This window comes from Chiloscyllium punctatum, chromosome 37 (genome assembly GCF_047496795.1).
Source record: "Chiloscyllium punctatum isolate Juve2018m chromosome 37, sChiPun1.3, whole genome shotgun sequence".
Taxonomy (NCBI): domain Eukaryota; kingdom Metazoa; phylum Chordata; class Chondrichthyes; order Orectolobiformes; family Hemiscylliidae; genus Chiloscyllium; species Chiloscyllium punctatum.
The window spans coordinates 1,159,722-1,300,064 of NC_092775.1; the positions used below are offsets into that span (position 1 = coordinate 1,159,722).

The following is a 140,343-nucleotide window of genomic DNA, read 5'->3' on the forward strand; positions in this document are numbered from 1 at the left end:
TCTATGCTTTTGAAGTTCATCCCTTATTTAATGGAGAGGTGTCAGCCTAATCTCATTATCTCTGGACTAATGGCCTGGCATCTGGATTCAAATTCCACAATGGCAATAAAAATAAATAAATTTGGTATTAAGAGTCTATTGATGGCCATGAATTCATAGCCAATTTCAGGAAAAATCCACCCTGTTCACTAATGTCCTTTGGGGAGGGAAACTGTCATCTTACCTGGTCTGGTCTACATGTGACGCAAGACCCACAGCAATGTGGGTGGCTCTTAACTGCCCTCTGGTTAATTAGGGATGGGCATTAATGCTGGCCTGGTCAATGATGCGCACATCCTATTAATGAATTAAAAAAAACATGCTGTGCTTGACACCTCTCAAGAAACATGTTTGTGTTCCTACATTCCCACATGATACAAGATTAATCTTATTGGCAACCTCGTGAACAGGACTGTGGCTAGCTGCTCACTGTGTACGCTTGATGTTGTGATTGGGCATATCAAGACTGTCCTGCATGATTACCCTGATCTAACCATCACTCACTGTAAATGGTGAAAACTCAAGGGTCTATGTCCACTGCTTTTGATGTTGACCCATACCCAATCTACCTCAGATTAGTCTGGAAGGGGAAGGTGCTTCAACAATTGGAACAACAGGCGAAGCAAGCTGTCACCTGTGACCAAGTGGTTTTCCCCCCTAACAGGATACTGATGTCAAGCCACAAAGGATGTTTCCCCTCCGCATAAATGAGTGGTGTGATTTGAGTCTCACTGATGGTGCGGTCACAGTATGTAGGCCGTAGGTCCCAACAGCTGGCAGACCTTATCGAGCAACACGTCCCGTGGATCATTCACAGTGAGCCAGTCATGCTCACCCAGACCCTGCTTGTAAACCTCTGAAAAGCATGCCCACCATGAGATGTGAACCTGCTATTGGGAGCAGTTTATTGAATGATGTGAACTCTGCCTGGGGTTACACTAGAATCAATTAAAGACCATCAGTAAAGCAGTGGGATGTATTTGTACCTGCTGGAAGTTAAATATATGCAAACCCAGGATCCTCTTTTAATAAGGTAAAGGAATTTGTAAATAATTGCACCTTTTCCATGAGAAATGTCCTGGGGACAATCAATTGCTGCTGCATCCCCGTGGTAACACCCTGACCAATCAGAATCTCAGTGACTAGACTGAGACTGAAGATTGACAGTTAACTGCTGTTGCTGAAATCCCACGCCAGTGATGACTCAACCAATCAACACACTCTTCTCGTGCTGTTTAAAATGATATTCATTAGCGAATTTCAAGAAAACTGATGTTCATTTTTACATCTGTTTCTATGTCCTCATTTTGATGAGTACAAGGCAAAAAGCTTCAACTTTATGACTCCTTTTTAGCAATGTTTAGGTTCTGAACTACCAGGTATTTATGAATATATAAACATTAAAAGTATGCATTATACAGAACTGTACTTTTAGACTAACTGGGCTCCATCTAGTGACACTAACTGGTCAGTGCAGGTATCAGCTGAAATCCCAGGATGACCAGCACTGACCAGCTCCTCCCACTAACTGGAGCCCAAGATGTCAGTGTGAGCTCAGGAGTATGGCCAGCTGTCAGGAGAGGGCCCCCAGACAAAGGGCAGGAGGCAAAGCCTGGTGACACAATACTGGGGAGCAAGTTCCGAGGAAGAGGCAAAGCCTGGGAGGAATGCCCAGGGCAGGAAACTGAAGCAAGGCTGGAGGGAGGCAATGTTGGGATCCAAAGGGTAGTGGGGAGGAAGAGAGACTGAGGGCCAGAACAGAAGTGGCAGGGGTGAATTTGTGAGACAGTACAGTCCATAGAAGAGGATTCTGTCAGAAAGTAACATAAGCAGTGTTCAATGAATATACTGTCACTACTTTATGAATGACATTCAGCAGGATGACTTTAAATCAACAGTTACTGTAAAATGAGGAGGTGTTAGCCAAATTGGATTATCTGACTGTTAATCCAGAGAGGAAGTGAGGACTGCAGATGCTGGAGACCAGAGTTGAAAAATGTGGGGCTGGAAAAACACAGCAGGCCAGGCAGCATCCAAGGAGCAGGAGAATCTACGTTTTGGGCATAAGCCCTTCTTCAGGAATGAGGCTGGTGTGCCAAACGGGCTGAGATAAATGGGGGAGGGAATTTGGGGGAGAGGCGCTGGGAATACGATAGGTGGAAGGAGGTAATTAGATTACTTACAGTGTGGAAACAGGCCCTTCGGCCCAACAAGTCCACACCGCCCCGCCGAAGCATAACCCACCCATACCCCTACATCTACATTTACCCCTTACCTAACATTATGGGCAATTTAGAATGGCCAATTCACCTGGCCTGCACATCTTTGGACTGTGGGAGGAAACTGGAGCACCCGGAGGAAACCCACGCAGACACGGGGAGAACGTGCAAACTCCACACAGTCAGTCGCCTGAGGCGGGAATTGAACCCGGGTATCTGACGCTGTGAGGCAGCAGTGCTAACCACTGTGCCACCGTGCCGCCCAAGGTGAGGGTGAGGGTGATAGGCCGGAGAGGGAGTGGGGGCGGAGAGGTCGGGAAGAAGATTGCGGGTCAAGAGGACGGTGCTGAATCCGGGGGTTGGGACTGAGATAAGGTGGGGGGAGGGGAAATGAGGAAGTTGGAGAAATCTACATTCATCCCTTGTGGTTGGAGGGTTCCTAGGCGGAGGATGAGGCACTCTTCCTCCAGGCGTCATGTGGTCAGGACCTGGCAATGGAGGAGGCCAAGGACCTGCATGTCATTGGTGGATTGGGAGGGGGAGTTAAAGTGTTCAGCCACGGGGCGGTTGGGTTGGTTGGTGCGGGTGTCCCAGAGGTGTTCCCTGAAATGTTCCGCTTCATTGGGGAGACAGGCCACCTACTTGCGGAACGTTTCAGGGAACACCTCTGGGACACCCTGCACCAACCAACCCAACTGCCCCGTGGCTGAACACTTTAACTCCCCCTCCCATTCCGCCAATGACATGCAGGTCCTTGGCCTCCTCCATCGTCAGACCCTGACCACACCACACCTGGAGGAAGAGTGCCTCATCTTCCGCCTCAGAACCCTCCAACCACACAGGATGAATGTAGATTTCTCCAGCTTCCTCATTTCCCCTCCCCCCACCTTATCTCAGTCCCAACCCCTGGATTCAGCACCACCCTCTTGACCTGCAATCTTCTTCCCGACCTCTCCGCCCCCACCCCCTCTCCGGCCTATCATCCTCACCCTCACCTCCTTCTACCTACGTATTCCCAGCGCCCCTCTCCCAAATTCCCCCCTTCACCTTTTATCTCAGCCCGCTTGGCACACCAGCCTCATTCCTGAAGAAGGGCTTATGCCCGAAACGTCAATTCTCCTGCTGCTCGGATGCTGCCTGGCCTGCTGTGTTTTTCCAGCACATTTTTCAACTGTTAATCCAGAGACCCAGGTAATGTTCTGCAGACTTAGGTTCAAATCCCACCATGACAGATGGTAGAACCTGAATTCAATAAAAATCTGGAATTAGGAGTCTAACAATGACCATGAAACCATTGTTGAAAAACCCTTTGTGTTCACTCATGCTGTTTAGAGAAGGAAACTGCAATCCTTACTCCAGACCCACAGCAATGTGGTTGACTGTAAACAGCCCTTTGGGAAATTAGGGACGGACAATAAATGATGGCCCAGCCAGTGACCCCCACATCCTGTGAATGATTCTAAACAAAATTGCTTTTCAATATTCAGTAACTACAGGTGGTTACACCAGGTCACATTCAGAACTCATTCAAAATCCAGAGGATTGAAAAGAATGTAAAGATGAGCCAACATCCACGGGGAAATTAGTTTTATTTCAGGACTAAGTAAACTTCTCAAAATAATAATTGGGGACAAAAATTTATAGTTACTTGGGATGAATGCAGGTTAATTGAGGGAAACAGCATGGAATTGTTGAGACCAAACTGTGCTTTAATAACTGGGGAGTTGTGTGTTTTTTGAAAAGGTAGCAGAGTGGATTAATCAGGGTAATACTGTTGGGTACTATTGCACACAGACCTCCACAAGGCATTTGATAAAATACTGCACAACAAACGTGGAATCAAAGAGACAGTAATTGACTCAGTGACAGAAACCAGAGTAATGGTAAATGTAGTTTTGGGCTGGAGGATGGTTTGTAATGGAGTTCCCAAAGAGTTGGTTTTATACCTTCTGCTTTTCCTGATATACACAGGGCTCACTTACAAAGTTCAGTTGATACAAAGATTGGAAGCACTGTGAACATGATGGGGATTGTGGAGGAGATGAAGAATGTGGGGAAAATCCAGAGCAGAAAGCTATAACCTTAAAATCAGAGCCAGGCCTTTCAAAAGTTCCCAAAGTGGAATTGGAGTCTCTATTTCTCAATAAGCAACTGAGACCAAGTATACATTTCAAACCTGAGATTGAGAGATTGTTGATTAAGGGGGACTAAGGGTTACAGAATCAAGTTGGGTGAATGGAGTTACAAGACATCCACCATGATTTATCTGAATGACAGAAAATGTTAGAGGGCCTGAACAGCCTCCGTTTCCACCTTGTGTTCAAATCTCTGGTTCATTTTGAAGGGGATCAAAGGTTATGGGGAGAAGATAGGAGAATGGAGTTAATAAACCTATCAGTGATGATCAAATAGAACAGCAGGTTTGATGTTTCTATACCTTATGGTCTAAATCCTTGATGGATGAGGATCTGTGTTCACAGGCAAAGAACAGATCATTCCATCCAAATATAATCAAACTATGCAGCAAACTGCCATTTCATTTATTTATGAATGATGTAGTGCTTTTAGAGTACAGACAGTTGTCTGTTATAAGCAATGTTGTTGTTGAAAATGACACTAGGGCTCCACTTGTCTTCCAGGAGTCACCTGTGAAGTCTCCTCTTCGTGAACAGATTGGTACAAGGTATCAATGCTGTGACATGATGGTATCCAAACCCAATCCACTGCTGACACTAACAGGTTGCACTCTATCATCTCCTTGCTCACCCTCAACTTGATTCCTGCTGCATCCTAAGGCTCAGTACCAGTTCGTGCAAGTTATCATGAAACGCATGTCATCCACCATCTTGCCCCCGAGGGGTATTTGGGGAATGTTGCCAGGCTCGGTTTGGCCTTGTGAACAGAGGGGAGCAGCTGGCTCTGGTGTAGTCATCTCCATTTCTCTACCCAGTGTTCCCTGGCTTGGGTCGGCAGCTTCTTTGTGTTCGTTGCTCTGCTCTCCACCCATTGGCTGTTAAGGAATTATGTCAAACCACAACATTAGTTAAAATCAATAAACATTGGACAAGAATTAGCCAAATTTATTTCTGCCAGTCATGAAGGTTCCTCTCTCCTACTGCTGACACCAGTGCATGGTCCCGACACCTTGGATGACAGCTTTTAAACTGTTTCTTCAGGTTTCCCACTCAAAACACAAGGCTGGCTCGTAACAGAGAGGTGGTGGAGGGAGGGAAGAAGCAGCTAGTGACATCTTTGAAGGTCTAATTTGGGGTTGCGTAGGAATTAAAGAGGAATGGAAGGGAGAGACAGTTAGAGATGGTGTAGTTGTAGGACCACATGTGGTTTGGAAGATCGTACGGGTGGGGGGCAGGTAAGAGGCTGGTAAGGAGGGCTTCTGAAGAAGGGCTTATGCCCGAAACGTCGATTCTCCTGTTCCTTGGATGCTGCCTGACCTGCTGTGCTTTTACAGCAACACATTTTCAGCTCTGGAATATGGAAAGGGTCAGGAATCTAACTTCACGCACAGCAGATAAAGGGACAACTCTGAGAAGGGGGGGGGGGTCGGCAGTCTGCAGGACTGAGGGTGTTGTACTTAAATACACACAGTACAAACAAGGTAAATGAGCTTGTAGCACAGATTGAGATTGGCAGGTTGTGGGTATCACAGAGACATGGCTGCAAGGGGATCAAAGCTGAGAACTGAATATTCAAAAGTACACGTCCTAGTGAGAGGACAGGCAGATAGGGAGAGGGGATAGAGATTCCTTGTTAGTAAGAACTGAAACTAAATCAATAGCAAGAAGTGATTTAGGGTCAGAAGGTGTAGATTCTGTGTGAGTTGAGTTAAGTGTGATGAAGCTGCTCTTTTAACAAGGTTATGTTATCCTTAGATTTTTTTTTAGGGAGGTCGTAAAAGACACAGACTCTGAACAGTCAGGGGATTTAAGGGTTTCAGGGCCAGTTTGATAATAGCTAACAGATACTGCCCTGGGCAGAAGGCTTTCAAATTTAAATTTAAAAACACTTCTACAATGAAAGGGGAGTGGCCTGTTCTCCCAGCTCAACTTTTCTCTGTTTTGGTTTGGTTTTTATGAGTAGTGTTATTCTGTATTCTGCTTTCTTGTTTGTGTTCATTATTGAATGAAGCAGACCCTGATGGGAGTTGTATACAGCCTTCCTTGTATATGGGGCAGAAAATAAAGCAGGAGATAGAAATGGCATGTAAGAAAGGCATTATTACAATAATGATGGGGGACTTCAATATGCAGGGGGACTGGGAAAGTCACGTTGGTAGCAGATTTCAAGAAAAATAACTGAAAACAACAAATGCTGGAGATCACAGTGGTTGGCCAGCAACCATGAAGAGGGAGCAAGCTAACATTTCAAGTCTAGATGACTCTTCATCAGCTCTGAAGAGTAGTCTAGGATCAAAACTTTAGCTTGCTTTCTATCTCCATGAATGCTACCTGACCTGATGTGATCTCCAGCATTTACTGTTTTCAGTACAGATTCCAGCTTTGGCAGTAAATTGCTCCAAGAAAAGAAATTTGTGGAATGTCTACAAGGTGTTTTTTTTGGAGCAGCTTGTGGTTTAGCCAACTAGAGAATAGGTTATTCTGGATTTGGTAATGAGGTAGACTTCATTAGCGAGCTTGAGGTAAAGGAACAGCTAGGGACTGGCGACCTTACACGATAGAATTCACTCTGCAGTTTGAGAGGGAGACGTTTGAATCAAATGTAATGGTATTACAATGAGGGAAGAGCTGGCGGAGCTGATTGGAAGGGGAGGCTAGCAGGGAAGACTCAATCGTGTTACCATTTTATCTGATTCCAGCTTGTCTCTGTCTCAAACTGCAGGGTGAATTCTATCATGTGAAGGTTACTGGGTAACCTTCATTACCATCATTTCCTACTAATACTGACTTCCTTCAGTCCTTCACTCTCACTAAACCCTGTGATTCCCATTATTTCTGGTAGGCTATTTGAGTCTCCTTTACAAACACAGAACCAAAGTATTTAGCTCTTTAGCCATTTCTTTCTTCCCTATTATAAATTCCCATGTTTCTGACTGTGAGGGACCAACATTTGTGTTCACCAACCTTTTTCTCTTTACACACCTATAGAAACATTTACAGTCAGTTTTTATCTTCCCCACAGCTTACTCTATTTTCCCTGTTTGCATCAATTACTTTGTCCTCCTTTGCTCAATTCTAAATTGCTCTCAATTCTCAGCTCTGTTGTTTTATTTCTGACCAACTTGTATGCCTTTCTTGGATCTTATACTATTTCTCATTTCCCTTTGGCCACCCTTCCTGTTATCTTTGGTGCCAGACAAGAATGAATGAACAATCGTTGCAGTTCACCCTGGGTGCATTTTGAATGTTTGCCATTGCCTTTCCACCATCATCTGTCAAAGAAACATTGCCCAACCTAGCATAGCCAACTTGCACCTCATATCATCGGAGTTTCCTCTGTTTAGATTCAGGGTTCCAGTCTCTGAATCAACCATGTCACTCTCTACCTTGCTGAAGAATTCAATCATATTCTGGTCATTTATCCCCAAAGGCCTTTCACAACTGGATTGTCAACTATTCCTTTCTTATGAACTAATACCCAGATAGAATGGCCTGTTCTCCAGTTGGTTCCTCAATGAATTGGTCGAGAAAACCATCCATATACACTTCAGGAACTCCTCCTTTTTGGTATTGTGACTAATTTGATTTTCCCAATCTATTTGCAGATTAAAGTCTCCTATCATTACAGATGTTCCTTTATTGCCTGCATTTCTAATTTCTTGTTTAATGTTATTCCCAACGTCATGTATACAGTTTGGGTCGATGTCCAACTCCCACTCATGTTTTTTGCTGCTTTTGCTGGATTTGGTAATGAGTAATGGGGTAGACTTCATTAGCGAGCTTGAGGTAAAGGAACAGCTAGGGACCTGTGACCTTACACGATAGAATTCACCCTGCAGTTTGAGAGGGTATTTCTCAGCTCTACCCATTCAGATTCCACCTTGTCAGAATTAATATCCTTCCTCACTATTGCATTCATTTCTTCTTTCAGCAGCAATGTAATTCCACTGTTGTTTCCTTTCTGTCTGTCCTTCCTATATAGTGACTACTTATGGATGTTCAGTTCCCATCCATGGTCACCCTGCAGCCGTGTCCCTATAATCCCAACTACATCATCACTGTTTTCATCACATTGTGCGATTAATTCATCTGTGCAGTAAGGCACAAAATGTCTGCTTCGTGTTATTTTTTTCACTGTGTCCTAGATTGATCTTGACCCTTGGTTTCTCTGCGTCACTTTTCTGATTCCCCTTTCTGATCTTTGTTCTTGACCTTGAATCCTCTTCCTCTGACTCCTTGCATAGGTCCCTTTTCCTCTGCCGTTTTAGTCCCCACACTGTAGGAAACACTGTCCCAGGACATCAGTTCCGGTTCTACTCAGGTCTAATCCATCCAATTTATACTAGTCTCATCCTTCTCCAGAATCAGTCCTAATGACCCCAGGAATCTGAAACCCTTCCCCTCCATACCATCTCTTATGTGGCTAGCTTTGCGCTGACTAGCATGTGACAAAGACAGTAATCCTGAGCTCACTACTTTCAAGCTCCTACTTTCCAAATTACCTTCTAACTTGGCTTTCATTCTGCTTTTTGGACCTTATCATTTTCTCATCTATGGCGTTTATACGGACGTGTGCCATGACCACTGGCTGTTCACCCTCCCTCTCGAGAATATCCTATAGCCACTCTGACACATCTTTGATCCTAGCAACAAGGAGGCAACATACCATCCTGGAGTCTTGTTTGCAGCCACAGAAAAACCTTACTATTCCCCTTACAATTGAATTGCCTATAACTATTGCACCCCGATCTTCCCCTGCTCACCCGGGCAGCACCACCAACTGTGGTTCCTCAAATTTGGATGTTGCTATTTTCCCTAGAGAAGTCATTCCCTTTGACAGTATCCAAAATGGTACATCTGTTCCAAAAAACAGAAAATACAGCAACGCTCAACAAGTCTGGTAGCATCATGGAGAGAAAACAGAATTAATGTTTTGGGTCCAGCGATCCTTCCTAAAGGGATCTTTCTCCACAGATGCCAGTCTGCTGAGCTTTTCCAGCAGTTTCTGTTTTTGTTTCTGATTTCCTACATCTGCAGTTCTTTTGCTTTTTATTTGGTGTATCTGTTTGACAGGAAGAGACCCCACTACCCTGCCTGCCTAGTGCCCTTACTCTACCTGGTCGTCACCTATTTCCCTCCTTGCTGTGAAGTTTCAGCCTGTGATGTGACCACCTCTCAGTACATACTCACCATGATTCCCTCCTCCTGTGGATACTCCACAGTGTCTCCAGCTGCTGCTCCAGTTCTGAAACAGCAGCTGGAGACAGTTCCTGCACACATGCTGGTCCCAGGCTCAGGGAATGGACCCAATTCCCACAGAGAGCAGGAGGAGCACACCATGGGCTTAAACTCTGCTGCCCTCATTTACCCTTATAAATTAAACCTTTTGGAAGACGTTGAATATTAAATGCCTCGGCTCTTTCATCTCTGGTCCTCAATACTATAGAATACAAACCACAAAAGACGCTACAAATTTTAAACCAAAAAACAAGAATCAAAACTCTTCCCCAATGCACCACATTCCTACTGTTCTCCAAATTCCCAAATATCCTTTGGCTGTGTCTCACTCAGGATGTGCTCTGTACCATTTTATAAATTCTTTAGTACTAGCTTTTAATATCTTCCCTATGACAAATGTGAAGCTAAATGGCCTGTAATTTCTGGCTATTTGTCTTCCTTCCTTTTTGAATAAAGGAATTACATTTTGTTTATTCTAATGGAACCTTCCTCAAATAGAATCATAGAGTCACACAGCATGGAAACAGGCCCCTCGGTCCAACCAATCCATGCCAACCATAATCCCAATTAAACCTGGCCCACCTGCCTACTCTTGGTCCATATCCCACCAAATACTTCTTATTCATGAAGTTAGATAAATGTCTTTTCAAATGTTGTAACTGCATCCATCACTTCTTCTGGAAGTTCATTCCACACACAAACCACTCTCTGTGTAAAAAAATTGCCCCTCATGTGTCTTTTTAAAATCTTTCTCCTCTCATCTTAAGATATGCCCAGTCTTGAAATTCTCCACCCCGAGGGAAAAGGCACCTTATCTATACCCCTCATTATTTTATAAACCTCTGTCAGGTTACCTCTCAACCTCCTACACTCCAGTAAAAAAAGTCCCAGCATATCCAGCCTCTCCTTATAACTCAAACCTTCCATACCTGGCAACATCCTGGTAAATCTCTTCGGAACCCTCTCCAGTTTGATAAAATCCTTCCTATAACTGGGTGACCAGAACTGGACATAGTACTCCAAAAGGGGCCTCACCAAAGTCCTATACAACTTCAACATAACGTCCCAACTCCTTTACTCAAAGGGCTGAGCAATGAAGGCAAACATGCTAAACACCTTCTTAACCACCATATTTATATATGAACCCCTGGGTCTCTCTGTTCGTGAACACGACCCAAGGCCCTACATTTAAGTGTATGTCTTGTCTTTATTTCTTTTACCAAAATGCAGTACCTCACATTTATCCAAATTAAACTCCATTTGCCACTCTTGAGCGCATTGTCACAATTGGTCAAGATCTCTTTGTAATCTCAGATAACCTTCTTCACTGTCCACAATACCACCAATATTGGTTTCATCCATAAACTTACTAACTATGCTTTCTATATTCTCATTTAAATCATTTATATAAATGACAAACAAAAGTGGAAGCGGCACTGATCTCTGTGGAACACCGCTGGTCACAGGCTCCAGTCCATAAAACAACCCTCCACCATCACTCTCAACCTCCTGCATTAAGCCAATTTTGTATCCAATTGGCAAACTCACCCTGAATTCCATGTGATCTAATGTTACTAATTAGTCTACTGTACGGAACCATGTCAAAGGCTTTCCTAAAGTCCAAGTAAACAACGTGTACCAGCTTCACCCTCATCAATCTTCTTGGTTACTTCCTCAAAAAACTCAATCAAGTTTGTGAGACATGATTTCCCTTGCACACAACCATGCTGCCTATCCCTAATCATTCCTTGCCTCTCCAAATGCATATAAATCCTATCTTTCAGAATCATTCCAACAACTTACCCTCCACCGATATCAGACTGACAAGGTCGATAGTCCCCAGGCTGCTCCTTACATCCTTTCTTAAACAAAGGCACATTTGTCACTCTCCAGTCATTCGGGATCTCATCTGTCGTTACAGACGATATACAGACGACATATAGACGATATACATCTGTCGATATAGACGATATACATATTTCTGCAAGGAGCCCTGCAATTTCCTCCCTAACTTCCTACAAAATCCTGAGATACACCAGATCACATCCTGGAGATTTATCCAACTTCATATTTTTGAAGACCATCAGCTCTTCCTCCTCTGTAATGTTAACTGATTTCAAAACATCAATATTTATTTCCCCAGTTCTCTACCATCGATTTCTTTCTCCACAGTAAAACTGATGCAAAATATTAATTTGAAATCTCTCCCATCTCCTAATTCAACACAAAGGTGACCTCTTTGATCTTTAAGGGGACCTACTCTCTCTCTTGCTTTTAATGTACTTGTAGAATCTATTTGGATTATCCTTAACTTTACTTACCAAGGCTATCTCACGTCCTCCCTCTGCCTCCTGACCTCCTCTTAGGAATGCCCCTATATTTTTTATACTCTTCAAGATATTAATTTGAACATCGTTGTTTGTATCTAATATATGATTCTTCTTATTCTTGTTGTGGTTCTGTTCGACGAGCTGGGAATTGTGTTGCAGACGTTTCGTCCCCTGTCTAGGTGACATCCTCAGTGTTTGGGAGCCTCCTGTGAAAAGTTTCTGTGATCTTTCCTCCGGCATTTATAGTGGTTTGTATCTGCCGCTTCTGGTTGTCAGTTCCAGCTGTCCGCTGCAGTGGTCGGTATATTGGGTCCAGGTCGATGTGCTTATTGATTGAATCTGTGGATGAGTGCCATGCCTCTAGGAATTCCCTGGCTGTCCTCTGTTTGGCTTGTCCTATAATAGTAACATTGTCCCAATCAAACTCATGTTGCTTGTCATCTGAGTGTGTGGCTACTAAGGATAGCTGATCGTGTCGTTTTGTGGCTAGTTGGTGTTCATGGATGCGGATCGTTAGTTGTCTTCCTGTTTGTCCTATGTAGTGTTTTGTGCAGTCCTCACATGGGATTTTGTACATTACATTGGTTTTGCTCATGTTGGGTTTCGGGTCCTTCGTTCTGGTGAGTTGTTGTCTGAGAGTGGCTGTTGGTTTGTGTGCTGTTATGAGTCCTAGTGGTCGCAGTAGTCTGGCTGTCAGTTCGGAAATGCTCTTGATGTTTGGTAGTGTGGCTAGTCCTTTGGGTTGCGGCATGTCCTCGTTCCGTTGTCTTTCCCTTAGGCATCTGTTGATGAAATTGCGAGGGTATCCGTTTTTGGCGAATACATTGTAAAGGTGTTCTTCTTCCTCTTTTTGCAGTTCTGGTGTACTGCAGTGTGTTGTGGCCCTTTTGAATAGTGTCTTGATGCAACTTTTGTGTGTGTTGGGGTGATTGCTTTCATAGTTTAGGACTTGGTCTGTGTGTGTGGCTTTCCTGTATACCTTTGTGGTGAATTCTCTGTTCAGTGTTCTCTGTACCATCACGTCTAGGAATGGGTTGTCCTTTTCTTCCTCTCTAGTGAATCGGATTCCTGTGAGTGTGGCGTTGATGATCCGGTGTGTGTTCTCTATTTCTGTGTTTTTAATTATTACAAAGGTGTCATCCACATATCTGACCCAGAGTTTGGGTTGAATTTGCGGTAAGACTGTTTGTTCTAACCTTTGCATTACCCCTTCCACTATGAGTCCAGAGATGGGTGAGCCCATGGGTGTGCCGTTGATTTGTTCGTATATTTGGTTGTTGAATGTGAAGTGTGTTGTGAGGCACAAGTCCAGTAGTTTGAGTATGCCGTCTTGGTTGATAGATTCACCGTCCTGTTGTCTGTTCTGTATGTCCAGCACGTTGGCTATTGTTTCTCTGGCTAGGGTTTTGTCGATAGAGGTGAACAGTGCCGTTACATCAAATGAGACCATGGTTTCTTCCTTGGCTATGTGTATATTTCTGATGATGTCCAAGAATTCCTGTGTTGACTGTATTGAGTGTCTGGATCCGCTGATCAGGTGTTTCAGTTTCTGCTGTAGTTCTTTAGCCAGTTTGTGTGATGGTGTCCCTGGTAGTGATACTATGGGTCTGAGTGGGATGTCTGGTTTGTGCACTTTAGGTAGTCCATAGAATCTGGGGGTGTTGTTGCTTTCAGGTTTCATTCTTTGTAGGTCAAACCTGGTAATCTGTCCGTTTTTTTGTAAATTCCTCAGTGTGTTGTTTATCATATTGGTGAGCTGTGGGGTGGGGTCAAACTCCCTCTGGTAGGTGTTGGTATCTGCAAGTAGTTGTTGCGCTTTTTGGATGTAGTCTGCTTTGTCCAGGATGACCGTCATTCTGCCTTTGTCTGCTGGTAGTATGATTATGTTCTTATCGTTTCTTAGTGATTTCAGTACTTCCCTCTCCTTGGTGTTGAGGTTATGTGTTTGTCTTTTCCTTATTATCAGAGGTACAATACTTTGTCTCACTGTTTGTTGTGTCTCTTCTGTCAGTCCATTGTTCCTTAGTGTACATTCTAGTGCTGCTAGGAAGTCTGCTGTCTTGGTGTCCCTGTGGTTGTAGTTGAGTCCCTTGGCCAGTATTGTTATTTCCGTGTCTGTGAGCTGTCTGTGGGAGAGGTTTCTAACCCAGGTGTGTGTTGTGATGTCCTCTCTGTTGTGTGTTAGTTTGGCCATTTTTTCTTTTAGTGCCTTTTTTTTGCGGTGTGTGGTCCTGTTCTGCCCTATGGTGACGGCCTGTTCTATGGTTCGGTCCATTCCTGATTGGTGGTTTTTGAAATTAACGATCTTTGGCGCACAATTTCTTGTCTGTATTTGTGAAGTCTGTTGTGAGCGTCTGTAATCATTACCTGGATCATCCTGAATCCATTCTGTCTGGCTGTGTCCCTGGCTTGTGGGTTGTTGACTGGTGGTCTGTATCTGACGCATGGTGGAAGGATTCGATTCTTTCGGCATTCATTCAGGAACCGGAGTTGTTCGTATGTGGCGCTTAGGCGGTTGGCACAGGATTCCCATTTCCTGGCTTGTCTTAGCGTCTCTCGCCCGTAGGTGTTCAAGGTTTGTGAGAAGATTTGTAGCTCGGGTATACAGGAAAGCTACACACACAGACCAAGTCCTGAACTACGAAAGCAACCACCCCAACACACACAAAAGAAGTTGCATCAAGACACTGTTCAAAAGGGCCACAACACACTGCAGTACACCAGAACTGCAAAAAGAGGAAGAAGAACACCTATACAATGTATTCGCCAAAAACGGATACCCGCGCAATTTCATCAACAGATGCCTAAGGGAAAGACAACAGAATGAAGACATGCCACAACCCAAAGGACTAGCCACACGACCATACATCAAGAGCATTTCCGAACTGACAGCCAGACTACTGCGACCACGGGGACTCATAACAGCACACATCCCAACAGCCACTCTCAGACAACAACTCGCCAGGATGAAGGACCCGATACCCAACATGAGCAAAACCAATGTAGTGTACAAAATCCCATGTGAGGACTGCACAAAACACTACATAGGACAAATAGGAAGACAGCTAACGATCCGCATCCATGAACACCCAACTAGCCACAAAACGACACGACCAGCTATCCTTAGTAGCCACACACGCAGATGACAAGCAACATGAATTCGACTGGGACAACACTACTATTATAGGACACGCCAAACAGAGAACAGCCAGGGAATTCCTAGAGGCATGGCACTCATCCACAGATTCAATCAATAAGCACATCAACCTGGACCCAATATACCGGCCACTGCAATGGACAGCTGGAACTGACAACCGGAAGCGGCAGAGACAGGCCACTATAAATGCCGGAGGAAACATCACAGAAGCGCTTCACAGGAGGCTCCCAAGCACTGAGGATGTCACCTAGACAGGGGACGAAACGTCTGCAACACAAATTCCCAGCTCGGCGAACAGAACCACAACAACGAGCATCCGAGCTACAAATCTTCTCACAAACTTTGATCTTCTTATTCTTGACTAGAACCTCAATAAATGCAGGGAAATTTGGAAAATTATAATGTTCATCTCTCAAACCAAACTAATTAATGGCTATTGATCTTTTTATGATTTGTTTGATCACATTTTCTAACCCAGGGCATCAAGACCAACTGAAGAACCATTAATGCTGCTCCCCTAAGACATAACAGAGCACAGACTGAGGACTGAAGATGGGGTTGACTACTATGGTCTGTCTGGCTCAGTTCCAAGTGGATAAAGGCAGTGAGAAGCCAAGATCACATTCTGCACTAACAACTGAGAGGCTATGGATGTGTGTGGAGGTAGCCCCAGCATTATCCTCTGCCAGGATAAGAAACTTCCAATCTTATCGCAGCTTGAGGTAGGATTTTTCAGGAAGATGGTGTGGTAATTTTGCTTCTCAGATGGAAAGATGTAATCTATTCCCCCGAGCAGTTCTTCAGTAATGGGAATTGCCATTTACTGGAACCGAAAGCTTTCTCGTACGTCACACCAGACTAAGTGACCACACCTGTGCCTGACATCCTTGAAACAGAATCTGAAACAAGGAGAAGGACACTGAACCAGGTCTTTATTTTTATTCCAGTCATTTTTTTTGGGAAGAGGATAATTACTCACCATTAGATCCCATAGGTCTGGGTGTAACAAAAGCAAAATGTTCTGGATGCTAGAAATCTAAAATTCAGATAGAAAGTGCTGGAGAAACTCAGCAGGTCTGGCAGAATTTCCGAAAAAAGAAACAGAGTTAACATTTTGAGTTTGATACGTCTCTTCTTCAGAACAGACTTCAGGCAGACCAGACTCGAAATGTTAACTTTGTTTCTGTCTTCAGAGAGGCAGCTAGACCTGGTGAGTGCTTCCAGCATTTTCATACTTTCTGTAATGTTAGGACAGTGTGAGGATAGACTGAGGCATCAGTTCTGCTGTCTATCTAGCTATCGACATCTCCTCACACGAGTCAGGGTGACAGTGGGCTGCAGAAAGCCTACCTAATATTTACTCAGAATCCAGGCATGTACATATTCAGCCCTCTTGTGGTTATCAATTGAGAGACTGCAAATAAAGTATGCGTTGCAGCCAGTTTTCTGCAAGATTTAGTTCTAAAGTCACCAGAAACTAGGTTAGCATTGTCTGAAACCAGATTACAGACAGTACAGATTTCATTCTGGAGTTGAGTTTATTCCCAGATCCCAGAGATAAAAAGACAGTGTTTAACCAGCTGCACAGCCAAATCCCCTTACTCCAGCTTTCCTCAATCAGTTAAAACAATGCCTTATGTGACAGCTACAAGCTCACAGTCCACTAACAAATTATATCAAACCTTCAACAGAAAAGCTGCATTGAACACCATGCCAAAAATATTGGTTTCTCATCATCCGTCTGCTGCTGTCAATTTCACTGGGATTACAGTTGTCAACAGACTACACTGATATTCATCCTCACACAGTCCCTTTTCTCTCAAAAATGGAATGATAATCTGGTGTCTGGTACAACTTCCTGGTCACTCTTCCAGGTGTCCTGTTCAATGAAAATTGGTCACTGGAAAATCTAGTTCAACAGGCACCGGTCATTCTCTCCGAAGTCTTGTTCAATGGATGCTTGTCAGTCTCTTAGACCATTCTGAAGTGGCAACAGTCATTTGGAAAAATGGTCATATTGTTATGGATCCCTCATTGCCATCCAGAAAACCTGGTTATGGCCAAACACTTAGAATGGACAAAAAGCTCTATTTTGGCAGCAGCCAGTCGAGCTATTGCGTAGCGTGGGTGGATTGATCTTAACATAATACAAAATGAGAAATTCTCAGAGATACATCAGTTATATTCTAGGGCAGGTCACATACATAGGACTTGTGTTCCACTGAATTGCAAAGATTAAGGGATAGTCCAATTGAGGTGTTTAAGATGATTAACGGATTTGACAGAATAGACGGAGATATGTGTGTGTGTGTGTGTGTGTGTATGTGATGTGGGGGTGTTTGTGTGAGTGTGTGTATGTCTATCTATGTGCGTGATGTGGGGGTGCCTGTGTGAGTGTTGGGGTATGTGTGTGTGTATGTCTATCTATGTGTGTGATGTGGGGGTGTTTGTGTGAGTGTTGGGGTATGTATGTGTGTATGTCTATCTGTGTGTGTGATGTGGGGGTGTTTGTGTAAGTGTTAGAGTGTGTGAGTGTGTATGTGTATCTATCTATATGTGCGATCTGGAGGTATTTATGTGAGTGTTAGGTTGTGTGTGTGTTTTCTTTGTGTGTGCTGTATCTGTCTATCTGTGTGTGTGATGTGGGAGTGTTTGTGGAAGTTTTGGGCTGTGTGTATCTATCTATGTGTGTGATGTGGGGGTGTTTGTGGGAGTGTTGGTGTGTGTGTGTGATGTGGTGGTATGTGTATGAGTGTTAGGGTGTGTGAGTGTGTATGTGTATCTGTCTATCTGTGTGAGTATCTATCTATATGTGAGATCTGGGGGTGTTTGTGAGAGTGTTGGAGTGTGTGTGTATCTGTCTGTCTATATGTGTGATGTGGAGGTGTTTGTGAGAGTTTTGGGGTGTGTGTATCTATCTGTGTGTGTGATGTGGGGGTATGTGAGAGTGTTAGGGTGTGTGAGTGTTTATGTGTATCTGTTTATCTGTTTAAAATCACACAACACCAGGTTATAGTCCAACAGGTTTAATTGGAAGCACACAATCACCTGTTGAAGGGCGTCGCTCCGAAAGCTAGTGCTTCCAATTAAACCTGTTGGACTATAACCTGGTGTTGTATAATTTTTAACTTTGTCCACCCCAGTCCAACACTGGCATCTCCAAATCATGACTGTTTATCTGTGTGTATCTATCTATATGAGAGATCTGGGGGTGTTTGTGGGAGTATTGGGGTGTGTGTGTGTATCTGTCTCTCTATGTGTGCATGTGTGTGTGTATGTGTTATGTGGGGGAGTTTGTGAGAGTGTTAATATGTGTGTGTGTGTCTGTGATGTGGCGGTATGTGTATGAGTGTTAGGGTGTGTGAGTGCGTATGTATATCTGTCTATCTGTGTGAGTATCTATCTATATATGAGATCTGGGGGTGTTTGTGAGTGTTGGGGTGTGTGTGTATATCTGTCTGTCTATGTGTGCGTGTGTGTGTATCTATCTATGTGTGTGATGTGGGGTTGTTTGTGTGAATGTTGGTATGTATGTATGTGTGTGTGTGGTGTATCTGTTTATCTGTGTGTGTATCTGTCTGTCTATGTGTGTGTATCTCTATCTATGTGTGTGATGTGGGGGTGTTTGTGTGAGTGTTGGGATGTGTATGTGTGTAATGTGGGTGTGAGAGTGTTTGTGTGTGTGTGTGTGGTGTATTTATCTGTCTATGTGTGAGATGTGGGGGTGTTTGTGTGAGTGTTGGGGTGTGGAGTGTGTATCTGTCCATCTACGTGCGTGATGTGGGGTATGTGTGTAAGTCTTTGAGGAAAAAGTGAGGACTGCAGATGCTGGAGATCAGAGCAAAAAATGTGTTGCTGGAAAAGTGCAGCAGGTCAGGCAGCATCCAAGGAGCAGGAGAATCGACGTTTCGGGCATGAGCCCTTCTTCAGGAATCCTGAAGAAGGGCTCATGCCCGAAATGTCGATTCTCCTGCTCCTTGGATGCTGCCTGACCTGCTGCGCTTTTCCAGCAACACATTTTCTGCTATGTGTGTAAGTGTTGGGGTGTGTATGAGAGTGTGTGGGCATGAGTGTGGGTGTATGTATGTATCTATCTACCTATGTGCGTAATGTGGGGGTGTGTGTGTGAGAGTGTTGAGGTGTGTATGAGAGTGTTGGGGTGTGTATGAGTGTGTTGGGGTGTATGAGAGTGTTGGGGTGTATGAGAGTGTTGGGGTGTGTATGAGTGTGTTGGGGTGTATGAGAGTGTTGGGGTGTGTATGAGTGTGTTGGGGTGTATGAGAGTGTTGGGGTGTGTATGAGAGTGTTGGGGTGTGTATGAGAGTGTTGGGGTGTATGAGAGTGTTGGGGTGTGTATGAGAGTATTGGAGTGTGTATGAGAGTGTTGGGGTGTGTATGAGAGTGTTGGGGTGTGTATGAGTGTGTTGGGGTGTATGAGTGTGTTGGGGTGTATGAGTGTGTTGGGGTGTGTATGAGTGTGTTGGGGTGTATGAGTGTGTTGGGGTGTGTATGAGTGTGTTGGGGTGTATGAGAGTGTTGGGGTGTGTATGAGAGTGTTGGGGTGTGTATGAGAGTGTTGGGGTGTGTATGAGAGTGTTGGGGTGTGTATGAGAGTGTTGGGGTGTGTATGAGAGTGTTGGGGTGTGTATGAGAGTACTGGAGTGTGTATGAGTGTGTTGGGGTGTATGAGTGTGTTGGGGTGTGTATGACTGTGTTGGGGTGTGTATGACTGTGTTGGGGTGTGTATGAGAGTGTTGGGGTGTGTATGAGAGTGTTGGGGTGTATGAGAGTGTTGGGGTGTGTATGAGTGTGTTGGGGTGTATGAGAGTGTTGGGGTGTGTATGAGTGTGTTGGGGTGTATGAGAGTGTTGGGGTGTGTATGAGAGTGTTGGGGTGTGTATGAGAGTGTTGGGGTGTATGAGAGTGTTGGGGTGTGTATGAGAGTATTGGAGTGTGTATGAGAGTGTTGGGGTGTGTATGAGAGTGTTGGGGTGTGTATGAGTGTGTTGGGGTGTATGAGTGTGTTGGGGTGTATGAGTGTGTTGGGGTGTGTATGAGTGTGTTGGGGTGTATGAGTGTGTTGGGGTGTGTATGAGTGTGTTGGGGTGTATGAGAGTGTTGGGGTGTGTATGAGAGTGTTGGGGTGTGTATGAGAGTGTTGGGGTGTGTATGAGAGTGTTGGGGTGTGTATGAGAGTGTTGGGGTGTGTATGAGAGTGTTGGGGTGTGTATGAGAGTACTGGAGTGTGTATGAGTGTGTTGGGGTGTATGAGTGTGTTGGGGTGTGTATGACTGTGTTGGGGTGTGTATGACTGTGTTGGGGTGTGTATGACTGTGTTGGGGTGTGTATGAGAGTGTTGGGGTGTGTATGAGAGTGTTGGGGTGTGTATGAGAGTGTTGGGGTGAGTGTGTGTGTGTGGGAGGTGGGGGGAGCGGGGGAGGCATGGAGTGACGTAGCAATTCCTTACGTACAAGAGATTAGAAATCAGGAAGTCTCTACCGCAAAGTCTCTGCTGAGGCTGAATGTGGAGGGAATTCCATAGCTTGGGATCCATGCAGCTAAAGGTTTGACTGTCAAAGGAAGAGAAGTTAAAATCAGGAACGCTGAGGCGCCAGAATCAGAGGGATATATGTATTATAAAAGGTAATGATGCTTGAGATGATAGCAAGGTGCAATGGCTAGTGGGATTTGCTGGTCACACAACTGCTCAATGGGGAGCTAGTGTAGATTAGTGAAAACTTTCCTGCCCACTCCATCAAGCTTCCCTCTCTCTCCAAGTTTATGTCTATCTCTTTTACTACTTTCCAGGCTTTGAATCCTTTGCAAGTTTTGAACTTGTGCCATGTACCAAGTCTGAATCACTAATATTTATTAAAAACAACAGGATTGTGAAGTCGAGTGTATACCCTCCTTCCCCGGTCACTAAACCAGTCAGTGACACAATGGTTCCTTTCTTCATTCTTCAGATAATTTTGCACCAGTCACATAGCCAACAGTATTAGAATGACTTCAGATACCCTGCAATTCCGTGTCAAATTACTCAAACATATTGTTCTCGATTAGTAATCCATGATTGTCCAAGTGGGTAAATTTGGAGGACAGTACAAAATTCCAGCTTTCAGATGACACACAATAGTAGCAACTGGTAAGGAAGGCATTAACAGACTGTCTGAGCACAGGGACAGATGGGAAGACAGATGGCAACTGAAATTTAAGATGAAGCAGTATGAACTCAGGGATTTTGGACTGCAGAAACTATGTGGTGTAAGACTGTAGAATGGTATTGCTTCTCTGACAATTAGTCAATTCCTCAGCACTGTCTCCCCAGAAATGCATCACTCCTTCAGCACTGACCCTCTGACAATGCCATGTTCCCTCAGTACTGACCCTCCGACATTGCGCCGCTCCCTCAGTAGTGACCCTCCGATATTGTGGCACTCCCTCAGTACTGACCCTTCGACAGTGCAGGACTCCCTCAGTAGTGACCCTTCAACAGTGCGGCACTCCCTCAGTACTGACCCTCCGACATTGCGGGACTCCCTCAGTAGTGACCCTCTGACAGTGCAGCACTCCCTCAGTACTGACCCTCTGAAAGCGCAGCACTCCCTCAGTACTGACCCTCCGACAGTGCAGCACTCCCTCAGTACTGACCCTCTGAAAGCGCAGCACTCCCTCAGTACTGACCCTCCGACAGTGCAGCGTTCCCTCAGAACTGACCCTCCGACATTGTGGCACTCCCTCAGTACTGACTCTCTGAAAGCGCAGCACTCCTTCAGCACTGACCCTCCGACAGTGGGGTACTCCCTCAGTACTGACCCTCCGACATTGCGCCACTCCCTCAGTAGTGACCCTCCGACAGTGTGGAGCTCCCTCAGTACTGACCCACCGACAGTGCGGCGCTCCCTTAGTACAGACCCTCCAATACTGCGGCACTCCCTTAGTAGTGACCCTCTGACAGTGTGGCATTCCCTCAGTACTGACCCTCTGAAAGTGCAGCATTCCTTCAGCACTGACCGTCTGACAATGTGGCACTCCCTCAGCACTGACCCTCTGACATTGTGGCACTCCCTCAGCATTGACCCTCCGACAGTGCGGCACTCCCTCAGGACTGACTCTCTGAAAGCGCAGCACTCCTTCAGCACTGACCCTCCGACAGTGGGGTATTCCCTCAGTACTGACCCTCCAACAGTGCCCGTTCCCTCAGCACTGACCCACCTACAGTGCAGCACTCCCTCAGCACTGACCCTCCGACAGTGCAGTGCTCCCTCAATACTGACCCTCCGACATTGCACCGCTCCCTCAGTAGTGACCCCCCGACAGTGTGGAGCTCCCTCAGTACTGACCCACCGACAGTGCGGCGCTCCCTCAGCACTGACCCTCCGACAATGTGGCACTCCCTCAGCACTGACCCTCTGACAGTGCGGCACTCCCTCAGCATTGACCCACTGACAGTGCGGTGTGCCCTAACTCTCGTTGGTGCAGCAATCTCTTTAAAGTATTGAGTGTATCTCTGGTATATGTGGTCCTCTTTCTGGAGTTAGACCGGAGTTAAACCAGGAGTATCTAGACTGAGAAGGTGTTATGTGATCCTTCCTTTCCATAAAATTTTCAATGAAGATGGAGTGAGTTCCCTCAAAAACACATCGGTAGATGCGACAAAGAAATAATAGGAACATCGCATGGGAGCTGGAATTTGTGCAATATTGGGATCAGTGTGATTTTCACAGAATTATAGAAAAGTGCAGCTCTGGTGGAGGCCATTGAGCCCTTCATCTCATGCTGGTTCTTTGATAAATTTCTCCAGGTAGGCCGAGTGCCCTACTTACTTTAAGTTTCTCCTTTTCAACATTTAATCCAGAACCTAAATAAATACAGAACAGGAACAGGCCCTTTGGCCCACCATATCTGGTGCCGACCATGATACAATTCTAAACTAATCCCATCTGCCTGCACATGATTCGTATCCCTCTATTTCCTGCCTGTTGGTGTGTCCAATTAAATGCCTCTTAAATGTTGCTGTCATCTCCCCTGGCAGTGCTTTCCAGGTACCTACCACCTTCTGTATCAAAACCCTGCTTCACTGATGGTTTACTCTCAAACAGAGCAACACCCCATATAATTTCTCCAGTTCCTGCCTAATACTGTTGTAATCATCGTTTCCCCATTTAGCACTTTTACCTGAGGACGACTCTTATCCTTATCCATACCTATTTTAAAACTTATGGAATTATGACCACTGTTCCCATAATGCTCCCTGAGTGAAACCTTGAACACATGGCCAGCCTCATTCCCAGTACAAGGTCCAATAGGGCCTTTCCCTAGTTGGACGACCTACAAATTGTTTCAAGAAACCCTCCTGGATGCACCTAACAAATTCTGCCCCATCTAAGCCACTGACTAAAGGAGTCCCTGTCAATATTTGTGAAGTTAAAATCACCCACCACCACAACCCTGTTTTTTGTTTCATCTTTCTATAAAGTGCTTACATATCTATTTCTCTAATTCCTGCTGGCTATTGGGAGGCCTATAGTATAACCCCATCATAGTGACTGTACCTTTCTTATTCCTGACCTGTACCCATATGGCCTCACTAGATGAACCCTCCAAAATGCCCTCTCTCAGTACATCTGTGATATCACCTTAATTTGTAATGCAATTTCCTCAGCCCTTTTACATCCCTCTCTATCACACCTGAAACATCTAAACCTGGAACGTTAAGCTGCTAGTCTTGCCCTTCTCTCAGCCAAGTTTCTGTAATGGGTACAACATCATGGTCTCATGTACTAATCCAGGCTCTATACTCATCTCCTTTATTTGTTACACTCCTTGCATTAAAATAAATAACCTTAAGACTGCCAGTCCCACTGTGTGTATTAACCTGGTCTTGCTGGTTCTTCCTATTAGACTAAATTGATTTAAACCTTTACTTTCTCCTCAATCACATCATACATCAACCACCTTTCATAACTGGATGTGACAGGTAAATAGTCCTGTTTGGTGTCTTCACCAGGTTAACACCTCATCTTCAGGTCTGCCTGGTGCTGCTCCTGACGTGCCCTCCTGCACTCTCCATTGCACAGGGTTGATCCCCTGGCTTGATGGTCATGGTAGAGTGGGGGCAGGGGTATGCTGGGCCAAGAGGTTATATTATGATTCTCCACCTTATGGACACCCAGGTATAATTTACAGATCTGTTTGAAATCTATCCCATTTAGCACAGTGATAGTGCCACACAACACGATGGAGGATATTCACTCATCCTGATACTATCCTCAACAGATATATCTGTGGTAGACAGGTTGATGAGGATAAGGTCAAGTATGTTTTTCCCTCTTATTGGTTCCCTTACCACCTGCTGAAGATGCAGTCTAGCAGTTATGTCCTTTAGGACCCATCCAGTTTGATCAGGAGTGCTGGTGCTGGGCCACTCTTGGTAATAGACTTTGAAATCCCCCACCCAGAGTACATCTGTGCCCTTGCCATCCTCAGTGCTTCCTCCAAGTTTTGTACAACATGGAGCACTGATTTCTTAGCTGAGGGGGAGTGAGAAGGCTATACATGGTAATCAGCAGGTTTCCTTACTTGTCTTTGATCTGAAGCCATGAGAATTCAGGAGGTCCAGAGTCAATGTTAAGAACTCCCAGAATTACTCTCTCTTGACTGTATATCATGGTGCTGCTACTTCTGCTGGGGTGTGTCCTACCCAGTGGGACAGGTCATTACAGGGATGGTGATGCTGGTGCCTGATATGACTGTGTGAGTATGCCAGGATGTTGCTTGACCAGTCTGTGAGACTGCTCTCCCAACTTAGACACTTGCTCCCAGCTGTAGGTAAAGATGTTAATACCCTCAACATCCTCACCAATATAAACTTCACCAAAGAAGAGAACAACCGACTTCCCTTCCCGGACATTATAGTTGAACACAAGGCCAACGGTAGGCTCCACCCCAGCGTATACAGGAAGGCCACCCACACAGATCAAATACACAATTACAACAGCAACCATCCCAACACCCACAAACAAAGTTTCATTAGAACACTGTTTAAGTGAGCTGTAACACACTACAGCACCCCAGAGCTGCACAAAGCTGAAGAAAAACACATATACAGCGCCTTCAAAAACAATGGCAACCCAAAAAGCATAGTCCACCAGTACCTACACAACAGGAAACACAACATGTCCAGATACACTGGCCATCCTGCCATACATCAAGGACATATTGGAAATGACCACCTGACCCCTAGATATCATGGTAGCCCACAAACTACACTATGACAACTACTAACGAGTACAAAAGACCAGGTTGTAAGTTTGCTCTCTGAGCTGGAAGGTTTGTTCTCAGATGTTTCATCACTGTGCTAGGTAACATCATCAGTGAGCCTCCAATGAAGCGCTGGTGTTCTGTCCCACTTGTTATTTATGCGTCTGGGTCTGTGGTGGTGAATGATATCATTTCCCGTTCTTCTTCTGAGAGATTGGTAAATGGGGTCCAAATCTACATGATTGTTATGGAGTTTTGGTTTGAATGCTCGAGTGAAATTAATTTTGTATCTTTCACCAATCTACAAAATTTTATCGATTGGTTTTCAGGCTATCCAATATAATAAATATCACAGAAGAGGGAAGTTATCACCTAAATGTTCTAGCTTACATTTCTTTACAAGAGCTTAACGCTGAAATATTAACCAATCCACAGACACAGAGTGTTTGCTTCATTTTCTGCTGACTTATGTCACAGAGGCTCCACATCAATTTCAAAATCCTGTTGATTTCTGATGTGTCTGGCTTTAAACACAGAACTGTTCTTATACAAGTCAAAAATCACACAACACCAGCTAATCATCAAAATTCTTGACATCAATAGTAGAAAAACTAATGGAGGCCATAATATGAGATAAGGTAAATATATACTTACAGAAAAATAAATTAATACTAGATAGTTAACATGACTTTGTCATGGCAGGTCATGTTTGACAAATTTAATTGAGTTCTTTGATGAAGTGACACAGAAAGTGGATGAAGGTATGCTGTGGATGTTGTATATTTGAACCTTCAGAAACCATTTGATACAGCACCACATGGCAGGTTGGGCAGCAAATTCAAAATGTTTGGGATTGATGGATCGTTGACAGCAACGATTAGAATTTGGCTACAAGACAGGAAACAGAGAGTAGGCATAGACAGGCATTGTTGTGGTTCTGTTCACCGAGCTGGGAATTTGTATTGCAGACGTTTCGTCCCCTGTCTAGGTGACATCCTCAGTGCTTGGGAGCCTCCTGTGAAGCGCTTCTGTGACCTTTCCTCCGGCGTTTGTAGTGGTTTGAATCTGCCGCTTCCGGTTGTCAGTTCCAGCTGTCCGCTGTAGTGGTCGGTATATTGGGTCCAGGTCGATGTGCTTATTGATTGAATCTGTGGCAGATTCAAACCACTACAAATGCCGGAGTAAAGATCACATGGGATTCAGGGAGAGCTTGCTAATTGGATACAAAATTGACTTGATGGTAGAAGACAGAGGGTGGTAATGCACATTTTTTTTGGACTGAAGGCCTGTGACCAGCAGTATTCCACAAGGATCAATACTGGGTCCGCTTTTGTTTGTCATTTATATAACTGATTTGGATGAGAATATAGGAGGCATGTTTAGTAAGTTTGCAGATTACATCAACATTGGTGGTATAATGGATAGTGAAGAAGGTTATGTAGTATTACAAAGAGATCTTGCTCAATTGGGGCAATGGGCTGAGGAGTAGCAGATGGAATTTAATTTGGATACACGTGAGTTATTGCATTTGGTAAATCAAACAAGGGTAGTACTTATACAACTAATGGTAAGGCCTTGGGTAATGTTGTTAATTAGAGACCCAGATGTTTGGGTGCATAATTCTTTGAAGTTCACATCACAGGTAGACAGGCTGGTTAAGAAGGCATTTAGCAGACTTGCCTTCATTCAGACCTTTGAGTATAGAGTTGGAACATCATGTTGAGGACATTGGTGAAGCCTTTTCTAGAGGACTGTGTGCAGTTCTGATCACCCTGTAATAGGAAGGATATTATTAACTGGATAGGGTTCAGAAAGATTTACCAGGATATTGCTGGGAATGCAGGTTTTGAGTTATAAAAATAGGTTGGGGATTTTTTCAATGGAATGTAGGAGATTGAGAGGTTTATAAAATCATGAGGGGCATACAATAAGGTGAATATAAAAGGTATTTTCCCCAGGGTAGGGGAGTTCAAGACTAGGGGACATATATTTAAGGTAAGAGAAGAAAATTTTTAAAAGAACACGAGGGGCACTTTTTTACAGACAGTATGTGGGATGAACTTTGAGAGAACGTGCTGGATGTGGGTCCGTTTAACGGACATTTGGATTTGTACATGAGCTGATTTACTGACGGCTCTTGCCTGACTCTGAAGCAGCTCGCTCCGCGATTCCTCACGCCGGAAGGTCAATGCGGCAATTTCCGGTTTGTGTCGGGGCGGGGCCGTTTGTGAGGAAACGGAAGTGAGATATCGGAAGTGCGGACCACGTTGCCGGAGAATTCAGTGTGACCCTTGACCTCGGGCGATGGCGGTCAGAGCATCTTTCGAGAACAACAACGAGGTCGGCTGTTTCGTCAAACTCACCAACACATACTGCCTGGTGGCGGTGGGAGGGTCCGAGAACTTCTACGGGTGAGAGCGGGGAGCGGGGAGCGGGGAGAGGGGAGAGGGGAGAGGGGAGAGCGGGGGGGGGGGAGAGGGGAGAGCGGGGGGGGGGAGAGGGGAGAGGGGAGAGCGGGGGAGGGGAGAGCGGGAGAGGGGAGAGCGGGGGGGGGGAGAGGGGAGAGCGGGGGGGGGGAGAGGGGGAGAGCGGGGGGGGGAGAGGGGAGAGGGGGGAGAGCGGGGGGGGGGAGAGGGGAGAGAGGGGAGAGCGGGGGGGGGAGAGGGGAGAGCGGGGGAGGGGAGAGGGGGGAGAGCGGGGGGGGGGAGAGGGGGGAGAGCGGGGGGGGGGAGAGGGGAGAGGGGGGAGAGGGGAGAGGGGAGAGGGGGGAGAGGGGAGAGCGGGGGGGGAGAGGGGAGAGCGGGGGGGGAGGGGGGAGAGGGGAGAGCGGGGAGGGGGGAGAGGGGAGAGCGGGGGGAGAGGGGAGAGCGGGGGGGGAGGGAGAGGGGGGAGAGGGGAGAGCGGGGGGGGGAGAGGGGAGAGAGGGGAGAGCGGGGGGGGGAGAGGGGAGAGCGGGGGGGGAGAGGGGGGAGAGCGGGGGGGGGGGAGAGGGGGGGAGAGCGGGGGGGGGGAGAGGGGAGAGGGGGGAGAGGGGGGAGAGGGGAGAGCGGGGGGGGGGAGAGGGGAGAGCGGGGGGGAGGGGGGGAGGGGGGGGAGGGAGGAGGGGAGGGGGGGGGAGGGAGGAGGGGAGGGGGGGGAGGGAGGAGGGGGGGGGGGGGAGGGAGGAGGGGAGGGGGGGGAGGGAGGAGGGGAGGGGGGGGAGGGAGGAGGGGAGGGGGGGGGAGGGAGGAGGGGAGGGGGGGGGAGGGAGGAGGGGAGGGGGGGGGAGGGAGGAGGGGAGGGGGGGAGGGAGGAGGGGAGGGGGGGGGAGGGAGGAGGGGAGGGGGGGGGAGGAGGAGGGGGGAGAGGGGAGGGAGGAGGGGGGGAGAGGGGAGAGCGGGGGGAGAGGGGAGAGCGGGGGGAGAGGGGAGAGCGGGGGGGGGGGAGGGGAGAGCGGGGGGAGAGGGGAGAGCGGGGGGGGGGAGGGGAGAGCGGGGGGGGGAGGGGAGAGCGGGGGGAGAGGGGAGAGCGGGGGGGGAGGGGAGAGCGGGGGGGGGAGAGGGGAGAGCGGGGGGGGGAGGGGAGGGGAGAGCAGGGGGGGGGGAGAGGGGAGAGAGCGGGGGGGGAGGGGAGAGCGGGGGGGGGGAGGGGAGAGCGGGGGGGGGGGGGAGGGGAGAGAGCGGGGGGGGGGGAGGGGAGAGAGCGGGGGGGGGGGGAGGGGAGAGGGGGGGAGAGAGCGGGGAGGGGGGGAGAGGAGGGGGGGAGGGGAGAGAGCGGGGGGGGGGGGAGAGAGCGGGGGGGGGAGGGGGGGAGAGAGCGGGGAGGGGGGGAGAGAGCGGCGGGGGGAGGGGGGGAGAGAGCGGGGGGGGAGAGGGGAGGGGGGGGGAGAGCGGAGAGGGGGGGGGGGAGGGGGGAGAGCGGGGAGAGGGAGGAGGGGGGGGAGAGCGGGGGTAGGGGAGGAGGGGGGGGTAGGGGAGGGGGGGGGGGGGAGGGGGGAGAGCGGGGAGAGGGAGGAGGGGGGGGAGAGCGGGGGTAGGGGAGGAGGGGGGGGTAGGGGAGGAGTGGGGGGGGAGGGGAGAGCGCGGGGGGAGGGAGGAGGGGGGGGAGAGCGGGGGTAGGGGAGGAGGGGGGGGTAGAGGGGAGAGCGCGGGGGGAGAGGGGGGGAGAGGGGAGAGCAGGGGGAGAGGGGAGAGCAGGGGGAGAGGGGAGAGCGGGGGGAGAGGGGAGGAGGGGGGGTGGGGATGGGGAAGGGTAAGAGGGGGCCGGGGGGTGGGGGTGGGGATGGGGAAGGGGGGGCCGGGGGAAGAGGGGGCCGGGGGTGGGGATGGGGAAGAGGGGGCCGGGGGTGGGGATGTGGATGGGGAAGAGGGGGCCGGGGGTGGGGATGTGGATGTGGAAGAGGGGGCCGGGGGTGGGGATGTGGAAGAGGGGGCCGGGGGTAGCGGGGGCCGGGGGTGGGGATGGGGAAGAGGGGGCCGGGGGTAGGGGGGCCGGGGGTGGGGATGGGGAAGAGGGGGCCGGGGGTGGGGATGTGGAAGAGGGGGCCGGGGGTGGGGATGGGGAAGAGGGGGTAGGGGGGGTGGGGATGTGGAAGAGGGGGCCGAGGGTGGGGATGGGGATGTGGAAGAGGGGGCCGGGGAAGAGGGGGCCGGGGGTGGGGATGGGGAAGAGGGGGCCGGGGGTGGGGATGGGGATGTGGAAGAGGGGGCCGGGGAAGAGGGGGCCGGGGGTGGGGATGTGGAAGAGGGGGCCGGGGGTGGGGGGGCCGGGGGTGGGGATGTGGAAGAGGGGGCCGGGGGTAGGGGGGGCCGGGGGTGGGGAAGTGGAAGAGGGGGCCGGGGGTGGGGATGTGGAAGAGGGGGCCGGGGGTAGGGGGGTGGGGGTGGGGATGTGGAAGAGGGGCCGGGGGTGCCCTGGGGGCGTGGGAGAAGAGGGGCCAGGAGCACTGGGCTGCTGGAAGAGGGGCCCCAGGTAAAAGCTGAGGCCCCAGGTGGAGGGCGTGGGGAAGGGCTCACGCCGGTGTGTCCCAGGCTCCTGTACTGAAGTCATCTACAGGTACATGGAGGTGTATGGCCAATGAGTAACCGTAAAGGGTATTTACACATGTAGGCATTAAATAAAATTTTTTTCCTTAAAAAAAGAGAGGATGCTGCCTGGTCACAGTGACACTGGACTAAAATGTCACCATGACCAGGCAGATAGACTGTTGCTGCTTAAAATGCCTCAGCCAGCTGGATGTTTCCTTTCCCTCTTTACACCTCTTAAATGATTTCTGCAGGGTTTTGCAAAGCCTCGGGTCTGTACTGGCTATAATGATGATGATGATGATGATGAAAGGTATTGGAAAGGTCAATAGCCCTGTCAGGTGTGCTAAGGTTTGAAAAAAAAACAAATAAAACTAAATCGAAACAAAAGCAGAAGTTGTTGGAAAAGCTCAGCAGGTCTAACAACTGCTGTGAAGAGAAATCAGTTAATGTTTCAGATTCGGTGACCCTCCCTCAGATGATTTCTCTTCACAGATGCTGCCAGACCTTGCTGTGCTTTGACTTTTGTCTTGGAGAACAGATTAGTTAGTAGATAAGCCTGATGCCTGTTGATGATATTCCAAAGGAATGTTGTGCAGATTAAAGTCTATCCAACTTATCTCATGGCACCTGATTTTCATCTTAATGATGGCACTTTTGATGTACCTGACAGTTCTTGACTCCATTTAAACTTGAAGCCAGGGTACACATGGAAATGATTGATTTTCTCAATCTCACAGTACTGGCAAAAGGAAACACAGGAGCAAAAGTTTTTTCAAAATCAATGACCCACAAAAAGCCATCACCCGAAATACACCTTTGAGATTAATCAAGTCACGGCTAATTTGTTTCCTTCACATTTTACTATGCCGTTTTACTGCTTCCCAGATCTTGATCTTGGATTGAAATTTAGTAATTGATGAAATGTTCTTTGCAAAACTGTCTGCCCTGTTTTGCCTTCTCTGATAGCTCTCACGTAGCCTGAAGCTGGAGATCTCATGTCCAATTACAATGGGCTGAAGGGGTTCTTTCCTTGAAAGTCTTGTGATTTGTGAAAATTTGTTACCTCAGTGATTTCGATTGTTCCAAGTTTAGTTAGCTGACAGTTCCTTTGTTGACAGGCTTGAAGCTGTTTTCCCTTTCTTTTATTCCCTCGTGGAGCATAGGTGTTGCTGGCTGGACTAGCATTTATTGCCAGTTCCTAATTGTAGTTGAAAAGATGTGCAGTTTAGGTGGATTGGCCATGCTAAATTGCCCACAGTGTTCAGGGGTGCCTAAGTTAGGTGCATTGGTCAGGGGTAAATGTAGGGTAGGGAAATGGTCTAGGTGGGTTACTCTTCGGAGGGTCGGTGTGGACTTGTTGGGTTGACTATCCTGTTTCCAAACTGTAGGGATTCTATTCTATATAAAAAAAATGGTGGTGAGCTGCCGCCTCTCGCGTACTGACAATGCCTTTAGGGAGGGAGTTCCAGGATTTTGACTCACTGACTCTGAAGGAACAGCAAGGTATTTCCAAGTCAGGATTGTGATTGATTTGTAGGGAAACCTGCTGTTGCCATGCACTTGCTGCCATTATCCTTCTCATTGGAAGTGGTCATGGGATTGGAAGGTGCTGAAAATGTGTTGCTGGAAAAGCGCAACAGGTCAGGCAGCATCCAAGGAGCAGGAGAATCGTCGTTTCGGGCATAAGCCCTTCAGGAATGAGGAAAGTATGTCCAGCAGGCTAAGATAAAAGGTAGGGAGGAGGGACTTGGGGGAGGGGCGTTGGAAATGTGATAAGTGGAAGGAGATCAAGGTGAGGGTGATGGGCCGGAGTGGGGTGGGGGCGGGGAGGTCAGGAAGAAGATTGCAGGTTAGGAAGGCGAGGGATTTGACTGAGACAAGGTTTGGGAGGGGGGGGGGGGGCGGAATGAGGAAACTGGAGAAATCTGAGTTCATCCCTTGTGGTTGGAGTGTTCCTAGGCGGAAGATGAGGTGGTCTTCCTCCAACCGTCATGTTGCTATGGTCTGGTGATGGAGGAGTCCAAGGACCTGCATGTCCTTGCTGGACTGGGAGGGGGAGTTGAAGTGTAGAGCTACAGGGTGGTTGGATTGATTGGTCCGGGTGTCCCAGAGGTGTTCTCTGAAACGTTCCACAAGTAGGCGGCCTGTCTCCCCAATATAGAGGAGGCCACATCGGGTGCAGCGGATGCAATAGATGATGTGTGTGGAGGTGCAGGTGAATTTGTGGCGGATATGGAAGGATCCCTTGGGGGCTTGGAGGGAAGTAAGAGGGGAGGTGTGGGCGCAAGTTTTGCATTTCTTGCGGTTGCAAGGGAAGGTGCCGGGAGTGGAGTTTGGGTTGGTGGGGGGTGTGGACCTGACGAGGGAGTCACGGAGGGAGTGGTCTTTTCGATACGCTGATAGGGGAGGGGAGGGAAATATATCCCTGGTGGTGGGGTCCGTTTGGAGGTGGCAGAAATGACGGCGGATGATACGCTGTGCATCGAGGTTGGTGGGGTGGTAGGTGAGGACCAGTGGGGTTCTGTCCTGGTGGCGGTTGGAAGGCGGGGCTCAAGGGCGGAAGAGCGGGAAGTGGAAGAGATGCGGTGGAGGGCATCGTCGACCACGTCTGGGGGGGAATTGCGGTCCTTGAAGAAGGAGGCCATCTGGGTAGTACGGTATTGGAACTGGTCCTCCTGGGAGCAGATGCGGCGGAGACAAAGCAATTGGGAATATGGGATGGCATTTTTACAGGGGGCAGGGTGGGAGGAGGTGTAGTCTAGGTAGCTGTGGGAGTCGGTCAGTTTATAGTAAATGTCCGTGTTGATTCGGTCGCCCGAGATAGAAATGGAAAGGTCTAGGAAGGGGAGGGAGGAGTCTGAGACGGTCCAGGTGAATTTCAGGTCGGGGTGGAAGGTGTTGGTAAAGTGGATGAACTGTTCAACCTCCTCGTGGGAGCACGAGGCAGCGCCGATAGTCATCGATGTAGCGGAGGAAAAGGTGAGGGGTGTGCCAGTGTAGCTGCGGAAGATGGACTGTTCCACATATCCTACGAAGAGGCAGGCATAGCTGGAGCCCATGCGGGTGCCCATGGCTACTCCTTTGGTTTGGAGGAAGTGGGAGGATTGGAAAGAGAAGTTGTTCAGGGTGAGGACCAGTTCAGTCAGTCGACGGAGGGTGTCAGTGGAAGGGTACTGATTGGTACGGCGGGAAAGGAAGAAGCGGAGGGCTTTGAGTCCTTCGTGATGGGGGATGGCGGTGTACAGGGACTGGATGTCCATGGTGAAGATAAGGCGTTGGGGGCCGGGGAAGCGAAAATCATGGAGGAGGTGGAGGGCATGGGTGGTGTCCCGAACGTAGGTGGGGAGTTCTTGGACTAAGGGGGACAGGACCGTGTCGAGGTATGCAGAGATGAGTTCGGTGGGGCAGGAGCAGGCTGAGGCAATGGGTCAGCCAGGGCAGTCAGGGCAGGAGGTAGAAACGGGCGGTGCGGGGTTGTGGGACTATGAGGTTGGAGGCGGTGGATGGGAGATCCCCTGAGGTGATGAGGTTATGGATGGTCTGGGAGATGATGGTTTGGTGGTGGGAGGTGGGGTCATGGTCAAGGGGGCAGTAGGAGGAGGTGTCCGCGAGCTGACATTTAGCCTCAGCGGTGTAAAGGTCGGTGCGCCAAACTACTACCGCGCCTCCCTTGTCTGCTGGTTTGATAGTGAGGTTGGGGTTGGAACGGAGGGAGTGGAGGGCTGCACGTTCCGAGGGTAAGAGGTTGGAGTGGGTGAGAAGGGTGGAGAAGTTGAGGCGGTTAATGTCACGGCGGCAGTTGGCTATGAAGAGATCGAGGGCAGGTAAGAGGCCAGCACGGGGTGTCCAGGTGGATGGGGTGTGTTGGAGGCAGGAGAAGGGGTCGTCAGAGGGTGGGCGAGAGTCTTGGTTGAAGAAGTAGGCGCGAAGGCGGCGGAAGAATTGTTCGATGTCACGCCGCGTGTTGAACTCGTTAATCTGAGAGTGTAGGGGAATGAAGCTGAAGCCTCTGCTGAGGACTGATCTTTCATCCTCAGAGCGGGGTAGTTCTGGAGGGATGGTGAAAACACGGCAGGGCTGGGAGCTAGGACCTGGTGTGGGGCTGGAGCTGGGATTGGGGGCGGTTTTGGGTGTGAGGGCAGGGACGGAGATCGGCGTGGGGGCGGGGTTAGGCGTGGTGACGGAGCTTGGCGTGGGGGCGGGGTTAGGCGTGGTGACAGGGATCGGTGTGGGGGCAGAGTTGGGTGTGGTATCGGAGATCGGTGTGGGAGCGTGGAAGGTGCTGTCTAATGCTCTTTGGTGAATTTCTGCAGTGCATCTTGTAGATAGCACACACTGCTGCGATTGAGTGTCCTTGGTGGAGGGAGTGGATGTGGTGCCAATAAAATTAACTGCTGTGTCCTGTCATTCAGGCAGTTGAGAGTACTTTGCATCACATTGATAACTTGTGGTTTGTAGATGGTGGACAGGGTTTGAGGAGTCAGGAGGTGAATTACTCACTGTATTAATCCTAGCCTCTGGCCAGGAATAGGAGGATAGAGCAGATGAATGCATGGCTGAGGCGCTGGTGTAAGGGAGAAGGATTCACTTTTTGGATCATTGGAATCTCTTTTGGGGTAGAAGTGACCTGTACAAGAAGGACGGATTGCATCTAAATTGGAAGGGGACTAATATACTGGCAGGGAAATTTGCTATAGCTGCTCGGGCGGATTTAAACTAATAAGGTTGGGTGGGGGGTGGGGGGGTGTGGGACCTAGGGAGATAGTGAGGAAAGAGATCAATCTGAGACGGGTACAGCTGAGAACAGAAGCGAGTCAAACAGTCAGGGCAGGCAGGGACAAGGTAGGACTAATACATTAAACTGCATTTATTTCAATGCAAGGGGCCTAACAGGGAAGGCAGATTAACTCAGGGCATGGTTAGGAACATGGGACTGGGATATCAAAGCAATTACGGAAACATGGCTCAGGGATGGGCAGGACTGGCAGCTTAATGTTCCAGGATACAAATGCTACAGAAAGGATAGAGGAGGAGGGGTGGGGGGGTGGAGAGGGGGTGGCATTTTTGATAAGGGATAGCATTACAGCTGTGTTGAGGGAGGATATTCCCAGAAATACATCCAGGGAAGTTACTTGGGTGGAACTGAGAAATAAAAAAAGGATGATCACCTTATTGGGATTGTATTATAGACCCTGTAATAGTCAGAGGGAAATTGAGAAACAAACTTGTAAGGAGATCTCAGCTATCTGTAAGAATAATAGGGTAGTTATGGTAGGGGATTTTAACTTTCCAAACATAGACTGGGACTGTCATAGTGTTAAGGGTTTAGATGGAGAGGAATTTTTTAAGTATGTACAGGTCAATTTTCTAATTCAGTATGTGGATGTACCTACTAGAGAAGGTATAAAACATGCCCTACTCTTGGGAAATAAGGCAGGGCAGGTGACAGTGGGGGAGCACTTTGGGGTCAGTGACTATCATTCTATTAGATTTAAAATAATGATGGAAAGAGATAGACCAGATGTAAAAGTTGAAGTTCTAATTTGGAGAAAGGCCAATTTTGACGATATTAGGCAAGAACTTTGAAAAGTTGATTGGGAGCAGATGTTCGCAGGTAAAGGGAAGGCTGGAAAATGGGAAGCCTTCAGAAATGAGATAACGAGAGTCCAGAGACAGTATATTCCTGTCAGGGTGAAAGGGAAGGCCGGTAGTTATAGGGAATGCTGGATGACTAAAGAAATTGAGAGTTTGGTTAAGAAAAAGAAGGAAGCACATGTAAGGTTATAGACAGGATAGATCGAGTGAATCCTTAGAGTATAAAGGAAGTAGGAGTATACTTAAGAGGGAAATCAGGAGGGCAAAATGGGGACATGAGATAGCTTTGGCAAATAGAGTTAAGGAGAATCCAAAGAGTTTTTACAAATACGTTAAGGACAAAAGGGGTAACTAGGGAGAGAATAGGGCCCCTCAAAGATCAGCAAGATGGCTTTGTGTGGAGCTGTGGGAGATGGGGTAAATACTAAATGGGTTTTGCATTGGTATTTACCGTGGAAAAGGATATGGAAGATAGCCTGTAGGGAAATAGATGGTGACATCTTGCAAAATGTCCATATTACAGAGAAGGAAGTGCTGGATGTCTTGAAACTCATAAAGGTGGGTAAAACCCCAGGACCTGATCAGGTGTACCCGAGAACTCTGTGGGAAGCTAGAGAAGCGATTGCTGTGCCTCTTGCGGAGATATTTGTATCATTGATAGTCACAGGTGAGATGCCAGAAGACTAGAGGTTGGCTAATGTGGTGCAACTGTTTAAGAAGAATGATAAGAACAAGCCAGGGAGCTATAGACCAGTGAGCCTGACGGTGGTGGGCAAGTTGTTGGAGGGAATCCTGAGGGACAGGGTGTACATGCATTTGGAAAGGTAAGGACTGATTAGGGATAGTCAACATGGCTTTGTGCGTGGGAAATCATGTCTCACAAATTTGATTGAGTTTTTTGAGGAAGTAACAAAGAGGATTGATGAGGGCAGAGTGGTCGATGTGATCTATATGGATTTCAGTATGGCTGATTAACAAGGTTAGATCTCACAGAATACAGGGAGAACTCGCCATTTGGATGCAGAACTGGCTCAAAGGTAGAAGACAGGGTGGTGGTGGTGGAGGGTTGTTTTTCCTCTACTTTTTGTCATTTACATAAATGATTTTGATGCGAGCATAAGAGGTTCAGTTAGTAAGTTTGCAGATGACACTAAAAGTGGAGCTGTAGTGGACAGCGAAGAGGGTTACCTCAGATTACAACTGCTTCTTGACCAGATGGGCTAAGAAGTGGCAGATGTAGTTTAATTCAGATAAATGTGAGGTGCTGCATTTTGGGCAAGCAAATCTTAGCAGGACCTATACATTTAATGGTAAGGTCTGAGGGAGTGTTGCTGAACAAAGAGACCTCGGAGTGCAGGTTCATAGCTTCTTGAAAGTGGAGTCGCAGGTAGATAGGATAATGAAGAAGGTGTTTGGTATGCTTTCCTTTATTGGTCAGAGTATTGAGTACAGGAGTTGGGAGATCATGTTGTGGCTGGTACAGGACATTGGTTAGGCCACTGTTGGAATATTGCATGCAATTCTGGTCTCCTTCCGATCGGAAAGATGTTGTGAAACTTGAAAGAATTCAGACAAGATTTACAAGGATGTTGCCAGGATTGGAGGATTTGAGCTACAGGGAGAGGCTGAACAGGTTGGAGTGTCGGAGGCTGAAGGGTGACATTATAGACGTTTACAAAATTGAGGAGCATGGATAGGATAAATACAGTCTTTTCCTTGGGGTCGGGAGTCCAGAGCCAGAGGGCATAGCTTTAAGGTGAGAGGGGAAAGATATAAAAGATACCTACGGGGCAATGTTTTCACACAGAGGGTGGTACGTGTATGGAAAGAGCTACCATGGGAAGTGGTGGAGGCTGGTACAATTGCAACATTTAAGAGGCATTTGGATGGGTATATGAATAGGAAGGATTTGGAGGGATATGGGCCGGGTGCTGGCAGATGGGACTAGATTGTGTTGGGATATCTGGTCGGCATGGACGGGTTGGACCGAAGGGTCTGTTTCCATGCTGTGCATCTCTATGACTCTATTGTCCATGTTTGAACCAAGGCTGTAATGAAGTCAGGAGCTGAGCGGTCCTGGGAGTACCGAACCTGGGTCTCACTGAGCAGGGTATTGTTAAGCTGCTTGATAACACTGTTGATGACATGATGGTCAAGAGTTGACTGGAGCAGCAATTGACCAAGCTGGATTTGTCCTCTTTGTGTAGAGGACGTATCTGAGCAACTTTTCACTTTATTGGAAGCCAATGTTGTAGCTGTACTGGAACAACTTGGCTAGGGAAGTGACAAGTTCTGGAGCACAAGTCTTCAGTACGATTGTTGGAATTTTGTCAGGGCCCATCGCCTTTGTAGAGTTCAGTGCCTCCAACTGTTACTTGATTTCACGTGGAGTGAATCAAATTGGCTGAATACTTGCCTGTGTGATGCTGGGAATCACTGGAGGAGGCTTCCCTGAATACAATAGGAAATAGCCCTGGAAATATTGGATGCATTGGTGATCATCTTCTAAAATTCTATAGACTCGAGAGCTGTTTTTTATTCATTTATGACAGTGTCATTTGCTGGATCAGCATTTATTGCTGATCCCTAGTTGTCCAGAGAGCATTTTAAGTGTCTACTACTTTGCTTTAGGTCTGGAGTCACACGTGAGCCAGGCCAGATTAAGACACCATGTTCTTCGTGAACCATATTATGCATCTGATCAGTTCCTATAGATTACATGTTAACATATGTAACCCAACAATTTAAAAGAGGGAGAGAAGAAACAGAATTTAAGTCAAGTTCGCCTAGCATCAGTAGTGGAGAAAATGCTCAAGTCTTATAGGAGCCATGATAACAAAACACTTAGAAAACATAAATGGATTAGACAAAGGCAGTGTGGGTTTATGAAAGGGAAATCAGCTTAACTGATCAAATGGAAACACAATGTAATTAGTAGAATTGACATGGTGTATTTGGATTTTAAGAGCCTAATGGGCAAAGTCAAAATGTTTGGGCAGGTGTGATATACCGACATAGATTGAGAATTGGTTGACAAAGTAGACATGATGAGGATTAAGTGTTCTTTTTCCCGGTGGTGACCAATGGTATACCACAGGGATTAGTGCTTAGGCCCCAGCTATTCATAATATATATAAATGACTTAGATGAGGGAACCAAATGTGATATTTCCAAGTTTGCTGATACAAGGTGGGATTCTGAGTTGTGAGCAAGATACAAGGAGGCTTCAGATGATTTAGACAAGTTGTGGTGAATCTGCAAACTGGCCCTCTGTTTTGAGCTTTAATATAAAAGGTTCAAAGGTGGCTCGGTGGAGTTAGATATAGATCAGTCATGATCTGATTGATTAGAGACAAAAAGAACCGCAGGGGCTGGAATCCAAAGTAGACAGGCAGGAGTCTCCACCTCATGATCTGATTGATTGGCAGTATACCTGTCAAGGTTAAATGGCCTCCTGGTCATCGTTCTTTGACAGTCTGAGCTGAGTATAATCCCAGGGAAGATAAATCAGTGTCTGATCTTCTCCATCATCTGAATCTGCCCAACATGTTGATTTTCCTGTTTGTTGGATGCTGCCTGACTGGCTGTGCTTTTCCAGCAACACACTGTCGACACTGGAATTTTTCATGTCTTACCATGTGCAACAGAAACTGCATGTAGGAAGAGGCTGAGTGAAGTGAGAACTACTTAGGATGGCACGGTGGCTCAGTGGTTAGCACTGTTGCCTCACAGCACCAGGGTCCCAGGTTCAATTCCATCCTCAGGTGACTGTCTGTGTGGAGTTTGCACATTCTCCCCGTGTCTACGTGGGTTTCCTCCGTGTGCTCCGGTTTCCTCCCACAGTCACAAAGATGTGCAGGTCAGATGAACTGGCCATGGTAAATTGCCCACAGTGTTAGGTGCATTAGTCAGAGGGAAATGGGTCTGGGTGGGTTACTCTTCAGAGGATCGGTGTGAACTGGTTGGACCGAAGGGTCTGTTTCCATGCTGTAAGGAATCTAATCTACTTCTCCCTCTCAAAACTGGCAGATGGACTGTAACTGTGTTCTTCTTTTCTCCAGCACTTGTTTCTGGAGCTCCCTAGTTAGTCATTTTAAAATATTTACCAAACAGTAGTGTATTTGAGCAAACTTCATTATCTAATGGCAGTACACTATGTAGAGTCTGCCTGTGACCTATTGTGGGTGTCTCAGTGGTGCAGTGTGAGTCATACAGTAATCTGACTGCTCAGTCAGTCCAGACATTGCAGTCCTATTGCACATTGTAATGATTAGCTGACAAACTCCATTTTATCCTCCTGTTATTGCTGCACGTGTCAGGATGACACCCCCAAATGCTGCAATAATAGATACTAATTTTCTTATTCTGTTCAACCACAGGAGCATCGCAACTGTAGTGAAAGTGATCCATGATTTGTATTTTCGTAGAGCGCTAGCTAAATCTGATAGTCCTGATATTGGAGGGAGGTTTGCATGAACCATAAACTGATTCCAATTAAGAAAGCAGAACTGGGCAAACAGCATATTCTCAAGTAGAAGGCTCCAGGTGTTTGGTGCTCAAACTCTGCTTATTTCTCTGCAGATGAATGAGTTGTATTTGGGAATGGAGAAAAGGCAGAATTGTAGGTAGGGCACAGCAGGTAGGTGTGAGAATGGCAGGTGTAATGTAACAGAATGTGAGGATGTATATGGACAGAGGAGAAACTCCAGGGCTGAAAAATGTGTTGCTGGAAAAGCGCAGCAGGTCAGACAGCATCAAAGGAGCAGGAGAATCGACGTTTCGGGCATAAGCCCTTCTTCAGGCTTATGCCCGAAACGTCGATTCTCCTGCTCCTTGGATGCTGCCTGACCTGCTGCGCTTTTCCAGCAACACATTTTTCAGCTCTGATCTCCAGCATCTGCAGTCCTCACTTTCTCCCAGAGGTGAAACTCCAGTCTACACAGTTGAAAATCACACAACACCAGGTTATAGTCCAACACCTGATGAAGGAGCAGCGCTCCGAAAGCTAGTGCTTCCAATTAAACCTGTTGACTATAACCTGGTGTTGTGATTTTTAACTTTGTACACCCCAGTCCAACACCAGCATCTCCAAATCATGTCTACACATTTGTTGCGACTGACTGGAGTGGTGCTCTGGAAATTGAGCTCGCCCTTCCTAGAGTTGGCACAAATATGAAAGTTTGATTAAACCGTTAAATTGCCCTCATTTTACCTCACTGTCTCATTGAGCTTAAAGGAATATGTGCCCAAGGATTTTTCAACAAAATAAATCATTATTTCATAGAATCACTACAGTGTGGAAGCAGGCCATTCAGCCTATTGAGTTAACACTGGCCCTACAAAGAATATCCAACGCAGATCCACTCCATCCTGCGTTTCCCATGGCTGATTCAGCTCACCTGCACATCCCTGGGCACTATGGGCAATTTAGCATGGCCAATCCACCTAATCAGCTGATCTTTAGATTGTGGGGGATTCCCAGAGAAAACCCACACAGACATTGGGAGAAAGTGCAAACTCCATACAGACAGTTGCCTGAGGCTAGAATTGAACCTGGGCCTCTGGTGCAATCAATTTATTGTAATCAAACTTTTTTAACCAATGTCAGGAAAGAAACATGAATTGCCAACTAGTAACTCCATAACTCTATCCCTTTTTCATCTCCCATACACATGCAAACAGGCACGCAAAGAGACAAGATGCAAGACATTCTGGCCATTGAGGGAGTGCAGCATAGGTTCACGAGGTCAATTCCTGGAATGGCGCAATTACCTTACGCTGAAAGACTGAAGCGACTGGGCTTGTATACCCTTGAGTTTAGAAGACTGAGGGGGGGAGGTCTGATTGAGACAGATAAGATTATTAAAGGATTGGACACTCTGGAGGCAGGAAACACTTTTCCGCTGATGGGCGAGTGCCGAACCAGAGGACACAGCTTAAAAATACGGGGTAGACCATTTAGGACAGAGGTGAGGAGAAACTTCTTCACCCAGAGAGTGGTGGCTGTGTGGAATGCTCTGCCCCAGAAGGCAGTGGAGGCCCAGTCTCTGGATTCATTTAAGAAAGAGTTGGATAGAGCTCTCCAGGATAGTGGAATCAAGGGTTATGGAGATAAGGCAGGAACAGAATACTGATTAGGAATGATCAGCCATGATCATATTGAATGGCGGTGCAGGCTCGAAGGGCTGAATGGCCTACTCCTGCACCTATTGTCTTAAGTATTATAGGTTTTGGGAGGGGGCGGAGAGCCAGAGAGAGACAATTCTAGCACTAGTTTGGATTGCAGCCACTGACAGCTTGAGGTTGGTGGTGCATTGAGTCTCCATCTTTCATTCATTGGTTGAAGATTTGACTATTCAGGTGGTTGGAAGGTGGTTTTTCCCTTTATTAGCAAGGGAATTTGCAGGGAGCAATTTATGGGGAAATGTTGAGTGAGAACAACAACCAAGAGATTTCCTGTACTGGAGGGAGGGAGAGATATTGAGGTGCCTTATCTTTACAGACTAGAAGTTTCTCCTGGTTTGTTCACATACTGAGTCATAGAGCTGTACAGCATAGAAGCAGACTAACTTATCCATGCCAACCAGATATCTTTCCTTGGTTTAAATCATTATCTTTTCCGTTTTGCATATTCCAGAAATATTAATGTCCTTTCATGCTTGCAGTCTTGGGAGGCATGAAATGCCATTTCAAAAATGCCTTTCACCCCAAGGTTTATGATACAGACAACATTACATGAGACTTGTGTCCATTTGTTTTCAATAATCCCTTGTACAAGTTTTGTGCAGTCTTTATATCTTTTGTTTTTGAACTCTTAACTTCTTCCGTCATTTTTATGGGCAACGCTTTTGCTATCTTTCATTGTTAAGTTGCTGGGAAAAATAGTCTACCAGTAAACTCCAGCTGAACAATATCACAGTGGCATGAGTTTTTAACTTTTCATTGAATACTCATGGGTTATGATCGATTTAGATAAATGTTTCATTTCAACAGTGCCAGACATTGGCTCTTCATCACTTTATAGTCTATGATAACCCCAACATCTCCTTCTGTACAGTGGAGTGTTTCCTTTGAAATTGGTTGAGTTTCGAAGAAATGTACCCACTAACCCCTCTGTTCCTGTCAGGTGTGAGGATGAACTGTGGGGAGTATGCAGGGAAGTTGGTGCTTTTAGCCAAGTTGAGTGAGTGGGCAAATGTGTGGCAGATGAAGTGTAATGTGGCTAAATGTGAAGTTATTCACTTTGGTTGAAATTCAGCTTCTCAAGATTTACAATGTAGTCATGAAGCTGAGATGTGAAAACATTTGGGAACCTGATAAAGTTTCGACAAAAGAGATTGTCAGGCGAGAGAGACACTTGCTTTACTACAAACTTTGAAGTTCCTTCCTTCTAACTCCCTAGAATCTTGAAACAGAAACCAAGACCTTAAATGGTTGCACATGACCCCATAATCTCTCCAACCAGGTTTTCCACCAATCAATGGCAATAAATCATATATTATCCTTCTAAAAGCTTTACCAATTTTCTGAAGTAATTTGACTTTCTGCAATCTGCATGTAGCTATATTAACCATGGTCTTTTTTCTTGATAAATCTTATTTAATCCTGGCCAGCTCAGCAGTATCTTTTCGAGTCAGTTAGAGTCAGCAATAAATGCTGGCCAAACCAGCATCCCATGAATGAAAACAAAAAGTCCAGAAAGTGTCCAAATGGTTCAGTATCTTAAAATATTTTTCACACTTCATAAATATAGATTTGTAGCCCTAACAACCTCTGTGTCCTTCTCCCAGCTTGCATTCTAACCTCGGTTTGGATCATCGACAAACTTGGACAGAAAGTGATGTGTTCAAGTTATTACTCTAAATTTTTAAATAATTCTCACCCTAATTATGATCCTTATGACAGTTCACCAGTCACAGCTTGCCAATCTGAAAATGTCCCAATTACCTTTGTTTTGTTGCTTGTCCGTTAACCAGTCTCTATCCATTAATCAACATTACTCCCCCATCTCATGGCCTTTATTCTTTGATGGGATGAGTGTGTTGTTGCTGGGGCCACCATTTGTTTGCCATCCCTTATTGTTCTTGAACTGGGCTTCCAAAGTGATTTCAGAGGGCAGTTAAGAGTCAACTACTTTGATGTGTGTCTGGAGCTGCATGTAGTCCAGAGCTTTTTATTCTGTATTTTTGATGGTGGACTAAAATGGAAAAATTACTGTTTCACCACTTAGGACTGTGGATGACATTGCTGCACTTGTGAAAACAAGTTGCTGGACCTCATTGTGAGTTATGTTTATACTGTTGATTTGCAAGCCTTGTGGGAGGTGTGATAAAATGGCATGGTACTGGGGCCTTGTGGAGAATGTGATTGCTCCAGGAACGGGTTACTGATTGGTTTATGCAGTTGACGCAAGTTGTGCTTGGCAGAGGTCAACCTCCTGAACATAACTTGTTACTGGACAGTGCGTGTAGTTGTAGTGTCCAACCCTCTCATTGAGGAGGTCTTAGTTCATATCCCTTCTGTAGTGTGTAATAACAGGCTGATTAAATATGTCTATAAGCATTCTGCATGCTTTATTACCTTTGAGCCAGGAGACCCAGATTCAAGTCCAATCTGCTCCAGATATCTAGATATATTGAAGATTTCCAGACTGAGAGAAGTAGGAAATGTCTCTATCTTGGAAAGCTTGAAGGCATTCGGTTATTCTGTCCTACCATTTGGTATAACCTGTTGTCTCTAACCACGGACTGGGAAAATGAACGATTGTGTAAGAAAGAACTTGAAAGGAAGTAGATCAGAGAGTAGAATGTCTAGGGAAGAAAAAGGAAGTACCTTTATTAAAGCCTGTGGACTGGTGCTATTGAACTGTGATTTCCCTTGTATTCTTTCCTCCAGTGATTTTTTTTCCCCCAGTGTGTGTGTATAGGAATTTTAAAAAGGAATGAATTTTAACTAGTAGAATTGTATGTTAAACCAAAAGAACTGTGGGTGCTGGAAATAAGAAACAAAAAGAGAAATTACTGGAAAAACTCCAAGTCTGGCAGCAACTGTGGAGAAAAGGCAAAGTTAACATTTTCAGGTCCAGTGACCCTTCTGACATCTACTGGTTTTTCTTTATGACATTTATTTTATCCTGAAAACCCCAAACAATGCAGGTCATTCTGCTGTAATGCATGTATTGTCAATGCAAATTGATTGTAATGTGATTGAATAGGGAACATTGTTTCTAAGGCGCAAAATTTTAAAGTATGTATTGGCTATAACACGATTGCATTGCCAACACTTTAAGTGCTCTTGTTATTGCGCTATTTTTATATAGCGCAGGGTCGCGCAAGAATGCCACCATCGTGTTACAGAAGAACTACCTGTGTTTCCCTTTCGTAAAACAAGTTCAACTTTATCGGATAATACTGATTTTCTAGGTGTAATTAAGAGTTCCTTTTAAAAAAAATAGATTCCAGTGTTTTTCTGATTATTGCAGTCAGGTTAACTGGCCTGTAGTTCTGTTTTCTCATGCTGTTTCTTGGTTGCCCTATATATCCAGTATGCAATTTGTGTCTCTGTTGTAAAGTCAGACACAGTAGAGGTTTTGCAGCACAGAAAGAGGCCCTACAGCCAATCATGTCTGTGCTGGTCATCATTCAACCTATTCTGATTCAACCTGCACGTGACTTGTAGCTTTGTATGCTAATAGTTCTTTCTGTAATGCGATGGTTGTGTTCTTGTGCAGCCCTGCGTTATAGAAAACTCATACTTTAGAAACAACGTTTAAGGTGCTGATGTAATTGTGTTAGCCAACATGCTGTGAAAGTTCGTGCTTTAGAAACAGCATCTCCAATTTGTCAATCACGTTGCAGCAAATTCACATTGACAAAAAGCACATTATAGCAGAACGACCTGTACTCTGTCTCCTATCTCCTCCAATCTTTCAGGCATTGAATTCCAGATACCCATAACATTCTGGGTGAAACATTCTTTTCTGAAGTCCCCTCTAAAACTGTGCCTCTGGTTATTGCCCCCATAACTAAGGGGAAAAGTTTCTCCCTATCATCCGCAGACTTTTCTATCTCAATCAGATCCTCAGCCTTCTCTGTTCTAAGCAAAGTATCCCTAATGTATCTGGTGTCTCTCATCAATGTCTGCTACTTCCTTGAACCTTATAATGAATTGTCTTGTCTGTGCTACTTGGGGGCCCATCATTATTTTAGTGACTTTTCTTTTTGTATATACTCTCTCTTTGTTTTTGTATTCCTTGCTTGTTTATACTCACATTCTATTGTTTTCTTTTTCCTAACCTTTGCTGGTTTCTAAAACACTCCCAGCTCTCAGATTTGTTCCTATTCTTTGGAACGTGAAAAGCCTCTTTTAATATGATTTAACTTTTAATACTCTATGAAATGTGTTTTGGTTGAACAGTTTGGATGTTTCCCACTGCCTTAATTATTGTCATACCTTTTAGTCTATTTACTCAACCAAGGCCAGCTCTCGCCAGCTGACAATGCAATGTTTTGCTTAATGCTTTAAACTTTAACAATCTTGTCTGTAATTGGCGCAAGTCACTTCAAATTTCTCAATTCAATTGTAATATGATCACTATTTCTCATTGACTCTTTCACAAGTGGATTACTGAGATCAAAGGATTAATCCAGGTTCATTGCACAATTCTAGATTTAAAATATTTTTATCCTTAGCTGGTTGTATAACATTTTACTCCAGGAAACGCTCAAAACAATTCTACAAACTCATCTCCCACATCACTTTAGTTTTCGTACGGTCTTTGCAGATTAATATCTTCCATAATTGTTACATGTCACTAAAGAAGAAATAATTGCATCTTGCACATAATGTCTGTCCCGTGATTTCGCAATTAGGGGACCTATAACCTTGCTATGATGGGATCTGTAAACTCTTTTCTGCTGCGTTTTCTGATGCTTGTTCCTTGTCTCCATGCGTATTAATTTTACTCCTTGGTCCTCTGGGCCAAGATCCTTTCCCAGAGTGATGTTTGGATGAAAGGAGAGGAGTTTATGCTTGCTAGCTGTCATAGCCTCAATAAGTAGATTGTAGGGTTTGTCCTGCAGCTCTACAATGCAGCAATGTCCAAGTTTTCACAAGCCTGGTTGTGATACAATCTTGATCAAAAGATTTCCTTTCATGCGCGGTATGATTTCTTTGCATTTCCTTGTCTCTGTTTGCCAGAATGCTGTGTAAATCAAACTGGTGACGGCTTGCTGCTAACAAACTATTTTTCTTTCAGTGTTTTTGAAGGCGAGTTATCCGAAAGTATTCCTGTGGTCCATGCTTCCATTGCAGGATGCAGAATCATTGGAAGAATGTGTGTGGGTAAGCTCTTTTATTTTTACGCAGAAGTTTGTTTTTGATACAAATCAAATGGTTCATTCATCCTGAATGGTCTAAATCTTATTAATGCTGTTCAAAATCCTCCTGCCATCATACTGTATCTCACCTTGCCATTGCATCCTTCTCTTCATTATTGACTGTCTTACATTTATGCACCTGACTTCTGGACTCCTCCACAAGTGAAAACAGACTTTGTGACTGTTTTACAAATTAAGGTGTTGTATGCAGTGGTGAGAAGTGATTTCAAAAGGAAATTACATTAATACTTGAGAGGAGTGAACCTGATGAATTATGGGGATAATACTGAGAAATATGTTGACTGGATTGCTATGTACAGAGCCAGCATAGATTTGATGGGCTGAATGGTCTCCACCTTGGGGTAATGGCTTTGAAAAGAAATTAATCTCAGCTTAACTGTCTTCCCTGTGCAATATAGTTAAATGCCATCGCCTGAGAGAAACATTAATTTTCTTTATTTATCTCATTCTGACCGACGCAGATTTGTCAATGTGATTCCTCATTGGGATAGCATGGTGGAAGTCGAGCCCCGCAGATATCACAAAAGTCACATGTTTATCAAAGTATACAGAGACCCCAATTCACCTGTTAGATGGATTCAGATTAGCAGAAAACATGGGCCAGGATTCTGTACTTAGCAAGAACTACTACTTTCCATACAGTGAGTTACAGTATGATGGCAGGAGGACTATGTATAGCATTAGTATGATTTTAAACATAAGTATGCAACTGAATTGTCAGCTACCAGTTAAAATCCTTACCCTCTTGTAAATCCTCTCCCGCTACAAGCACATACAGAATGCCACAGGTGTGGAAAATTGCTTCGATGGATGAAGAAATGTGGGAAGCAATTCAGTGACCTCTCTTTACAGGGTTTTGTGCGATGCTCCTGTTGCTTATCCAGATTTTTTTGTTTTCCACATTCTTTTCACTTCACACTAGACATAGGTAATTGGTCCATCAATTGCACAGTCTCCTCTTTACTTCTAAACTCCATTGAGTACAGACCTAGAGTTCTTAACTGCTCTTGATGTGACAAGCCTTTATGTCGAGGACCATTTTTGTCAATCCACTCTGAACCCACCTTCAATGCTTGCACACCCCTTCCTTAAATATGGAGCCAAAAACTGCTCACAATATTCCAAATCAACGATTTTCATGCTCCTCGGATGCTGCCTGACCTGCTGTGCTTTTCCAGCACCACTCTAATTTAGACTCTGGTTTTCAGCATCTGCAGCCCTTGTTTTTACCTATTCCAAATGTGGTCTGACCAAAGCCTTATACAGCTTCAGCAGTACATCTCTGTTGTTGTATTCTAGCCCTGCTGAAATGAATGCTAACATTGCATTTGCCTTCCTAACTGTCAACTGAACCTGCATGCTACATTGAAGAGAACCTTGATCTAGGATTCCCAAATCCCTTTGTGCATCAGATTTCTGAAGCCTATCCCCATTTAAAAAATTAAGGCCCTATTTTTCATACTAAAGTGCATACCTCTCTCATTCCTGCATTGTTTTCCATATGTCACTTCTTTGCCTACTCTCCTGGCCTTTCCAAATCCTTTACAGTCTCCCTGCTTTTTCAATATTATCTGCATCTACACCTATCTTTGCATCATCTGCAAACTTAGCAACAGTGCCCTCAATTATTCGTCCAGGTCATTAATGTATATTGTGAATAATTGTTCCAACACTGAATCCTGCGTGACTCCACTAGTCACCTGCCATCCTGAAAATGTCCCCTTTATCTCTACTCTCTGCTTTCTGCCAGTCAGCCAATCCTCTATCCATGCTATTATTTTGCTTCTTAGCAGTCTTCTGTATGGCACCATGTCAGAGGCCTTTTGGAAATCCAATTAGATGACTTCCACTGACTCTCCTTTGTCTTACTTGTTCTTTATCTCCTCAAAGAATCTGAACAGACTTGAACTCCATTTGCCACCTCTCAACCCAGTTCTGTAGCTTATCTATGTCCCTCCTAATCTACAACATCCTGTGTCAGTATCCACAACTCCACCAACCTTAGTGTCATCCACAAATTTACTAACCCATCCTTCTATACCCTCATCCATTTCGTTTGTAAAAATGGCATACAGCTGTGGATCCAAAACAGAATCTTGCATGCACCATTAATAACTGAACTCCAAGATAACTATTTCCCATCAACCACCACCCTCTGTCTTCTTACAACTAGCCAATTTCTGATCCTAACCGCTAAATCACCCTCAATCCTATGCCTCCGTAATTTGTGGAATAGCCTTACTCTGGGAAATCTTATCAAATGCTTTACTGAAATCCATATTCACCACATCACCTGCTTTACCCTCATCCCACCTTTTCAAAGAACTCAATAAGGTTTGTGAGGCATGACCTACCCTTCACAATACCATGTTGACTATCCCTAATCAACTTATTCCTTTCTAAGTGATTATAAATCCTATCTCTTATAATCTTTTCCAACACCTTACCCAAAACCGAAGTAAGGCTCACTGGTCTATAATTACCAGTGTTGTCTCTACTCCCCTTCAAAAAGAGAACAACATTTGCAAATTCCAGTCTTCTGGCACTATTCCTGTAGACAATGACGACATAAAGATCAAAAGACTCAGCAGTCTCCTTCCTCGATTCCCAGAGAACCCTAGGATAAATTCTATCCGGCCCAGTGGATTTATCTATTTTTACACTTTCCAGAATTGCTAATACCACCTCATGTCAACCTGAATCCTGTGCAGTCTAGTGGCCTGTATCTCAGTATTCTCCTTGACAACATTGTCTTTTTCTAATGTGAGTACTGATGAAAAATATTAATTTAGTGCTTCCCCATCTCCCCTAACTCCACGCAAACCTTCCCACTACTATCCTTATTGACTCTCATTGTACTCTAGTCGTTCTTTTATTCCTGATGTACCGATAGAAAGCCTTAGGGTTTTCCTTGATCCTATCCACCAACGACTTCTCATGTCCCCTTCTAGCTCTTAACTCTTTCTTTAGGTCTTTCCTGGCTAACTTGTAACCTTCAAGCACCCGAACTAAACCTTCACATCATGCACTTCCAATCTCATCCTTAATAATGGGACTCTAAAATCTTACCAATGACTGAAGTCAGGCTAACTGGCCTATAGTTTCCTGTCTTCTGCCTCCCTTCTTAGACAAGGGTGTTAAATTAGCCATTTTCCAGTACTCTGAGATCCAACCTGACAGCAGGGTACTTGGAATTGCATGGTAATATCGGGTTGAATCAACACAGCTTCATCAAGGGGAGGTCATCGCTGATACTAGTGATTCCTAAAAGATCACCACCAATGCCACCACATTCTCCTGTGTTGTGTCCTTCAGAACTCTAGGATGTAGTCCCTCTGGTCCTTTCAGCCTGCCCAGCACCTTCTCCCTAATAATGGCCATTGCACTCACCTCTGCCTCCTGACCTGTCTTGCAGTTCAGGTTAATTTATGTGGTGATGCTAATGCTTCTGTGCTATGCACTTGACTCCCCCATGATGATCGGAGTCCCTAATCTATTTGTCTTATCTGGTGAGGGATGTTTATGGAATTGTGTCATTGCTTGATTGTCCTCGCTAACATTCTTCTTGTCCCTCTCTGGTTAATTTTGTTACCCACCTGACCATTGCCTATACTCTTGATAGTAATTCACTGTGATACACTAGAATAAGTTTTACTGTCTGTTTTTGTTGAATGGGAAAATCTCTGCTTGCATTAGTAAGAGATTGTTTCTACAAATTGAAAGCTGAGATGGTACAGAATGTACCTCAGGCTATGTGCGGTTAGTGCTGTACTATACAATGAGTCTGGTGATTACTGTGAAATATCCTAGGAGAACTATTAGAAATCACCCTGTCGGCTCATGTTATGGCTGTAATCTGATATCATAGCTCTGATAGTTATTCCATTGTGTGCTGTTTGGCTGCCACTGATGTCCTACACTTGCATGTGGATCTTGTTTAAGGAGATAGAAAGAAGGGTTTGTAGTGCCTTTTATAAATTCAGGATGTCCCAAAATCTCCTACAACTATTGAAGTGTTTCTGTCATACCGGAGGAAGCACAGCTGCCCATTTGAATACAGCTGACTGTGTGAGGCACACTCAAGTGATGTCTGCATTTCCAATCACTTTCCTATATTTCTCCATTATTTGCATGTTTGTAGGAGGGCAGTTAATGATATGCAATAAGTGCTGGCCTAGCCATCATAGTCACATCCTGTGAATGAATAAAATAAATGTAATGGAGCTAAAATCGGATATTTAATTGTATCAATTTTAAATTTACATGTTCATCTCATTTCACCCAATCATTGTCTTGCCTTTTAAAGTGACATTTCTGAGTGTTAATGGAAAGTTTTAATGGTTTTACTGGTATGATCAAGAAAGAGGGTTTTGTATTACCTGGATTACACACTGATTTGAATTTTAGGTAATTGAATTGCTTGAATTGAATTTTAAAAATTAGTGGATCTTAGAATTCTTCAAAACTTTTTAAAATACCTTCCTTTGCAATCCGTATCTGCACGTAAGATTTCTCCAATAACACTGCCTTGTCAATTTGTTCTGCATCTATAATCTGCCAGTGGAATTCTTTTATCCTGAAACAGCTCTGGTTTTGTACAACCTGCTGGGTTGGATGGTCCGTTTCTGTACTGTAATAATCCTTTCCTTTAAATCACTTCAGCTAGTTTGTATCTCAACCAAGACGTTTTTAGGTTTAAAGGATCAAATCAATGACTGTTCATTGATCAAGGGGAAGCAGAGTGTTGATGTGAGTCTGCATAGGTTCAGATCGATGGTTGAATGTGCCTGCAGGCGTGCTAGACAAAGCAATAATTCACATGATGATGATATTGTGCACGTCGGTGCTGTCTGTCCTGCATGTCCCCTGGATAGTGAATGTCAATTCTTCCCAGCCAGAGTCTTAAAGCATGTCGCTCAGAAATGCTAAGAATTCAATAATATATTTGATAGTTTGGGAGTTGAAAATTGCAGGTTCAAATAACCTTTCAACAAAGGTCTGAAATTGGATCCAGTTAATCCTGCTGGGCAGATTGTGGAATTGAGGTCACCTTCTCTTCGGTTTGATCCCACATGAAGCTGCTCCGTCTGCGTGTTATCTTCAATAATAGATGATGGTCCCATTTGAACCTGCTGTCTGTCTGAAGGCTGATAATACTGCATACTCTGCTCGTGAATTAAGAAATTGTTTTCCTCTGATGCTGAGGAAATTGTTTTTATAGTGTTTTTTTATGCCATGTAGTTGAAGGTACTAGGTGTACAACCTGCTCTTTCTGCACACCCCTACAATTTTCCCCTTTTACATGTATATTCAGTTCTCTTTATTCTTTGTTTTCAAAATTAATGTTTTTTTCCCTCTAAAACCAACCTTTTCATTAAAACCCTGCCAGGACCTCGTGCTAAGGTTGCATTCCCATCTCTGTGGCAATTCTAGGATTACTGTATACTCTGTAGCTGTATCTCTAGCCAAGCTTGCTGTTGTATAATTTATCCTGCTGACTGCAGCAGGAGCTGATGGAAGTGACAGCCATGAATATTTTATCAGTTCTGTTTACAAGGCTCAGTGGCTGACTCTGCAGGTGTGTTGAGAGGCTGCATGTGAATTCTCCTCCAAGCTGTGATCAGAATTGGTTCATCCTTTGCCTTTTTTTTATATAATCATGCCACTTTAATAAAGATGATTATCTGATGTACTAATTTTTTCCATACTTATCCAGGGTGAGGGGTTTGAATCTGCTTCCTCATGCTCCTAAACAGGACAACCAGGATTATTACTACTGCAACTGCTTGCCTGGTGACACTAAGCAGTCTGCCTTCAACGTTTAGAGTCAAAGAGATGTACAGCACAGAAACAGACCCTTTGGTCCAACTCGTCCATGCTGACCAGATATCCCAACCTAATCTAGTCCCATTTGCCAGCACTTTGCCCGTATCCCTCTAAACCCTTCCTATTCTTATACCCATCCAGATGCCTTTTAAATGTTGTAATTGTACCAAACTCCTCCACTTCCTCTGGCAGCTCATTCCTCTGTATGAAAATGTTGCCTCTTAGGACTCCTTTATATCTTTCCCCTCTCACCCTGAATCTATGCCCTCTAGTTCTGGACTGCCCCCACCCCAGGGAAAAGGCAATGTCTGCTTATCCTATCCATGCCCCTCATGATTTTATAAACCTCTATAAGGTCACCCCTCAACCTCTGCTCCAGGGAAAACAGCCCCAGCCATTGAACCTCTCCCTATAGCTCAAATACACCAACCCTGGCAACATCCTTGTAAATCTTTTCTGAACCCTTTCAAGTTTCACAACATCCTTCCGATAGGAAGGAGACCAGAGTTGCATGCAGTATTTCAAAAGTGGCCTAACCAATGTCCTGTACGGCCGCAACATGACCTCCCAGTTCCTATACTCGATGCTCTAACCAATAAAATAAAGCATACCAAATGCTGCCGCCTCTATCCTATCTACCTGCAACTCTACTTTCAAGGAGCTGTGAACCTACATTCCTAGGTCTCTTTGTTCAGCAATACTCCCCAGGACCTTACCATTAAGTGTATAAGTCCTGCTCTGATTTGTGTTTTCAAAATGCAGCACCTCGCATTTATCTGAATTAAACTATCTGCCACTCCTCAATCCATTGGCCCATCTGATCAAGATCCCATTGTAATCTAAGATAACCTTCTTTGCTGGCCACTACACCTCCAATTTTGGTATCATCTACAAACTCACTAACTATCGCTCCAATATTCACATCCAAATCATTTATATAAATAATGGAAAGTAGTGGATCCAACACCAGTCCTTGTGACACTCCACTGGCCACAGGCCTCCAGTTTGAAAAGCAGCCCTCCACCTCCACCTACTTTCTTCTACCTTCGAGCCTTGTATCTAAATGGCTAGTTCTCCCTGTGTTCCATGAGATGCAACCTTGCTAACCATTCTCCCATGGGGAACCTTGTCAAACACCTTACTGGAGTCCATATAGATCATGTCTACTGCTCTGCCCTCATCGATCCTCTTTGTTACTTCAAAAAACTCAATCAAGTTCATGAGACATGATTTCCCACCCACAAAGCCATGTTGCCTATCCCTAATCATTCTTTGCCTTTCCAAATTCATGTAAATCCTGTCCCTCAGGATTCCCTCCAACAACTCGCCCACTACCGATGTCAGGCTCATTGGTCTGTAGTTCCCTGGCTTATCCTTATCACCTTTTGAAACAGTGGCAACACATTAGCCACCTTCCAGTCTTCTGGCACCTCACCTGTGACTATTGATGATACAAATATCTCAGTAAGAGGCCCAGCAATCCCTCCCCTAGTTTCCCACAGAGCTCTAGGGTACACCTGATCAGGTCCTGGCATTTTATCCACTTTTATACATTTCAAGGCATCCAGCACCTCTGTAATATGGACATTTTTCAAGATGTCACCATCTATGTCCCCACTTTCTATATGTTCCATGTCCTCCTCCATGGTAAACACTGATGCAAAATACTCATTTAGCAGCTCCACACAAAGACGAACTTGCTAATCTTTGAGGGGCCCTATTCTTTCCCTAGTTACCCTTTTGTCCTTAATGTATATGTAAAAGCCCTTTGAATTCTCCTTAATCTTATTTGCCAAAGCTATCTCATGTCCGTGGTTTGCCCTCCTGATTTCCCTCTTAAGTATACTCTTCTAAGGATTCCCTTGATCCATCCTGTCTATACCTGACATATGCTTCCTCCTTTTTCTTAACCAAAACCTCAATTTCTTTAGTCATCCAGCATTTCCTACACTTACCAACCTTTCCTTTCACCCTAATAGGGATATACTGTCTCTGTACACTCGTTATCTAGTTTTTGAAGGCTTCCCATTTTCCAGCTGTCCCTTTACCTGTGAATACCAGCCTCCAATCAGCTTTTAAAAGTTCTTGCCTAATACCATCAAAATTAGGCTTCCTCCAATTTAGAACTTCAACTGTTAGTGATGGAAAAAGATAAACCAGATCTGTGTTAAAACTAATAGAATTATGGTCGCTGGCCTCAAAGTGCTCGTCCACTGACACCTCAGTCACCTGCCCAGCCTTATTTCCCAAGAGTAGGTCATACTTTGCATCTTCCCCAGTTGGTGCATCCACATACTGAATCAGAAAATTTTCTTGTACACACTTAATAAATTCCTCTCTAAACCCTTAACACCATAGCATCCCAGTCTATGTTTGGAAAGTTAAAATCCTCTACTGTAACTACCCAATTATTGTTATAGATAACTGAGATCTCCTTACAAATTTGTTTCTCAATTTCCCACTGACTATTAAGGGGTCTATAATACAATCCCAATAAGGTGATAATCCCTTTCTTATTTCTCAGTTCCATCCAAATACCTTTCCTGGATGTATTCCCAGGAATATCTGCCCTAAGTACAGCAGTAGTACTATCCCTTATCAAAAATACCACTCCCCCCTCCTCTCTTATCCCCCTTTGTCTTTCCCATAGCATTTGTATCCTGGAACATTAAGCTGCCAATCCTATCCATCCCTGAGCCATGTTTCTGTAATTGCTATGATATCCATGTCCCATGTTTCTAACCATGCCCTGAGTTAATCTGCCTTCCCTGTTAGGCCACTTGCATTGAAATAAATGCAGTTTAATTTATCAGTCCTACCTTGTTCTCTGCTTTGTTCCTGTCTGCCCTGACTGTTTGACTCGCTCCCTTTCCCAACTGTACCAGTCTCCGATTGATCTGTTTTCTCAGTATTTCCCTGGGTCTCATTCCCCACCTTAGTAGTTTCAATCCTCCCGAGCAGCTCGAGAAAATCTCCCTGCTAGTGTATTAATCCCAGCTTCATGAGTTGGTTTACAGTGACACCCCACACGCACCAGCCTAGGCATCACACCACACGTTGCCCAAGGAGTCTTCAACATTTTCTCCGAACCCTTAAAACAACACTAGCTAGAGTCGTACAGCATGGAAATAGGCCCTTGGTCAAGTCATCCTTGCTGACCAGGTATCCTAAACTAAACTAGTCTGTGTTTGGTTCATATCTATCTAAACCTTTCCTATCTATGTATCTGTCCAAATGTCTCCTAAATGTTGTAGTTGTATCCATCTCTACCACTTCCTCTGGTTGCTCATTCCATACATAGACCACTCTCTCTACGAAAAGGTTACCCCCGCGGCCCTTTTAAATCTTTTCTCTCTCACCTTAAATCTATGCTGCTGGTTCAAGAGAATTCTCTGCTCCTGTCAGTACTTTGTTGAACATTGTTTAAGCATTACCTTGGAAGATGTAAATCCATAGAATGTTGTTGGTCTCATCTTCACTGATATACCTGATGTAGGTAGGCCTTGAGAATGGGACTGATCGCTGCACACTCCTTGTGAAAACTGATGCATTCTGTTTAAAGTGACTTTACCATTACAGACCAGGAGCTAAATATTAGTATCTGGGGAACTCTGCCTCGAACAACAGCAGAATTCTACATCGTCTTAATCTGTATCACCTGGCACATCAATTCCTTCACTGTCATTAACCAATTTGCATTATAAGAAGCCATGCTAAGTAATCACAGATATATTTGGGATGTAGTTAGAGAGGTGGCTGATGTTGAATCCAGTGGGGATATGATGACATTATGATGGTGTCATTGGAGTCCTTCGAGGACCGATCTGATGCTCTCAGGAACTGGTTTCAAATTATACCTTGACAGCCAGTGGAATTGGAATCTAATTATCTGGAATTGCAAGCTCATCTCTGTAATGGTGACCATGAAACTATTATTTGTTATTAAAAACCCACCTGATTCACTAATTTCCTTCAGAAAGGAAATTTGCTGTCTCTACTTATTCTGGCCTCAGTATATCTCCAGATCCACAGCAGTGTGGTTGATTTTAAAATAAAAACAGCTGCAGAAACCTGCAGCTCTGGCAGCATTTGTGGAGGGAGACAGTTAATACTGAGACCCGTCCAATAACAATTCTTCTGAAGATTGGACTCCAAAACATTAACTTTTTCTCTCTCCAGGGATGCTGCCAAAAACTGTAAAGTTTCCTTGCTTACTGTTTATATTTCAGGTTTCTGGCATTCTGCAGCACTTTGCTTTTATCAGAGTAGTTGATTCTTGACCTCTCTGTCCAAGGTCAGTTAAGATGGATAACAAATGCTGGCCTTGCCATCAACACCCACGTCATCAGAGTAAAGAATCTTCCAAGGTTGGGTAGAGAATCCATTACTTGAGGATGGCAGCTGAGTTGGCTGGTGTGGACAGGGGAGGGTGTTCGGAAAAAATGGTTGCGAAACAATGATAGAGCCATAGCGATGTACAAGATGGAAACATACCCATTATTCCAACTTGTCCATGCTGATCAGATATTCAAAATAAATCGAATCTCATTTGCCAGCATTTGGCCTACATCCTTCTAAATCTTTCTTATTCATATACCCACATCCAGATGCCTTTTAAATGCTGTAATAGTACCAGCCTTCACCACTTCCTCTGGCAGCTCATTTAATGCATGCACCACCCTCTGCATGATAAAGTTACCCCTTAATTCCTTTTTCAAATCTTTCCCTGCTCACCTTAAATCTATGCCCTCCAGTTTTGGGCTCCCCTACCCTGGAGAAAAGATCTTGTCTATTCACCCTATCCATGCCCCTCATGATCTTATAAACCTCTATAACGTCACCCCTCAGCCTCCAACGCTCCAGGGAAAACAGCCCCAGCCTATTCAGCCTCTCCCGATACTCAAACCCTCCAACCCTGGCAACATCCTTGAAAATCTTTTCAAGTTTCACAATATCATCCCTATAGCAGAGAAACCACAACTGAACATAGAATTCCAACTGTGGCCAAACCAATGTCCTTAAGAAAATAGTTTGTGACTCAGCAGGTTGCCTTTTAGACTGGAGGCATGTGACCAGTGATGTGCCACAAGGATCAGTGCTGACTCCACTGCTTTTCTTCATTTATATAAATGATTTGGACGTGAACATAAGTATAGTTAGTAAGTTTGCAGATGACACCAAAATTGGAGGTGGACTGAACAATGAGGAAGGTTACCTCAGGTTACAGTGGGATCTTCGTCAGATCGGCCAATGGGCTGAGGAGTGGCAGATGGAGTTTGATTTAGATAAACGTGAGGTCCGGAATTTTGGAAAGGCAAATCAGAGCACAACTTATACACTTAATGGTAAGATCCTAGGGAGTGTTGCTGAACAAAGAAACCTTGGAGTGTAGGTTCATAGTTTCTTGAAAGCGGAGTCACAGGTAGCGTGGATAGTGAAGAAGGCATTTGATATGCTTTCCTTCATTGGTCAGAGCATTGAATACAAAAGTTGGGAGGTCATGTTGAGATTGTCCAGGACATTGGTTAGGCCATTGTTGGAATATTGTGTGCAATTCTAGTCTCCTTCCTTTCAGAAGGATGTTGTGAAACTTGAAAGGGTTCAGAAACAATTTACAAGGATGTTGCTGGGGTAGGAAGATTTGAGCTATAGAGAGAGGTTGAACAGACAGAGGCTGTTTTCCTTGGAGTGTCAGATGTTGAGGGAGGGTGACTTTAGAGGTTTATAAAATCCTGAGGGACGTGGATGGGGTAAATTGACAAGATCTGTTCCCTAGGGTGAGAGTCCAGAACTAGAGGGTATAGGTTTAGGGTTGGAAGGGAAAGATTTAAAAGGGGCCTAAGGGGCAGAGAGTGGTGCGTGTATGGAATGAGCTGCCAGAGGAAGTGATGGAGGCTGGTACAATTATAAAATTTAAAAGGCATCTGGATGGGTATATGAATAGGAAGAGTTTGAAGGGATATGGGGTGGGTGCTGGCAAATGGGACTAGATTGGGTTGGGATGTCTGGTTGGCATGGACGAGTTGGACTGAAGGGTCTGTTCCTGTGCTATACATCTCTGACTCTATGACTCAGATGTTATGTCCCAATAAGCAACAAAGATCCTAGAAAGGGAATAAACTAGCCATGGCTGAACAAGGAAGTTTAAGAATGGTATCAAATTTAAAGGGAAAGAAAATGGCAAAGATTAGTGGTGAATCAGAAGATTGGCTTTTCAAACTTTCCCAATGTAAGATGACAAAAAAATGGGGAAGAAAATAAACAGTGGACAAACTAGCAAGTAATTTTAAATGGGTAGCAAGAGCTTATTTATTTGAAAAGAGAGGCAAAGTGAATATAGACCCCTTAGAAATACGACTGAGGGAATGATGGCAGAGGGGTCGATTAAATATTTTGCATCGATCTTCATCGTAGAAGACGCTATTAGCATTCCAAAATTACTAAATAATCAAGGGGCCTAAGTGAAGAGAAAGTAAACACAACAACTGGTGAAGCTATTAAACTGTAACGCCATACCCAATTTATGGTGTGGCCAACAGCAGAAGGAAGCATGCTTGGTTGAACCTGTTCAGAGGAATGGTGTATTTTTCAGTCTTTGTCTAATCAGTGGATTTGTCTTCTCTAGGTAATCGACATGGGTTAATGGTCCCTAATAACACGACAGATCAGGAGTTACAGCATATCCGCAATTGCCTGCCAGACTCTGTGGCCATCCAGAGAGTTGAGGAGCGTCTTTCTGCACTTGGGAATGTAATTGCCTGTAATGACTACGTGGCTCTGGTGCACCCGGACCTAGACAGAGTATGTGTGCTGTTCCTGGGCTTTTTTGTTTCATAATATAGGGATTATTTTATTGAGAAACTAACTGAAGGGATGAATGCAGATTTCTCCAACTTTCTCATTTCCCCTCCCCCCACCTTTTCTCAGTCCCAACCCTCAGACTCAGCCCCGCCTTCCTTACCTGCAATCTTGACCTTCCTGACCTCTCCGCCCCCACCCCCTTTCCGGCCTATCACCCTCACCTTAACCTCCTCCCACCTATCGTATTCCCAACCCCCCTCCTCCCTACCTTTTATCTTAGCCTGCTTGGCACACCCTCCTTATTCCTGAAGAAGGGCTTATGCCCGAAATGTCAATTCTCCTGTTCCTTGGATGCTGCCTGACCTGCTGCGCTTTTCCAGCAATACATTTTTAAGCTCAGTTTATAGAGTATTCAGATAAGCTTTCTGTTAATGTTTCATTTGAATTTATCCTTCTGTCAATATCAATTGAATTGCATACTCAAGTCCTGAAGTGACACTGGAACCCACCACCACCACCACCTGAGGTAAGAAGAATTCCAACTGTCCCATTCCCTAAGGCCGAACCTGGAGTCTGCAGGACCTCATGCCCCCTCTGTAGTATTCCCTGCTTGCTCCACCACAACTGGCAGCACCTACCTTTTCTCTATTTGGTCCACTATGACAGTTTGTCAGCAAGCCTGCTAAGGGCTGGCTCTTGCCTCACCTCCTTTGGTCTGAGCTAGTCCATTGGTAAATGATCCTTTGTTAGCATTCTTTATAACCGAGTGAGCTATTTACATGTAATTGCTGTCAGTCCTTTTGGAGTGCTATTGGTTATTTAAATGAAATATCCTTCTCTACCTCAGTTGTTTCATGAGATGTGAGCCTCACTGTCTGGGCAGGCATTTATTGCTAGTTGCTGTGGAGAAGTCGAGAATGAGCCGTCGCCTTGAGTTTAGGGTAGGTAGATACATTATGTTGTTAAGGAGACATCCAAGAATTTGAATCAGCAACACTGAAGGAATGACAATATATTTCCAAGTCAGGGGGTGAGGAGTTTACAGGTGACTGTGTTCCCATGTATCTTCTGCCCATATCCTTCTAGATAGAAGTAGTAGTGTGTTTGCAACATGCAATCTAAGAATCGTTTAATTTTTGCAATTTTGATTTGTAAATGGTACACTGAATGTAGGTGGTGAAGGGAGTAGATGCTTATAGATGTGGTGCTGATTAGTTTGGCTCCTTTGTTCTGGATCGTGTCAGGCCTCTTGAGTTGCACCAATCCAAGCATATGGGGAATATTCCATCACACTCCTGACTTGTGCTTTGTAGCTGTTGGACATGCACTGGGGACTCTAGGTGAGTTATTTGCGGCAGGATTCCTATCGTCTGACCTGCTCCTACAGCCACAAAGTCTATGCAGCTAGCCCAGTTCAATTTCTGATCAGTGGTAAACCGCCACCTTCAGATGTTGATTAAAGTCATAGAGATGTACAGCATGGAAACAGACAATAGGTGCAGAAGTAGGCCATTCTGCCCTTCGAGCCTGCACCACCATTCAATATGATCCTGGCTGATCATCCTTAATCAGTATCCTGTTCCTGCCTTATCTCCGTAACCCTTGATTCCACAATCCTTGAGAGCTCTATCCAACTCTTTCTTAAATGGATCCAGAGACTGGGCCCTCCACTGCCCTCTGGGGCAGAGCATTCCACACACCCACCACTCTCTGGGTGAAGAAGTTTCTTCTCATCTCTGTCCTAAATGGTCTACCCCGTATTTTTAAGCTGTGTCCTCTGGTTCGGCACTCACCCATCAGCGGAAACATGTTTCCTGCCTCCAGAGTGTCCAATCCTTTAATAATCTTATGTCTCAATCGGGTCCCCTCTCAGTCTTCTAAACTCAAGGGTATACAAGCCCAGTTGCTCCAGTCTTTCAGTGTAAGGTAATCCTGCCATTCCAGGAATTGACCTCGTGAACCTACGCTGCACTCCCTCAATAGCCAGAATGTCTTTCCTCAAATTTGGAGACCAGAACTGTACACTACTCCAGGTGTGGTCTCACCAGGGCTGCAGAAGAACCTCTTTGCTTCTATACTCAATCCCTCTTGTTATGAAGACCAGCATGCTATTAGCCTTCTTCACTACCTGCTGTACCTGCATGCTTACCTTCATTGACTGGTGTACAAGAATACCCAGATCTCTTTGTACTGCACGTTTACCTAAATTGATTCCATTTAGGTAGTAATCTGCCTTCCTGTTCTTGCCACCAAAGTGAATAACCATACGTTTATCCACATTAAACTGCATCTGCCCACTCACCTAACTTGTCCAGGTCACCCTGTAATCTCTTAACATCTTCATCACATTTCACCCTTCCACCCAGCTTAGTATCATCAGCAAATTTGCTAATGTTATTGCTAATACCATCTTCTATATCATTAACATATATTGTAAAAAGCTGTGGTCCCAGCACTGATCCCTGCGGTACCCCACTGGTCACTGCCTGCCATTCTGAAATGGAGCTGGTTATCACTACTCTTTGTTTCCTGTCAGCCAACCAACTTTCAATCCAAGTTAGTACTTTGCCCCCAATACCATGCACCCTAATTTTGCTCACTAACCTCCTATGTGGGACTTTATCAAAAGCTTTCTGAAAGTCCAGGTACACCACATCTGCTGGATCTCCCTCGTCCATCTTCAGAGTTACATCCTCAAAAAATTCCAGAAGATTAGTCAAGCATGATTTCCCTTCATAATCCATGCTGACTCTGACCTATCCTGTTACTACTATCCAGATGTGTCGTAATTTCATCCTTTATAATAGACTCCAGCATCTTTCCCACCACTGAGGTCAGACTAACTGGTCTATAATTTCCTGCTTTCTCTCTCCCACCTTTCTTAAAAAGTGATACAACATTAGCCACCCTCCAATCTGCGGGAACTGATCCCGAATCTTTGGGTCCAACCCGTCCATGCCGACTAGATATCCCAACCTAATTTAGTCCCACTTGCCAGCACCTGGACCCTTCCTATTCATATACCCATCCAGAACTGGAGGGTTTACGGTGAGAGGGCAAAGATATAAGAGACCTAAGGGGCAACCTTTTCACACAGAGGGTGGTACAGGTCTGGAATGAGCTGCCAGAGGATGTGGTAGAGGCTGGTACAATTGCAACATTTAAGAGGCATTTGGATGGGTATATGAATAGGAAGGGTTTGGAGGGATATGGGCCGGGTGCTGGCAGGTGGGACTAGATTGGGTTGGGGAATCTGGTCGGCATGGGTGGGTTGGACCGAAGGGTCTGTTTCCATGCTGTACATCTCTATGACTCTAAATGTTGTAGTTGTACTAGCCTCCACCACTGCCTCTGGCAGCTCATTCCATGCATGCGCCACTATGTGCATGAAAAAGTAACCCCATTGGCTCTGAAATCCCCCACCCCAGGGAAAAGACTTTGTCTATTTAACCTATTCATGCCCCTCATGATTTTATGCACTCTAAGGTCACCCCATAGTCTCAGATGCTGCAGGGAAAACAGCCCCAGCTTGTTCAGCCTCTCCCTATAACACTCATTCTCCAACCCTGACAACATCCTTGTAAATCTGTTCTGAACCCTTTCAAGTTTCGCAACATCCTTTCGATAGGAAGGAGACCAAAATTGCACGCAATGTTGCAAAAGTGGCCTAACTAATGTCCTTAACAATTGCAGCATGACCTTCCAACTCCTATACTCAATACTCTGACCAATAAAGGAAAGCATACCAAGCACCTTCACTATCCTAACTATCTGTGACTCTACTTTCAAGGAGCTATGAGCCCGCACTCCAAAATCTCTTTGTTCAGCAACACTCCCTAGGACCTTCCCATTAAGTGTATAAGTCCTGCTAAGATTTGCTTTCCCAAAATGCAGCACCTTGCATTTATCTAAATTAAACTCTATCTGCCACTCGTCAACCCATTTGGCCCACCTGATCAAGATCCCGTTGTAATTTGAGGTAACCTCCTTTGCTGTCCACTACACTTCCAATTTGGTGTCATCTGCAAGCTTACTAACTATACCTCTTATGCTGACATCCAAATCATTGTGAAAAATTCCAAGATCGTAACACCGTTGAATGTCAAGGGATGATGGTTCAATTCTCTCTTGTTGCTGATTGTCTTTACTTAGCACTTGTGTGGCTTGAGTTGACGGCGATAGGGTTTTTGTCCAGGTCATGCTGCATTTGGATATGAATTGCTTTGGCATCATCTCATAAGAAAAAAATTCTGATTTGAGTTAATTAGGTTTGAAATGTTGTATAATTGGGGCACTAGTCATCCATAGGGTGAGTAGTTTATGGACAGTAGCTAAATCTGCATTAAAACTAAAGTGAAGTTTTGAATACTGGTTAAATACTTATTTTGCAATCATCAGTGAACCCCCAAGTTCTGATCTTCTGATGGAAGCTAGGTGATTGAAACAGATCAGGAATTCCTGCAGAGATGGTGTGGAGCTGAGATGGCTGATGACTTGATGTCTGAGCTCAGCAGTTAACAGCCTACAATTCTGCCTATAGTGAAGCTCTGGTTTTGTGTGGGAGTTCCAATCATGCTGTGTGGTCTGACTTCGCAAAGGAGCTGATGTTCGCATTTGCCAATTTGATTAAAATGAGTTTTGATTCCCATCCGTATGCTGCTACAGCCTTGAAGGAAAGCATTTGAAGTGTGATAAATCTCATCTTCTCATTGGAAGAGCTAGCTTTGATATTGTGACAATTATAATGTTAATTTTGTTTGGGGAGATAATTCATGCAGCCAAAAGTGTCAGGGACATAGTGCAAGTCCATGACTATTTATTCTCACCCTCATAGCTCCTTGAAAGAGTTGCAGATAGATAGAACAGTGAAGAAGGTGTCTGGTGTGCTTGCCTTTATTGGTCAGTGCATTGAGTGTAGGAGTTGGGAAGTCATGTTGCAACATTGGTTAGGCCGCTTTTGGAATACTGCGTGCAGTTCTGGTCTCTCTGTTATAAGAAGGATGTTGTGAATCTTGAAAGGGTTCAGAAAAGATTTACAAGGATGTTGCCAGAGTTGGAGCGTTTAAGCTATAGGGAGAAGCTGCATAGGCTGGGGCTGTTTTCTGTGGAGCAACGGAGGCTGAGGGGTGACCTTTTTGAGGTTTATAAAATTGAGGGACATGGATAGGGTAAATAGACAAAGTCTCCTCTCCATGGTGGGGAGCTCAGAACTAGAGGGCCAAGGTTTAAGGTGAGCAGGGAAAAACATAAAAGGGGCCTAAGGGGCAAAGTTTTCTCACACAGGGTGGTGCCAGAGGAAGTGGAGGAGACTGGTACAATTACAGCATTTAAAAGGCAGCTAGGTGAACATGAGTAGAGGAGTATGGGCCAATTGGTAGCAAGTGGGACTAGATTAATTTATGGTGTCTGGTCAGCGAGTTGGACTGAGGGGTCTCTTTCTGTGCTGTGCAGCTCTGACTCTGTGAAGGCACAAGTTGCAAGAAAATAGAATTGTCAAGAAGCAGGTAAAATTAGAATACAAATCATTAAACTAGGAGTCACAGATTATTGTATTGCATGCAAGGCTACTGTATTTCCAGTATCTAACTGTATTACACCAGAATCAATCCAGTTTAAAGAGCAGGGGTATTACAGTAATGAATTAATTCAATAAACTACTATAGCTGTGGCATCATGTGTTGTCATGCTAATGAAGCATGTGACAGCTGATGGACATTCAAGTGCTCCTAGGGAAACACATTGGGCAAGTGTTTGCAGCTCAAGGAATTTTGGGTCTGAGCTGAGGAGCTACAGATGTTCCATCCATTGCAAGGGAGAGCTATATGGCCACTTGGCTTCAGGAGATGTGTTGCATCAGTTAATTCAATCTTCGTCCTTGAACAAGGATAGTGTGTAATTGCAGGCAAGACAGCTATTGGGCCAATGGGCAGCCACCAAGGAGCCTGTTCCCTGCTGTTGTCAGTTAGGTGGCTCTTGCCAGCTGTGCAGATGAGGGTCAGACTGTCAGGGCGATGAGTAAATTGACCATGGCACCTTAAGTTGGGGAAGGAAATAGGAACACAATCGTGGTATAATTAGGGGAATAGCTACTGTTCTCTGAAGGTGATGTTCCCTGCCAGAGTTTTCATTCAGGATTGGAGAAGAGCTTAAAGTGGGAGGAAATGGTTAAGACAGCAAAATAAATGGCTCTTTACTTAAATATGTAGTAGTTGGAACAAAATAAATTAATAGTGCATGCAGAGGTTAATGGGAACCACTATACAGCCATAGTGAAGACATGATTACAAGATGAACAGAGCTGGGAACTAAGTTAGTTAAGGATGTGTGACTTTTCAAAAGGAAAGACCATTTGGAAAGTATGGTTGGGTAGCTTTGTTATTGAGAGAGAATAAGTACAATAGCAAGAAATGATCTAGGATCAGAAGATGTGGAATCCATGTGGGCAGAGATGAGAATTAAAAAGGGGAAGAAGACAATGTTGAGAGTAGCTTGTAGGCTCCCTAGCAGTTGCTGTACGGAAGGGTATAATGAGGACATTTTTTTAAAAAAGCACATTAATTGTGGATAAGACTCTATTCATGGACATTGACTGGCAGAGGTAGCCATAAGAAAGAATGGAGTATATTTGGGGAAGTTTCCTGGAACAATCTAAGAGATCAATCCCTAGGAAACAGTGACCATAGTATGGTAGAATTTAGCATGAGAGCAGAAACATGGGTAAACGGGAATAAAAATTAATGATAAACCCGAGGATTGGGAAATTTTTAAAAAACCAACAAAGGATCACCTACAAAATAGAGAAAGAAATTAGACTTTGAGGGTGAACCAGCAAGTCATATTAAAAAGGCTATTCTCTAAACTCATAAAAAAGATGAGATAAGGTGCAGAGAATGAAACCGGGGAGCTATAAAAGAAATACTTTGAAGAATAATGCAAAGTAGAAGACACTTATACCGTTCCATTCATTACAGGGGGTGAGGTTGTCACTGACTAGGCTAGCATTTATTGTCCATCCTTAATTGCCCAGAAGACAGTTGAGAGCCAACCATATTGCTGTGGGTCTGGAGTCACATGTAGTCCAGACTAGATAAGGATGGCAGTTTCCTTCCATAAAGGGTATTAATGAACCAGATGAGGTTTTCCAACCATCAACAATGGATTCATAGTCATTGTTAGATGAAAAAGTTCCAGATATTTATTCAATTCGAATTCCACCATCTGCCGTGGCAGGATTCAAGGCCAGGTCCCCAGACAGTTACCTGGGTCTCTGGATTAATCGTCCAGCGATGACACCACTAGGCCATTGCCTCCCCTGAATAATCGAGGAACTAATTAAAATAACTATCATGAGAGGAAAAAGGGCAGAAAACTAAAGGCCAGTAGGTCCCTTGGACCTGATGGGTTGCATTCTATGATAAATTTAAGTACCATGGAGGTAGTAGATGCACTGATAGTGATTTCCCAAGTTTAATAAACTGCTAATGTAACATCTTTATTCAAAAAAGGGGAAAGACCAAGAAAACAGCGAGTTGGAAGGATTAACATCTCATTGTAATAATGTTATAAAATAATATTATAAAAGCTGTAATGAACTTTAGAAATACTTAATATGAAGCCATGCTGACTTTCCTTATGCATCATGGGAAAGTTATCCCTAACAAATTTAAAATCGTGATGGAAAAGGATAGACCAGATCTAAAAGTTGAAGTTCTAAATTGGAGAAAGGCCAGTTTTGACGGTATTAGGCAAGAACTTTCGAAAGTTGATTGGAGGCAGATGTTCGCAGGTAAAGGGACAGCTGGAAAATGGGGAGCCTTCAGAAATGAGATAACAAGAATCCAGAGAAAGTATATTCCTGTCAGGGTGAAAGGGAAGCCTGGTAGGTATAGGGAATGCTGGATGACTAAAGAAATTGAGGGTTTGGTTAAGGAAAAAAAGGATGCATATGTCAGGTAGAGACAGGATCGATCGAGTGAATCCTTAGAAGAATATAAAGGAAGTAGGAGTATACTTAAGAGGGAAATCAGGAGGGCAAAACGGGGACATGAGATAGCTTTGGCAAACAGAATTAAGAAGAATCCAAAGGGTTTTTACAAATATGTCATGGACAAAAGCGTAACTAGGGAGAGAATAGGGCCCCTCAAAGATCAGCAAGGCGGCCTTAAGGATTCTCCTTAATTCTATTGTAAAAATTGGCCTTTCTCCAATTTAGAACTTCAACTTTTAGATCTGGTCTATCCTTTTCCATCACTATTTTAAAACGAATAGAATTATGGTCGCTGACCTCAAAGTGCTCCGCCACTGACACCTCAGTCACCTGCCCTGCCTTATTTCTCCAAGAGTAGGTCAAGTTTTGCACCTTCTCTAGTAGGTACACCCGCATACTAAATCAGAAAATTGTCTTGTACACACTTAACAAATTCCCCTCCATCGAAACCCTTAACACTATGGCAGTCTTAGTCGATGTTTGGAAAGTTAAAATCCCCTACCACAACCACCGTATTATTCTTACAGATAGCTGAGATCTCCTTATAAGTTTGTTTCTCAATTTCCCTCTGACTATTGGGGGCTGTATAATACAATCCTAATAAGATTATCATCCTTTTCTTATTTCTCAGTTCCACCCAAATAACTTCCCTGGATGTATTTCCTGGAATATCTTCCCTCAGCACAGCTGTAATGCTATCCCTTAACAAAAATGCCCCTCCCTTTCTGTCCTTCCCGTAGCATTTATATCCTGGAACATTAAGCTGCCAGTCCTGCCCATCCCTGAGCCATGTTTCTGTAATTGCTATGATATCCCAGTTCCATGTTCCTAACCATGCCCTGAGTTAATCTGCCTTCCCTGTTAGGCCCCTTGCATTGAAATAAATGCAGTTTAATGTATTAGTCCTGCCTGCCCTGACTGTTTGACTCACTTCTGTTCTCAGCTGTACCTGTCTCAGATTGATCTCTTTCCTTGCTATCTAGGTGCAATCAGTCCTTCTTATGCAGGTCACTTCTACCCCAAAATAGATTCTAATGATCCAAAAATGTGAATCCTTCTCCCATACACCAGCTCCTCAGCCATGCATTCTTCTGCTCTATCCTCCTATTCCTGCCCTCACTAGCTCGTAGCACTGGGAGTAATCCAGATATTACTACCCTTGAGGACCAACTTTTTAAATTTCTGCCTAACTCTCTGTAATCTCCCTTCAGAGTCTCAACCTTTTCCCTTCCTATGTCATTGGTTCCAATGTGAGCAATGACCTCCTGCTGGCCCCTCTCCCCCGTGAGAACATTCTGCACCCTCTCTGAGGCATCCTTGATCCTGGCACCAGGGAAACAACACACCATTCTGCTTTTTCTCTGCTGGCCACAGAAACATCTGTTTGTACCTCTGACTACAGAATCCCCTAACATAATTGATCTGTTGGAAGCCGACGTACCCCTCGTTGCATTAGAGCCAGTCTCAATACAAGAAACTTGGCTGTTCGTGCTACGTTCCCCTGATAATCCATCATCCCCTACATTTTCCAAAACGGCATATCTGTTTGAAATGGGTATATCCATAAAAGACTCCTGCCCTAGGTGCCGACCTCTCTCACCCTTCCTGGAGTTAACCCATCTATGTGACTGTATCTGAGACTCTCCCCTTTCCCCCCCGCCATCCATCACATACTGCAAATTCCTCATTGCTTCTATCTGTCTCTCCAACCAATCCACTCAATCTGATAAGATTCACATCCAACAGCATTTATGGCAGATATAATCCGCAGTAACCCTTAAACTCTCTTTAAACTCCCACATCTGACAAGAAGTACATATCACTGCAAAGGCCATTTTTGGTCCTTCACAATCTACAGACCCAGAAAATAACACTGTCTTATTCTTCTACAAACACTGCCCCAGGTTAAATTGATAGCTATTGCTTATATTTTAAGTTTAATCAAGAGACTTATTTCCAAAAGCATTTAACCAAGAAAGAATCCACTGTACCCACTACTGCAGCCTCTCTCTTGGACAGACTTAAAACAACAATTAACTTATCTGATTCTGTGCTGTGAACTTCGCCCAACAGTTCCTCCAAGATTAGTTATGAATTTCGCTGTTTGTTAATTTTCCCAGATGCACTCCGATATCCAGTTGTGTGATTTTTAATTAAGTATGGAGGAGCTGTCTTAGGAGTGGTTAAGTAGTTTGGAATGTTCTCATTGCGTTTCAGGAGAATAAGTTGTGAATTTATTAAAACACACAAACTTCTTAAGGGGATTGACAGGATACGTGTGGAAAGATTGTTTCCCCTTGTGGGACAGTTTTAAGTGGGAAGGTAGAGGATTGCACATTTAAGACATAGATTAGGAGGAATTTCTCTGAGAATAGTGCAACCATGGAATTCTTTACCACAGAGGCCTGTTGACGCTGGATCATTTAGCATATTCAAGGCTGAGAAACTTTTATCCAGTAAGGGATCAAAAGGCAGGAAAGTGGAACTGAGGATTATCAAATCAGCCATGATCTCATTGAATGGTGGAGCAGACTCATTGGGCCAAGTAGGGGGAAAAACTGAGTTGTTGCCTACCAACAAAAGTCCCATGATACCAAGAGACAGACCAATCCAGAAAGTCAGCCAGTCTGTGTTTAGGTGTGTTACAAAGTAGAGGCTTTAATGTTAAACTATCTCGTAAGAAATCTGAGAAAAGCATGGGAACCCAGGCTCCCCCCTCAAACTGCTCAGCATCCTGATTTGGAAATATGTTGCCGTTCCTTCACTGTTGCTGGGTCAACGTTCTAGAATTCTTCCTTTGAGCATTGTGGGTCAACCTACTGCACATGGACTGCAGCCGTTAAAGAAGGCAGCTCACCATCACCACCTCAAAAGGTTGTAGATGGATAACATTAACCAATCAGTGATGCCCACATTCCATGACAGTGCTTTTGAATGCTAATGGACCTCACTGAAGTGGGGGTGGTTATGGGAAATAAACAGGTTATGGGAAATAAAAGTGGGAGTAGGGCATTTGATCCCCCAAGCCTGCTCCATCATTCAACTTGATTGTGGCTGATCTACCTGCACTATCCCCATTATCCCTTGATATCTTTAACGTCTAGAAATCTATTGATCTGAGCCTTGCATATACTCAGTGATTGAGCTTCTCCTGCTTCTGCGACAGAGATGTCCAAAGATTCTCTATCCAGTGAGTAAAGGAAATTCTCCTGATCTAAGAGGCTTGTTTCTTACTCTGAGACTTTGTCTCCTAGTTGTAGACCCTACTGCCAGGGAATCCACCTTGTAGCATCCACTTGGTCAATCTCCTGTCAGAGAGTCGGATTGTTAATGGATTTGGAAAAGAGTAGGTCATGGGCAAGTTGATAATGGGACATTGTAGCCAAGTGTATGAATACTGGCAGGGTTCATAGTCAGTGGAGATCAAAGATTAATGGCAATTGGTGAATTAATTGAATCATGGCAGGGTTCAAGGCTAGGGTGAATGGGTACTGGAAAAGATGGCTTAATGTAGTCAGCTTCCATCAAGAAAAATAATTTTGTATATTTACTGTAATGCAGTTCCTCCTGATTTGATACCTCAGAACTGATTCACCGTGTCAAGCCTAAATTGAATTATCTTTAAATTGCTCTGTAATTTGAATGCCAGTGGAAATGTTGACTTTTCATTGCTTGCATCTCCAAATTTACTTCATCTCCTGAGAGCTGTCCTCTTTACTGGAAGTGGAAAAAAGCAAGCAGTTGTTAATATCCCTGTTCTCCACTCATCGAAAAATCTATTAGCAATGCCTGTAGCAAATGTTTGCTGAAGCTCTGGTGTAGTTCACGGAACTAAGAATTACTCTGAGGTTTACTATCAATGCGTTCACGACCAACTGGATTTTTACATTAGTTACTGGGCAAAAGTGAGGACTGCAGATGCTGGAAACCAGAGTTTAAATTAGAGTGATGCTGGAAAAGCACAGCAGGTCAGGCAGCATCCGAGGAGCAGGAAAATTGATGTTTCTGGCGAAATCCCTTCATCAGGAATAGAGGCAGGGAGCCTCCAGGGTGGAGAGATAAATGAGAGGGAGGTGGGGGTGGGGAGAAAGTTGCATAGAGTACAATAGGTGAATGGGGGTGAGGATGGAGGTGATAGGTCAGAGAGGAGGGTGGGGGAAGGTAGCAAAGAGTACAATAAGTGAATGGGGGTGGGATGAAGATGATAGGTCAGAGGGGAAGGTGGAGTGGATAGGTGGGAAGGGAGTTTGGCAGGTAGGACAGATCATGAGGACAGTGCTGAACTGGGGTAAGGTGGGGGGAGGGGAAATGAGGAAACTGGTGAAGCCCACATTGATGCCCTGGGGTTGAAGTGTTCTGAGGCGGAAGATGAGGCATTCTTCCTCCAGGCATCAGGTGGTGAGGGAGCAGTGGTGGAGGAGGCCCAGGACCTGCATGTCCTCACTTTCCACCCGACCTACCTTTGCATTAACTGCATCATTCGCTGACGTTTCCGCCACCTCCAAACAGATCCCACTGCCAGAGATATATTTTCCTCCCCACCTATTTCCGCTTTCCGTAAAGACCATTCCCTCTGTGACTACCTGGTCAGGTCCACGCCCCCCAACATCCCACCCTCCCATCCAGGCATCTTCCCCTGCCACCGCAGGAATTGCAAAACCTGCGCCCTCACCTCCATCCAAGGCCCCAAAGGAGCCTTCCGCATCCATCAAAGTTTTACTTGCACATCCACCAATGTCATTTATTGTATCCGTTGCTCCCGATGCAGTCTCCTCTACATTGGGGAGACTGGACGCCTCCTCGCAGAGCGCTTCAGAGAACATCTCCGGGACACCCGAACCAATCAATCCCACTGCCCTGTGGCCCAATGTTTCAACTCCCCCCTCCCACTCTGATGAAGGCATGCAGGTCCTGGGCCGCTTCCACTGCTGCTCCCTCAACACCCGACACCTGGATGAAGATCGCCTCATCTTCCGCCTCGGAACAATGACGCCCTGAGGTTGAAATGTGGGTTTCACCAGTTTCCTCATTCCCACCCCACCTTACCCCAGTTCCAACCTTCCAGCTCAGCACCGCCCTCATGATCTGTCCTACTTGCCAATCTTCCTTCCCACCCATCCACTCCACCCTCCTCTCTGACCTATCACCTCCATCCCCACCCTCACCCACCCTGTAGGCTTCCTGCCTCCATTCCTGATTTGAAGGTCTTTTGCCCAAAACATCGATTTTCCTGCTCCTCGGATGCTGCCTGACCTGCTGTGCTTTTCCACTGCCTCTCTTACCTAAACATTAATTACTGGGAGCACGTTCGTGTAAATCCAAGATTTCTGCAGAATGTCAAAACTTCACATTTTAATGTATCCACGTGGAATCATAGAAAATAGGATCATGGCTGATGATCCAAATCAGTACCCCGTTCTTACTTTCCCCCCATGCCCTTAGATATAGTTCTTCAGACTAAAACAGTTATTATTTTCCTTGAAAACATTCAATGTTTTGGCTTCAACTACTTTTTGTGGTAAAGAATTCCACAGGCTTAGTACTGTCTGGTGAAGACATTTCTCCTCATTTCAGTCCTAAATTGCTTACCACCTATTCTTAGATTGTAGCCTGTGGTTCTGAACTCTCCTGCTTTTGGCAGTATCTTTCAAACAAACACCCTTTCTAGTCCTATTAGAATTTTATAAGTTTCTGTGCGATCCTGCCTCGTTCTTCTGACCTCCAGCAAATATAATCCTAATCAATTCAATCACTCCTCATCTGCCAGTGCTCCCATCCCAGGAATCACTCTGGTAAGTCTTTTCTGCACTTCCTCTACAGCAAGAACATCCTCCTTCAGATAAGGCGGCCAAAACTCCAGGTGTGATCTCAGTGAAGCCCTGTACAATTGCAGCATGACATCCTTGTTCCTGTATTCAAATCCACTCATTCTGAAAGCCAACATCCTATTTGCCGCCTTCATTGCTTGCTGCATCTACGTGCTTACCTTCAGCGACTGGTGTTCAAGGATACCTAGGTCTTGTGGCTGACCCCCTTCCCATTCTGTTGTCATTCAGATAATCTGTTGTGCTGGTTTTATTCCAAAGTGATAGCCTCACATTTTTCCATATTATTGATCTGCCCCGTACTTCGTCTCTTACTGAACTTGCCCAAATCACATCTGGGTTTTATCTTGCACTGACTAGTAGTAAGGCTGGGCTGGTGGGAAATGTGAAATATATATCCTGAACTCTCAAAAGAAACATCTCGCTCAATGCAAGCATAGAAGTGAAGGAGGAATGTTTTCCCTGCTCCTTTATATTGCTCCCAAGATTTGCTGGGCCTCCTTGTAATGACAACAGCTGGATGCTGAGCTATTTGTGGTCTCTCGCCTCTGTTGGTTTACTCTGGGGTATGTAGGCCTTGGCACTAGTTGCTTGGCATGCCATTGAGGCTGGAGGTAAAGGGAAGGAAGTTTTTAAAGTTGACTCTGGGTGCTCAGGGCAGTTCTCACTCACTCAGTTGTCAGCAAAGCTCTGTGTTGGAAGGAGCCTGGCCTGGGAACACACTTATGGGAGTGAATCATTGAGGAGCTATCTAGCACAGGGCAGAATGTGGAGGTAGAGCCTAATTTGGCTTGAGTGTAGTAGGAGAGTAGGTTAAGTTGGAGCATTGGCAGTTATCTATTTTAAATTTGCAAGGATCAATGCGCAGAAATGTCAGCAGCCACCAGCTGGAGTGCAGTTTCCAATGAGCATTGCCAAACCTTCCAAACACACTCCTGGCTGCTGCTAGTTGTTTATAGATCTGGATTTTTAACTTGAGGATTACCTTCGTCGGTTTAGTTGGATGGTGTAGGTTTCTGGGAAAATTAAAATAACTTCATCCTTTTCCATTATTTCTGCCACTTAATCTTTCTCACCCTCTCTTCTATCCATCTTTCCCACACTTCACCCTCTCCTGGATTTGTTCTCCACTCTTTTGGAAATTTGGAACTTTGAACCATCAACACAGCTGCTACCAATATAGCATTCGGTCAGTCCCATGTTTGCAGGATGAGGTTATCTGACCTTCCAGCAGAGGTATCAGCAAATGGAAGCCCACAGTCTCTGACCAGAAGCCCCATGGTATGGTGAGCTCACCCATAGACCTGCAGATACTTGGCGTGGATTAGGGATTGTACGAGTGCCGTGTTGTTTGGAACATACAGCCATCATTGTGCATGGGTGAATTTTGGTTCCATTCTATATTTAGCCAGAGAATGTCTTGTTGCTCTCAATGGAATGTTGAAAATGGGGTAAAATTCCATGGCTCCAGAGTGATCACTATTTTCAGACATTTCCCTTGATATGTGGAAGATTTACCACTTCACTGGTTATAGATTTTATGCAAGATTACCTATATTCAGTTGGGCTAAGGAGGTGAGTTTGGCTCTGTTAGTAATATTGTTGGCTCTGAATCTGAAGTCTGCTTTTAAACTCCCATATAGTGACCTGAAGGTTTGTCCTAATGGAGTACAGAAGACATTGATCAGAGCTGCAATCTTTTGTATGTTGTGCTGATCCTTCTGAAGTCAGTTCTATGGAAAAATTGATTAATTCATTACTGTTCTGTTTCTGAGGTGTTTCTAAGCACAAAATGGCTGCTGTCTTTTACGTGTTCTGTTCCAAGGGATGTTAAGTCCTTTTAAAATGTTTGAAACCTGATGAGGATGTGGGCATCTGGGAGGTAGGACAAAATGGCTGGAGGAGCTGCACAAAATAGTTTCTGCATTGTTGAACTGCACTGAACTAGAAAGAAACACGAAACCACAGACTGATGTAGATCTGATTAATTGCAGGAGTAATGGTTTAATCCTGACCACCAGTCAGGACAGAGATGATTGTAAGTTTACAAGAGATTGTTTCCAAGAAATTGTGATAGGCTAAGGCAAAAATGCATGAGAGTCTCATGCAGTTTGATTGTTACTATGCAATCATGTTTCGTGCCTGACTGTGAACAATGTGTCTTAAACCCAAGCAAACTCTTAAGTCGTTGGATTCTTTTGGTGGTCTAGGAGTACTCATACTTCTGGGCTGATCAGAGTCTACCAATCTGGCCGTATCAAAGAATAAACGATTGCTTGTGTGGATGACAAAGTGTCGTTTACAGGTGTGTTTTTTGACCGACCGTGGAACAGAACAGAGCGAGCCCCCCAAAAAAAGGTCCAGCTCTTCATCTGGTGCCGTGACTCTGATTCAGTGTGGACAGCGGTGTAAGAGCCATGAGTCCTCCACCACTGAGGAATCGGCCAGCCATACATGAGTATTTTCTCCGTATGGTTTTTCTGTCATTCAAGTTGCGACTGACTCGACACCTCGCAGTTCATTGTCAAAGTCCAGCCTGTAAAGGATTGGTCTTGGTAAAAGTTGGTTATAAAAAAAAAAGATTTTTAAAAAAAGGAGTCATGGGCTTTCCTTACACGTCCAAAAGGAACGGTCAAGTGTGTCATTTGGAAAAAGGAAGTTGTAGTTGTTAAAAAGAGAAAAAGAGATTTTGATGTATGAGGGACAAGCTTGGTTTAAAGACCGTGGGATCTATAGAGAACAGGTGGTTCGGGTTCCGAAACAGAAGTCTGATGTGACACCAGTTAGTGGATTAGATTCTGAAATGGAATACTGATGGGACACTGACTCTGTGATAAATTGGTCAAAAGAAGGAAGTGATTGAGAAGTTGTGAACATTCATTAAAGGAATTTGTAGGGACTGAGTTACTTGGACGAATAGGAATATAAGGTAAAAGTTATAGGTCCTGTGGATATACGTATGTAATTGAAGAAAAAAGTGAATCAATATAAATTTGGGAAGAAAATCTTCTGTTTGGGGATAGAGTTAAAATAAATTCCAGTTGTATATTTTACTGCATCGCAGACAAATGAGACAGCATCAAAAACATGTTCTTAAGTAAATAGTGAAAGAGGAAAACGTTAGAGAATGTTTCTTTGAGAGAGAGCGCAGAGACTTAACGCTGTTTGTTTCCTTTCAGCCCGTAGAAAACTTAACTCATTGTCTGGTTTTTATGCACACTTGTCTGTGAGTGTTGAATGTTTGTGTCTTGTTTTCTGGAGCTCCAAACGTAAAATAGTTATCTTGTTTAAAGAAATTGTGATTTAGACATTTAAATTTGATTTGAAAATTGTATTTTAAAGATGTTAAATTCACTTTTAAAAAGTCTTTTAATATTGTGTTGTTTATGTTGAAATAGTCATCTGTTTTAAATTGGGAGAAAGTGAGGACTGCAGATGCTGGAGATCAGAGCTGAAAAACGTGTCGCTGGAAAAGCGCAGCAGGTCAGGCAGTATCAAAGGAACAGGAGAAGGCATAAGCCCTTCAGGAATGAGGAAGGTGTGCCAAGCAGGCTAAGATAAAAGGTAGGGAGGAGGGACTTGGGGGAGGGGCATTGGGAATGCGATAGTTGGAAGGAGGTTAAGGTGAGGGTGATAGGCTGGAGAGGGGGTGGGGGCGGAGAGGTCAGGAAGAAGATTGCAGGTCAAGAAGGCGGTGCTGAGTCCGAGGGTTGGGACTGAGATAAGGTGGGGGGAGGGAAAATGAGGAAGCTGGAGAAATCTGCATTCATCACTTGTGGTTGGAGGGTTCCTAGGCCGAAGATGAGGCGCTCTTCCTCCAGGCGTCGTGTTGCCATGGTCTGGCGATGGAGGAGGCCAAGGACTTGCATGTCCTTGACGAAGTGGTAAGGGGAGTTAGTGTTCAGCCACGGGCCGGTTGGGTTGGTTGGGTCAGGTGTCCCAGAGGTGTTCTCTGAAACGCTCTGCAAATAGGCGGCCTGTCTCCCCAATATAGAAGAGGCCACATCAGGTGCAGCGGATGCAGTAAATGATGTGTGTGGAGGTGCAGGTGAATTTGTGACTGATATGGAAGGATCCCTTGGGGCCTTGGAGGGAGGTGTGGGTGCAAGTTTTGCATTTCTTGCGGTTGCAGGGGAAGGTGCTGGGAGTGGCGGTTGGATTGGTGGGGGGTGTGGACCTGACGAGGGAGTGGTCTTTCCGGAGGGGAGGAAAATATATCCTTGGTGATGGGGTCTGTTTGAAGGTGGCGGAAATGACAAAGGATGATACGATGTATCTGGAGGTTTGGAAAACAAGAAATAATAGGAAATTATGTAGATTTGCCCGTTGAGAAGGGTTGTCCTTTGCAGGCGTTATGTGATAAACATTTGGGGGGGGAGAAAACCTGAAGTTTTAGACAGTTGTCTGGTGACCCAAATGAAAAATTGGGCGATGAGCAATGGCTATTGGGAGGTCCAAAGAATTTAGACATGAAGTCAGCCCAACAGCAAATTTGGCGAAAAAAAAATGAGCTTGAGAACTAAAGAATTTGATTTTGGCATAAATATTGTCAGGAACTTAAAGATAATTCTTTACTAGCCTCTTGGTATGAAAATGCTACTAAATTGGGCATCAAATTGACTGCAGGGGGTATTCTTAAACCAGTTGAAGTTCTTAAAAAGGAATGTGCACATGAGAAAAGGTTACAATCTGAGATCTCTGGACATCAATAATTCAAAAAGAGGGAACTGAATCTACATGGAAGGTCCCATAAAATTCCATTTAAGTCAAAAGTTCAGTGGGGAGACTGTTGATAGTCAACTAGGACTCCCTGCTGAGGTGACACCATATTTGGGAAAGCATCAAAACAGTCACTTCTGCAAGTGACAACGGTGTAATGTGCAGCAGTTTCAGTGACATTACTGAAAAAGAGGGGACAGATGCAAGTAAACAACCTGTTCTTAGAATTGTCTTTGTCCTGACCTGTGGTTAGGGTTAAACTGTTACTTCTGCAATTAATCAGATCTACATCCGTCTATGGTTTCTTGTTTCTGTCTGGTTCAGTCAGTTTAACAATGCAGAAGCCATTTTGTCCTACCACTCAGATGCTCACATCCTCACTAGCGTGGAGCTGGATATAAATATTCGTATTTCTTGCTTTCTCCCCATAGCTTGGGTCCCCTCTCCGGAACAATATGGATAATAATCTCAATTGATGTGCTGAGATATAATATGCTGTTTAGTCAATAATAATGAGGAGCCAAATGTAAATATTGTAGTTTCATTAATCTTCTTTCCAAAATGTGTCTTGTTCTGTAAGCTTGCAGGAAGCCACAACACTGGTTGTGTTCTGTAGTGATGCCAAGAGAGACTACATTCAGAACAGGATTGGGCACAAAATCAGTTTTAAACCTTTGATTGCTGTATTCACTTCAAAGTGTTTGATACACTTAGGGCACAAATAATTGCTGATTATAGGTTGACTTAGAATCAAGGAATCCCCACAGTGCAGAAATAGACTATTTGGCCCAGCGTGTCTGTATCAACCCTTCTAAGAGCATCCCACCAGACTCAACCTCCACCATATCCCTGTAACCCCCCATTTACGATGGCTAACCCACCTAGGCTGTAAATCCCTGCACACTACAGGGCAATTTAATGTGGGCCTGTACATCTTTGGACTGTGGGAGGAAACCACTGCAGTGGAAACCTACGCAGTTACAGGGAGAACATGCAAACTCCACACAGACAGTAACGCAAGGCTGGAATCAAATCCAGGTCACTGGCACTATGAGGCACAGTGCTAACCACTGAGCAACCTTTATGCATAATGTATGTCCAAAACATTAGGAGTGCATTACTTTTTGCTTATTATCGTTTGGTTTATTATTTTCACATGGACCAAGATCCAGTGAAATGTATTGTTTGCTTGCCATCTAGACAAACATACCTTACATAAGTGCATCAGGGTCATAGAACAGAATACAGAAGATAGTGTTACAGCTACAGAGAAGGTGCAGCGAAAAGGCCTCTGCTATTATAATTGTTTTGTGGGGGTAGGGAGGAGACAGTGGGGCAGGAGTCCCTGTTCATTCTTACTCATAGTGCCTGACCCCGAGGCTCCTTCACCAGACTGGACTGGCATTCCATATTATGGCAATTCCCCAGCCAATCCCGGGCCCTTGTTACTTACTGAGTGAAGCTGCCAAAACACGAACTAAGGATAAGCCAACTTTCAATGTATTTGTCTGTTGCAGTATGCTTTCAAGCCCCTTTTCTCAGTTCTGCCTTTCCAGTTGGAAAGTGCCACATTTAATAGTAAATTGACACCTTGCCAAATGACCTAGGGTGTCAATGAAAATCTCAGCTTGAATCCTATCTCTGCTGAGTTCGTGAATCTTTGTCAGACAAGGCAGGTAAGTATTGTTAGGGTTACTGGTCATTATTACAACTGTATTCTGTGCAGTTCCATGTCTTGTGTTGGTCTTTAAACAGGAAGAGTAACTGCTTAATTGGCAAGTGCTTTCTAAACAACCTCCACATTTCTGTGTGCATTTCCCTGGGAACATCTGTTGCCAATTTAGGAGCCCCAGTTCTTACCTAAAAACATCGTATGCACCTAATGTGTCATGGTTACAGGCCAGGGGTGGTGAGGGGAGTGCCAGGGTGTTGAAGAAAGGACAAGAGCAGATGAGACCTTTTTTTAGGTCAGGGCATTGGACAGGATCATGAACCAGATGAGCTTTAGCAACAGACAGGTCGTCTGTCAGATGTTTTAACACCACTCCATCTGGTGTATGGTTCATAGAATCCCTACAGTGTGGAAACATGCCCTTTGGTCCAACAAGTCCTCCTGAAGAGTAACCCACCCAGATCCATTCCCCTACCCTATTATCCTATATTTACCCCAAACTAAAGCACCTAACCTGCACATCTTTGGATTGTGGGAGGAAACCGGAGCACCCGGAGGAAACCCCCGCAGACGTAAGGAGAATGTGCAAACTCCACACAGTCAGCCGAGGCTGAGGTCGAACCCAGGTCCCTGGCATTGTGAGGCAGCAGTGCTAACTACTGAGTCACCGTACTGCCCGATAGAAATCATAGAATCGAGGAAGAGGAGGAGGAGGAGGAGGAACCATGGACCAGATGATGGTGTAGGTAATGAACAGCCACATATAGCGTGTAGAGACTGTGAGGAGGGATAGGCACTTGATAGGGCAAAGATGCAGGCAGTGCGATGGGTCGAAGCGTGTCCATCGTAATGCAAGAAGTATCAGGAATAAGGGTGACGAACTCGGAACTTGGATCAGTACTTTGAACTGTGATGTTGTAGCCATTACCGACACTTGGATATCATAGTACAGGAATGGTGGTTGGATGTTCCAAGGTTTAGATGTTTCAAAAGAAATCGGGGAGGAGAGTGTAAAAGAAACTGGTGAGAGGCATTGCTAATCAGGGATGGTATCACAGCTGCAGAAAGGGAGGTCATTGAGGAGAGTTTGTCAACAGTAAGTATGAGTGGGAATCAGAAACCGAACAGGAGCAGTCACTTTATTGGAAGTTTTCTACACACTCCCCAATATCAACAGAGACACTGAGGAGCAGATTGGGAGATAAATTTTGGAAATGTGCAGAAGTAAAAGGATTGTTGTCATGGGTGACTTTAACTTCCCTAATATTGATGGGAAAAAGTGAGGACTGCAGATGCTGGAGATCAATGAAGAAGGGCTTATGCCTGAAATGTCGATTCCCCTGTTCCTTTGATGTTGCCTGACCTGCTGCACTTTTCCAGCAACACATTTTTAAGCTCTAATATTGATGAGAATCAACTTAGTTTAAATAGATTGGATGGAGCAGATTTTGTCAGGTGTGTGTCCAGGAAGGGTTCCTGACTCAAATGTGTAGATAAGCTGACTAGAGCGGAGGCCGTATTGGATTTGGTGCTTGGCAATGAACCAGGGCAGGTGGGAGAGCATTTCAGTGATAGTGATCACAGCTCCATGACCTTTTACTATAGTCATGGAGATGGATAGGTCCAGACAGTAGAGGAAAATATTTAATTGGTGGAGGGGGAATTACAATGCTATTAGGTAGGAACTCGGGCTCCCAAATTGGAAATAGATGTTCTCGGAAATGCACAACAGAAATGTGAAGGTTGTTTTGGAAGCACTTGCTGATAGTGGGATGAACCTGTCTAACACTGAGGCAAGAAAGAGTTGCTAGGTTGAAAGAACCTTGGATGACAAGAAATGTGAAACGTCTAGTCAAGAGGAAGAAGGAAGCAAGGTTGAGGAGGCAAGGATCAGACAGGACTTTAGATGGTTACAAGATAGCCAGGAAGGAACTGAAGAATGGAGTGAGGAGAGCTAGAAGAGGGCATGAAAAAGCTTTAATAGGTAGGAATAAGGAAAACCCTAAAGTGCTGTATACTTGTGAGGAACAAGAGGGTGGCCAGACTGAGGGATGGTGGAGATAACTCTCACTTGGTCCTTAATGAATACTTTGCTTCAGTATTCATTAGTGAGAGGGACTTTGATGTTTCTGAGACAATGTGAAACAGACTGATATGCTTGAAGAGATTGATCTTAGGAAGGAGGATGTATTGAAATTTTGAAAAAAACATAAGGGTAGATATATCCCCCGAACCACATGGTACCTATACCCTCGGTAACTAAAGGAAGTGAGGGAAGAGATTGCTGCGCCTTTGGCGATGATCTTTGTGTCCTCACTGTCCACTGGAGTAGTGCTAGATGATTGGAGGGTGGCAAATGTTATTCCCTTGTTCAAGAAAGGGGATAGAGATAATCCTGCGAATTACAGACCAGTCAGTCTTACGTCAATGTTGGGCAAAATATTGGAGAGGATTGAGAGACAGGATTTATGATTACTTGGAAAACCATAATTTTATTAGATTAGATTCCCGGTCCAACAAGTCCACACCGATCCTCCGAAGAGTTATCCACCCAGACCCATTCCCCTACATTTACCCCTGACTAATGCACCTAACACAGGCAATTTAGCATGGCCAATTCACCCTGACCTGCACAACTTTAGATTGTGGGAGGAAACCGGAGCACCTGGAGGAAGCCCACGCAGATAAAGGGAGATTGTGCAAGCTTCACTCAAACAGCTGTCCAAGGTGGGAATCGAACTGGCGCTATGAGGCAGCAGTGGTAACCACTGTGCCACCCTTAATTAGAGATTTGAGGTAGAGATTAGATGTAGTCAGCATGGCTTTGTGAGGGACAGGTCAAGCCTCTCTAATCTTATTGAATTCTTTGAGGATGTGACAAAGCACGTTGATGAAGGGAAAGCAGTGGATGTGGTGTACGTGTATTTTAGCAAGTTTGATAAGGTTCCTCATGGTAGGCTCATTCAGAAAGTAAGGAGGCATGGGATACAGAATTGGCCCATAGGAGACAGAGTGGTAGTAGATGGAAAGTATTCAGCCTGGAGCTGGGTGACCAGTGGTGTTCCACAGGGATCGATTCTGGGACCCCTGCTCTTTGTGATTTTTATAAATGACTTGGATTAGGAAGTGGAAGGGTGGGTGAGAAAGTTTGCCAATGACATGAAAGTTGGTGGAGTGGTGGGCAGTGTGGAGGGCTGTTGTAGGTTGCAATGGGACATTGACGGGATGCAGAACTGGGCTGATAGGTGGCAGGTGGCGTTCATCTGGAAAAGAGTGAAGTCATTTGAATGCAGAATGCAGGGTTAAAGGCAGGATTCTTGGCAGTGCAGAGGAGCAGTTCTGGTCACATCATTATAGGAAAGATGTGGAAGCTTTAGAGAGGGTGCAGAAGAGATTCACCAGGATGCTGCCTGGACTGGAGGGCACGTCTTATAAAAGGTTGAGGGAGCTAGTGCTTTTCTCATTGGAGCAGATAAGGATACGAGGTGACAATCGAGGTGTGCAAGATGTTGAGAGGCATAGATAGAGTGGATAGCCAGAGACTTTTTCCCAAGGCAGAAATGCTATTACGAGGGGCATAATTTTAAGGTGATTGGAGAAAGGTTTAAGGGAGATTTCAGAGAGTGATGGGCGTGTTAGTAGAGTCAGAGACATTAGGGACATTTAAGCGACTCTTGGATAGGCATATGAAAGATAGTACAATGAAGGGTATGTCAGTTAATCTGATCTTAGAATAGGATGACAGGCTGGCACAACATTGAGGGCTGAAGGGCCTGAACTGTACTGTACTGTTCTATGTTCTATATTTTATTTTGATTTTGACAAAATGGTTGTCACCAAAGCGCAACCACATTGTGAATTATGTTTTAACAATAAAACAAATTTATTAAGCAAAAGAAATTAAAACAAATAGAATAAACCAATCTATTTATAACTCAATTCAGAGTTACATGAAGTAAAAATTAATCCCAAAACATACCTTTACCAATTCAAAAAGAAACGAGCCCTCTTATACAATACCCAAAAGCAATTTTGATACATTACTCACATCAGAATGTCTTTCTGTAACAATCTCAATAGGTTTAAGGTAACTTTGACTTTTAACTCCTGAAATGGAGCCTCTGATACATTTATTCTTGGAGCAGTTATATACCTGAGTTTAAGCAAATTGAGCTTCCAGTCCTCCTCAAGGTTTTATCCCAACACTGGGACCTTAACTAACACCTTACTGTTCACTATGTTCTCCCCTTCGAAATCAGTACAAAAGGTTATAGTTACACAAAGGAAGATGAGGTGGCCAAGAGCAATGTTAACCCATGAAAGACTGAAAATAGGGATATTGTCAATGACTGTGGGGAAATGGCAGATGTTTAATAATTACTTTGCCTCAGTATTTACAGTAGAAAAGGAGGATATCTTGCTGGACACCCCAAGGAAATTAATAGTGGATCAGAAACTGGGACTGAATAAAACTGGCATAAGTAAAATATTGTTAGAGGAAATTAATGGAAATAGAGTGACAAATCCTCAGGACCTACAATTTCCATCCAAGGGTCTTAAAGGAAGTAGGAGAGCACATTGTAGATGCCCTGACCTTATTCTTTTAGCATTCCCCGGATTCAGGAGTCATCCCTCTCGATTGAAAAATTGCACATCTCTGCACTTTTTCAGAAGGGTGAAAGAGGAAAACTAGGGAATTGCTGATGACACAAAGTTAGGCAGCATTGCAGACAGTGTAGAAAATAGCATAAAATTGCAAAGGAATATTGATAGAAAAAGTGAATAGGCAAAACTCTGGCAGATGTAGTTCAATGTAAATAAGTTGGGGAGTTATCCAATTTGGACCAGAAAAGGATAGACCAGGTAGTTTCTAGATGGTATGAAGTTAAATGTAGTAGATGTGCAAAGAGACTTAGGGTTCAGCTGCATAGATCTTTAAAATGCTATAAACAAATGCAGCGAACAATCAAGAAAGCTAATGGAATCCTGGCCTTTTATTTTTAGAGATCTGGAGTATAAGGATGCAGCAGATTTGCAGTTATACAAAACCCTGGTTAGGCCCCACTTGGAGTACTGTGAACAGATCTGGGCCCCACACCTTAGGAAGGATGTATTGACATTGGAAGGAGTACAATGTAGATTTATAATGATACCCGGACTTCAAGGGTTAAGTTTTGAGGAGATGTTGGACAAATTAGGCCTGTTTTCCTAGAAATTAGAAAATTAAGGGGTGATTTGATCGAAGTCTTCAAAATATTAGAAGGAAACAACAGTGTGGATAAAGATAAATGATTTCCATTGGTTGGGGATTCTCAAACTAGGGGGCGTACTGAGAATTAGGACCAGACTATTCAGGAGGATGTTAGGAAACACAGAAGATGGTAGATGTTTGGAACACACTTCCAAAAACAGCAGTGAATGCTTGATCAGTCATTAACTTGTAAATCTGAAATTAATTTTTGTTTAGCAAAGGTATTAAGGGATATGGGCCAAAGGCAGGTACGCTGAGTTAAGCCACAGATCAACCGTGAGTTCATTGAATGGGGGAACAGGCTTGAAGGGCTGAATGGCCTACTCCTGTTCCTATGTTCCTGTATACTGCTACATGTATGTATGTCCATGTAAAGACCTTGCAGAACTGCCCACAATTTAAAATTGAGGCACAAGTTTCTCTATCTACTTGTTTCTTTTGAACTTAAAATGTTCTCAGTTCAGTATTTTCTAACAGCCTTTTAAACATCCTAAATTAAGCAGGAGTCCATTTGGCTGTTGAAGCTCTCTCCAACTGTTGCATAAGAATTCATCATGGTCACAAATACAAATTAATTATTAACTTCAGGTCCACACTACTCATGTAACTAACTCAAAATTCAAAAACAAACTTAAAAATAATGATTTTAGTGGTTCTTAAAATCGTTTATATCTCAAGAAATATTAAATGTATTTAATTAAGTTTGTCTTTGTTTCACAGCTCTTGATTGGAATTGGAGATTGGCCTTGTATATAAACTTATTGTATGTATTCCAGTCAATTTGTTCCTGAACTGGCTATCTAAAAATAGTGCTTCACCTTTTTTTCATCCCCGCTGTTATGCTTGATCACCTTTGATCCTCGACTTGTTGCAATACATTAATGTACATTTAAAATGTGGAGCAGAATCCAGTGCTGCCACTTTGTCCATATTGTGGGTGTCCTGTGTGTGCAGGTGATCACTGTCACTGACTCTGAATCTGATTACCTGAGACACTCAATCATTGACACCGACTTTGCACAGCTACATTTTAAACTCTGATTCTATACTGCAATTAGTGCATTAGATTCAAGAGTGTGTTGCTGGAAAAGCACAGCAGGTCAGGCAGCACCTGAGGAGCAGGACAATTGATGTTTCGGGCCGGAGCCCTTCATCAGGAATGAAGGGCTCTGGCCCAAAGCTTCAATTCTCCTGCTCCTCAGGTGCTGCCTGACCTGTGCTTTTCCAGCAACACCCAATCGACTCTGATCTCCAGCTTCCGCAGACCTCACTTTCTCCGAGCATTACATAGGTTGTCATACCTTTGAAACAGACTGGGGTAAATGTATGAAGATGAGGAATAGTGAAAGCTATGCAATAAGTGAACAAAAGCAGAACTACAGAGAAATCTCTATTATCCGAACAAGATGGGCGGGCACTATTTCGTTCAGATAATTGATTATTTGGTTAATTGATTCAATGCCTTCCCTCTGGGGCTCAGAGTTTTCTGTTAAGTCCGCCTTCCGTTCAGGAGATGAGGAAACCTCCCCCCCACAAAAACCGTTCAGCACTGCTCCCGCCCCCCAACCCTGTCCATCACTGCCCCCACACCAACCACATCCACCCCCTCCCCCTCTCTGGGCCAGCTGAACTACACACCAACAAGTCTGCTGCTGTGTTTGTGGGGTGAGTCTCCAAATAGTGTGCGCACGCACACGCACAACTTTTACTGCAACCTTTGGCCTAGGTGGAACTAGTCAAATGTTGGAGAGATTATCTGGGGAAGTGGGGTTTAGAGTACACCCCTGTGTAGAACTCCAGGGAAGGTGTGGGGTGAGAGAGGGAGAGGGCAGTCAATCATTTGGAGATGGTGCCTGGAATCCCATTGATGTCCAGGACTGTTCTCAGCAGCATTTCGGTAAGCTGTGTTCACTTTTAATCACTAAACAAACCCTTTGATGAAATGTTTCCATCAGGACCTCCAGATTTCCTTCGGATAATCTCAACATTCGGATAATTGATATTTGGATAATCGAAGTTCCTCTATAAATGGAATTGCAGTTAGTACAAGTGCAGCTATGGACTGAATGGCCTCTCTCCTATTTATATAAAGGAGATGGAATTAACTGACTCACTGGAACCTTATCTCACAGTATCAAAGAGGCTGACTCAACCATTCATTGTCTCCTGAAACCTATGTAACCGTTTAATGCACAGGTCTGGCTAAGGATCCTTGCGTAATTTATAGTGTGTTGAAATTGAAGTTCACAATGTGGAGGTCATGGTGTTCGACAAGGTCAAAATTCACACAACAACGGGTTTATCTGAAAACACTAGCTTTTGGAGCGCTGCTCCTTCATTGATGCTTGTGAGAGAGGAAGACCTTAGAGACATCTTGTAAGGAAAAGATCAAAGTGGGGGGTGGAGAATTTGAGTTGGGGGATGAGGACAGGGCATGTGTGGAGGGTGCACAGGGGAGGACAGTGCGTGTGGGGGAGGCATGGGGGAGGACAGTGTGTGTGCGGGGGTGGAACGGGGGAGGACAGTGTGTGCGGGGGAGGAACGGGGGAGGACAGTGTGTGTGTGTGGTGGTGGCACAGGGAGGACAGTGTGTGTGTGGTGGTGGCACGGGGAGGACAGTGTGTGTGTGGTGGTGGCACGGGGAGGAGAGTGTGTGTGGGCGGGGGGGGGGGAAGAACGGGGGAGGACAGTGTGTGTGGGCGGGGGGGGGGGAAAGAACGGGGGAGGACAGTGTGTGTGGGCGGGGGGGGGGAAGAACGGGGGAGGACAGTGTGTGTGGGCGGGGGGGGGGAAAGAACGGGGGAGGACAGTGTGTGTGGGCGGGGGGGGGGGAAGAACGGGGGAGGACAGTGTGTGTGGGCGGGGGGGGGGAAGAACGGGGGAGGACAGTGTGTGTGGGCGGGGGGGGGGAAGAACGGGGGAGGACAGTGTGTGTGGTGGGGGGGGGGAGGAACGGGGGAGGACAGTGTGTGTGGGGGGGGAGGAACGGGGGGGGAGGACAGTGTGTGGGGGGGGAGGAGGACTGTGTGGGGGGGGAGGAACGGGGGAGGAGGACAGTGTGTGTGGGGGGGGGAGGAACGGGGGGGGGGAGGACAGTGTGTGTGTATGGGGGGGGGAGGAACGGGGGGGGAGGACAGTGTGTGGGGGGAGGAACGGGGGAGGAGGACAGTGTCGGGGGGGGGGAGGAACGGGGGAGGAGGACAGTATGGGGGGGGGGGGGGGAGGAACGGGGGAGGACAATGTGGGGGGGGGAACAGGACAGTGTGTGGAAGAAGGGCTTATGCCCGAAACATCGATTCTCCTGTTCCTTGAATGCTGCCTGACCTGCGCTTTGTTGCGAAGTGTCCATTCATCCATTGTTGTAGTATCTGCTTGGTTTTGCCAATGTATCATGCTTCGGGGCATCCTTGAAATATACATTTGGCTGACACAAAGGTGACTTGTCCATTATCAACTTGAGACACCTTTTATAAATCATTGCTAGTTAATGTCTCCTGATTCCTTTCCCTTGGTTATCCATGATGCCTGATGCTTTGGTAACAAAGAAAATGTGAATTCCCTAGTCATTAAAATTTAGCTATTTAAATAAAATGACTCACCAAAAATATTATAGGAGAACAATCTCATTATCCTTGAATTTTACATTTTGTTTTAGGGAGATAAGAATGGGTCAGGGTTAAACAAGGGCCGTTATGGGGATGTAGCTACCTCAAGTGGTGGGCAAATTGGGTTCGAGGAAAGGTCACTACAAATGCAGTGGCAAACTTATTTTTTCTATCATGGCATATGGATCTGGCAGGCCGAGTCAGCATTTATTGTCCATCCCTGGTGGCCCTGAAATATGCTGCTTCCTTGAACCATGAATGTGTTTGAAATGGAGCAACACAGTGCAGTTAGGGAGGGAAGCATAATGTTTTCCAGAGCAGAAGATAAATTCCAATGGAAAGGCATTCCATTCTTGGTTAACTTAAATAAAAGTTAGCTAGTATCAGACTCTAAGGAAAAGCATATAATTGTGCAAAATTGTATGGAGGATCAGAAGATTGATCAGAATGTATAAAACAATAAAAAGGACAAAGGTTAATAAGGACAGTACAAGAGGTCATAGAAGTATAACAACAGATCATAAGAGTTTTTGTAGATCTTTTCAAAAAAAGTCCTATTTTAAAAAGAAAACAAGAATCTGGGGAATTAATGGACAAGAAGGAGATAACAGATAATTGAACAGTATATTGCATTGGTCTTCACTGCAGAAGACACTCGACATTCTGAAACGAGCTGTACATCAGGAATTCAAAGGGGGGGGAAATTAAAACAAAATTATAGTCCCCACAGAATTGACAGCAAGCAACGTTTTGGAGTTATGGGCTGACAAGGCTAACAGGGATAGCTAGAAATGGAGTAATCTGATCAACCATGTTGTTGAAAGGTGGAGCAGGCTCTTGCTGCTAATTCATGTTTGCATAAATACATCATATAGAAAAAAGCAAAGGACTTTCCAAAGCATTTTACAATCAAAAGTTATATTTGTCAGGCATAGTTGGTATTGTCAAGGAATTACCAAATTAATGAAAAAAAATTAACTTAATTACTTAAAAATGCACTCTATTCAGTATTTGAATAAATTACAAGAAGTACAATAACACCAAATAGAAAATGCAAGACTTTAAAGAACCATGGAAGCTAGCCAGACAACTGAGACAGATGGGAGAATTATTTGAACAGAAACAGTGTAAGAAAAGTGATGAGACTAACTTATGAGGATATATAAGAAACAAAGGCAGGCAGTTGTCATAAGGCATTACAGGGTAGCATTTGCCATTAAAACGTCTTTTCAAGGTTCAGACATAGAATCTGAAGAAACTGAATTGTAAATACAATTTTATTTAAAACTTAACTTTTAGACAAGCAAACAAATATTTTTTAAGGTAGGTTTAACCATGTTTAAATTTGAAATAGAATATTCATGTTATAACTCTAGTTCTATAATATTAAAATCTAATTTAGAATACATTCTTAATAAACCTTCATAAGTATATAACTTACATCTTGTGATTAAATCCTCATTAGTTCTAAATTACAATATCTGAGGAATTTTCACTTAGGATTCTAAGTGCTAACATTGGTAAACACAAAAGAAGCTGTTTCTGCTACAATATACCTTTAGATAGATTCTATCCAGAGATAATTTTTGCTGACTTGAAAACTTTTGGGGTAAAGGAAAGCTCATCACAGGACCAAGTCTATCACTGAGTTTTTAAAAAAATTACAAAGTCCCTTTAATGATCTGAAATTCCTCATTTGAGGTTTTAAGCTGACAAGTTTGACTGGGTAAGTTTACCTTGCCAGTCGATAAAGATAATAACACTATAATGTAGGAATAAGACATCAAAGCAAACATTGCAATACTTGATTGATTGTACTGCAGCTGTGCTTCATACAAGCTGCAAAGTTGTTCAGTACTGAAGCAATGCCTGGTTCAGCTAATTATCAATCAGCATCAATCGTACATGTATGTGAATAAGGAGAAGCAGTTAACCATTTGACCCCTCAGCTGTTGAATAAGACTATGACTAATCTGACTGTAAACTCAAATCTATGTTCCTGCCTTTGCCTGATAACTTTGAACTGAAGACTGGTATCTGTGATGCTGAAGACCAAGATAGATCATCTTGGCAATTCTGACTGAAGATTGCTGCGGATGCTTCAGCTTTTTTTGCACTGATGTGTTGGGCTCTTACATCATTGAGGGTGGGCATATTCATAGAGCCTCCTGTAGTGAGTGGCTAAATTGTTCATCACATTCACGACTGGATGTGGCAGAGCTTAGATCTGATCCGTTGGCTTTGGGATTGCTTAGCTCCGCCTGTCATTTACTGCTTCTGCTGTTTGGCATGCAAACAGCTTCACCAAGTTGATGCCTCATTTTCAGGTATGCCTGGTACTGCTCCTGGCTTGACAGTAATAGTTAAGTGGGGGATATTTCAGGCCATGAGGTTCAGATTGAGCTGGAGTATAATTCTGCTGCTGTTGATCGTCCACAGTGACTCATGGATGTCCAGTCTTAAGTTAGATCAGCCTCATTTAGCATGTGGTAGTACCACACAACACAGTGGAGGATTTGCTCAGTGTAAAGGTTTGCTAACCTTGTCCTGCTAAGACAAGTTAACACCTCTACTGTTTCCACTTCAGTCAGATTTGATTTGTTCTACATTCTCTCTGGTTTGATTTTAAAAAGTCATTTTTTTCTTGATTCTTTTATGGGATGCAGGCATCACTAGCAAGGCTTGCATTTGTTTTCAATCCTTCATTGTCCTTGAACGGAGTCGTTTGCGGGCCATTTCAAAGGCCTATTAAGAGTCAAACACCACAACGTTTGGAGTCTTATTAGGTCAGACCAGGCTAGATGACAGATTTCTATCCCTAAAGGACATCAGAGAGTCAGATGAGTTTTTACCACATTCAATGATGGATGTTATTTCACCATTAAATTTATAACTTAAATTCAAATCCACCAGCTGCCATGATGGGATTTGAACCCATGTCCAAGAGCCTTAACCTGGTGCTGTCAGTTACTGGCTCAATGCTCTTTCTGGAAAAAGTGAGGACTGCAGATGTTGGAGATCAGAGTCAAGAGTGTGGTGTTGGAAAAGCACAGCAGGTCAGGCAGCACCTGAGAAGCAGGAGAATCAACATTTCTGAATGAAGGGCTTATACCTGAAGGGCTTCTCCTCTGATGCTGCCTGACCTGCTGTGCTTTTCCAACACCACACTCTCAACTCAATGCTCTGTCTGTCATGATCTCCCCCATAAGACTTTGAAAGGTCATTTGGGAATCAAACGGTATATGATAGAGGAGACTTGTGCTGCTATGATTGGACTTAATGTGTTAATTCCATTTAGTGGAATTACTGTTCAATATTGCTACAAAAACAGTACATTTCAATTAAAACTGTAGCTTTCAAATATTTCAGAAATTGAATAGAAATGGCAAATGGCAGCAGTAAAGTGAATTTTTGCTCAAACTTTAACTAGTGATTCCCCTCCAGTGTAATATATTACTGATGTGGATTCACTATCGTGTCAACTTTCAGATAGCATCAAATGAAATCCTCAGCTCCTGACCTCATTGCAGCCTTGGTTCAAAATGGACAGAAGAATTGAATTCCAGAGGGGAAGTTAGAGTGATTGTCCTTGATACAGAACGTAAACATTATAGTTCAAAGTTTGTGAGAAGATTTGTAGCTCGGGTGCTCGTTGTTGTGGTTCTGTTCGCCGAGCTGGGAATTTGTGTTGCAGATGTTTCGTCCCCTGTCTAGGTGACACCCTCAGTGCTTGGGAGCCTCCTGTGAAGCGCTTCTGTGACCTTTCCTCCGGCATTTATAGTGGTTTGAATCTGCCCCTTCCGGTTGTCAGTTCCATCTGTTCGTTGCAGTGGTCGGTATATTGGTTCCAGATCGATGTTATTATTGATTGAATCTGTGGATGAGTGCCATGTCTGTAGGAATTCCCTGGCTGTTCTGTTTGGCTTGTCCTATAATAGTAGTGTTGTCCCAGTCCAATTCATGTTGCTTGTCATCTTAGTAGCCACACACGCAGATGACAAGCAACATGAGTTCGACTGGGACAACACTACTATTATAGGACAAGCCAAACAGAGAACAGCCAGGGAATTCCTAGAGGTATGGCACTCATCCACAGATTCAATCAATAAGCACATCGATCTGGACCCAATATACCGACCACTGCAACGAACAGCTGGAACTGACAACCGGAAGGGGCAGATTCAAACCACTACAAATGCCGGAGGAAAGGTCACAGAAACGCTTCACAGGAGGCTCCCAAACACTGAGGACGTCACCTAGACAGGGGACAAAACGTCTGCAACACAAATTCCTAGCTCGGCGAACAGAACCACAACAGTAAACATTATAGTGCAGTACAGGCTCTTTAGCCCACGAAGCTGCACCGACCTGTGGAACCAATCAAAACCTATTTAACATACACTATTTTGTTTTCGTTGATATATTTGTCCAATGACCATTTAAGTGCCCTTAATGTTGGGCATTCCAGGCAGGGCAGGTTAATGCAGGCAGGGCATTCCATGCCCTTACTACTATCTCAGTAAAGAACCCACCTCTGACATCTGCCCTATATCTATCACCCGTCAACATAAAGCTATGTCCTCACTTGCTAACCATCACTATCTGAGGAAAAAGGCTCTCACTGTCCACCTTTATCTTATCCTCTGATCATCTTGTATGCCTCTAAGTCACCTCTTACTCCTCTCACTAACAAAAACAGAATCAGGTCCCTCAGCCTTTCCTCATAAGACCTTCCCTCCATATCAGGCAACATCTCCTCTGCACCCTTTCCAATGCTTCCACACCTTTCCTATAACGTGGCAACCAGAACTGTATGCAATACTCCAAATGCAGCTGCACCAGAATTTTGTAGAGCTGCAGCATAGCTCTGAAACTCCACCCTCTACCAATAAAAGCTAACACACTGTGCGCCCTCTTAACAACCCTATCAACCTGGGTGGCAGTTTTCAGGGATCTATGCACGTGGGTACCAAGATCTCTCTGCACATCTACACTACGAAGAATCTTACCATTAGCATGGTAATCTGTATTCTTGTTACTCCTTCCAAAGTGAGTCACCTCACATTTTTCTGCATTAAACTCCATTTGCCACCCCTCAGCCCAGCTCTGCAGCTTATCTATGTCCCTCTGTAACCTGCAATATCATTCTGCACTGTCCACAAATCCACCGACCTTCGTGTCATCCGCAAATTTACTAACCCATCCTTCTACACCCTCATCTAGTATGGCCCTAAAACAGATCCTTGCGGTACACCACTATAACTTAACTCCAGGATGAATATTTCCCATCAACTGCCACCCTCTATTTCAGCTAGCCAATATCATCTCAATCCCATTCACACTAGAAGACGACAATGTGGTGGAGGAGAATAGAGATACAGGCTACTAGACTAGATGGGATTGAGGTGCGTAAAGAGGAGGTGTTCACAATTCTGGAAAGTGTGAAAATGGACAAGTCCCCTGGGCCAGATGGGATTTATCCTCTGGGAAGCCAGGGAGGAGATTGCCGAGCCTTTGGCTTTGATCTTTATGTCGTCATTGTCAACAGGAGTAGTGCCAGAAGACTGTGGAGACACTATCTACATTGTCAGGAAAACCACCTGCACACATTGGACAAAAGCTGACTATTCTAAAGTACTCAAACTATAGCGTTTCTAGTCAATATTTGGACGGTTAAAGTCCACCCTAACAACTACCCTGTTACACTTGCTCCTATCCAGAATCATCTTTGCAATCCTTTCCTCTACGTCTCTGGAACTTTTCAGAAACCTATAGAAAATAGGTTCAATGCCCTAACAGGGTTGGTAGTGGAACAACAATGCCAGCTATTTCTGGATATAATGCAGAAGGTGCAGAATCAGTTCATCCCAAAGAGGAAGAAAGATCCTAAGGGGAGGCAGGGGCATCCATGGCTGACGAGGGAAGTTAAGGCTAGTATAATAAAAAAGTGAAATATAACATAGCAAAGATGAGCGGGAAGCCGGAGGACTGGGAAACTTTTAAAGAGCAACAGAGAACTAAAAAGGCAATACACGGAGAAAAAATGAGGTACGAAGGCAAACTGGCCAAAAATATAAAGGGTAGTAAAAGCTTTTTTAGGTATGTGAAAAAAAATGGTTAAGACTAAAATTGGGCTCTTGAAGACATAAATGGATGTATTTATTATGGGGAACAATGGCAGAAGAGATGAATAGGTACTTTGCTTGTGTATTCCCCAATGAAGACAGATCCAATCTCCCAGATGTAATAGTGGCTGAAGGACCTGGGGTAATGGATGAACTGAAGGGAATTTATATTAGGCAGGAAATGGTGCTAGATAGACTGTTAGGTCTAAAAGCTGATAAATCCCCAGGACCTGATGGTCTCCATCCCAGGGTACTTAAGGTGGTGGCTCTAGAAATCATGGACACATTGGTAATGATTTTTCAATGTTCTATAGATTCAGGATCAGTTCCTGCGGATTGGAATGTCCCACTTTTCAAGAAAGGAGGGAGAGTGAAAACAGGGAATTATAGACCGGTTAGCCTGACGTCAGTGATGGGAAAGATGCTGGAGTCAATTATAAAAGATGAAATTAAACTCATTTGGGTAGCAGTAACAGGATAGGTCAGAGTTAGCATGGATTTATGAAGGGGAAAACGTTCTTGACTAATCTGGAATTTTTTTGAGGATGTTACTATGAAGATGGACAAGGGAGAGCCGGTGGATGTAATGTACCTGGATTTTCAGAAAGCCTTTGATAAAGTCCCACATAGGAGATTAGTGAGCAAAATTAGGGCACGTGTATTAGGGGCAAAATACTGACTTGGATTGAAAATTGGCTGGCTGACAGGAAGCAAAGAATAGTGATAAACGGGTCCCTTTCAGAATGGCAGGCAGTGACCAGTGGGGTACCACAAGGTGCTGGGACCGGAGCTGTTTACAATATACATTAATGATCTAGATGAAGGCATTAAAACTAATATTAGCACATTTGCTGATGACCTAAAGCTGGGTGGCAGGGTGAAATGTGAGGAGGATGTTATGAGAATATAGGGTGACTTGGACAGGCTAGGTGAGTGGACGGATGCATGGCAGATGTAGTTTAATGTGGATAAATGTGTGGTTATCCACTTTGGCAAGAACAGGAAGACAGATTACTATCTAAATTGAGTCAAATTAGGTAAAGGGGAAGTACAATGAGATCTAGGTGTTCTTATACATTAGTCAATGAAAGCAAGCATTCATGTACAGCAGGCAGTGAAGAAAGCTAATGGCATGCTGGCCTTCGTAACAAGAGGAAGTGAGTATAGGAGCAAAGAGGTCCTTCTGCAGCTGTACAGGGCCCTGGGGAGACCTCATCTGCAGTACCGTGTGCAGTTTTGGTCTCCAAATTTGAGGTGGGACATTCTGACTATTGAGGGAGTCATACCCAGTACATTTGTGATAGTTGTTGGAGGCCAATCACCAGAACTTCAGTGTATCTCGGAAAGATTTCCCCAGAATAGATTTTTTTAATCAACCTGTTTAGAAATGTTATGACACACCTTTGGAGCAAGTGGGACTTGAATCTAGGTCTTCTAGTCCAGATAAGTCATCGCTACCACTGTGTCACAAGAGCTTAGTATTGGTTTGTAGATATTCTGAATCAACCCATTCAAGAATGTTATGACGCACCTCTGGAATAGGTAGGACTTGAATCCTGGCTCTGAGATGGAGATACTATGACTGTACCACGGAAGTCCTTGTTGCTCAGGGTAATGTGCTAGGCCCAACCATCTTCAGCTGCTTCATCAACTTCCCTCATAATAAGGTCAGGAATGGGATGTTCGATAGACAATGTTCAGCACCATTCGTCACTTCTTCTGATACTGAAGCAACTCGTCCAGAAAAGAAATGGGATTAGGGATTGGCCCCTCAGTTGTTCGAGCCTACCTCAGTGAATGCTGAGATGATACTTAACTTTCTGCGTCACAACTTCCTTCACTATTCCCATGTCCTTTGTTTTTAATTTGCAGAAATCTATTGATCTCAGTCTGGAACATACTCAAAGACTGAGTCCATAGTGCTCTGGGCCAGGGAATTCCAAAGAATTTGAATGAGATCACATCTCCTAAACTCGAGGGATAGTAGGTCCTTCCATCCCAGGAATTACTTTAGTGAACCGTGGTTGCACACTCTTGCAAGCAAAAATCTTTCCTTGGATAAGGAGACTAAAACTACACACCATGGTCCTAAGTATAATCCCACTAAGGCTCTATTTATTCACAATCTGACATATTTACTCCGATACTCAAATCCCTCTGTGCTAAAGGCCAGTGTAGCAAGACTTAGATGATGATTGATAAATGTCAGTAGCAACAAGCCAATGTTAAGCGGGTTTTGAGAAGACTTGGAGCTCAGGTTTAGGTTCGTGATGTAGGTTTGCTTACTGAGCTGGAAGGTTCATGTTCAGACGTTTCATCGCCCTTCTAGGTAACGTCTTCAGTGAGCCTCCGGGTGAAGCATTGCTGATGATTCCTGCTTTCTATTTATATGTTTGGGTTGGTGATGTCATTTCCTGTTCTTTTCCTCGGGGTGGTAAATTGGGTCCAACCTGATGTGTTTCAGAGTTCCGGTTGGAATGCCATGCTTCTAGGAATTCTCGTGCATGTCTCTGTTTGGCTTGTCCTTGGATAGATGTGTTGTCCCAGTCAAAGTGGTGTCCTTCCTCACCTGTATATAAGGCTACTAGTGAGAGAGGGTCATGTCATTTTGTGGCTAGTTGATGTTCATGTATCCTGGTGGCTAGTTTTCTGCCTGTTTGTCCAATGTAGTGTTTGCTACAGAGCTTGCACAGTATTTTGTAAATGACATTAGTTTTGCTTGCTGTCTGTATCGGTTTTTCAAGTTCATTAATTGCTGTGGGCTACAGTGATGCCGAGGGGTCTGAGTAGTCTGGCAGTCATTTCCGAGATGTCTTTGATGTAGGGGAGAGTGGCTCGGGTTTCTGGATGTGTTTTGTCTGCTTGTTTGGGTTTGTTGCTGAGAAATCTGCGGACTGTGTTCATTGGGTACCCGCTCTTTTGAACACATTCTATAGATGATTTTCTGTACAGGCACAACATTAAGTGGCAGAAGGGCCTGTACTGCGCTGTACTATTCTATGTTCTACATTTATAACCTTGAGTATTTTTTTGAGAGAAACATCCAATCTCTCATTATGTAAAACTTTTGAATTCCTTGTAGAACAAAGGGTGCTCAAAGAGGTTCTTAGTCACGTAACCAAGAATCTATAAGATGATCTTGTCTCTAAAATATAAGTTACAAGAAAGTAAAGTTGTTTCATTTGCAGCATTGTTGAGATCACAATTTAATAAATTTGTTCTTCCATTGTCCAATGTAAAAACATAATCTTCTCTCAAATTCTTTAAATGGCACTCCCCTGCTCCACTTGACAACAGTCTAGCCTTGTCCCTAATTTTGCAGGAATACAGTCTGCAACTTGGAGCTTTACCACAGTTTTACTATAGCAATAAAGCAGAGCAGATATCTAGAAATTACAGATTCCTGGTTGAGCTGTTGTTTTAACATTGGCACAGGTTTTCTATCACAGTTTATGGCGTAATCTCAATTGCTTGCTGAGATTGCAGCCCATAATAACTCTGGCTCATTCTGTCTAGTAGTCAAAGCACTGCACTTGTTAAAAATTAATGTTTTATGCTTCAGGCTAGCAGTCGTGTGATTTCCAGGAGTTTAGATGAAAGCAGTGTTGGCTTATTTTTTCTGTTCCCAAGTGCTTGATTCATTCCTACTTTTGCCTTTGATTTCACTAGTACCAAGCGCCCTCTGGTGTCTTTCTGTATCCAAGTATGTTTATTACCAACATACTCATAGAGTCATAATGCAAAAGTAGGAATTAACTGAACTGTTTAGTTTACGGCCCTATCCAGAGCCCTAGTTGTGGGATTCCCCAGGACTCTGGTCCCTGATTCAGTTGGAGCATGGCCCATTGGAGCTCCTTTACTCCCCTGTACTGGTGCAAATAGAACATAGAAAAAAATACAGCACAGAACAGGCCCTTTGGCCCACGATGTTGTACCGAGATTTAAGACTAATGTAAAATATAGTAACTTAACCTACACACCCCTCAACTCTCTGCTATCCATGTACATGTCAAGCAGTCGCTTAAATGTCCCCAGTGACTCTGTCCCATGAGTTTGAACTTGTTTCTCCCACACCAATTTTTGAGCCACAAGTTTATCTCTTTAATCTTGTTGACTGTGTGTGCCAATTAGTTCACAGCACAGATAGTAATCCAGGGGTTATCACTTTTCAGGTTTGGCTGCTTAATGTAGCACTGAGCTGCTCATACACCCAGAGCAGAACCTCTTTCCCCTTTCTGCTGGTATTGTTGGTATCTATGCAGACCACAAAAAAAATCAATCAGATGAGACACTCTGAAATCAGCCACAAGGCAGACAGTGCAGCCTTCGGGATTCTCGATTCTGGCCACAGAGAACAGTGTCTATTATCCTGATTACAACTGTAGTTTTCTTTCCTCCCCCTCTTCAGCAGCTCCCTGTATGACCCCTTGTTTTTGAGCCCCTCACCAAAGGGGAACAACTGTTTTCTATTCGCCATGTCCATGCAGCTCATAATTTTGTTAATCCAAAACACCTTCAGATTTCCAGCATAGAGTCATAGAGATGTACAACAAGGAAACAAACCCTTCGGTCCAACCTGTCCATGCCGACCAGATATCCCAACCCAATCTAATCCCACCTGCCAGCACCCAGCCCATATCCCTCCAAACCCTTCCTGTTCATGTACCCATCCAAATGCCTCTTAAATGTTGCAGTTGTACCAGCCTCCACCACATCCTCTGGCAGCTCATTCATACACGTACCAACCTCTGTGTGAAAACGTTGCCCCGTAGGTCTCATTTATATCTTTCCCCTCTCACCCTAAACCTACGCCCTCTAGTTCTGGACTCCCCGACCCCAGGGAAAAGACTTTGCCTATTTATCCTACCCATGCCCCTCATAATTTTGTAAACCTGTATAAGGTCACCCCTCGGCCTCCGATGCTCCAGGGAGAACAGCCCCAGCCTGTTCATCCTCTCCCTATAGCTCAAATCCTCCAACCCTGGCAACATCCTTGTAAATCTTTTCTGAACTCTTTCAAGTTTCACAACATCCTTCCGATAGAAAGGAGACCAGAATTGCACACAATATTCCAACAGTGGCCTAAGCAATGTCCAGCTGCCACATGACCTCTCAACTCATGTAGGAGAAAGTGAGGACTGCAGATGCTGGAGATCAGAGCTGAAAATGTGTTGCTGGAAAAGCGCAGCAGGTCAGGCAGCATCCAAGGAGCAGGAGAATCGACGTTTTGGGCATGAGTCCTTCTTCTCCCAACTCCTGTATTCAATACTCTGACCAATAAAGGAAAGCATACCAAACACCACCTTCACTATCCAATCTACCTGCGACGCCACTTTCAAGGAGCATGCACCTGCACTTTAAGGTCTCTTTGTTCAGCATATTCACTTCCTAGGACTTTACCATTAAGTGTATAAGTCCTGCAAAGATTTGCTTTCCCAAAATGCATCTGTAGTTTGTTTTATTTCAGCAGTTATTGCCCGGCCTAGTTGTTGCTCTTTAGGGTCAACCACCTTGCTGTGGGAGTGCAGTCACACCTAGGCCACACCAGGGAGGAATGGCAAATTCCTTAAAGGACATTAGGGAACTAGATTTTTGTTTTTAACCCCATGTCTCTTGAGCATTAGCCTGGGCTGCTGTGTTACTAGCCTAGTGATGTTGCTACTGCATATGTATGTGATGACCCCTCTGGCTATTATTTTTGAATATCTGTTTAAATTTCTAGAATAGTGAAGCTCCATTTCTTCGGTTCCTTGTGTGTAAGCACTGTGTGATATCTGTTTAGCATTATATCTATTGTAAAGCAATGAGACACTTATTGAATAATTAGACTAGGTCAAACCGTCCCAGTTTTTGATATTAGTAATGTTTATTCTTTGTTAGTGGTAAATTACCTTTCCCTTCTCATGAACCAGATTTGTTATTAATAAACTCTTTGAGCAGCTTCCGTTAGATCAGATCCTGGAACTTTAATCGTATGATTTATGTGAATCTCTGATCACCTGTTGGGAATATAGCAAAACACAACCTTGTTAGTGACTAAACACCTCAAAACCTGAAATGCTCTCAGCTGTATCCTGGTATCACATTGCTCTCTTCCAACTGGATTGTTTAAAACACTCTTGGCAAAGCAGCAGGAGCTTGTGACATCTGGTTGTTTCTCTATCCTGATAGATCTGCGAAATATAAAAAACATAGTAGCCTTTCTTCTCCCAGCCTACCATCATGTTCGGTGTACTGCTCGTAAATAGTAATCTTTTGAGTTGATACTTCCACTTTTTTCTCTCCCTTTTTGGTTAATTGTTTAAGTATTATTCAGAATTTGTAAAACAATTGCCTTTGAAAATCCTGGTTTTCTTCATGTCATAGGATATATTAAGGGCAGTCCTTGTGGATTTCCAAGTTTACAGAATAATGACACTTTAAGTAAGCCCAGTCACCCTGTCTCTAAGCCATTCTTTTTGCAAGTATTCTTCCACGTCCAGGAATGCTGAGTGCCACCATTATCTGCATTGTTATCTCCTCCAGTCTCCCCACAGTGGAAAGATTTATTGAACCGATACAAAAGCAAACATAGAGTCATAGAGTCATAAACTCTTCAGTCCAACTCATCTGTGCCAGCCATGTTTCCCAAACTAAACAAGTCCCACTTGTCTACATTTGGCCCATTATCTCTCTCAGGCGAAAGTGAGAACTGCAATGCTGGAGATTAGAGTCAAGAGTGGGGTGCTGGAAAACTACAGCAAGTCAGGCAGCATCCGAGGAGCAGGAAAATCGACGTTTCGGGCAGGAACCCTTCATGGTGAAGGGCTTTTGCCTGAAATATCAATTCTCCTGCTCCTCAGATACTGCCTGACCTGCTGTGCTTTTCCAGCACCACACTCTCGACCCATATCTCTCTAAACCTTTCTTATTCATGTACCTGTCCGAAATGTTGTAATTGTACCTGCATCTACCACTTCTCTGGAATTTCATTCCACATATGCACCACCCTCTGTGTGCAAAAGTTGCCTGTCAGGTCCCTTTAGAATCTGTCTCCTCTCACCTCAAAAATATGTCCCCCTAGTTTTGAATTTTCCCCCTTCCTAGGGAAGGACTTTTGCTATTTACCTTATCTATGCCCCTCATGATTTTATAAACCTCTACCACCTACACTACAGTGAATGAAGTTCCAGTTTCTCCTTATAACTCAAACCCTCCTGCCCTGGCAAAATGCTGGTAAATCTTTTCTGAACTCTCTTCAATTTAATAATATCCTTCCTATAGCAGGGTGACCAGAACTGGATGCACTACTCCAGAAGAGACTTACCAATGTCCTGTACAAGCTCAACATGACATCCCCACTCTTGTCTGGTCTGAGCAATGAAGGCAAATGTGCTGAATGCCTTCTTAACCACCCTATCTACATGTGAAGCAACTTGTACCTGAACCCCATGTCTCTCTGTTCCAACATCCACTACCCTTTGACTATACAAGTAAAGCCCTTGTTTGTTTTAACAAAATGCAATCCAGGTAGACAACCATTTATCAGAAATCTGAAAAGCTCCTTTGTGAAGTTTTTATCTTATTAACAAGGTTACTTGGTGTTCAAACAGTTAACCCAAGTCCACACCCACTCAATATGTGTCACTCAGATGCGACGTGAGTGGGCATGGCCCAGCACTGGCAGGCCTCAATTCTGTCTCAGGTACTCAGTGCTGTTTGGTAAGATGTTTTAAAAATTTCACTGTTGAACTGTCACTTATTCCGAAATCGAAAAATTCCAAATTCCGGAAACTAGTTGGTCCCAAGCATTTCGGAAAAAGTATTGTGTACTGTACATTGCATTTATCTAAATTGAACTCCATCTGCCACCCCTCAGTCCATTGGCCCAGTTGATTGAGATCCCTTTATAATCTTAGATAGCCTTTGCTGTCAACTAGACCACCAATTTTGATGTAATCCGCAAACTGGGCTACACATAATATCTGCATTGGAATGGTGTTGCTGAACCCATTTTTAAGCAGCAGTTAATTGATAATTTAGAATCAAATGAAAAACTCCATTTATGTAGTTCACACTGTCAGATGTGCTGGAGGATGTCAAGGATGCCTTTAACAGGTAAAGGGGGAGAACTCAAAGTTATTATTAATGTTGTTGGTTATTGACCAATAACTGAACCAAGCTACCTCTTCATTTTCTGTTCCTGCAAATTCTAAATTTCTTTCTTTTTTCCCTTGGTGTACAGGAGACCGAGGAGATCTTGGCTGATGTGCTGAAGGTGGAGGTTTTCCGACAGACTGTTGCTGGGCAGGTTCTAGTGGGCAGTTACTGTGCTTTCAGTAACCAGGGAGGTTTAGTACATCCAAAGACATCCATTGAAGACCAAGATGAGCTTTCATCCCTGCTTCAAGTTCCACTGGTGGTATGATACTTTCTTTATATTCCTCTGCCCATGTAACATTTCAGTTTTGCTCATTCTGAAGATGACGACCAACAGCCTGTTGGGTGTTTGACTGAAGCTGAGAAAGCTATCTTGGCCTCAGTCTGTAAACGTGATCCTACTCAGATTTTGTCCTCCTGGCTGGCCCAATGATTGGTTCAATTGATTTCCTGTCAGTTGCACCTTTACCAATATGGAGAGGGAAGGTGCCAGGAATAATATCTGGGAAGTGAGTTAGCTTAATGGTAAGATTGTGATGTTGTTCCATAACCTTGAAATAACCAGATGTGGGAATAGATCACTATCAGACAGGAGCAATCATTCATACTGAATTCATCGCTGACTGGATTCAGAATGCCTGGTTTGCGCAAGTCTCCCTCACATTCACACACTCACTCTATCTTCATTTATCTGTTTACCTTCTTGTATTTGTTCAAGGGATATGGGTATCTCTGCTGGACCAATATTTATTCCCTGTCCCTAGTTGCCCCTTGAAGTGGTGGTGAGCTGCCACATCCACATACTGTAAGTTGACCCATAATGACCTTAGGGAATTTCAGGATTCTGACCCAGTGACAGTGAAGGAACGGTGATATATTTCCAAGTCAGGATGGTGAATGGCTTGAAGGGGAGCCTGCAGATGGTGGTTTTTGCCATGTATTTGCTGTCCCTCTAGATGGAAGGGGCTGTGGATATGAAAGATGCTGCCTGAAGACCTTGCTGAAATTCTGTAAGGCCCATAAGAAATTGGAACAGGAATCGTCTGTTCGGCACCTCAAGACTGTTCCACCATTCAGTACGGTCATGATTATGCCTCTAGTCCTGGACTCCCATGACGGGAAATTGTTGAGGCCAGAACATCTTGCTTTCAAAGAAGGGGTAGATATACCTCTTGTGGCTAAAGGGGTTTAGGAATATTGGGAGGAGGGCATTTAGGACATTGAACTCAATGATCAGTCATGATCATAATGGGGGAGCCGGGTTGAGGGGGTCAAATGACCTCTTGCTATGTTTCTAGCCTCTCAGCATTTACCTTATTTGGCCCTTGTACGAATCCGATTTATTTCAATGAGATCACCTCTCATTCTTCTAAAATCTAGTGCATAGAGTACCAACCTGTTCAACATTTCTTCATAAAATGACCCCTCCAGACCAGAGATCATCAAAGTGAACTTTCTCTGAACTTTCTCCAGTGAAATAATACTCTTCCTTAAATAAGGGGACTGAAACTGCTCATTGTACACCAGATACTCCTTGTGGGAGGTGATGGACTCACCAGAGTCAGTTACAGTAAGACGGGGCTGCACAGTGGCTCAGTGTTAGCTCTGATGCCTAGCAGCACCAGGGGACCTGGGTTTGATTCCAGCATTGGGTGACTGTCTGTGTGGAGTTTGAATGTTCTCACCATGTGTGTGTGGGTTTCCTCCAGGTGCACCAGTTTCCTCCCATAATCCAAAGATGTGCAGGTTAGGTGAATTGACTTACATAAAATTGTCCCTAGTGTTCAGGGGTGTGTAGATTAGGTGCATTAGCCAGGGAAAATGAATATGCTAAGTAACCTCCCTGTCCCTGGCACCAGAGAGAGACATCGCACTATCCTAGAGTTATGTCTGTAGCTGCAGAAAGGCCGGTCTGTTCCCCTAACAAGTGGAACCCCATCACTGTCACTCCTGTTTTCTTATTACTCCCCTCCTGTACAAGTCAGGCTGCTTGTGGTGCCAGAAGCTTGGCTCAGACTACTCTCCCTTGAGGAAGCAGTGCTCTCCTCAGTTTCCAAAATGGAAAAGCAATTTGAGAATAGGATCCCAGGGGTTTCCTACTCTCCCTGCCTGACTCTCTCTAACTGTGCTGGTCACCCATTCCCTTCTTCCCTCCTTACCCTTGATCTGCAGTGTGCCCACCTGTAAATATGTTATCCACGTAACTCCCAGCCTTGAGTATGTGCCACTATGTCTCCAGCGATCCCCCCTCAAGCTCTGAAACACCGAGAGCTCACGCCTGTGCAGTTGGGAGCATTTCCTGCAGAAGCTGTTATCCTGGATGCTGCTGGGGTCCATGACCTCCCACATGTTGATAGGTTACACACTGCACTATCTGTCTGCCAGCGTCCCTGTGTTGACCTGCCCTTTAACCTAATGCGTTGTCCCACTGAACCCACTGCCCAAAGAAAGATCAGCAATTAAAGCTGCAATCTAGAGGAATTTCTCTTGTTTTGTCAGCTGCTGGTGAAGCCAGTGACCTTGTTAGAATCTCTGCCGCTGTGCTAACATGCATTAATTGTATCTGTTCAGCTTGTTGCCATGGTAACTGAGCAGAACAGCCTTTCTGTTTTGAGCAGTGATGGTATAATGTGTTGATTGCCCTGTGTTGTGGTGATGTAAATGATGCTGCAGGGTTTGTACTGAAGGAGCTGCCAGCTGCCTTCAACGTGGGCCCCGAGATCAGGCTGCAACTGCTCACAGTCTCTCAATCCCCAGAGAAGGGGCAAATCTCAACATGGGGAGGGTGTGTGTGTGTGTGTGTGTGTGTGGGTGTGGGTGGGTGGGTGTGGGTGGGTGTGGGTGTTTTCTCACCACCTGCCGCATTTCACTTCAGGTGGTTATATTATTTCCTCATATAACAATGTTTACACAACCATAGGAACAATAGAAAGCCATTCGGCACATCGAGCCTGCTCCACCATTCAGTCTGATCAAATGCTTCAATGCCTATTATCCACGCTATTTCCATAACCCATAAAGCTGCTTTGATGTAATCAAATATCCATAATCACTTCACAAGAGATTTATAAGATAACAGATAGCAGCAAACCACAAGCAGGTATTGGGTCACATGAGGAGAAAGTGAGGACTGCAGATGCTGGAGATCAGAGCTGAAAAATGTGCTGCTGGAAAAGCACAGCAGGTCAGGCAGCATCAAAGGAGCAGGAGAATAGACGTTTTGAGCATAAGCCCTTCTTCAGGTCATATGAGCAAAATCTTCATCAAAGATCAATTTGAGTAAATTGAAGAAGAAATAAGTTAGAGACATGGAGAGATGTAGAAAGGGAAATCCAGGACTTGCAATTATTAAAGTGGGAGCTCTACACAAGTCTAATATTTGAGAAGCACAGATATCCCTCATATAGCTGGAGGATATTATAAAGGTGGGGAGGGTGTGACCATGGAGGGATTTGTAGGCCAGGATGACAATTTATTAAGACATTACTCTGAGCACTGATATGTGTCAGCCAGCACAGATAGGTGAAAGGGATATACGGCACCAGCATTGGAGAATTTGGCTGAATTGAATGCAACAGTGGATTGGAGTTTCGGAAATCAGGCAAGAGATTATTGGAGTAGACGTTCCAAAGGTAACAAAGGCATGAGTAGTAGGGATTTGAGCAGTAAATGAACTGAGTGGGTGATGGTATGGATGGAGGAGGAAATTGTCAATAGTGCCATGGACGTACGGTCAGAGCTCATCTCCTGATTAAATTTGACATCGGTTGTGAGACTGGTTTAATCTCTCTGCCAGAGGAAGGGTTGGAGTGCGGAGCAGGGACTGAAAACGATGGCTTCTCGGTGTTAGATTTTTTTTAAGCATGGAAACAGACCCTTCAGTCCAACCTGTCTATGCTGACCAGATATCCCAACCCAATCTAGTCCCACCTGCCAGCACCCAGCCCATATCCTTCCAAACCCTTCCTATTCATATACCCATCCAAATGCCTCTTAAATGTTGCAATTGTACCAGCCTGCACCACTTCCTCTGGCAATTCATTCCATACACGTACCACCCTCTGTGTGACAAAGTTACCCGTTAGGTCTCTTTTATATCTTTCTCCTCTCACTCTAAACCTATGCCCTCTAGTTCTGGACTCCCTGACCCCAGAGAAAAGACCTTGCCTATTCACCCTATCCATGGGCCTCATAATTTTGTAAACCTCTACAAGGTCACCTTTCAGCCTCCAACGTTCCAGGGAAAACAGCTCCAGCCTGTTCAGCCCCTCCCCATATCTCAAATCCTCCAACCCTGGGAACATCCTTGTAAATCTTTTCTGAACCCTTTCAAGTTTCACAACATATTTCCGATAGGAAGGAGACCAGAATTGCATGCGATATTCCAACAGTGGCCTAACCAATGTCCTGTACAGTCGCAACATGACCTCCCAACTCCTGTATTCAATATATTGACCAATAAAGGAAAGCATACCAAATGCTTTCTTCACCATCCTATCCACCCGCGACTCAACTTTTAAGGAGCCATGAATCTGCACTCCAAGGTCTCCCTGTTCAACAACACTCTCCAGGAACTCACCATCAAGTGCATAAGTCCCGCCAAGATTTGTTTTCCCAAAATGCAGCACCTCACATTTATCTGAATTGAACTCCATCTGCCACTTCTCAGCCCCTTGGCCCATCTGGTCCAGATCCTGTTGTCTAGGTCCCCAGCAGCTTTCTGACTCTGCTAAAGTCACACCCTCTTTGCTGTCCACTACACCTCCAATTTTGGAAGGGGTAAGTGCAAATTCATTGCTGAATGTCAGAGAATCAGTCTGAGAACTGAGTGACAGTGCGCAAGCAAAGAGCTGGTGTTGAGACTTAGCTGGACTTTGTTCAAAACCAAACATGGTTTTGGATGATGTCCAGGGGTAGAATATAGATACAAATGGGAGGGATCAACAGTGGACCTATCTGGTTGAGCAGGTGGCAGGTGGGGCTGCAAGACTGCAGGAGTAACAATTTGCAAACAGGAGAGTAGGCACTGCTGTTGGTTAATAATTGAGATGTGCTGGAAGAGGATGGTGTGGTCATGTCAGAAACCACATACAGGTCAAGAAGGGCAGAGAGTGAAAGGTTAGCTTTGTCACAGTCACTCACACGGGATAGATATCATTTGTGACTTTGATAGGAGCTGTTTTGGAATAGGATGGGACGTGATGAGGGGTTTGAGATGAATATCTCATTGTTGAGAAAGGTTTAGGGTTATAAGACCATAAGAAACAGGAAGAGGAGGAGGCCATTCAGCCCCTTGAGCCTGCTCTGGCAGTCAGTAGGATCCTGACTGATCTGGCACTGCTCATGCCCACTTTTCCGCCCTTTCCCTGTAATCCTTAATTCCCCGACTGAAGAATCTATCTGTCTGTTTCAGCCTGAAATATACAAAAGTACTCTACCCCCAAGGCTGTGTGTTAAGGGAGGCTTCAGTGATGGTAATGCCATTGAATGTTAAGGGGTGATGAATAGATTCTCTTCTTGGAGATGGTCATTGCTGGGCACTTCTGACATGAACATTACTGTTTACCTGACCAAGCCATATTGTCCTGATCTTGCTACGTTCAGTGTCTCAGGAGCAGTTAATGTTGCTGAACATTGTCCATATTGATGAAAGGGTGCTGCTTATCATCATTGAACTTGCGGTTTTTACCTGATCCACCATCTGTCAGGCCAATCAAAATAGGTTAATAATCTAAGTAATGTAACACTTAGCGGCTCTCAGGTGAGCTATATGAAGCTGGTGATGACTGTGGAGGTAGGGCCTGACCTTACACTCTCTTCCTTTTGTCTTTTCCCCAGGCTGGTACAGTGAATCGTGGTAGTGAGGTTATCGCTGGCGGGATGGTGGTGAATGATTGGTGTGCTTTCTGTGGACTTGACACGACCAGCACCGAGCTATCGGTTATCGAGAGTGTTTTTCGATTAAATGAAGCCCAGCCCAGTGCAATTGCAACAAGTATGAGAGATTCACTGATTGAAAGGTGAGTGCTGCTCTTGGAAAAACACTGATGCAAAAATGTAAATTAAATGTAAAGTTTGAATTAGGTTCTGAAAGAGAGAGATTGTTTTAGCCAGGACATCTCGGACTTTGCAATGTTCTTGGTGTGTGTTGTGGATGTTTTGGTATTTTATAGTATCCATGTTTTTGTTTAATGATGAGCGTACCATCCATATGCAGTCTGAGACACCGGGCCTGTTCATGTTGTCACACAGCAGCCCGTCCCCGTGGCGGTCCCTGTGTCACACAGCAGCCCGTCCCCGTGGCGGTCCCCGTGTCACACAGCAGCCCGTCCCCGTGTCACACAGCAGCCCGTCCCCGTGGCGGTCCCTGTGTCACACAGCAGCCCGTCCCCGTGGCGGTCCCTGTGTCACACAGCAGCCCGTCCCCGTGGCGGTCCCCGTGTCACACAGCAGCCCGTCCCCGTGGCGGTCCCCGTGTCACACAGCAGCCCGTCCCCGTGGCGGTCCCCGTGTCACACAGCAGCCCGTCCGCGTGGCGGTCCCCGTGTCACACAGCAGCCCGTCCGCGTGGCGGTCCCCGTGTCACACAGCAGCCCGTCCCCGTGGCGGTCCCTGTGTCACACAGCAGCCCGTCCCCGTGTCACACAGCAGCCCGTCCGCGTGGCGGTCCCTGTGTCACACAGCAGCCCGTCCGCGTGGCGGTCCCTGTGTCACACAGCAGCCCGTCCGCGTGGCGGTCCCTGTGTCACACAGCAGCCCGTCCGCGTGGCGGTCCCTGTGTCACACAGCAGCCCGTCCGCGTGGCGGTCCCTGTGTCACACAGCAGCCCGTCCGCGTGGCGGTCCCTGTGTCACACAGCAGCCCGTCCGCGTGGCGGTCCCTGTGTCACACAGCAGCCCGTCCGCGTGGCGGTCCCTGTGTCACACAGCAGCCCGTCCGCGTGGCGGTCCCTGTGTCACACAGCAGCCCGTCCGCGTGGCGGTCCCTGTGTCACACAGCAGCCCGTCCGCGTGGCGGTCCCTGTGTCACACAGCAGCCCGTCCGCGTGGCGGTCCCTGTGTCACACAGCAGCCCGTCCGCGTGGCGGTCCCTGTGTCACACAGCAGCCCGTCCGCGTGGCGGTCCCGGTGTCACACAGCAGCCCGTCCCCGTGGCGGTCCCTGTGTCACACAGCAGCCCGTCCCCGTGGCAGTCCCATGATATGATGTGGTGTGCCAGTATTTAACCTTCAGGCTAACTGGAGATGAACATTATGATGCATTCCACATTGAACTAGAGTCACATTGAGGCCAAGAAGTAACAGGTCCCCTTGGAAGGTATAACTGAACAACTTGCACTTTGAGATTGGAGGAGGTTTCATTCTAAATTACCATGCTTGTTGAATTTGTCAGCCTGGATTTGGGCACGTGTCCAGTCCAGAGCCATAACACAGATGAGGTGGTGATGGCCTAGTAGTATTTTATCACTGAACTGTTAATCCAGAGACCCAGGTCATGTTCCAAGCACATGGGTTTGAACCCCCCATGGCAGATGGTGAAATTTGAAATCAATCCAAATCTGGAATTAAGTATCAAATGCTGAACTCAAATTCTTTGTCGATTGTTGGAAAAACCCATCTGGTTCACTCAAGTCCTTTAGAGAAAGAAATCTGTGTCATCCTTACCTGGTCTGACCTACATGTGACTCCAGACCCACAGCAATGTGGTTGACTCTTAACTGCTCTCTGGGTAATTAAGGATGGGCAATAAGTGCTGGCCTAGCCAAAGATGCCCACATCCTGTGAATGACTAAAAATAAAAGATGCAGCAACTATAACTCCTGCCAGTGCTGAGAACAGCAATGTGCCATACTAACCCTACTGATGTCTTCCTGCCCCAGTCAGATTAAACTTTGTAGAGATTTGCATCCTCGCTGGGTCCAGCTCATCAGAAAATCCATATTTCTAACTGGGCTATTTTTGTGGCTAGTTTCAGTTCTTAAACAACAAATTGGGCAAACTGTGTCTGACTAACTCGTGAGCTAAGAGGGTTGATGAGGGTAATACATTTGATGTGGTGAACATGGGCAGCTGGCAAAATATCACATACTGGTCTTGTAAGTAAAGTTAGAGGCCAAAGAGTAAAGAAAACAGGATCAATCCAATGTTCTTGAAAGATCATTGACGTGAAAAGTTAACTCTGTTTCTCTCCACAAATGCTGCCTGACCTCCTGAGTGTTTCCACCTTTTGTTCTTGTTAGATTTCCAACATTCACAGTATTTTGCTTTTGTATTCTTTACAGTGAATCCTCTCTGTAGCCTGTTCAATACCTTGATGTCTTTCCTAAAGTGTGGAGTTCAGAACTGAACACTGGCCTAACTAGGGTTTGTAAAGCGCTAGACAGAAAACTAAAGGTCTGCAGATGCTGGAAAGCTGAAACAAAACTGAAGTTGCTGGATAATCTCAACTGGTCTGGCAGCATCTGTAGAGGGAAATCAGAGTTAACATTTCGGGTGCAATGACCCTTCCTCAGAACTGGTTATGAAGAATGGTTGCTGGACCTGAAACATTAATTCTGTTTTATGTCCAGAGATGCTGTCAAAACAGCTGAGATTTTCTGGCAATTTCTGTTTTTGTTCCCGGATTTGTAACAGTTTAAAATTATTTTTTTTTACTCTGTACCTGACTTTAAAAATGGAAGGATCCCATAATCATTTTTCATCACCTTCTCAACCTGTCCTCAGACATTCGGGTGTGTTCACCTCCTGGTCTCTTTGTTTCTGCTCTATCTTTACAAGTGTAACGTTTGGTTTATATTGTCTCGGTCTTGCAACCAAAATGAATCCGTCTGCACTTCACTGTTAATTCCACCTGCTGTGTGTGTCCATTTCACCAGCCTGTTTGTGTTCCCTGGAATCTGTTACTCTTCCCCTCACTGTTTACTACATTTCAGACTTGTATATCAACTACAAACTGTGAAACGATACCCCATATATCCAAATCCAGGCAAAGATATCAAAACAAGCAGCAATGTAACTGCAGCCTCTGAGACTTCCCTCCAATCTGAGAAATAACCATTCATTGTAAATCTCTGCTTTCTGTCCCTTTGCCAACTCCATATTCAGGTTTCTATTCTTTTTACACCCGTAGGCTTCAGTTTTGCTCATCAGACTAATCTCAATCTCCAAGCGGTTAGGAGCCCTTTCCACCTATCATTTCTGTGCCATCTTTCTTCTTGTTTTGCTAACATGTCTGATACTTTTATTGAATACATTTTGAACATTCATCACTGGAGCATCTGTGTTACTTCATCAAAGATTTTGATCAGGTTGTGAGTTGTTTCATTTCCTAATTGGGTAAATAATAAAATTAAATTGAATGTATCTGGTTTTGGGAGAAAGGAGAACCTTGTAAAGACCCCCACCAGGTTCACTGATACCTGCCCTAATGCAGGATCATTGACCTCAAACATTGCTTCCATTTCATGCAGCACAAATACTGCTAGACCTGTGAAGAATTTCCAACATCTGCGGTAATTTTCTGTTGCCTTATTCAATGCAGCCACCTTCATGACTTTAACCCTGTTAATGTGAATCTACACTGCACCATCTCCTAGACCAATTTCTTCCTTGAAAAGCAGAGCCCTGAATTGACGCTAATTCCAAATGTAGTCTATCTAGAGCTAGACAATTGAAGTCTAACTTACTGACTTCTGAAGTCAATCTTCTTAAGATTGCCCTTTTTGATTTTTTTTTGTGCCTGTGATCTGACTTTTTAATGCTTTGTGAATGCCATTGCTCCTCCACAGCTTGTGTCTCACTGTTGATGAGGTAACTCTCTCTTGGTGTCTTTGTTGTGTACATTTCTACACTGGCATTCACAGCTGCTGGAAGGCAGTGGGAACCTTCAACCTTGAACAAAGTGCTGGAGAAGCTGAGCAGCTCTGGCAGCATGCTGTGGAGAGAGAAGCAGAGTTAATGTTTTCAATCTGACTGTTCTTCAGACCTGCAAAATGTGCACACCTCTGTGTGGACATAGTGGAGTCTGGCCATGTGTATTTAACCAGCGCCTTCATGATCCCACCTAGAGGCTACTGGAAATCAGTAATGTTCAGGGGTGGTACAACTGTTTAAACATCTGTTTACTAATGCAAAATTTATAAATTTAAAAAAAAATTATGTTGACTGATATTGAGCTAACTCAGGTCTAGTGACTCCACTATGCAGTGTCTGTTTTGTGAAATTGTGCTCCATGCGCTAAACACAGGGACGGATAAAAAAAAATCATTGACTTCTTTAGTGTTGGCAACTCAGCATCAAGCTTGGGACAGTGTCTAAGGTTCTCCTCGGGTCTGGTAGTTAGGCACTGACTTTTTAAAACTCCAAGTGAAATATTTTCAATCACAGAAATGTCGAGGGAACAGTGTTGATCTGACTGGCAGCAGATTCCCGTGGAATTAGGTTAGATTCCCTACAGCGTGGAAACAGGCCCTTCGGTCCAACCAGTCCACACCGACCCTCCGAAGAGCAACCCACCCAGACCCATTTCCCTCTGACTAATGTACCTAACACAATGGACAATTTAGCATGGCCACCTCACCTGACCTGTGCATCTTTGGTGCTGTGGGAAGAAACCCATGCAGACACTGGGAGAATGTGCCACACAAACAGTGGCCCAAGGCTGGAATCGAACCTGGGACCCTGGTGCTATGAGGCAGCAGTTCTAACCACTGAGCCATCGTCCTGCCCCCTGTTATGCTGGAGACTGCAGAAGGGAGAACATTCATACCTGACATTACAGTCAGGGAGTAAACATTACCATTTTCAGTGAACCTGGTTTTCCCATTCTGCATCGAGAGGCCAAGATTGCTTGCGGATTGCTTGCTGTTCCTACAAGCAAAACTTTATGTTCCTTGTATGAGTATGCCCAAATCCCACTGAACACCAACATTTTCAAGTTTCACACCTTGTAAAAATATTCTACTTTATTATTTGTATTTTCATTTGCCTACATTATATTCCACCTGTCTCTTTGCTGCCACTTGCACTGTCTATTTGACTCTAGCTTCTCCGTCCTGCGCACACTTCACCTTTCCACCTAGTTTTTGTTCTCTACATAAACATGATGACCAACTTTCACTTATGTGTCTTGTCTCCACATCTCTGTAATTAGGTTGAAACCATTCAGCCCTATTTGTGGCATTTATTTACAATTGCAATTCAGAACCCCTTAATTTTTTTTGCTTGCTTCTTAGTCTGATGGATTGTTGTCATTAAATTACATCTGTTCCTGCCTCTTTCTGCTTATCTTTTCACTAATCAGCACACTGTTCTTATGTCTCTGTGTTCTCTTTAGATTTCTGCATCTCCTTTTCCCATTCCATTGTGCTCTTATTTCTGCCTGTTGACAAGGGCCCTTCCCTGTTCCCATTGTCTGGCGCTAGGGAAAAGGCAGCCTTCTGCAGCAACTGCTGTGATTAGTGAAAGGGATAGAGTCCTGTTCCCAATTGTTCCAAAGCAATAGTGCAGCAACATCCAATACCACACTGAACTGGCAGCATTACCAGTGGGAACAGAGCAGACTGTATATCAGCAGCAGCTTCAGCACTGCTTTGCCATGCACCTCATTAGCAGTAAAGTGGTGAACATGCAGTTAAAGCAGAACAAGTCTCTATATGACTGCTACTGCCTTGCAGCCCTAGTAGATACAAAACACTGAAATATCTGAACAGGTTTTAAAAGTCCACTTGAGGATTGAGATAAAAGATGGAATCCCAGTGTGTGCTCATCTCCAGTAGTCCTGATGTCATCCCACAATCCACGATCATTCTGTTCCAAGGTGAAACCGTTTAACACAATTTGCTGCCATACCTATGATTCATTTATCAGAGAATCCATCTACTTCTCCAGTTGCTGCATCAGCAATAACAATGTGCAGTAATAAAAAGGGAGGCTTTCATGTCTGTAGCACTATTCACATACTTGGCACATTCCAAGGTGTTTTACAGATAATGAAGAATTTTTAAAGTGTAGTCACAGCTAACTCCCACAAACAGCAACAAAATAACTAGTATGGTAAATGAATATTTAGTGATGTTAGTTAGGAGACGAGAGGTTAATAAGATTTATTGTTATGAAGGAAAGACAAGACTAAATGCATTCTGCTGCTGTTAGGTGGGTGTTGAAAATGACAAAAATATTTTGTCATTCAAGCAGAAAATGGGATTGAAGGGAAAGGCCACAGCTGATTGAGAAATGTGCAGCAATCTGTAACAGTAAATATGATCAACACCATTGAATTAGAGCACTGGCAAGTGTTTTTTTTTCATTTCTGAAAACCCTTTGTTAGCCTATATTCATTCTCCTTAAACAACCAGCTTTCCCATTGGCTTGATCGGGGTCAGGGTATTGTCACATATCTGTCACTAATTAAAGTGGCATTTTATTATCAAGAGATGGACAGGCAAGTTCAGCTTTAACCTGTTTCCACTGCCCTACCTGCTATTTATGTAAATATTTGTTTCACAGTGGTTAATGAAAATCTGACCCAATAGACCAAAGGTATTTGGGGGCCAGTTCCCAAGTTACTAATTGCAAACAGTCTTTTACTGCAGCACTTAATTACTGCAGATAAGCCAGGGGAAAAGTTGACTGTCGGAGGGTCAGCGCTGAGGGAGTGTCACGCTGTCGGAGAGCTCTCTCTCTCTCTGAAGAGTTGAACTGAGGCCCTTCCAAGTGGATGGAAATCTCAGGTTTGGGGATTTATCACTGGCATCCAGGCCAATATTTATTCTTGAACCAACACCACTAACACATTCTTCATGATTGTTGGAAAAGCAATGTGACTGCATAACAGACATCCAGAACTCCATGTCCATCCCCAATCATTGCTTCTGGCTTTTGGTCAGCTTCCTGTCTTTCTTGTAGTCATCCTGATGTCATTGATATTTCTGTTTCTGCTCTAAGTTAGAGTGTTGTACAGTAGTGTTGAAGAGTTCTTAACAATTTGCTACAGTTGACATTGCTACTATAGTATGTTGGCAAAGGGAGTGGGCAGTGAGATCAGGGAAGGGTACCAGTTATTTATGTCCAGGCTGGGGTTTTGCCCCATTGGCAGCTGCTGTTACTCAGTCAGCACAGTCCGGTCCAGTCTATTTGTTGGTCATTATTTTGGAGAGGTGACTGGGACCTTGTCCATGAACTGAAGGCCATTGAGAACTTCCTGTTGGGAAGGGCTGCCAAATTATTTTCCAATCAGGCACTTTTTAATTGGCCAGAGGCAGGTCTTTGAGGTTGTACCCCATGAGAGCTGCCAATCACACAAGCTGGCAGTTTCAGTGGGGAGCTGGTACATTTGTCACACAGCCAGCCAAGGGTTCGTATCGCAAGGGAGACCAGTCCCAGGGTTGGTATGTGTCAGGGTTAATGTGGTGAAGGGAGGGGTGTGGAGGTAGATAATGAAGATTGATAGTTTTGGATTAGTGCCAACACCCACCCATGAATGTTCCAGTACCTGATGCTCTAGCTGATTGCTTCGAGGCTGCTTTGTTTTCAGATCAGTATCACTGGTTCAGAGCTGCCGAATACCGATCTGTGAATGAGCTAACCTGCAGTTGTTGCCTGGGTAACCCTAATTCTCCTTCTCTTCCACAGTTTAACATAAAGGAACAGACATGGATCAAACCTCTGGAGGGCAATGTGCTGCTCTTCTATTTCGACAGAACAGACACGAGAGAGAGAGAGATCATTGTTTACTCTGAACTGATTCTCCATTCTTACTGTAACTCCAATCAATTTATAATCACCACACAGCCACAATAGCCCATTACTTGCCTTCTCATTGATTATTTAACCTTAAAGAACATCTGAATGTATAAGAAAGGAGTTGGCGAGATTGTCAGTATGTTGATTAAACAAGTCACTCTGCTTATGAATAAATAAATCCTTGTTCTTTTAAGGACGTGCGTCATTCTACAGAATTGATGTGCAGTGATGACTCTATCAAATCGCACAGAACATTTGTGTCTTGAAGCGCTCTCCTGGAGAATCTGAGAATAGGCAGCAGCTCCAGAGTGTCTGGATGCCACTGGGAGGAGGTACCAATAATATTCTCACCCAGGCATGTGAAAGCTGAGATTACTGTGAGCCATCTCCAGATTGCCAGCTAATTTGTGCTGCATCTTGTTTATCCTGGTAACTGGTTGACCTGCTGTCTTCAGATGAGATGTGAAAACTTTATCAGCACAGCCTGAAGAGTAGTATGTTGGATCCAATGACAGCATACTGAAAAGCTGACTCTTGGCCTAGACGTAGAGTCTTCCTGAGTGCTGCACATTTCCAGGCAAGACACTGGGAAGGTCTAGGCATAGGAGGAGGTATATGGCCCATCAGTTCCATGCTGGCCCTCTATAGGGCAAACCAGCCAGTCACCCCCACCCCACCAAAGACACAAACCCTATAGCCCTTCCAGTACACACCCCCAGTGCACACCTGCCCCAGTACACGCCAGTTTCCTTTTGGAATCTGGTATCATCTCTATCTCCACCGTGCTGGTAAGCAGAAAGTTTCAGATTGTTATCATGCTTTGCATAAGAAAGTTCTTTCTTGTGGTTCCTACATCTCTTGCCCACAAGTTTAAATCTACATTCTTTAGTCTGTGTACTATCAGCTAGTAGGAACAGCTTTTCTATATCTACTTTACACCTGAGTCAGATCTCACCTGGGAGAGGGCAAAGGACAATTGGAGGAAGTGAGGACTGCAGATGCTGGAGAGTCAGTGCTGATCGTGTGGTGCTGGAAAAGCACAGCAGATCAGGCAGCATCCAAGGAGGAGAATCGACATTTCATACATCAGGACTGGGGGCTGAGAAAGAAATGGGTGGGGGGGGGGGGGGGGGTTAGAGCTGGTGGAAAGGGTAGGTGGGATGGCAATGGGTGGATGCAGGTAGATGGTGATTGTGATAGGTTGGTGGGAGGTATGGAGCAGATTTGTAGGAAGGAAGATGGACAGGTAGGTCAGGTCAAGACGGTGATGCTGAGTCAGTGGGTTGGACATGGGATGGGGTGGTAGGAGGGGAGATTTGGAAACTGGTGAAGTCAGTATTGAAGCCATGTGGTTGGAGGCTCTCAAGGTGGAAGATGAAACATTCCTCCACCAGTTGGCGGGTGTCCTTGTGGAGATGGCCCAGAATGGACATGTCATGGGGGAATGGGAGGTGGGATTGGTAGGTACATACGGGCCAGAGATGTTCCCTGAACCATTCTGAGAGTTTGTGCTCTGTTTGTTTGATGTAGACATGACCACATTGAGAGCAACAGATGCAATAAATGAGGTTTGAGGGTAAGAGGTAAATCTCTGCCAGATTTGGAATGATCCCTTGGGGCTTGGACAGAGGTGAAGGGGGAGCTGTGGGCACAGGCTTTGTACCTCTTGCTGCGGCATGGCAAGGTGTTGGGAGTGGAGACAGGGTTGGTGGCAAGCATGGACCTAACAAGGGAGTTGCGGAGAGAATGGTCCCTAGATAATACAGATAGGGGTGGGGAGGGAAATATATTTTTGGTGGTGTGGTCTGACTGTAGGTTGTGAAAATGGCAGATGATAATACGCTGGAATTGGAGGTTAGTGGGTGGAACTTGAGGACCAGAGGGATTCTATCCTTGTGGTTGAGGGGGTAGATGCAGGAAGTGGAGGAGATGTAATTGAGGGCATTGCTGATTGCAGGGGGAGGGGGAAATTATAGTCTTTTGAAGTAGGAGGCCATCATCCTCTGCCATTTTCGACACCTACACTGAGACCCCACCACCAAAAATATATTTCCCTCCCCACCGCTATCTGCATTCCATAGGCACTCTTCCCTCCACAACTCCCAAATTAGGTCCACGCTTCCCACCAACCCTGTCTCCACTCCTCGCACCTTCCCATGCCACAGCAAGAGGTACAAAGCCTGTGCCCACAGCTCCCCCTTCACCTCTATCCAAGGCCCCAAGGGATCGTTCCACATCCAGCAGAGGCTTACCTCTTCCTGATGAATGGCTTTTGCCCGAAACGTCGATTTCGCTGCTCGTTGGATGCTGCCTGAACTGCTGTGCTCTTCCAGCACCACGAATCCAGTATTTGGTCTTCAGCATCTGCAGTCATTGTTTTTACCTTCCCTCATAACTTATTGCATCTGTTGCTCTCGATGTGGTCATCTCTACAGCAGAGAGACCGAGCACAAACTCACGGGACGGTTCAGGGAACATCTCTGCTCCGTCTTGGGCTGCCTATACAAGGCCACCCACCAACTGATGGAGGAACTTCTCATCTTCCACCTCAGGAGCCTACAACCACACGGCTTCAACATTGACTTCACCAGTTTCCAAATCGCAGATCCAACCTTCCAGCTCCGCACCACTCTCTTGACCTGTACTACCTGTCCATCTTCCTTCCCACCTATCCACTCCATCCTCCCCTCCAACCTATCACCATCTACCTCCCCAGACCAGATGAAGGCTTATGCCAAAACATCGACTCTCCTGCTCCTCGGGGGCTGCCTGACCTGCTGTGCGTTTCTAGCACCACACTTTAGCGACTCTGAGGACAACCCCAACTCTGCTGTTGTAACTAAAATACTTCACCTCTGCAACACTCTCAACTAAGCTCACATCTATCCTATACTGTGATCAGAGTTAAATTTAACGCATTAGTTGTGACCTTATCATAACTTGATGATGCAGATGGTTAAACCTGATTTGCTCCTCCCAGGTGCCTTGAGCTTGTACTGAACTGCTGATGGAAGATTTGCTGTCGTGGCACCGACTGTTATTACAGAGGGAGCTCCAGGGTCCAGTGTTGCTGAAGGGAACAATGATGTAATTCCAACTTGGAACAGTCTATAACTTGAAGGGGAATGTGTTGGTGTTAGAAACCCAGCTGATGCCAGTACTGGGCAACTCAGATTCTGGAGTTAAACCTGGTTATTTCATTAAGAAAGGTCTTTGTTGCTGTGGTCTTAGTTATGATAGCCTTGTGTGAATATGTACAATGCACATTTAACAATAAAACAGGACCAAGGAGGATGGGAGTGACTGGCCGTATATACACAGTGGCTACAACAGCAGAGCAGAGGCTAGGAATACTGCAGTTGGTAACTCACCTCCTAACACCTCCACTTCTACAAGGCACAAGTCAGGAGTGTGATGGAATACTCCCCACTTGCTTTGGCTGAGTCAATCCCAACAACATTTAAGAAGCTTGACACCATCCAGGACAAAGCAGCCCGCTTCATTGGCACCACCTTAACAAGCATCCACTCCCTCCAATCCCCGAAGCTCAGTAACAGCAGTGTGTACCATCTACAAGATGCACTGCAGAAACTCACCAATGATCCAAACCCACCCACATCAAGAAGGATAAGGGCAGCAGATATATGGGAACATGATCAGGTCCATGGATGGAGGGAATGGCTAAGATCTTTTTCCTAGGGTAGGGGAGTCCAAAACTAGAGGGCATAAGTGAGAGGGGAAAGATCTAAAAAGGACTTGAGGCATAACCTTTTTATGCAGAAGGTGGTGCAAGATGGAAGTAGTGGAGGCTGATACAATTGCAACATTTACAAGGCATCTGGATGGAAGAGTTTAGAGGGGTACAGGCTATATGCTGGAAAATGGGACTGGATTTATTTAGGAAATCTGGTCAGCATAGACAAGTTCTGTTTCTGTACTGTATGACTCTGACTCTATAACTTCCTCTCCAATCCACTTGCCATCCTGACTTGGAGATATATCACCGTTCCTTCAGAGTTGCTGGGTCAAATTCCTGGAATTCCCTCTATCCAATGACCCTGTATTGTGGGTCAAACTACATCTCATCGACTGCACCAGTTCAAGAAGGCAGCTCGCCACCACCTTCTCGAGGGTAACTGGGGACAGTCAGTGAACAAATAAAGACAGTCATTTTCAGGCACTCGTATGCAACAAATGCCTCCTGCCATTAATTAACCTAATGATCTGAATGTTGTCCAGACCTTGCTGCATATGCACTTGGTCTATGCTAGTATCTGAGGAATGGCCAATTCTGTGAATTTTCTTCCAGTAGGGTGTTTTATTTGACGTTGCAGTAACATAAGAAACTGGATCTGAATGTTGTGGTATTGAAACATCCAACAGACATTTATGACAACTATATATACAAGTGTTAACATTCACAGGCACGTATGTGCATTAATATTAAGCTCATAAGTTACAACTGAGTCACATGCTTTCAATTGCATCTTATGCTTGAAGTGGTCCTAAGGTAAGACAGAGTATAAGATCTTTCTGCCCTCGGGTCACATGTCCATACAGCTATCACATCATCACCGGGACTTTTAAAGTTGTCCTGACCATGATGTTTTTTGTATTCATTCATCGCTGGCTAGGCTGGGAATTTATTGCCCATCTCTAACTGAGGTTGAGAATCAACCACATTGCTGTGGGTCTGGAGTCACATGTGGGCCAGACCAGGTAAGGATGGCAGTTTCCTTCCCTAAAGGGCATTAGTGAATTAGATTTTTTTTTTGCAAAAATCAACAATGGATTCATGGTTATCATTAGACACTTAATTCCAGATATTTATTGAATTCAAATACTGCCATCTGCTGTGGCAGGCTCAAGACGGGTCCCCAGAACATTAGCTGGGTCTCTGGATTAATAGCTCAGTGACAATGCTATAAAGTCATCGCCTTCCCATATATGTACACACAACTAAATGGTGTGAGGGGTTCACTTGTTGGGGAAATTTAAAAACCCTGAATTAAAGGAGGATGTAAAAGAACTCAGGAGAGGTTATTACAAACTCCAACACAAACACTGTTTGGAAAGGGTCAGGAATCAAATTTCAAACACGCTGGACAAATGAATGACACTGAGCAGAGGGACAATTAATACAGGACTGATGGTGTTATATTTGAATGAGTACAGTATAAGGAATAACGTAAATAAGTTTGTGTTGCAGGTAGAAATTGGCAGGTATGACATGGTGGGCATCACTGAGAAGTGGCTGCTAGGGAATCAGGTTTGAGAGCTAAATACTCAAGGATATACATCCTATCGAAAAGATAGGCAGGTTGGCAGAGGGAGTGGGGTTGCCTTATTAGTAAGAAATAAAAATAAATCAATAATAACAAACAAAGTAGAGTCAGATGGTGTAGAATCTGTGTGGGTAGAATTGAGGAATTGCAAAGGTAAAATTATGGTAAAAACAATGACTGCAGATGCTGGAAACCAGATTCTGGATTAGTGGTGTTGGAAAAGCACAGCAGTTCAGGCAGCATCCAAGTAGCTTCGAAATTGACGTTTCGAAGGGCTTTTGCCCGAAACGTCGATTTCTAAGGTAAAATTATGTACAGGCCTCCAAACAGTAGTCAGGAGCTGGGGTGCAAGATATACCAGGAGATAGAAAAGATGTGTAGGAAAGGCAGAGTTACAGTGATCATGAAGGACTTCACTGTGCAACTGGACTGGAAAATCAGGTTGGTAGTGGATCACATGGATAGGAATTTGTGGGATGTCTTGGAGCAGTTTGTGGTGGAGCCCACTGGGGAACAGGCAATACTGGATTTAGTGTTGTGCAATGAGGCAGACTTGATAAGGGAGCTTAAGATGAAGGAACCCTTAGAAGGCAGTGATCATGGATTGGTTGAATTTTCTCTGCAATTTGAGAGGGAGAAGATAGAATCAGGAGTAACGGTATTACAGCTGAATAAAGGCAACTACAGGGGGAGGAGCTGAGTAAAATTGACAGGGAGAGGAGCCTAGCAGGAAAGACAGTGGAACAGCAATGGCAGGAGTTTCCGGGAGTAACTTTGGAGAGACAGCAGAGAGTCATCCCGAGGAAAAGGAAGCATGGTACTGGGAGGATGAGGCAACCATGGCTGACTAGGGAATTCAGGGACAGCATAAAAGCAAAAAAAACATATAATATGGTGAAGGGCAGTGGGAAACCAGAGGATTGGGAAGCTTACAAAGACCACCAGAGGGCCTCAAAAAAGACAAAGGAGAAATTTAATAGGGTAAGCTGGACAGTAATATAAAGAAAAACTGTAAGAGTTTCTTTAGATATATAAAGGGCAAAAATGGACATCAGTCCACTGGAAAATGTCACTTGAGAGATAGTAGTGGGAAACACTGAGGAACTGAATAATTTCTTTGCGTACATCTCCATGGTGAAAGACACGAGTAATATCCTCAAAATTCAAGAGAGCGAGGGGGCAGGGTTGAGTGTGGTGGCCATCACCAAGGAGAAGGTGATGGAAAAATTGAGTGACCTGAAGGTGGATAAATAACCTGGACCAGATGCACTACACCCCAGAGTTCTATGGGAGATTGCTGAAGAGATGGTAGAGGCATTAGAGGCAATATTTCAGGAATTGCTAGAATCAGGGAACATCTCCGCAACACTCGCACCAATCAACCCCACTGCCCTGTGGCCCAACATTTCAACTCCCCCTCCCACTCTGCCGAGGACATGGAGGTCCTGGGCCTCCTCCACCGCTGTTCCCTCACCACCCGATGCCTGGAGGAAGAACGCCTCATCTTTCACCTCGGAACATATCAACCCCAGGGCATCAATGTGGATTTCACCAGTTTCCTCATTTCCCCTTCCCCCACCTCACCCCAGTTCCAACCTTGCAGCTCAGCACCGCTCTCATCACCTGTCCTACCTGCCTATCTTCCTTCCCACCTATCCACTCCACCCTCCTCCCTGACCTATCACCTCCATCCCCACCCCCACTCACCTGTTGTACTCTATACTACTTTCTCCCCACCCCCCTCTCATTTATCTCTCCACCCTTCAGGCACTCTGCCTCTATTCCTGATTAAGGGCTTTTGCCCAAAACGTCAATTTTCCTGCTCCTTGGATGCTGCCTGACCTGCTGAGCTTTTCCAGCACCACTCTAATCTAGACTCTGGTTTCCAGCATCTGCAGTCTTTGTTTTTACCTAGAATCAGGAAGGGTCACAAAGGATTGGAAAATCACTAACGTGACATTCTTGTTTAAAAAGAGAGTACAGCAAAAGATGGAAAATGACAGACCAATTAGCCTAACTTTGGTCGTGGGTAAGATTTTGGAGTCCATGGTGAAGGATGAGATTTCTGAATACTTGGAAGTGTATGGTATAATAGGGCTAAGTCAGCAAGGGGAGATCTTGCCTGACAAATCTGTCAGAATTCTTTGAGGAAGTAATGAGCAGTTTAGACCAAGGAGAACCAATGGATGTTATCTACCTGGACTTCAAAAAGGTCTTTGACAAGGTGCCATACAGGAGGTTACTGAGGAAGATAAGGGCCCATGGTGTTAGAGGCAAGGTGCTAGCATGGATTGAAGCTTGGCACCAGGGACCCGGGTTTGATTCCAGCCTCGGACGACTGTCTGTGTGGAGTTTGCACATTCTCCCCGTGTCTGCGTGGGTTTCCTCCAGGTGCTCCGGTTTCCTCCCACAGTCCAAAGAGGTGCAGGTTAGGTGAATTGGCCATGTTAAATTGCCCATAGTGTTAGGTGCATTAGTCAGAGGGAAATGGGTCTGGATGGGTTACTCTTTGGAGGGTCGGTGTGGACTGGTTGGGCCAAAGGGCCTATTTCCACACTGTACGAAATCTAAAATAATTATAGCCTACTCCATCCTGCTGAATTTGAGTTCCAACTAAAAAAGATCACTGTGTACTGACTGACCTTCTGGACCCTCAAGATCATGTAAATTTATGTCCATATTGAATGCAAAAGTAGGGAAGGGGGTGTTTCTGTTATACAAGGCCTGGTGTGCCTGTATCTGGGGTACTGTTTGCAGTATTAGCCTTCTTACTGATGGAAGGACATAAAGGTATTGGAAGCAGTTTAGAGCAAAGATTTGTTGCAGCTCATTTTTACAAAGGCCGTATTTATGGACAAAACAACTGCTCAGTGGAGAAATAATGCACCGATGCAGAAGCACAGTGTCTTAGCACAGATCCTCTCTGGAAACAGGTGGCAGCATCCAAAATATTGAGTCCTAAATATTCTACAGCAAATCTCCAACTGCTGTGCATAATGTATCAAGAAGCAGTTTGCAATCTTGCCAAGAAAAGCAATGAGCTCACTCTGACACCGGAAGAATTGGCAGATTATATTCCTGCGTGGTAGGCAGGAAAGAATGGGGAAGGAAACATTGTGTTTTTAATGAATGCCTGGAGCAGACAGATCTGTTTGTATCTTCATACTTCAATTAAGGAAATGTTTGAGTCTCTGAAAGGACAGTGCAGAGCGATACCTGTGGAGTGACAGTTGGGTCGTCAGTGCCTTGAGCTGCACAGTTGGACCTTGGTGTCATTTATAACATTTCACTGGCAGTGGGAACTCTCCATTGGGCTTCACAAACTTGGTGTTTGGGGGAATACACTAATAAGACCTCAATAGGAGCAGAAAGAAAATTAACAAACTCTTCTGCTTACTAATACAGGAGGAGTAAAAGATAGAATAATTCAATTTATCTCACTCCATCCATAGCAGGTCCATTGAGCTGCTCTTCCAGCTGCTCGTCTTGTCTGATTTGTCTACCAATGCCATTTTCTTAAACTATCCCTAGATCTAGAGACCTCTTTAATTTCTTCAAATCTATCAATTTTTGTTTTGAGCGTGATCAATGACAGAGAGATCCCACAACCCCCCGAAGAAGAGATTTAATTTTAATCTCAGAGAAAGGGATTGATGACAGAGATGAAGAGGAATTTCCTCCCAGAGGCGAGTGAATCCATGGCCTTGTTTACCACAGAAGGCTGTCGAGGCTGGGTCAGTCAGTATGTTCAAGGCTGAGAGGGACCGATTTTTAAATGGCAAGGGAATGGAGATTCGTGGGGAAAAGGCAGGGAAGTTGAGAATAATCAGAGCAGTCATGAACTCATTGAATGGCAGAGCAGACTAGATGGGCTGAATGGTCTACTTCTGCTGCTATGTTTCATGGTCTTAGGGATGCTGTACATTGTCTCAGTTTGAATTTAAATCATTGCTCATTATTATAAACATGTACAGATTCAATCTCCTGAGTCTCTCCTCATAGAACAATCTGCTATTGCAGGACTGAGTCTGGTAAACCTTTATTGCATTCCATCTGTGTAGAGATATCCTTCCTTAGGGAAGGAGACCAAAGTTACAGACATGAACTCACCATCATCTTCTCAAGGATAGGAAAGGATGGGCAGTAAACACTGGCCCACCCACTGACACTCACATCCCATTTATGAAAAATATTAAAAATATGTTCCAGACAAAGTCTCAACAACTGCTACAAGACACTGTTACCCTGTTACTCAAATCCTCTTACAATTGAGGCTAATGCAATGAGATTTCATAGTTGCTTGTTCTACCTCTGTGTTACGCTTTCTGTGAGATATAAATACCGGGGTTCCTTTAAGTATCTTACTGAATACCCAACATTTCCTTCTTACTGAGGCACGTCATCAGTTTGTTGCTCTGATTTGTCTCTCCTGCTTTATTTGCTACTGTCCAATCTGCAGGAACCATTCCAGAATCTATCGGGCTTTGAAAAATGATCAGTACAGCCACAATTATTTCTGCAGCCGCCTCTTTTAATGCTCTGGGACATATTAAGGGCAAAAGAGAGGCAGAAGTGGACATTGGGCTGTGGGAAAATAATGCTGGAGAGATAGGAGTGAGGAATAAGGAAATGGCTGAGGAACTGAATAATTACTTTGCATCAGTCTTCATGGCAGATGATACGAGTAGTATCCCAAAAGTTCAAGACAGTGAGGAGGCAGAGCTGAGTATGGTGGCCATCACCAAGGAGAAGGTGCTAGAAAAACTGCATGGCCTGAAGGTGGTTAAATAACCTGGACCAGATGGACTGCACTCCAGAGTTCTAAGGGAGATAGCTGAAGTGACAGTGGAGGCGTTAGTGGTGATCTATCATGAATCACTAGAATCAGGGAGTGTCCCAGAGGACTGGAGAATCACTAACGTGACACCCCTGTTTAAAAAGGGAGTAAGGCAAAAGATGGAAAGTTACAGACCAATTAGCCTAATGTCGGTCATGGGTAAGATCCTGGAATCCATTGTGAAGGATGAGATTTCTGAATAAATGGAAGTGTATGGTAAAATAGGGCAAAGTCAGCATGGTTTCAACAAGGGGAGGTCATGCCAGACAAATCTGTTAGAATTCTTTGAGGAAGTAATGAGCAGGTTAAACCAACGAAAACGAATGGATGTTATCTACCTGGACTTCAAGAAGGCCTTTGACAAGGTGCTGCACAGGAGGCTACTGGATAGGATAAGGGCCCATGGTGTCAAAGGCAAGGTGCTAGCATGGAGAGAAGCTTGGCTGTCTGGCAGAAAACAGAGGGTGGGGATAAAAGGGTCCTTCTCAGGATGGCAGCTGGTGACAAGTCGTGTTCCTCAAGGCTCAGTGGTGGAACAACCTTTCACTTTATACATAAACAATCTAGATGAAGAAACAAAAGGTATTCTGGCTACGTTTGCAAATGATATAAAGACAGGGACAGGTAGCACTGAGGAGATGGGAATGCTGCAGAGAAGGATTTGGACAGGTTAGGAGAGTGGGCAAAGAAGTGGCAGATGGAGTACAAGGTGGGAAAGTGTGAGGTCATGCACTTTGGTCGGAAGAATAGAGGCATGGACTATATTCTAAATGGGGAGAAAATTCAGAAGTCTGAAGTGCAAAGAGACTTGAGAGTTCTAGTCCAGGATTCTCTCAAAGTAAACTTGTAGGTTGAGACAGTAGTTAAGAAGGAGGAAGTAAGGAAGCAAAGAAGGTGTCCTGTCTCCCTGATGTAGAGGAGACCACACCAGGTGCAACAGATGCAGTGGATGACATTGGTAGAGGTACAGGTAAATTACTGACGGATGTGGAAGGATCTCTTGGGGCCTTGCACAGAGGTGAGGGGAGTGGTGTGGGCGCAGGTTTTGCACTTCCTGTGGTGGTAGGGAAAGGTGCCAGGAGTGGGCTGTGGGCTGGTGGGGATGTGAACCTGATGAGGGAGTCGTGGAGGGAATGGTCTTCTTAGAATGCTGATAGGGATGGGGAGGGAAATATATCTCTGGTGGTGGGGTCCATTTGGAAGTGGCGGAGTATGATGCGTTCCACCTGGATATCCCGCGCTAGCCTGTTACCCGCCCTTGATCTCTTCATTTCAAACTGCCACTGTGACATCGACCACCACAACCTGTCCAACTGCTTCACTCACTCCAACCTCCCGCCCTCACAACGCGCAGTTCTCCACTCCAACCCCAACCTCACCATCAAACCCACAGACAAGGTGGGGGGGTTGCAGTGGTAGTTTGGCGCACTGACCTCTACACCGCTGAAGCCAGGCACCAACTTACAGACATCACCTCCTCCTGCCCCCTCGACCATGACCTCACCTCCCATCACCAAACCATCATCTCCCAGACCATCCACAAATTCATCACCTCAGGGGATCTTCCACCCACAGTCTCCTAGCTCATTGTCCATGGACCCCATACATTCGATTCTACGTCCTACCGAAGATTCACAAATCTGACTGCCCCGGTCGACCCATTGTCTCAGCCTGCACATGACACCATCCTGTTCCCCTTAGTCCAGGAACTCCCCACTTACGTTCAGGACACCACCCATGCCCTTCATCTCCTCCAAGATTTTCATTTCCCCGGCCCCCAACGCCTCATCTTCACCATGGATATCCAGTCCCTGTACACATCCATCTGCCACAACAAAGGTCTCCTAGCCCTCTATTTCTTACTCATGCCGTCCCAACTACTGACACCTTCACCTACCTGGCTGAACTAGTCCTCATGTCATTACTCAGAGTAGTGCTGGAAAAGTACAGCAGATCAGGCAGCATCCAAGGAGCAGGAAAATCGACGTTTCGGGTAAAAGCCCTTCATTAGGAATTCTTGATGAAAGTCTTTTGCCCGAAACGTCGATTTTTCTGCTCCTCGGATGCTGCCTGATCTGATGTGCTTTTCCAGCACCACTCTAACTTTGACTCTGATCTCCAGCATCTGCAGTCCTCATTATCACCTATTGAACTGGTCCTCACCCTCAACAACTTCTTCCAATCCTCCCACTCCCTCCAAACCAAAGAAGTAACTGTAGGCACCTGAATGGGACCCAGCTATGTCTTTCCACTCTGCAGGCATCCTGCCTCTATTCCTGATGGAGGGCTTTTGCCTGATTTTCCTGCTCCTCGGATGCTGCCTGACCTGCTGTGATTTACCAGCACCACTCTGATCTAGACTCTGGTTTCCAGCATCTGCAGTCCTCGTTTTTACCCAGCTATGCCTGTGTTTGTCAGATATGTGGAACAGTCGATCTTATGCAGCTACACCGGCACCACACCCCACCTGTTCCTCCGCTCCATTGATGACTGTATCAGTGCCACCTTATGCTCTCACGAGGAGGTTGAACAGTTCATCAACTTTACCAATACCTTCCATCCCAATATCAAATTCACCTGGACCATCTCATCAACCTCCCTCCCCTTCCGGGATTTCTCCGTCACCGTCTCTGGCGGCCAATTAACCAAAGATAGAAACAACAAACCCACCGACTCCCACAGCCACCGGGACTACACTGCCTTCCACCCTACTTCCTGTAAAAACACCATCCCTTATTCACAATTCCCCACCTCTGCCTCATCTGTTCCCAGGATTCCACATCAGAAAATCTCAGATGGCTTCTTTCCTCCATGATCACAACTTCCCTTCCCACGTGGATGATGATGCCCTCCAGCGCACCTCCTCCACTTCACCCACCACTGCCCTTGAACCCCACCCCTCCCGACGCAACAAGGACAGAACCCCCCCCCCCCCCCAGTCCTCATCTCCACCCCACCAACCTCTGCATACAATGTATCATCCTCCACCACTTCAGCCACCTCCAAACGGACCCCACCACCAGAGATATACTTCTGTCCCCACCCCTATCAGCATTTCAGAGAGACCATTCCATCCACAACTCCCTCGTCAGGTCCATGCCTCCTACACCAGCCCATACCTCACTCCTGGCACCATACCTCACTCCTGGCACCTTACCCTGTCACCGCAGGAAGTACAAAACCTGTGCCCATACTACTCCCCTCACCTCCGTCCAAGGCCCCAAGTGATCCTTCCACATCCGTCAGAAGTTTACCTGTACCTCTCCCAATGTTATCTACTGCATCTGTTGCACCCAGTGCAGTCTCCTCTACATCAGGGAGACAAGACGCCTTAGAACATAGAACATAGAACATAGAAAAATACAGCGCAGTACAGGCCCTTCGGCCCTCGATGTTGCACCGACCGAAGCCTACCTAACCTACACTAGTCCAATAACCTCCATATGCTTGTCCAATGCCCGCTTAAATGCCCATAAAGAGGGCGAGTCCACCACTGATACTGGCAGGGCATTCCATGAACTCACAACCCGCTGAGTAAAGAATCTACTCCTAAAATCTGTCCTATACCAACCTCCCCTTAATTTAAAGCTGTGTCCCCTAGTAACAGCTGACTCCATACGCGGAAAAAGGTTCTCACTGTCAACCCTATCTAAACCCCTAATCACCTTGTACACCTCTATCAAATCACCCCTAAACCTTCTTTTCTCCAATGAGAACAGCCCCAAGTGCCTCAGCCTTTCCTCATTCGAACTTCCTACCATGCCAGGCAACATCCTGGTAAATCTCCTCTGCACCCGTTCCAGTGCCTCCACATCCTTCCTATAGTATGGCGACCAAAACTGTACACAATATTCCAGATAAGGCCGCATCAGAGTCTTATACAACTGCAACATGACCTCAGGACTCTGGAACTCAATTCCTCTACCAATAAAGCCCAGTACGCCACATGCCTTCTTCACCGCACTATTTACCTGGGTGGCAACTTTCAGAGATCTGTGTACATGGACACCAAGATCCCTCTGCTCTTCCACACTACCAAGTATCCGACCATTAGCCCAGTAATCCATCTTCTTGTTATTCCTACCAAAGTGAATGACTTCACACTTAGCTACATTGAACTCCATTTGCCACCTTTCTGCCCAGCTCTGCAACTTATCTATATCCCGCTGTAACCTGCCACATTCTTCTTTGCTGTCCACCACTCCACCGACTTTCATATCATCCGCAAACTTGCTCACCCAACCTTCTAGCCCCTCCTCCAGGTCATTTATAAAAATGACAAACAGCAATGGTCCCAAAACAGATCCTTGTGGAACACCGCTAGTAACTGCACTCCAAGATGAACCTTTACCATCAACTACTACCCTCTGTCTCCTTCCAGCCAGCCAATTCCTAATCCAAACCTCTAATGCACCCTCAATGCCATACCTCCGTAATTTTTGCAGTAGCCTACCATGGGGTACCTTATCGAACGCCTTGCTAAAATCCATATACACCACATCTACTGCTTTACCCTCGTCCACTTCCTTAGTCACCTTCTCAAAGAACTCAATAAGGTTTGTGAGGCATGACCTGCCCTTCACAAAACCATGCTGACTATCCTTGATCACATTATTCCTATCCAGATGTTCATAAATCCTATCCCTTACAATTCTCTCTAAGACTTTGCCCATAACAGAAGTGAGACTCACTGTCCTATAGTTACTAGGGCTGTCCCTACTCCCCTTCTTGAACAAGGGGACCACATTCGCTCTCCTCCAGTCCTCTGGCACTATTCCTGTAGACAACGACGACATACAAAATAAAGGCCAATGGCTCCGCTATCTCCTCCCTAGCTTCCCAGAGAATCCTAGGATAAATGCCATCAGGCCCAGGGGACTTATCTATTTTCACCCTTTCCAGTATTCCCCGGACCTCTTCCCTACATACCTCAAAGCCATCCATTCTAATCACTTGTGACTCAATATTCACATCGGCAACATGTCCTGTTCCTGAGTGAATACTGACGAAAAGTATTGATTTAGTGTCTCTCCAATCTCCTCTGCCTCCAAGCACAACTTCCCACTACTATCCTTAACTGGACCGATATCTACCCTAGTCATCCTTTTCTTCCTGACATATCTATAGAAAGCCTTAGGGTTTTCCCTAATCCTACCAACCAAGGACTTTTCATGTCCCCTCCTTGCTGCTCTTAGCTCTCTCTTCAGATCCTTCCTCGCTACCTTATAACTCTCAATCGCCCCAACTGAACCTTCACGCCTCATCTTTACATAGGCCGCCCTCTTCCCTTTTACAAGGGATTCCAATTCCTTATTAAACCACGGCTCCTTCACAAGACCCTTTCCTCCCTGCCTGACTGGTACATACTTATCAAGGACACCCAATAGCTGCTCCTTGAACAAGCCCCACATATCATTTGTGTCCTTCCCTTGAAGCCTATTTTTCTAATCCACACATCCTAAGTCATGCCTCACCGCATCATAATTTCCCTGCCCCCAGCTATAACTCCTGCCCTGCAGTGCACACTTATCCTTCTCCATCACTAGAGTAAAAGTCACCGAGTTGTGGTCACTGTCCCCGAAGTGCTCACCTACCTCCAAGTCTAACACCTGGCCTGGTTCATTACCTAGAACCAAATCCAGTATGGCCTCACCTCTTGTTGGCCTGTCTACATATTGTGTCAGGAAACCCTCCTGCACACATTGGACAAACACTGACCCATCTAACGAACTCGAGCTATAGCTTTCCCAGTCAATATCTGGGAAGTTAAAGTCCCCCATAACAACCACCCTATTACTTTCACTCTTCTCCTGAATCATCCTTGCAATACTTTCCTCTACGTCTCTCGGACTATTAGGAGGTCTATAGAAAACTCCTAACAGGGTGACCTCACCTTTCCTATTTCTAATCTCAGCCCAAACTACCTCAGATGGCAAATCTTCCTCCATCGTCCTTTCCACCGCTGTAATACTATCCTTGACAAGCAATGCCACACCTTCCCCTCTTTTACCCCCATCTCTGACCCTACTAAAACATTTAAACGCTGGAACCTGCAATAGCCAATCCTGTCCCTGTTCTACCCACGTCTCTGTAATGGCCACAACATCGAAGTCCCAGGTACCAACCCACGCTGCAAGTTCTCCTACCTTATTTCTTTTACTTCTGGCATTGAAGTATACACCTTCAAGCCACCTTCCTGTTTACAGGCACCCTCCTTCGAGATCGATGCCTTGTTCCTAACCTCCCTACACTCAAGGTCCTGTACCCTAAAGCTACAGTCCAGGTTCCCATGCCCCTGCAGAGTTAGTTTAAACCCTCCCAAAGAGCACTAGCAAACCTCCCCCCAAGGATACTGGTGCCCCTCAGGTTCAGGTGTAGACCATCCTGTTTTTAGAGGTCCCACCTTCCCCAGAAAGAACCCCAGTTGTCCAGAAACCGGAATCCCTCCCTCCTGCACCATCCCTGTAGCCACGTATTTAACTCTTCTCTCTCCCTATTCCTCGACTCTCTATCACGTGGCACGGGTAACAGACCAGAGACAACAACTCTGTTCGTTCTAGCTCTGAGCTTCCAACCTAGCTCCCTGAAAGCCTGCCTAACATCCTCACCCCTCTTCCTACCTATGTCGTTGGTGCCAACGTGGACCACAACCTGGGGCTGCTCCCCCTCCCCCTCCCCCTTAAGGACCCAGAAAACACGATCAGAGACATCATGTACCCTTGTACCTGGGAGGCAACATACCAATCTCTGTTGCCCCCGCAAAACCGCCTATCTGTGCCCCTCACTATTGAGTCCCCAATAACTATCGCTCTACCTTTCTCCGCCCTTCCCTTCTGAGCAATGGGGACAGGCTCCGTGCCAGAGGCCTGAACCCCATTGCTTACCCCTGGTAAGTCATCCCCCCCACAAGTATCCAAAACGGTATACTTGTTATTGAGGGGAATGACCGCAGGGGGTCCCTGCACTGGCTGCTTCCTCCCACTCCCCCTCACTGTCACCCATCTCTCTATAACTTTCGGAGTAACTACTTCCCTAAAGCTCTGATCTATGACCCCCTCTGCCTCCCGAATGATCCGTAGTTCATCCAACTCCAGCTCCAGTTCCCTAACACGGTCTTGGAGGAGCTGGAGATGGGTGCACTTCCCACAAGTGTAATCAGCAGGGACGCTAATGGCTTCCCTCACCTCAAACATCTTGCAAGAGGAACATTGCACTGCCTTCACTGCCATCCCTCTAAAAGGTAAACTTTAAAAAGAAAACTGGATCTAAAGAAACAAACAAGCAAAATGTAGCACTTACCTGCTTACCACAATGGGTCTTATTATTAGGTTAGAGGAGGCGGGCGGGTGGGAGGCTCTACCCCTGTAGTGCCTCGGGTTCGTCGACTGCGCGCTTTTATAGAGAAAAAAACCTTCCCAGGTAAGCTAGCGCGACACCAGCCTTCTTGCGGATTGTTTCAGAGAACATCTCTGGGACACCCGATCCCACCAACCCCACTGCCCCGTGGCTGAACATTTCAACTCCCCCACCCACTCTGTCAAGGACATGCAGGTCCTGGGTCTCCTCTATCACCAAACTGTTACCACCCGATGCCTGGAGGAAGAACAGCTCATATTCCGCCTTGGGGCCCTGCAACCACACGGGATCAATGTGGATTTCACCAGCTTCCTCATTTCCCCTCCCCCACCACATTATCCCAGTCCCAAGCCTCCAACTCGGAACCACCCTCTGGACCTGTCCATCACTCCCCCACCCCCCACAACCTATCACCTTCTCCTTCACCTTCATCCACCTATCACTTTCTCAGCTATCTTCCCCCCAACCCCACCCCCTCCCATGTATCTCTCAGCCCCCGGCTCACAAGCCTTATTCCTGAAGAAGGGCTTATGCCTGAATCGTTGATTCTCCTGCTCCTTGGATGCTGCCTGACCTTCTGTGCTTTTCTAGCACCACACTCTTGATGTAGTAGTTAGGAAGGCAAATGCAATAATGGCATTTATTTTGAGAGGACTTGAATATAAAAGCAGGGATGTATGTCTGAGGCTCTATAAGGCTGTGTCTGACCATGTTTGGAGTATAGTGTGTGGTTTTAAGCCCCATGTCTCAGGAAGGATGTACTGGCCCTGGAGTGCGTTCAGAGGAGGTTCACGAGAATGGTCCCAGGAATGAAACGCTTAACATATGAGGAATGTTCAAGAACTCTGGGTCTATATTTGATGGAGTTTAGAAGGATGAGTGGGGCATCTAACTGAAACTTACAAAATACTGAATAGCCTGGGCAGAGTGGATGTTGGGAAGATGTTTCTGTTAGTAGGACAGACTGGGATCCAAGGGCACAGCCTTAGAGTAAAGGGAAGATCCTTTACAACGGAGGTAAGGAGAAACCTTTTCAGCCAGAGAGTGGGGAATCGATGGAATTCACTGCCACAGAAGGGAGGCTGTGGAGGCCAGGTCATTGAGTATACTTAAGACAGAGATAGATAGGTTCTTGAGTATCGAGGGGGCCAAGGGTTATGGGTGGAAAGCGGGAGAATGAGGTTGAAAAATGTATAAGCCACGATTGAATGGCAGAGTAGACCCGATGAACCTAATTTCTGGTCTTATGTAGATTACCATGTTCAGGGAATTTATCAGCTTTCATATTCATTATTTTCTCCAATACTAATAATTACTAATTGTTACCAATAATAATTTCTTTAGGTTTCTCATTCTTGTTAGTCCCTTGGTTCTCCAGTATCATTGGAAGGTTCTCCTGTATATTCCTCTGTAATTCTGTCATTTCGTTAGTCCCCTTCATAAATTGTCCTGCCTTTCTCAATAATGGGCCTGTTTGTCTTTGTTTTAATGTTGTTAATATCCAAATGACTGGATGGCCTGTCCACTATAAATATAGCCTGCCTTTCCAGCACCTACTCAATACCAATTTTAATCCCAGCCATTTCTTCCACCCTTGCCACTTCTAATGTTATTTTTGTCAGTAACCCTGTCCTTAGTAAATACTGATCATAAGAACTCATTGAATACTCCAGCCTTGTCCTTTGCCCCTTTGTGTATATCACCCTTTTGTCCTTGATATGACCCAACCTGTTTAGACTACCTGTTTAATACTTACTCATCAGTTGAAGATTTTTGGGTTTCCTTTTGCATAGAAACATAAAAACACAGCAGCAGGAGTAGGCCATTTCGCCGCTTGAGTCTCCTGCACCATTCAATAGGATCATGGCTGATCATCCACCTCAATCGTCTGTTTCTGCTTTTCCCCTCTGACCTTTGATCCTTTAGCCCTTTATATTAAATTATATACCAGCAATGGAAGATTGACTGCCTGGTAGAAACCAGAATGCATGCAGAAATGGAACTTTGATGATTGGCAGCATATGGCAAGGGATTGTACTCAGGCCTCAACATTTCACACTTTATGTCAAGGAAAGAATCGAAAGTACAGCAGCTAAATATGTAAATGACACCAAGCTCAGTAGGAAAGTACGTTGTGAAGAGAATGTGAGGAGGATACAGAAGGATATCGATAGGTTAAGCAAGTTTCCGAATGTTTGAGTATAATGTGGCAGTAAGAATAAAAAGCAGATTGTTATTTAAGTGGAGAATGGGTGCAGACGCATTGAACATAGAACAATACAGAGCAGAACAGGCCCTTTGGCCCTCAACGTTGCGCCGACCTGTGGACTATTCTCAGCTCATCCCCCAACACTATCCCATCATCATCCAAGTGTTTATGCAAGGACTGTTTAAATCTCCCTAATGTGGCTGAGTTAACTACATTGGCAGGCAGGGTATTCCACACCCTTACCACTCTCTGAGTAAAGAACCTGCCTCTGACATCTGTCTTAAATCTATCACCCCTCAATTTGTAGTTATGCCCCTCGTACAAGCTGATGTCACCATTCTAGGAAAAAGACTCTCACTGTCGACCCTATCTAATCCTCTGATCACTTTGTATGTCTCTATCAAATCCCCTCTTAGCCTTCTTCTTTCCAATGAGAACAGACACAAGTCTCTCAGCCTTTCCTCATAAGACCTTCCCTCCAGACCAGGCAACATCCTGGTAAATCTCCTCTGCACCTTTTCCAATGCTTCCACATCCTTCCCGAAATATGGCAACCAGAACTGTACACAATTTTCCAAGTGTGGCCGCACTAGCGTTTTGTATAGTTGCAGCATGACATTGCGGCTCCAGAACTCAATCCCTTTACAAACGAAACCTAACACACATCTGAGTGTTTTACAACATGGATCAGTATTCAGGTACAGCAAGTTATTAAGAATGCTAACAGGATGTTAATGTTTGTCAAGAGTGAAATTGAACATTAAAGTAAAGGATGTTATGCTTCAATTATACAGGGCATTGGTGAGACCACATTGTAAATACTGTGAGCAGTCTTGGTCTCCTTATTGAAGGAAGGGTATCAATGTGTTGGATGTGGTTCAGAGGCGGTTTACTGGATTGATTCCTGGAGTGAGTGGGCTATCTGATGAGGAAAAGTTGGACAGACTGGACATTGTTTCCCCAGAGTTTCAAAAGATATAGGAAATTAAGCAGGAATTTAAAAAGGAGGTCCTCGAGGGTAGTAATATCTGGCTTACTCCCGGTGTTACAGGTTACTGAGAGTAGTAATAGGAGGATAGAGTAGATGAATGTGTGGCTGAGGAGCTGGTGCAGGGTTCACATTTTTGGATCATTGGAATATCTTCTGGGGGTAGAAGTGACCTGTACAAGAAGGACGGATTGCACCAGAAGTGGAAGGGGACTAATATTGGAAGAGAATTTGCAAGAGCTGCTCGGGAGAATTTAAACTAGTAAGGAGTGGGGTGGGTGTGGGTGTGGGGAACCAGGGAGATAGTGAGGAAAGAGGTCAATCTGAGACTATTACTGAGAAGGTGGTGCTGGCTATCTTAAAATGCATAAAGGTGGATAAATCCCCAGGACCTGATCAGATATACCCTACAACTCTGTGGAGTTGGGGAAGTGGAAAGCTAGGGAAGTGATTGCTGAGCCTCTTACTAAGATATTTGGATCATCAACAGTGAGGTGCCAGAAGACTGGAGGTTGGCTAATGTGGTGCCACTGTTTAAGAAGGGTGGTAAGGACAAGCCAGGGAACTATAGACCGGTGAGCCTGACCTCAGTGGTGGGCAAGTTGTTGGAGGGAATCCTGAGGGACAGGATGTACATGTATTTGGAAAGGCAAGGACTGATTAGGGAAAGTTAACATGGCTTTGTGCGTGGGAAATCATGTCTCACAAACTTGATTGAGTTTTTTGAAGAAGTAACAAAGAGGATTGATGAGGGCAGAGTGGTGGACGTGATCCATATGGACTTCAAAAAGGTGTTCGACAAGGTTCCCCATGGGAGACTGATTAGCAAGGTTAGATCTCATGGAATACAGGGAGAACTAGCCATTTGGATACAGAACTGGTTCGAAGATAGAAGTCAAAGAGTGGTGGTGGAGGGTTGTTTTTCAGACTGGAGGCCTGTGACCAGTGGAGTGCCACAAGGATCGGTGCTGGGCCCTCTACTTTTCACCATTTATATGAATGATTTGGATACGAGCATAAGAGGTATAGTTAGTAAGTTTGCAGATGACACCAAAATTGGAGACCGAAGAGTGTGTTGCTGGAAAGGCACAGCCAGACAGCATCCGAGGAGCAGGAGAATTGACATTTTAAGCATAAGCTTTTCATCAGGAATGGGTCTGTTAAAGAGCTTATGCTTGAAACGTTGATTCTCCTGCTCCTTGGATGCTGCCTGACCAGCTGCGCTCTTCAACTCTGATCTCCAGCATCTGCAGTCCTCACTTTCTCCTACCAACATTGGGGGTGTAGTGGACAGTAAAGAAGGTTACCTCACAGTACAACAGGATCTTGATCAGATGGGCCAATGGGCTGAGAAGTGGCAGATGGAGTTTAATTCAGATAAATGCGAGGTGCTGCATTTTGGGAAAGCAAATCTTAGCAGGACTTATATACTTAATGGTAAGACCCTAGAGAGTGTTGATGAACAAAGAGACCTTGGAGTGCAGGTTCATAGCTCCTTGAAAGTGGAGTAATAGGTAGATAGGATAGTGAAGAAGGCATTTGCTATGCTTTCCTTTATTGATCAGAGTATTGAGTACAGGGGTTGGGAGGTCATGTTGTGGCTGTCCTGGACATTAGCTAGACCACTTTTGGAATATTGTGTGCAATTCTGACCTCCCTCCTGTAGGAAGGATGTTGTGAAACTTGAAAGGGTTCAGAAAAGATTTAAAAGGACGTTGCCAGGGTTGGAGGACTTGAGCTATAGGGAGAAGCTGAACAGGCTGGGGCTGTTTTCCCTGGAGCTTCGGAGGCTGAGGGGTGACCTTATGGAAGTTTACAAAATTATGAGGGGCATGGATAGGATAAATAGACAAGATCTTTTCCCTGGGGTCAGGGAGTCCAAAACTAGAGGGCATAGGTTTAGGGTGAGAGGGGAAAGATATAAAAGAGACCTAAGGGGCAACTTTTGCACACAGAGGGTGGTGCTTATATGGAATGAGCTGTCAGGGGAAGTGGTGGAGGTTGGTACAATTACATTATTTAAAAGGCATCTGGATGGATAGATGAATAGGAAGGGTTTAGAGAGATATGGATCAAGTGCTAGCAAATGGGACTAGATTAGGTTGGGATATCTGGTTGACATGGATGAGTTGGACTGAAAGTTTCTATGCTATACATCTCTATCACTCTATGAGTGAGGGGACACTGGATTGAAGTGTCTAGGATCCTGAATTGTCTGGACACGGTAGATATGGGAAGGATGTTTCCTCTTGGGGAGTCAGTCCAGAACTGGAGTGGGGGATTGCTGTTTTAAAATTAAGTCACATTTAGGAGAGAGATAAGGAGAATGTTTCTCTGAAGGACATGCAACTTGGGAACTCTCTGCCTCAGAAGGTGGCAGAGGCGGAGTCACTGAATACCGTTAAGACAAGGAGACAGATCCATTGGAGGTGGTGGGAGGCAGGTCAAAGGGCAGTTGAAGAAAATGGGATGTGGAATCCAAAACAAGTAATCAGCTATGACCTTATTGAATGGTGGAATACGTTTGAATTAGTGGCAGAGACCCGGGGATTTTCATTGAGTAGGTGCCTGGTCTTGAGCTGTCCTCTGATGAACC

At 45.0% G+C, this 140,343-nt stretch overlaps 1 protein-coding gene and 1 long non-coding RNA gene across 2 annotated transcripts; one reads left to right on the top strand and one right to left on the bottom strand.

Annotated features, from left to right (window-relative positions):
- Positions 1 to 3,830: 3,830 nt before the first annotated feature.
- LOC140462793 (uncharacterized) lies at positions 3,831 to 27,600 on the bottom strand. Its single transcript, XR_011954537.1, has 2 exons — positions 27,523 to 27,600; positions 3,831 to 5,268 (listed from the first exon to the last, which is right to left on the bottom strand). It is a non-coding gene; the product is annotated as an uncharacterized lncRNA (long non-coding RNA).
- A 19-nt stretch (positions 27,601 to 27,619) lies between these two features.
- eif6 (eukaryotic translation initiation factor 6) lies at positions 27,620 to 117,265 on the top strand. The gene is made up of 6 exons (XM_072556072.1): positions 27,620 to 27,792; positions 47,240 to 47,325; positions 59,833 to 60,008; positions 103,417 to 103,593; positions 109,170 to 109,351; positions 116,962 to 117,265. The coding sequence occupies exons 1-6, from the start codon at positions 27,686 to 27,688 to the stop codon at positions 116,969 to 116,971; spliced, it is 738 nt and encodes a 245-aa protein (XP_072412173.1). The 5' UTR covers positions 27,620 to 27,685; the 3' UTR covers positions 116,972 to 117,265.
- Positions 117,266 to 140,343: the final 23,078 nt, after the last annotated feature.

What these genes read in the sequence shown, in the direction of transcription:
- eif6 (XM_072556072.1), top strand. Translation starts at nt 27,686, where the DNA reads ATGGCGGTCAGAGCATCTTTCGAGAACAACAACGAGGTCGGCTGTTTC. An exon ending in GGGTCCGAGAACTTCTACGG is followed by an intron (nt 27,793 to 47,239) that starts GTGAGAGCGGGG and finishes TTTTTCTTTCAG; the next exon opens with TGTTTTTGAAGGCGAGTTAT. An exon ending in CATTGGAAGAATGTGTGTGG is followed by an intron (nt 47,326 to 59,832) that starts GTAAGCTCTTTT and finishes TGTCTTCTCTAG; the next exon opens with GTAATCGACATGGGTTAATG.